At 35.2% G+C, this 144,179-nt stretch overlaps 1 protein-coding gene across 1 annotated transcript; it reads left to right on the top strand.

Annotated features, from left to right (window-relative positions):
- Positions 1-55,794: 55,794 nt before the first annotated feature.
- Positions 55,795-120,682, top strand: LOC150094995 (O-acyltransferase like protein-like). The gene is made up of 15 exons (XM_090411122.1): positions 55,795-56,159; positions 58,509-58,726; positions 74,216-74,330; positions 78,232-78,325; positions 85,456-85,538; positions 91,169-91,333; positions 93,782-93,875; positions 97,211-97,303; positions 101,145-101,310; positions 101,474-101,553; positions 103,989-104,111; positions 110,139-110,259; positions 114,078-114,264; positions 116,375-116,517; positions 118,832-120,682. Exons 1-15 carry the CDS (start codon positions 55,823-55,825, stop codon positions 119,051-119,053), a joined length of 2,241 nt encoding a protein of 746 aa, XP_090267248.1. The 5' UTR covers positions 55,795-55,822; the 3' UTR covers positions 119,054-120,682.
- The last annotated feature ends 23,497 nt before the right edge of the window (positions 120,683-144,179 follow it).

Genomic DNA, 144,179 nt, shown 5'->3' on the forward strand with positions numbered 1-144,179 from the left:
AATTATAAGCCAATGCAATGAAAGCAAACATTTTGAACATCATTCATAACAGCAAATGCAGATTATGCGATCACAAAGATGAAACTGTAGAGCATTTAATCAGTGCTGCAGCAAGATAGCTCAAACTAATTATAAATACCGCAATGATCAAGTGGTCAAAATAATTCATAGGCACGTATGCAAAAAATATGACTCACCTGCTTCTGATAACTGGTGGCAGCATAAAATAGACACAGTATTGAAAAACGAAACAGCAAAAATTCTCTGGGACTTTAGAATACAAACTGATCGGCATTTGGAACACAATAGACCTGACATCACAATTATCGAACATCGACAAGTTTGGATTATCGATATCGCAGTACCTGTGATAACAACATTAACAACAAACAATTGGAAAATATTACTAAATATTGAGATCTGGCAAATCGAAGTTGGCCAACTGTGTCTTAAACACACCAAAGTCATCCCAATAGTTATCGGTACACTTGGCGCAATTTCAAAGACGCTTTTCGACTATTTCTAGCAATTAAACATTAACGAAGTGATCCCATATGACAGGGTTGTTCAACCCGTCCATCGCGGAGCGATTTTTGGTCGATCTCTTGTGTATTCCTCCTTACTTGCAAATTTAATTAAAACTGAAAACGTAATATTTTATTTATCATCATTTTGTATTATTTTTAATTCGCTTTAAGTGTATTGCTATTGTTTGTTTATTTTTCGTTAAAATTGTCAAATCGGTAATTTTCTTATAAGTTCGGGTAAATGAATTAATTTGGATCAGTGGAAGTCAAACAGCGAGCCGAGTGAATACGATTATAAGCAAAGTGTAAAAAACTCGATTGTAGCTTAAATATTAAATATTCCAAAGCACATTACATCGATTTTTTACTTAGGTTAAGTTCTATGTGAATATTGTAAAAAAATTAACTTTGTTTGTCTCGGTATAGTTGGTATTAGATGTTTTTGTAAATAACTCTTTTGAAGCTAACTGTATATACTGCTTTAATAAGAATATGTTAGAGTGTTTAAAACAAAGGCAATGTTTTTTTGCCGAAGCTGTACATGGCGGCATTAGAAAGATTGTTATTGAAACTTGCATGTATGAGAAAGGCTTGCAGTCTTTAAGTGCAAACATTTCCGAAGTCAGTCAGAAAGAATTCAAACAACTTTCTGATGGCCGGCAACTTACAATCAAAAGAAAGCGGAGGAGAACAAAAGGTGTGCCGAACTTGAAACTTAAGATGAAGGACTCAATCTTTGAGGGTTGTCAGACTTCAAGCGAGGTCTCAGAGGAGGCCTAATAAAAAGGGACTGAAGCAAGCAGAAGGGTCCTGGTTCCAGAATTGCTGTCGGAGAAGAGGCCGCCCGGTCCAGAGTCGCTGTCAGAGAGACTGCCCGGATCCACGTTGCTTGAGAGAGGAGTTTCCCGCTTCCAGAAAGAAACTTCTCGGTTCGAGACGTCGCTAGAGAGAGAGAGAATTCTAGGCCGCAGACAAGGTTTCAAATTGCCGAAAGGAAGAGTTCCAATTGCCGGAGAGGGTTTCCAGGCAAGGTTAATGTCAGACATTCACCAGTGTGTTGCGTTTTCATTACAGTTTGATGAATTAAAGAACTTCACTGATATTGCTCAGTTAATGGTATTTATTCGCATGGTATTTCAAGATTATTCAAGTAAAGAAGAACTTTTGAAAATTATACCATTATTGGGAAGGACTAGGGGAGAAGACATTTTTTCGGCATTTGATGAATTTGTGAAACAACACAAACTTCCGCTTTTTAAACTTGTGTCTATTACTACTGCAATGATAGGTCATTTCATTATGTAAAAACGATGACAAATACCCAAATTTTTTAACGTACTACTGTATTATTCACCAACAAGTACTGTGTATTAAAAGATGTTTCGGATATTACATTTAAAATTGTGAATTCTGTTCGTGGAAAAGCCTTGCAATGGCGGTTATTTAAATTACAGGCTGATGATGATAGGGAACTTTTGTTGTACAATAATGTTCGCTGGCTCAGCAGAAGTCAATTTTGAGAAAGATTTCTTGTATTAATTAACGATATAAAAATTTTCTTGATGAAAAAGGAGATATTTATCTACAATTGAGTGATAAAAGATGGTTGTTACACTTATCATTTTTAGTAGATTTCTTTACAAAATTAAGCAATTTAAATTTAGAGTTACAAGGTGGAGATAAAAATTTAATTGACATGTTAAGTTCAATAAAAAAATTTCCAAGAATGGTTACTTTTATTAAATAAAAATATAAATGACCGCGAATTTAGATATCTCCCATATTTATTAAAATTTTTTGAACAAAATCAAGAAATGCTTCGCTATGATTTAAAAGAATTTATTCGTGAAATAGAATTAGTTGAGGAAGAAATAAATTCAAGATTTAAAGATTTTAATAAAACTGAAATGATTGTGTTTTTTATCAATAATCCATTTCAAGAAAACTTGAACATCACAGAAATTTGAAATAAAATTAGTGGGCTGTTTGATGTAAACCAAGCTGAAGTAGAACTTGAGATAATAAACATTCAGAATAGTTTACATTTAAAATCAATAAACAATGAAGTCATTTGCAAGTATGCACATGAAAAATTCCCAATATTAACTGATATTGCGCGAAAAATTCTGTCGTGTTTCGGATCGACATACTTGTCAGAATCCGCTTTTTCAAATATGACCATCATAAAAAAATCAATTAAGAAACCAAATTACAAATGATCATTTGGATGATTGTATGCGATTGGCCACTTCTTCATATCAACTTCACTATGAAAATATTGCGAGGTCCAAACAATGCCAAATTTCACATTAACTTTTTTTTAATTAACCAGCATTTCCTGTAACTTGTGAGTTTGTAAATCAATCTGTTGTTTTTTTCTAACTTTGATTTTCCAAAATAGAGAAATAAATATTTTATTCCAATATGTTTTTTTTGTTGTTGTATTAAAATAATTAAAAGTGATAAATAAATTTTTTAAATTCACAAATAAAGTTTTAGTTGTGTTTTTTTTTTTTTAGTTGTTTATTTGTGCGTAATCAGATATCAGGTTGGGGGAACATGATCTATGTAAGAGAGTAGATCGCCTAATAACGTATTATAGAAAAGTAGCTCGCGTAGTAAAAACGGTTGAACCCCACTTCCATGTGACCTACAAAAAAACAGCATTACTTGGAACAGTCCATATTTTACGACGCTACCTGACTTGCTATTCTTAGATTCTTGGGTAGAATCTGAATTGCTCTCTCTCTCTCTCTCTTCTCTCTCTCTCTCTCTCTCTCTCTCTCTCTCTCTCTCTCTCTCTCTCTGATGATGATGATGTAATAGATTTCAATGTTCCTGTCTAGGAGCTGATCATGTAAAGAAACATTTTCTGTTGTTTTTATTATTTTAGTTTTGATAAACATGCAACAGAGAAAAACGTAAACACCTGATAAAATCTGCAAAAATACTCGACCTGTTTACATTTATCTGTGATAATGGTTCTGGCAAGTAACATCTGAAGGAAATCAAAGAACAGAATACGTAAATAAAAATTTCACTGCTCCCAGCTAATTAGTGTTCCAGCTCGCGTAGATGGAGAGAGAGAGAGAGAGAGAGAGAGAGAGAGAGAGAGAGAGAGAGAGAGAGGGTTACAATAACTTACAATAGCTATAATATCTCAGAAGTTATTAAACATAACTATATATGTAAGCGAGAGACTTCCCGGATAGTTATTTTCTATAAAATAAAACGGGAACATAAATAACAATAACGACAACCAACAACAATAAATAAAATAAAATCAATGATTTAAGCAAGTCTCAAGTTACAGATAAATGCATTGAAATAAAGTGCAATTTCACTCTTCCAGCTAATTCCAGCTGCTAATTTCGACTAGAACTATACAACCTGTTCTAGGACTCATATACAGATGAAGATGATAAAAAAATAATAATAAATAATTTAAAAAATGGCGTGAAATATAAAATAATAAAGCTGCAACTGTCGATACGTATGCCACACAAAATACACCTTGAATAAAAGAAAGTGTCTTTTGGACTTGATCATTCTTGTTGGTTTTCAGTTTACCTGAATTAAAATTACAAAACTTTAAATTGACAGAAAAATAAATAAGTCATCAGTGATCAGAAGTAATGTAAAGGATTTCAACATTGCTGTTCAAAAACATATCCGATGATGAAATATTTTTCGTATCCTGTAACTTGCTTTAGTATCTATAACCCTTCCAGTCCATAATCCAATAGCACACGTGTGATAACAGACGTAGAGTTAATATACTAATTATAAACATATTATTAACGTAAATATTGAGAATTTAACTTAAATTTTGAATAGTTGATTTAAAAATTTAAAAACAAAATACAAGATAAAGACCACATATATATACTATGTTGCCAAAAATAAAATAGATAGTTTTGGTAAAAAAAAAAAAAAAAAAAAGCGTTTTAATTACGTTTCTGGTTCCGAGTGGGACAACCTTTGGACTGAATGACAGCAACTGTCCTAGAAATGCTCTCAACCAATTTCTGATACGTTGAAACAACATATTCTAACATTCATCGCACACAAGTTACTCTTATTGCTGATGTTGTTGACGGCCTTTGTGGTCTGGATCGAATTCAGTGTTCTAATTTGTTCCAAAGATCTTCGATGAGGTTGCCGTCTGGACGCTGAGCTCGCCAATCAAACACTTCAACATTGTTTTGTGGAAATCAGTCTCGGACATGCAGTGCAGTATGTTATGGAACATTGTCTTGCTCAAACATGCAAGGATCACTGCCAAAGTACTTCCACAGCGTGGGAAGCCTGAAGTAGTCCAGGATGTCCAGGTAGCTAGCAGACGTAGCACGTCCACCAATAGATCAAGACCCATTCAACTGAAAACTCCTATACCATTATGGAACCTCCACCAAACTTGACAGTTGGAATGATGGTACTACCTGAATCTTTCCCTGGGTAATCTGTAGATCCCAACGCGAACATCGGAGTGAAACATTTGGAAGCGTGATTAATCGTCCACAGAATCCTTTTCCAATCTCTACGGTCCAGGGACTGGTATCTTTTACACCGTTTTGCGTGATGGAGTGATGTGTGACTTGTTCACAGCAGCTTTGCCGCGAACAAGTAATCTAAGGAATGCAACTCTCTGCGAACAGTTCTGGTGCTGACAGACATGCTACAGCATTTTCCAGGTTGACTGCGAAGTTCGCCGCTGATGATGTGTAAAATTCTAGAACATTTCGAGACAGAGCTCATCGATGTTGGTTAATGAATGTCGGTGGTCTCCCAGGTCGTTTTCCTGCTGTTGTAGTACCATCAGCTTTCCATCTACGAATGACATAAACACCAATGGATTTCAGTATAATGAGAGGTGTAGCAATGTCACGGACAGAAAGACTACCGATGTGACACCAACTACCATACTGACAGACACTGAACTTTGTCAGTTCAGTTGAAAATGGCATCTTAACATCGAGTTCAGTGCAAAACATGCAACACATCCCGCCTTTTATTATTATTATTATTATTATTATTATTATTACGTGACACCTCCATGGAGTCGAAAGACTCATCGAGGGAGGACACCTACTCTACATCTCTCTGTCTCCACAACTCAATCCACCAACTACAACTAACCACAACTACACTAACGCCATCTACCTCCTACCACCGCCACTAGTATTTCCACAGACAATCACAAACATCCATGCCCAGGCGGGATTCGAACCACAGCCTTTTGGCTGGAGAGCGGATACGCTAACTGCTCGGCCAACCAGGCCGGCTATTTTATTACAAGATTTACGCAGACACTCCTTGAATATCTGCATGTGGTAGAATCCAATTGCATGGCACGTAAGGTGTTTGTCAACATAGTTTAGTAGGCCAAAATACTTTTGTCAACGTAGTTTATAGGGTTTTTGTAATGTAATATATAAATTTTTAATGTTACTCTCATCAACGAATGGTTGCAATCCAATAGGGCGGGCTAAGGATTTTCCTGTAATTATTGATTTTTTATATTTTATTTCATTTTTATAATCTTTTGGTTTACGTAAAAATAATTTTGATATCCACCTCTAGCGGCCAAGTATGGAACTTTTTTTCAAGCCTCTTCAGCTTCCAATTAGTGGGACGATAGTTTCATGCAAGGCGATGAATTTCATTGCCTGTCGTTCAACATGCTCAACATGTTTATGACAATTTCTTATCTTGATCATCTTATATAGATGTAATTATTTAAGACAGGCTTGTTTGGTGAAGTGGTTAATGTACCAGCTCTCCAAGCAGCGGTTTGAACTGCGCTGTAGTAATGGATACTTGTGATTATCTTGAACCACTTGATCAACCAAGCCCGTCTTAAATAACTACATCTATATAAGATGTTCAAGATAAAAAAATTTTCATAAACATGTTGAACTTAGTGGAAGAAAAGAGGATAGAATAGCAAACTATCTTGTTGCCCTTGAAAACAGGATTCGGTTTATTAGCATTGAAGTGAAAAACATTATCTTCAATCTTATTGAAATGGAAAATGACAAATTTCGAAACATCCTAAGAGATGTAATAAAAAAAAAGAAGAAAACCTGAACAGAAATGAAATGGATCGATTAAAAGTCTTAACATAACACTAAGGATGTTAAGATTTTTGTATTCGTATAAATAAAAGTGTCTTTGACAGTTTTTTACTTGACCAATATATGGAGCTGGGGATTTCTTCTGAGTCGAATTTTGTTTTTTATTTTATTGAATTAAATATGAATAGATATTAAACTAATATTTTTGCTGTTTTCTTTGTCACTTTGACAGATGAAGGAAGGAAGTGGCTAGTTGTAGTCGCTTAAGCAAATATCAAGTCACCTGCTTTGCCCTGTTAAAACTAATGGAACACCTGTAGATATAAAGAAAAGTACTAAACATGTATTGTCCTATCTTTTAATTTCGATTAGGAATTTGAGAAATGAGTTCACTATCTTCTTTAAAGCATTGAGCAGTTACAATAATAATAATAATAAACAAAAACATCTTGGAAGTGTTTATTATGTCGTAATTTGTTTCTGTGCTTCCGCTTATGTTTTACCGTGTTGCCAAGGGATATGTAATGGCCAGTGTATGGTTCAGATGTTATATCCTTCAAAGTACGTGCTTACAATTGTGACTCGAAGCATTAGCATTTTGTTAAGTGTAAAGACCTTAAACCGAATGCACTGTTGTCGTAAACATAAATATGAAGGAATTAAAATTCATGATTACACGTTGGAAAGACAGACTTAAGTAAAAGAAAAGTGGCCTCAGAATCTTTACAGAATCGATTTCTGTAGCTCCACGAATCTGGTTCTGTATACCTTGCCAGTGCACGAAATTATTTATTCAATGATGTTAACACTGCCTTGTAGACTGTAGTTTTCTACCTTAAAAGGAATCAAAATTCCTCGGGAGTAGTTTTCTATTTTGCCATGAGGAGATGCGTTGAATTTGCCAAACATATTTGAAAAATAAATGGCAAAATATGCATAGAAAATTCACGCAAATAAAATATCAAAAAAAGAAAGTTTTTCCGTGACTTTTTCTTCTGTTTTTGTAATTACTATTTTTATTACGTTGGTAGGTAATATGTAGAGTTCTCCGCTTTCTATGTTTTACCATCAAACCAATTGTGAAATGATTTTATTGTTAACTGTCATTTTTAAATAAAATACAAGATATAGCGAAAAGTAGATAATCAGAACTACTTTAATTCCAACCCCTTCCTACAGTAATCCGAACTGCATATTAAGCATCAACTATTTGACCTCAAGTGTCATGATGTGGAACACGTCATGTATATATATATATATATATATATATATATATATGGTTCTAACGTGTGTCAAGAAAATATCCCTCAAACAGCCCCCACACACTAGCCGGAGCTGTTGCTAATTGGTAGAAAGCGCTTATGCTCTTGTCGCCATCCAGTTCTTCCATCAGTAAGATTCAGTACAAACCGGGTTTCGTCAGACAAGTCAACATTTTTTCAGTAGTCAGTCAGAAGTACAGTGTTGGTGATCACGTGCTTATTGAAGCCGCATTTCCTGTTCTTAGATGATAACATGAGCAACTAACTAAGCACTTCAAGATGATGTTCTGACCACTACCATCACTGTGCAACTAAGCTGTGATTTGACTGGTTATGGCCCTCCTTTGCATGAAAAGCCCAGAAGAGTAGACGCTAAATAGGGAGGAGTTCTTAATAAATAAAGTGGCCACCCGTGGTGTGTGTGTGTGTGTGTGTGTGTGTGTGTGTGTGTGTGTGTGTTCAGACAAAACGTGTGCTTTATGTATCAATTAGTCATAACTTTTTTTTTTTTTATGAAAACCTTACAAAGAATGGCAGAGACACCTCTCAAGGATTGGGAGGGAAAAGCAAAAAGAATTGCCACAAGAATGAGAGTGGAAATTCTTCCTGAAAAATGGGTTCAAAAAGAAAAATTTGAATTGCAGATGAAGCTAGAATGTCATCAAATTAACGCTTTTTGCTCAAGTAACTGACCTTGATTTTGACAACATAATTATAGAAGTAGTGACTAGACAAACTACAAGAAGCCTGTACATAAATTGGTATTTCGTAATGATTTCTGAAATGACAAAAATGACAGTACAGGATTTACAAAATCATGGAAGAGATCTAGTGCAAAAATATGCTCAAAATAGAAATCGTGTGCGTTTTAAATGCATCGATAGCGCGAGCAAAATAGCCAGTCAAGTAAAAAATAAAATAAACTTTTTTATATATATTTTTGTTTAATTTGGAATTTTTACCAAACATAAATAATTTTTTTATTATTTCTTATTAATTTTCTTAACGCAAATACAAATCGTTTATCCTTATAATAAAAAAATAATAAAGTTAATTTTGGTAATTTTATGACAGGAGAGGTAATATGGGCCCTTTCCCCTCACCGTCAGATTTTTTGTAGATCCAAACCCGAGTGAGATGGCTCGATGTATGTTACTAACTTCAAATATGAACGAAACCCGCCAATAACAGAGTTATATGATTTTAGTGTCTAAGGACAAAATGAAACGAATAGGAGAGTGAAGAAAACGCATCTAACAAGAATAACAAGGTTGTAAAATAATCAGGGAATCAAGCATTTGCTTTGACCCAATTTCGCTTTAATCAAAAATTATATTTTAGTGAGCGGTTTATTCCACACTCACGGTTTAAAAAACATAAATAAATAAATAAATAAATAGTCTCCCCCTCTCCGGTCATTATGCTTTCTAAACAACTTCAAAACCGGCAGGCATTCAAGGCAATATCCATGTAAAGCCGCATTCTTGGAATCTTCCGATATCCCATGAGATAAGAAAATACCAATTAAAAGCGAAAAAAAAAACACAATAAATAAATAAATAAATAAATTACTAGCAATGAAGGACGAACTGAGGTTATTTATCAGTTATTTGTGCTTAAAATTCACATGTAGATAAACTGAATATTCCAGCAGACAAATAGCCTTGTATGCAATGCCATTAATAAAAATTAAAAATAAAAAATCAGAAAACACAGATTTAAACGAATTAACGTGTTTTCCTATGTATGTTATTTTTGCGTATAAATTACAATTATAAAGGCCATTATGTCGACATTATTTAGAGAAATGAACGATTTAGTGAAATCAGTTGATAGATTATTGCCATAAACTGATATTTTCATTAGCGTGATTGAAATGCAGCGCCCTCTTACAAACACTATGGACAGGAATATAACTACAAATATTTTCATTATTAAAATCTATGTGTTGTTATCAGTGCATTTGTTTTAGGATTTTGATTTATATCACATGTAAAAAAAATACGGTTTTCTACACTTTTCTTATATCACTTTTAATTTTACTGTGTTCTCTAAAAAAATCACTTTCAACGTGATCGTTTCTCTAAAAAAACTTATCGATTTCCTCACATCAATAACGAATGAGGAAGTGATGTTTGTTATTGATGTGATGAAGTTGATAAGTTTTAAGACAACACAGATAAAGTGGGTGTTTGTAAGAGTATTCTCCTCGAATTCGATCATATCCTGTGATTTACAGAATTTTCTGAAAAACGACACTTTAAGTATATGCTGTTTGAAGTAAAAATGAAACAATAAATTACAATAATCAAAATAGATGACTAAATTATAATTTATCAAAGCACGTGGCGGCGCAGAAGCAACTAATATTCATCCAGTGGATTGGTGAGTACAGATAATATCGGGCGTTGATTACTCGCAGTGAACAGCAATCTGATCTTAACCACCTTACCAGCCAATTTTTGGAATGGAGGGGAGAGAAAGTCCCGGGTTAGCAAGCAATGGCGGATTGCCTGTTTTACCTTGGATAAAAAACTAAATAAGTGAATCAATAAAAATACTTGTTTCAGAGTATTGACGTTTTTTTTCGTTCTATTAGTTTTTTTTTTTAATTAATTTTAGTTTTGTACTTCTTTCTACTTCTGGAGAAAGACCTTTATGAGTTTGATTCTAGTTGTCAACTAGAGGAATTTTTCCAGTTGTGGTTTTTTTTTTTTTTTTTTCTCAAGCGCGATTTAGTTAGTGAATATTTTGCTCCGCTAAACGTTTTTTTTTTTTTTTTTCATGCTCAGGATTTTAACCAAGAACTCAAGAAAATCGACCGCAAAACACTATTTCAGAGAACATATATAGCATTAGATTTAGGAACCCTGAAATACCGACATCTGTCGAACACTCTCCTCCCCAAATTCCTAAGAAATCATCGAAAGCTGTAGGCCAGCTGTCAGTGACGATTAAGAATGGAGATTGGTTCCCCACAATGTCTTCAGAAAAGATAGCGTTAAATGACAGACATTTGAGGAATAAAAGGCATTATCGGATTGATTTTGTATATAACATAAAAGTAATATCGACCTCAAATGTTAGCGTAATAGTTATAAGTGATGAACGTTTATTTCTTATTAGAGTAATAATAATTATTAGTTATTAGTATCGTAATTAAATAATAATTAATTATTCTAATGATATTAATGAATATGTATAAGTAAAGCAGGTTATTAAATAATTAAAAAATTTATTTATAAGGTTTATAATTTCTACATGCAAGAGTTATAAATATTCATTACTCAAGAAAAAGATGATTCTTTGGGTTCTGAAGCATCAAAGTTTGAAAATGACGGTACACGAAATTTCGCCCTTTGATATCCCCTAATGCTCTGCTAAGCAGGCACAGACAAACACAATTCCGTCTCTTACGACGAGTAGATTCCCCTGTTTAGGGATCACGACGAATTAATGCAGTCGGCACATCATTAATCTCCTGCATTTTTTGACTGTAGATCCGTCTGTGTTCTGGGGACGGGTGTGCCTGTTCTGAGGGACGAAAAACCAGAGTTCATAGAAGAAAACCGTATGAGACCGGCTAACTCATCATTTTATTGAAAAGACCTGATAAAGGTTCCTGACGTCATACACGGGATTTGAACCCAGGACTTTCCAACCAAAAGGCTCGTTTATGCCAACTGATCTACGGAGCACTGCTTCTTCTTCTTTATACGACAGATATAAAATCCAAACCTTTGAATTCGACGATAGAAAACATCGCCAAGCGATCATCTAGTGCCTACAGTTACGTATACTGTGCAGTGATGTTATGTTAGATGCATGCACTGTGTTCTCATATAATACTATGTTAATTAGAAAATTAACCACTCAATTAAATTTTATCATCATATTACGTTACATATTATGTGATTTACAATATACGAAACAGAAGATTTTTATAAAGAGATTGTTATTGTTTATTGTTTTAAACATAACAATAAAATTTACTGATTGTCTTGTACTGGTAAACATCGTTTATAAATTACAGCAAAGTACTTAAAATCCCATATAAAAATATAACTTACGTTTAAGTAATATATCTTTTAATTTTTTTTTTTTCTGGTCTCAATAATTGGTGCGTTCATGGACAGGTTCCAATTGTTTTATTCGCTATGTGCATATTTCGTGTATTGTATTCGAGGACTATAGTAGATGGAAAACTTTTCGTACCTACTCTTTGGCACATGGCTTTCGGAGTATGTAATTCCCCTACAAGAACTTGTCAACGTAAAAGAACATTCGTATTTGTACTGTAGAAGGGCTAAGAGCTAAGGATTAAAATATCTAATGCATATTTGCGATCGACCACAAATCGATAACAAAATACCTCAAGGTTGAAAACACCAGCCTACTTATTGTAAACACGATAGCTTGAAAACATTGCATATTTTATCTCTAGAACAGTTTCTACTTAGCCGCCCTCCCCCCACCACCACACACACACATCAACACATACACACGATACTAACGTGTATCATGTTTACAACCTTTCAAGGTTCAGAGGCATTTTTGAAAAAAGAAAAAAAAGCCGCTCGTCCCTGTCCCATGTCGTGTTTACCACTCACTGAAATAATATTAGATTTATCTATGGACAGAAACCTCAAAATTACGTCGGAAATGTTTCATGTTAATTAAGTGATATAGTTACTGAAATACATTCATGACCCAGGCCAATTCGTAACGCATTATCTGTAATACTAGTTGATATTCGCTTCTTTGAAGGACGTCTGGTAAGAAACCTTGAAGAAAGAATGACGCCCGGTGTATGGAAAATTTTCAGTTTCAGTTTTTATTAAGGATATTAATAGTTTTAGGGATTTTCCACTGAAATAGAGTTAAGAAACTAGGCCTAGTTTTAAAGTTTTACATATCATTCAAGGAAGCGTATGTTATACACAGCGTCAACATCAGAACTCGAATATAACTTCAAAAAAAAAAAAATCCCTTGATAACCACAGACATCATATGCTCATGGGTATTGCACGTCATCTGTCAATAGGCAATGTTAACACTCGGAAGATCGAATCTGATCTGACAGATACATGCTGATTGTTAACATGAATATTCTTTAACCTATCTATTGTATAGGTTGAAGGTCGTGAGTAGCTGTGCATTCATATGTTACGAATGATATTCCGCACTTTTTTTTGATAATGTTTGATAATAAATGTTATCTGAGAGATACCGCGACCTCCGATATCAGTATAGTATAGTTTAGGTTTTTTTTTTTTTTTTATTCTTTGTTCATTAATTTCTAGATTGTAACTGAAAATAAATAAACCGTCATGTATTACTGAAATAGAGAGCCAAATGCTTATTTTTGTCATACATATCCTCTAGGAGATGTGCTTTACATTTATGGAAAATACTGAGGACGGTGGTCTGTAGCTTGCCCCACCTTTTGCTACGAGTTGTCCAACGTTGCACTACTTATGCTTGTTCCGCCGACACTTTTAGTTTCTATATATTCGGCACGAAAATCTTGTAGTTTCTATATTCGGCTATGAAATAATGTTGGATTCAATATTCAGTTAATTTGTACCATCATGAATTATATTTGCGGTGTCTGTTCTTTTTTTTTTTTTTTTTTGCATTTTAGCACATACTCGTAATGAATGTATCTCTCAGATATACCTCGTCCTACACCGCAAAATTACGACCTCGACCTCCCGAGTGTTAAATGACGACTTAACATTGAAAAAGTGACGATGATGAATAGAATACTTATAATAATAGGAAACGACCAAAATGCACAGGATATCCTAACGTTATTTTCTTTTTATTATCATATATGCTAATTTTCAATGCATTATAAAATTTATGAACTTGACAAAGTAGCTATCAATAAAAAAGTGGAAAAACAACTAAAGCTATGAGAGTGCCTTGTTGTGTGTTAATACGAGGTTATTCTTCTGGCTGGTTTGGCGATTTTGCGAAATACAAAACCCAAGATTTGAGAAGAAAACATTGCCACCTCCGTGTGTAATCAGTTAAATTACCTTCATTTGAAAAACAAATTTAATTAAATAAAGTTTTTTTTGCGTCATATACAGGATTTGAACCCAGGCCTTTCCAAAAAAAAGTCTCATTGACATGTATTGAGTTTCACATATCCATTGTATACAACTTTCGAATTCCATGTAATATTCTTTATAAATGTCATTCACAACGACTTCAAGTGAATATGAATTAGCTCTCATCCACCTTAATATGATCTAATTCATATTCGAAGAAGCATGGTATCGTGAATGCAGTTGGAATAATTATCACGTTTGTTTTGCTAGCGGGTAAATTTGAGTTTATCTGGAAATTAAATTTTATGAGCTACTAAAAAATCCTTGCACGATCTTCAGTTTCTTTATCTTTATCTAATCACCTTTTCTTCTTATCCTCTTGACTACATACGGCACTGGTTCACTATAAGTATTGTGACCTTTTGTGTTCGATTAAGTATAAAAAAGGACAAAAACACATAACTCAATCCACCGTATAGATTCATCAGAATATTACATTCCCACATTGATTATAACCGCAAAGCATAGTTTATTTTATTTTTCTCTTTCACTGTGAATTAATTTTGTCAATCCTTTTTTTATAATTAATGAATTCCTGAAATATGATTAGATTGCAATCAATGCCTAATATGATTTATAATTCCAGATTGTATAACTTTTTTTTCCTTTCTTAAAGACAGTTACAATTCCTTTACGCTGCAACCACCAGAAAGAAAGAAATATCACTGAAATGAACTCTGAACCACATATGAAGCGAACTAAGTCAAATATTTAATCATGTGTGCATTAATTTTCATTGGCTTAGATCACTTGGTTGAAAAACATGTTGACCAGGAAGTTATGGAAATTATCTCTGTTTATAAAGCTTTGATGCTATCATATATGAATTACTGTGGCATGGGGAATTGGCATCTTGATAGTAATACGGGTCCGTTCCATAAAAACTCCACGATGCAGGCAGCACCTGATTATCCAGCACATCAAGGTACTGAGCTGCCTTCATGGAACCACGGACAATGCCCGGTGGTCCCACTCAAACCCAATTGAATGCACTCCGCACCATTACTCCTCCACCACCAAACTGTACTTTGGTTACAACACATTGTGGTAACACGCGTTTCCCAGGCTGCCTGCATACTCACACCCTGCCATCCGACTGGAAACAGGTGAACCTTGATTCCTGGCTCCAAAGTTCCGTTTTCCGCTGGTCGATTGTCGCGTTCATAAGCTCTTTGCACCACGCCAGACGAACCGCCTTGTTTGTTGTTGTGATGTTCGGCTTGTGTGCCCCTGCTCTTCCGTGGAAACCCAGTAAACGGAGTTCTTGGTGTTACTAGCGCTCTGGAACTCATCACGGATGGTCTATGTCGATTGAAGCCGGTTTATGCGTACCACCCGTTTTAACACTCTCCTGTTCCTGTCAGTCAATTTCGGCGGCCGCTGTGGGTGGTTTATTGTATTAGTAATGCTGGAACTTCTCCATTTGTTGATCACATCGCCAGCTGTTGATTTGGATGCTCCAGTTCAACTGCAATGGTATGTATGGACAACCCACCAATGAGACAGCCCACGATAACAGCGCTCTCGAAGTCACTGAGTTCACGTCGCGTTCCCACCTGTATTCAAGTGCAACGATGAAATGCTGCTTCCACTATCTGTACATCAGTTTTTATGTATGTATGTGTGTATGCAGTTAACCCTTGAAGAATGCTGGTTTGTACTGTGCGGTTCCACTTATACGCGTTTTTTTTTAATAAATATATTTCAAATTTTTTTAGAGATTTCAACAATTTGAAAAAACCCGCAGACAAACCACGTAGCTTAGAAATGTCGACGAAATAAAAAAAAAAAAGTTACGTATGTCATGAATGCACAAAATATATGTAGAAACTAGTCTATTTTATTAATTAATACCATACAACAGGATTTCCCAAACTTTTCCGACGACGGAACACTTCACAAATCCTTCAATTAAACATAAACATCATTAAATTAATTTGTGTTGATTTTCATTGACATATCCCATTCTGATCACCAAAAATTTATATTATTATAAATACTTACGAGTGAATGCAGACTTTTTCTCTTGTGTGCTGGTAGTTTTCTTCTCCTCTTGTACATCCTGGAGATCGCTTTGTAGGCTGGCTGGTGGTTGATGATTCACTATCTGTTGCGTCACAAACACCTTCAATAAGAGATTTCTTAATACCAAAATTAAACAAAAGTCCCTTGTCTCTTATTCAGATTAAAATTTAAATCTGCAGGCCTACTACTTTTAAAAAATCACGGAACTACGGTTTCGAAACTTTCACCCTACAATACGAACTTGCGAAGAAAATATTCAGTATTACTAGATTTGAGAACCGGATACACACTACCTTGATCTTCAATTTTAGTAGATTTTTTTTATTTTTTTAACAGTTTATTATTCACATCACGTATACAAATTATACATATTATACTATTCAACTTGTATAATTATGACAATATTTCCCAACACAATTCAATGCACAGTACGATATTACAAAATAAAATTCAAGTATTACTATCATATTCTGTTGGTACTAACATATATTTTGGCTATTATTTTATTATGGTTAATAAAAAGTTTTCTCATATATGCAAGTAGAATATAATATATTTCGAATGGTTTCACAGTTATGATAAGTAACTGGTTTTAGTGATAATGTAAGTTAGTTTATTCATTTATGTGTAATCAAAGGCCGTAGCCATACTGATTACTAGAAAAGTAATTAGCTCAAAACAGACACTGAGAGTCTGGGAACCGCATCTAAGAGGGCTCCCTTACCAGTTATAATAATGTACATGTTGATATTTTAATACCTAATTGAATGAACATAAACATCGTTAAATTAACATCGTACATACAATTACATACATCGTACATACATCGTTACCAATTTGTAAATCAATACCTTAATTGGATATGATACGTGAGTTATAATGATCTCTTACACTACACGTTTAAAGTAATTGTCAACATTGTTTAATCCCATAAGGTAGTCTCTCAATCTTTTTCTGAATACATATTCTGAGGTTATAGATTTAATTTCATTCGAAAGTTTATTATAGCTACTCGTCGCTATGTACTCGAAAGATTTATGAAAAATTTCTTTGTTAGCCTTAGGTACTTCCAGCGTGTTTCGACCGCAGCGCAATCCATAGTCCAAGAAATATACCAAGAAACTTTCATATACCAAGAAACTTTTTATATACCAAGAAACTTTCAGTGTTTCTTTTTACATAAACAGACAACCCTAGAGATATAGTTTCTGAAATGGTAGAATATTATGAACGATGTACAGATCATTGGTTGAGTGTGCGAAGTCGATAGTAGTTATGGCTCTAATTATTCTATTTTCTATTCTTATTAATGGAAGCAGATTGTTATAATAGTCTCCACCCCAACAGGTAATGCCATATTGCAGTGAGGAATTTACCCAGGAATAGTATAAACATCTTAAGAATGCTGCATTTACAAATTTTTTAACATAATACATTCTGTTAATTATGAACCTAAACTTATCTGTTAAGAATGTGGTGTGGGAGTTCCACTTCAAATTACTATCGATATGGAGGCCCAAATACATGACGGTTTTTTTTTTTTTTTTGATTAAGTTACATTTACAATTTAGAATATCACTACATATCTTTTCATGCCATTTTATAGTTATACTGTGATCTAATTTATCTGTTAATGTAAAGTACATATATCTCGTTTTGTCGGTATTAATGTTAAATCCGTTGTTGCTAAACCATATACTGTACTTAGTTTTAACATATCGCTATTAATCCGATTTTTTAGATCTTCAAGGGTTGTTTCGGTTTATACTAATGCCGTATCGTCAGCAAATGATATCATTTATTTTCTTTACACTTCCTTGCTGATTGGTCACTGACATTTGACCAATTCCGTCAGTTTTGAGAACAGAGGATACGCCATCCATTGTTATAATCCGCTTGCAGGCAATTTTTATGACCTGTCATAAACAGCGGTATTCCCTTTCCCGAATGTTGAAAGGTTTCGATGTGTGAAAATTAACGATACACAGATGTTATTAGACGTTCTGGGTGTGAACTTTTCGACATATTTACGAATATTATTCTCCTGAGAATATTTCCACTATAAAATATTTATTCATGAAAAATGCTTAGAAAACTAAAATGACAAATTCCAGGAACTTCTCGCGGAACACTTCTTCACCTTCGGCGGAACACATTTTGGGAAACCCTGCCATATAATATACAGTATATACACAAATCTATTATAAAAATGTTAAAAGGTTACGCTCACTTCAAACTGTACATGGCCATTCGCAATCGAGAGAAATGTAAACAAACGTAGCCAAGGTAGCTTGACTAGCGTCGGCCTTCGATACACAATGCAAAGCTCAATTATTACCACGCAAGCTTAAAACGTCTTCTGTCTACAAAAATAAAAGCCTGAATGGAATGCTTATAAATGCATGCATTTATTAACAAATAAATATTATTTCTTTCTCAATTAATGAGCTTGCGCAGCAAGCATAGCAAGCATGGAGAATTCGCCACTGATTGTTGGGCGTACACAGTGATTCAGATCTTTCTTTTTAGGTAGTTTGGTAAAGTGCTTAGTTAAGATTTATGGTTCTTTGTAATGATTTGTCCAGTTATTTGTATGAACTGACTATTTCAATCTGTCTTTGATATACTTCAATTTGTTTTCATTCTGAAGTATTTCCACTATACATTCTTTTTTATTTATCCATATTTATATGTAGTCCTATCTCCAGACTCACTGCATTAAATCCAATAACACTGTGTTCTAATCAAGCATATTTGATAATATTAGCTACGTAAACTTATTAAAATTTACAAGAACTCCTTACCTTTGCTCTTGTGTCCGTAAACTATTGTCGTTTATTTAAAAAAATGAGCTTCGTTTGGAGTTATAGGTTTTAGGGAACTATTTCTCAATCTTTTTAAAGCATAAAAAATCTTGCAACTACCTTCACACTTGCCTTTCGAAATAAATTGCAAATTTATTATAAGTAAAAAAAAATTATTATAAGCAAAAGTTCATCTAAATTGCAAATTATAAGTAAAAGAAAGAAATAAATGAATGAAAACAAAACAATTATAAATTCAGAGAAAGCAAAACATTTATTTTGAACTTGAAATTTCTTTTTAACCTTCAAGAAAACAACAGTATAATTGATCGTTAAATCTGTTTATTATATGTAACCAATAACCTGGTTCAAGGGTACACATTACCATGAAGTCATTTGCTGTTCCAGTGAAATAGTGTGAATAACACTCCAATAACAAACCATTGCGAAACATGCGCATTGGATGGGCATCAATGATCCAGCCACGAAATTAACTTGCTATCTGAAGAGTGCAGGAATACAAATATGAAGCCTCTCTACATTACCCAACTACATTTCAATGATTCAGACTGATTTGGATGACCCTGAAAGATATTTAAAATTATCGAATCAGCTAACAAGCCGAATCCATGCTTCAAGTTAACAGTAGTAGATTCTCTTAAATAAAATTCGCTTTGGAGCACGTAACAATTTTGACTTATTTAAAAGCGGTTCTACTACTTAATAAAAAAAAGTCATTCTTTCATACTCATTGCGCACAATTTAGTCTAAAAGTAAAAGGCATGATGAATCCGAACTACAAAAAGCGATGCCATGTTTTCTTAAATCATATTTTAAGTTTATTTTTTCACTTAAATTCAGACTTCTTTCTGATGAATCTGGGTATAATTAGTGACATACATCCTAGAAATACATCAGCATTGTCTTTACTTTTGACTTCTCCAAGCGACTTTTTTTCGGATGCCCCTCTTCTGGTGGTCTCCACTCAGTACTCTGGCGCTTTGTTTCGGGCTCATACCCAAAATACCACGTTACGTCACCAGTAACGATCGTTTCAAAGAAGTTTTAGTCCTTACGAGCGATTTTAATGAGGTTCCTGCAGTGTTCAATTGGATACATTTTTTGGTCGTCGGTCAACTTGTGGGGGAACAAATCGCGAATTCAATTTACGAAGGCCCAAACGCTCGGTCGAAATGTTGTGCACAGTTGATTTTGGAATCCGCAATTCATCTTCAATCAATCTCACGGACGATTTCGGGTTTTCTTTGATGAAATCAAGCACATTTTGGATGTTAACTTCGCTCAGTCCAATTTTTGGACGGCTCTGCTTCTTCTCGTCCTCAAGCGTCTCACGACCACTTTAAAATCGCTTAAACCACTCGTAAACTTGAGTACCGGATAACCATTCATCACCGTATGCTTTTTGAAGCATTTGATGCATTTCCGTAAAACGTTTACCAAGTTTAATACAAAAGTCAATCGCAGCTCTCTGTTGAAACTCATTTCCCACCGTTCGTCAAAACACACTGTCACTCTTGACACTATAACTCGACTTCTAATGAAACAAGTGTCATAAACAGTTGACACAACACTAATGAAGGTTGCCGCTTTCGACAACAAAAAGATACAACAGGTGGCGACATTCGTTTCTTCTATTTTCGAAACGTTCGATTTCTTTTTTGGACAGAAGGCGTATTGTATTAGTAAATGATACCAGGTGGATGAAATTCGGTATGATAATAGATTATTTCACTTATCTCTATCCATTTCTCGTTCGTCCAAGAGGATATGCAAGTTAGCTGTTGTGTTAAGATGCAGAATCATGTGTTTGGTCCAATATCAGATAAAGGTGAGCTTTCGAATGGGCGAATCTGGGACACACCTGACCTGGCGTTAGTGGGGTTTTGAATTCCATTGTTGCACATATGGCCGACATTTTATACGCAGAGATTACATGGAGAAACAGAGTGCAGAGTCCTTAAACATCTGCTTCACATTCATGATACCTTTTATGCCTCGCGTTGAAAGGTGGCGATAGCCGTAGTTGGTTTCGTACTGTTGCGTTTCGTACGTTTTCTGGTTGTTTTGCACAGTTCAGTGTATCCAATTTTATTCTGTGGGTTATCTGCTTGCTTCATTTTCTTAATTTCTTCACAAGCTATCTTGTTTCTAGTCTGTGGTACTATTTCAAGTGAGCATTGCAAAAGATTTTGGATAATAATGTCATTATTTTGTGATTGATTAGCATTGCCATCTATAATATGATTTTTAAATATATTGTTTAGTTATTTTTAATGTTGAATTTGTGAACGTCTATGTTTTGCTTTAATCTTCGAAACATTTTTTCTTTCTTTCTTTCTTTTTTTTTGGCAGTTCATTTGAATTTTAGTGCGTACCATACGATGGTCACTTCCAATGTTGAAGGTGTTAATAGCAGAGCAGTCCTCAAAGATGTTTTTCTTATTGCTGAGGATAAAGTCAATTCATTAGTTAGTTTGTTTTTCATTTGGATTTTTCCATGTCCACTTTTTATATGTGCTTTTTTTTTCTCTTGAAAAAAAAAGAATTCGCGATATACAGATTTTATTTTCTGAGCAGCGGTTGGTCGATTGGTAGAGCCTCTGCTACTAATGGCTCATGCAAAAGTTAAGGAAGTTTGAGCGGTTAGTAGTTGGATGGGGTTCAATCGCTCGATGCTGTTGGCACGCTCTCCCTCGATGAGTCTTTGGACTCCATGGAAGTGTCACATAATAATAATAATAATAAATTCTATTAGCCTTGTTTCTCCACCATCTTTCATGAAGTATCCAACATTTCCCATTGAACTTTCATCTGATTGTGGTATACCAATTCAAGCTTTAAATATTCCCATTTCAAATTTGAAATAAGGAAGTATTCATTTGCTTCATCGACTTCGAGAAAGCATTTCTCGGAGTCGATGAAGACTCGAGAAATGCTTTCTCGAGCCCAACATACTAAAATGATTGAAGTATTAAAAAGGATCGAATTAGATGGTAAAGGCATCAGGATCATAGAAAAAGTATATTGGAACTAAAAGGCACTTGCTCAAGTTGTTGATGACGTTATTACAGACTCCATTAACATCAAACGAGGAATAAGGAAAGGAAGTGTGCTGTTGCCTCTCTTTTTTAACATACACTCAGAAGCCATATTTCAAAAAAATCTTAAAAGGAAGAAAGGAAGGATTAATGTAAACGGTGAAATCATCAATAACATCCGATATGCTGATGACACAATTCTTCTAGCTAGAAATATTCAGGATCTTCAAAATCTTCTGGAATTAGTAAACGAAGAGAATGAAAAAATGGGATTAAGAATAATAAATATCAGCAAAACTAAATTCATGGTCATAAGCAAGAAAGCAATTCTTAATTCAGTACATTCTTTAAACGGGAAACAAATAAAAAGAGTGACAAAATTTGAATATCTCGGATGCTGGTTAAATGAAGAATGCAATCCAGAAATAGAAATAAAACTTGGAATTAAAATGGCAAAAAAAAATGTTCTCCTGATGAAACCAACACTGCGTAATCTCAATTTAAATGTAGCACTTATAGTATATATACGCATGGTTAAATGCTACATATGGTCTGTACTGCTGTGCGGTGCAGAAACTTGGACCTAAAAGACGACATCAATAAAAAAAAAAACTTGAAGTCTTTGAGATGTGGTTATACAGACGAATGTTAAAAATCCCATGGACAGCCAAAACCTCCAATCAAGAAGTACTGGAACAAATGGAGAAATCATGTGATAAAAAGAAGACAATCTGCATATCTTGGTCACCTACTTCGTAATGAAAAATATAAGATACTTCCATTAGTTAGAAGGAAAGATAAATGGAAGAAGAGAACAAGGAAGACGATCTTGGACAGCAGAAAAATCTTGGACAGCAGTCATCAGACAATGGACTGGCATGAGCTCTGAGGGACTGCTCGGAGTAGCTGAGGATCGCTCAGAATTTGCCATGGTAGTCGTCGATCTTCGATAGGAGATGGCACTCAAAGAAGAAGTAAAATTGGGATCCATCATGATAGAAGTCTTCAATTTCTTTATCAGTAGGACTTATTGCTGGTGCATAGACTTCTATGATCTTGAAAGAATGGTGTCTTTTTGATTTGGACAGACAAATTAGTATGTTTGATTCAACTTGGAAGATTGGACCATAATCAGCCAAGCTGGCCCACTGCGGATTGTTGAATGGCAATTTTCACATTGGATCGCCTGTCCAAAAACGAATGGTCCAAAATTTTATATATAATTATATATATATATATATATATATATATATATATATATATATATATATATATATATATATATATATATATATATATATATATATATATATATATATATATATTCTCGTCTTAACATGTGACTTAAACCTCCGTAGTGTACAAATAGACAAAGAGTTAGCTGCACAATCGTTTTATTCTGAACAGCACGTGAAAAAGAATTTTCGGATTTCTAAAAAGGTGTGAAAAAGAATGCCATACCAGTGGCTCATTTATTCTTAATGACTGCATGCACTCAGAATCATCTGAAAGCACCATGACCATGGTCAGAATGTTGAATGAAAATTTGCGAGTGCGATGCGGAAAAGTCAACCAGAAGATCAAAGATAGGACTTCGACTAAGAACTAAACACTCTTAGTTTATGCGAAAGGCTGCTTTATATAAGGCCAGACATCAAAAGTTATTAGAAATATCGCAGACAACGTTTTTACTGGCACGTGAACTTTCAAGTTAGTGATATGGAACAAACCGAAAGCTATGTCCTTTTCCGAATCAGAAGAGCTATTAAAAGTGTAGCTTTGAGTGTTCTTACCTCAACAGCGAAGTTAGGCAGTGTAGGTGTAATGTTTGAAACCTTTTCTACTGATATACATTGCGTTTTTTGTTTGTTCGTTTGTCTGTTTAATTTTCATATACTTATATATATATATTTGCATTTTTATTTCTTTTTTTTTTCTTTCAAAGTCTTGAATCCGTGCTCTAGAGACCAAACACTTTTGGCAAGCCACCTCCGGCTTCTAATAAGCGGTGAGGTGGTCTCACACCGAGCGGTGAAATTCATCTTCCACCTAAAAACAATCACAAACATTCGTGTCTGTAGCGGGATTTGAACCCGTTGAAAGCCTGTTGGTTAAAAAATGGTTAAAAAGCAGTTACAGTTACACCAAATTTAAATACAACGCCAAATTACCAGATTTCTTCAAATTTCTGTATACATCAATAAAATTTCGTGGTTATTGATAATGCAGTCGAAAAATCGTTGTCGGTATTCTTAAACGGAAGCGCTCTTATTGCCGTTACATAAACTGTAAATGAAGCGGAGGTCACTGTCATTTGAAAACTTGGCATCTTTTCACTACATCACAAACAGTTCAAACTAATAATACACAGCGAAACAAACTATTGAGAAGCTCAGAAAATCCAACTTTTTGCTTAAAATTGTTCAAAGAATCACCCTCTGTCTTTGACAACTCGACCCCCCCCTCATGCAACCCCTATATAGCATCTATATGAGCAGTCGCTTAAGAAGTCAAACGTAATGAAGATTTTGATTTAACTTTAATATTTTGTGTGATATTTTTAAATTCAGTTAGGCTTACTATCTATCGCTCTACCAAATCAGTTTTTTCAGTTTTAATTCTTTAATAAAATATTTCTCTGTCACGTTTAGAAGGTGTGCTTTGGAATTCCAGATGCATTCGATTCCACCTTTTCCTACATTGCAACGAACTGTGACTAACAAAGTTTCACTGAACAAACAGCAAACCTCGAAAAGAACTAACGACAGCAACAGACAAAGGTCAGTGGGTTCTACTTCCGCGTGAGAACATTTCTTGCCTAGAAGGCTATCAAACGTTCCAGTAATGTCCATACGGGTGAAGTGTAGAATTACAATTAAGCAACTGCTACGATGATCATGCATGATATCTATCAATTGAGTACGTACGTCTGGCTGTATTTTGTGGGATGAAAATAACCAAGTTTCAGGATGGGAAAATCTTGCCCTATGGTAACTGATCTTCAAATGAAAATGTCCTTATAAAGATTTTCCTCGTTTCCTAAATGACATTGGATCTAGGTCACTGTCATTACTTACTGAGCTCAGTATACACACATGCAATTAACCGTGTTTCCTAATGCAACAGAATTGTCACTTTTGCTGATACAAACACGTTCTTGGATGAGGAGTCGCAGTTGGTATCCCTCAAAAAGACTATTATTGGTAGCATTTTCATTACGTCCAATCTATGCCCATATCAAAACTACCATGATGAAGCCAGTCCACAATGTTGGAAGCATAAGTTCTAGACTTCTAGAGACTTTAACTATACCCTAGACCCAACAATGGAGACATCAATGAAAAAAAAAACGAAAGAAAGAAATTTCAAACTCTAGTTCAATTCCTCCAATAAATCATCCACAACTAGTTTGCCCACATCACGACCAGTTCCTGATCGGTGCCTACTCTTATCATCACGCGTCAAGACCAAAATCCACGATGCTCACTCATAAGTATACGGTTACCAGTTGATTGTGAGAAGTCGGTCAGTCAACTGAAGCAATAGCTTCAAACGCATTAACCTGATCGGAGGAATATCAGTCTTATTAAACGCTGTTAGCAGATAAACTTTCGATATCCACCCACTAAGTGGGTTTTACAGTCACGCTACGCGATTAGAAGGAACGATTGTAACATCTTGTCAAAAGACAAGTCTCCGTGAAAAGATGGATTTTACCAATGATTTCTAGCCGTCTTTCTGAGAGTTACTGGTACATATCTACAGAGTATACAGTGACGAAACCACTAACGGCTGGCAATCAGGGAAGAATACTTGATAGTAACACGAGTCCGTTTCATGAAATCTCCACACTGTAGGCAGCACCTGATTATCCAGAATATCAAGATACTGAGCTACTTTCATGGAACCACGGACAACGACTAGTGGTCCGACTCCAAACCAGCTGAATGCACCCTACACCATTACTCCTCTACCACCAAACTTTACTGTGTGTACAACACCCTGTGGTAACAAGCGTTCACCAGGTCGCCTCCACCCACCACCTGCCATCAGACTGGAAACAGGTGAACCTTGATTCATCGCTCCACAGTACCGTGTTCCACTAGTTAATTGTCCAGTTCACACGCTCTTTACACCAGGCCAGACGAGCCGCCTTGTTCGTTGTTGTGATGTTCGGCTTGTGTGCCGCTGCTCTTCCGTGGAAACCCAGTAAATGGAGTTCTTATCGTGCAGTATTAGTGATCACCATGGTGTTACTGGTGCTCTGGAACTCATCACGGATGGGCTTTGTCGATTGTAGCCGGTTTTTGCGTGCCACCCGTTTTAACACCCTCCTGTCCTTGTCAGTCAATTTCGTCGGACGTACTGAGTAGTTTCTTGTATTACTGATGCCGGAACGTCTCCATTTGTTGATCACATCATCAACTGTCGATTTTGGATGCTCCTCTTGAGCGGCAATGGCCCGTATAGACATGTCACCAATGTGACAGTCTACGATGACACCTCTCTCTCTCTCTCGAAGTCACTAAGTTCACGTCGTATTGCCATACTATCTGTACAGCGGTTTTTATATTACTAACAAACCTGGAATGTTCCATAACTTCTAATAACAGGGATGTCCGGACAATTATTTAGCTATATAAAAAATTAATAAATAAAAATAAAGTACTTTATAAACTAGTTTTATCCAGTTTGTAAATATACAGATTATATCGATGACATCCTCTATTAATATATTTTTGTTTAATTATTTTATCAAAACTAATAGAGTTTAATAATATTTTGCTAAAAAGCAGACTAGTTTGAATGACAACAAGTTACATTCAAACACATTTTTATTTACAAATTAAACATAATTAGTGTACTTTTGTAGTATACATGAATATAACAGTGTGTGCAAAATGTTTTTCTCGCAAGTGCTATATAAACTACAAAAAGTTAGTGGTCAAATTATCTAAATTTGACCCACTAAATTCACAGAACAACATACAAAGATCTGCATCTCACATAACTACTTCCAAGTGTTTATGTTCAAACTTCACTAAAGAAAAACCACTTAAAAAGAACGAAATATCAATTCTTACGTTTAAAATACGATCAAAACTTTTACCCTTTTTTTTTGTAAAAAAACTGTCACTGAATTGAAAGAATATAAATACAATCTGATATCTTTAAGATGCAGATATTTTACTTCCTACCTAGAGTAGTATGGGACATTTCGTAAATTAGGCATTAAGGAATCTGCGTTTCAGATAGCCTATGCCATCTGAAACGCAGATGCCTTAAAGTAGCGAGCATTGGGATCATTAATGATCTCTCTCTTTCAAATTTACTTCAGCCTTTATCTCACGCGCTCAACGTTTCAGCACTCTGTCTTTCTACGAATGCTTCCATGGTAACTGTTCCAGTGACTTAGCAACCATTATTCCTCCACATGCATCTCCTGTTTCTCTTTTATTCCACCCACCTTCTGTCTTCTGCAACAGCCTTCCTGGCGAAGTATTCCCAAACAACTACAACCTGCAGATCTTCAGCCTTTCTCTCACGCACTCACAGTGCTGAAATCGAAACGTTTCAGCACTGTGTCTATTCTACCGATAGAAATCAAGAAACTTCTATCCCAGTCTTCATCTGCACCCGACATACGGCACTCGTGTGCTTATAGGTCTCTCGACCTCTCCTGTATGAGATCAATATAAAAAAATAGATAACAAGCAATGTGAGGTAAAGAATTTTACACACACATACCAGCAACGTTTTGCTTTATGGAAAAGTTACTAAGCATAAAGAGTTGTTGGTGTAATTTTTGTATCATTCTTCTTGAAGAACATCTTCAAGTTGAGTTAAAGATGTTGGAAATTTCTTTCCTATTCTAATCTCCAAAACTGACTAGAATAGTTCATAATGTTCAAATCGGTGATTGTGCTAACCAATAAAGATGTTGAAGTTCACCTTCATACTCTTCAAACTACGACTCCACAGTCCAAGCTGTGTAAATGTGGGGACATTATTTTTGGGGAGCATTATTGTTGTTGTTGTTGTTCGGAAATAACATGAATCATGGGATTCACTCGATTACCCAAAATGTCCAAATAATCTTTTGCAGTGATTCTACCATGAAAAGTAAAGTAATAATGGATCCAACAGAATACCACGATATTGTGCCTAGACACAATCTCAAAACCGATCCCCGTGCTTTACTGTTGAAACCACTCATTCCGGATGGTAGACTTCCTTGGGTGTTCTTCAAACGTAAACTTGTCCTGATGTAAGAAACAGCATGAGGGTCGACTCATCTGACCATATCATACATTTCGAGTTGTCTAATGTCTCGATTTGAAGGTCGTGACATCATCATTTACGCATCTGAACATTCTTCTCAGTAATCGGAGATTTTGCAATTGCAGCTCTTCCGTGAATATTGGATTTATGAAGCTCACGTCAGACAATTTGTGGAAGCAGGTTCTGAAAGATGAATATTCAGTTCTGTCTTTACTTGTGCTGCAGTAGTTCTGTGATTTTTCGAAACAATCATTCTCAATGACCGACGATCTCTTTCCTTCATGTTTTATTTTCTTTTGTTTTCGCCTACTGTTTCTCCTGGATGATGTGGTCTTGCCGCGATCTGTGTAGGCCGACATAACCTTAGAAACTGTCAATTTCCATACACCTAATAATGTAGCAGTTTTGTCACATGTGCGAATGGGGACATTGTCGTCTTGAAATACTGCATTGTTTGGAAATAACATTTGGATCATGGGGTGCACTTGATTACCCAAAATGTCCAAATAATCACTTGCAGTAATTCTGCCATGAAGTGGAATAATATAAAACTTCAATGGCACACGCATCTCAGTCATAAAAACCAGCATATCTACAGAATATCTGAATAAAATTACTTTTATAATAGTGCTATACTACACCATAACATACACTTGCACAAGAACCACTCACAAGCAGGGGCGGCTCGTGCATAGGCGCTGCGGAACTGCAGCACCCCACCCCCCCAATTTTTCTCGATATATATATAAACATATTTATTATTTATTTATATTTCCTTATAATATTTAATTTTATCATCAATAATCCTATACAATTTCTCTGATTTTGTATAAAAAATAATAAAAATCCATCTTGTAGCACTTAGGAGGGCGAAGGACACTAGCAGCACTATGTGTACCACAGTGTCATATTGCTACCCGCGCAAGCATATGCACGTCATAGTGAGATGCGAGCTATCAGTGTAATGCGGCACTGTCCGTCGCGCAGTTCCACTGTTGTTTATATGCAGTTTGCGCCAGGCAGAGTGTTCGTAGTGCTTAAGGTGTTTACTCCGTCTCTTTAAATATTTGGACATTACAATTAAAGACGTAATATTTGTTACAGTTTTTATTTTAGAACATTATTGGGGTTATGATAATAGATTTAATTTTTAAGTAATTTTGAATTATACCAAACTGTATAATTTTATCGATAATAAACAAGACTGTTTCATGTTTATTTATTATTTCTGTTTAATTTTTACCATAATTTTGATATTTTATCCAAACACGTATACGCTGTACTTACAGTGTGCATGTATATTTCGAAAGTTGCAGCACCCCCACGATTTCAAGCCACGAGCTGCCACTGCTCACAAGGTCATCCAAGAAATACTGAAAGATTAATAAAAAAATAAATAAAGAATTTCTGCTATAGCTTAGAAGCCTAGGAAATTATTCACTTTAGAAGTAATTAAAATCGCATGCAAATTTTTGCCAAACCCAATTTCCATTCGGCCCATCTTAGCCTATCTTCCTAACATGCATAGATGTGTGAACCCACATAAGAGTTCTTCCATATCTTCTGGGATCGATACTACACCTCCTAAAAATCCTGCAAGAAGCTTTTCTGCAATGGAAACTTTACGTAAATGGGTTTTATAATTTATCTGTTCCTCAACCCTAATAAGGGAGCTTGGGCTGATCTATCTTCGAAATTCGTGTTCAATGTGTCCCGACAAAACATATTCAGTAGAAGTAAGAATAAGCCAAGATGATTTATACTTAATCAGATATCTCTTCAACACTGCGAACAATCAATGCGAAAATTTGCTCTTGAAAAAAAAATATATATAGCATCATGCTCTGCAAGAGAATCCATTAGAATCATCCTAATGGGACCAAATGGCATATGCTAGTGACATCACATCATAATACTTAATGAAGAGGAAATGGAAGCAATAAGTACGGCACATAGGCTATATGCACTGCATCTGATTCAAAATTAAACTCTGGGGAAAGAAATACTATCATGTATTTCTTTCCAATCAAGCAAATGCGAAGTCAGAACTGATTCACAGTTGAATGTAAGTGATGAAACGAAATGAAAGGACTGAAGCATCCACTTGGAAACACGCAAATCTGCAACTGAACACAATCAATTCAAACAAGTGCTAAGCATATGGAACAGAATACGGAGTTCTTACATCAGAGAAATTAATTGCTAATCATAAAGGAAATGGTTGCAAGTGTACTCTTGCGTATACCTTTAGCGTACTATCCCCAAGACTTTCTGTGGTATCCACAGACTCTCCTGGAACAAAACCAACTGGATAACTCCTACTCAGTTTTTTTTTTTTTTTTTTGAAATTACGACGTGGTAAATTAAAGCGTAGTTTTCCTTGCAAAAAAATCATCTTTTATAATCATTTGTCCTAAAAGATTTTGAGGAGAAATGATTACAATCTGCAGTTGCCACGTGTGAGAGTATTTGTTGAGACGGCCATCAGGTTATTTTCCAAATTGGAACTGAACACTAATAAAAATCGTATGCACTATTTCTTTTGTATTTTTTTGTTTTGCGAACACTAATCTAATCACACCAAAATCCACTAAATCGATATTACGCTGCCGATGAGTGCTGTGTCAGTAGGAATAACGCTCTGATCATATTTTAAACGCATTTGCCTGCATTGATGTCATTCTAATTATTCTACTTATTTATGCATTTAATTTAGTGGAATTATTGCCAAAACAACTTAATAGCACCATGTACATCAATAAAAAGTAATATTTAAAAAAAAAGTGGGTTTAAATCTCGTTCATGTCTTATAATGGTTCCTTCCTTTCTTCAAGACATTGACGGGATTTAATCCCCCCAGCTTTCCAAAACAGCTAAAATATAAGACAAATATAGTAATCCCTCTGGTTGAACAGACTTGAATAACACTTGGTCTTTTGCATAGATATTAAAATTCTTACTTAATTTCGCTTTTTTTCGTTTATTAAAATAAAATTTATCGTGTACAATTGAAGTGAAATACGAATAAATAGTGTCACTCTTAGAAAATGGCATGATTCATTTATTAATAACGTACGAAACCTATAGAGGAAATAAATATATAGGGACATAGGGAAGAATCTAAGAAGAACGGTTCATTTGTTCGCTGATGATGCAAAGTTGGGTAGGCCAATAGTGAATGCAGAAGATGTCAAAATCTTGCAGAATGATTTGGATAGATTGAAGGTCTGGGCTAAGGAGAATGGATGTCAATTTAATGTGACAAAATGTAAAATTATGCATTTTGGGGTGAAACGATTAGCAGCAGTATACCACATGGGTGGAACTGTACTCCAGGAGATTGATGAGGCCAGGGACTTGGTAGTGTTGGTGGATAGGGAGATGAAGTTTAGGGGGCACATTGCAAAAGTGGCTAAATCAGCTCATCAAATCACATGGTTGCTGAATAATACTTTGACGAGCAGAGATAAGCAAGTTATTGTTCCTCTGTACCGAGCCTTGATAAGACCTCATCTCGACTACTGTACCAAGATTTGGTAACCTAGGTTTCTTCTTGATGGGAAGGAGGTTGAGAGGATCCAGAGGCGAGTCAGCAAGATGATAGCAGGTCTATGGAATGAACCTTATGAGAAGAGGTTGAAGATTTGTGGGTTGCAGAAATTGGTTGATAGGTGGAAAAGAGGAGATAATGATTGAGATATTCAAATTTCTGAAGGGTTTCTATAAGATTAATTCAGAAGATATTTTTGAGATCAGGACTGGTGGGAGGACTAGGGGTTATCTATGGAAGCTGGACAAGAGTGTGGTTAGTAAGCGTGTTAGAGCTGGGTTCTTTACTTTTAGAGTGGTAAATGAGTGGAATAAGCTGCCAGAGTCCGTTGTGGATGCTATGACAGTGAATGAGTTCAAGGCAAGGTATGATAGATACTGTTAGAATATCGAATAGTTGTGTGGACATGATGTTTAGGGCCTCCCTCGTAGTACTAGTGGTAATAATAATAATAATAATAATTTTTTTTTTTTTTTTTAAACATTTCATTATGTCTCAGTATAAATTACATACAATAATAATATTTACAATAAGGTTTATACAGAATTTTTGAATTTAGAATATAATAATAATAATAATAATAATATTTTTTTTTTTTTTTTTTTTTTTTTTTATATAAACGACTTATTTGTTTTTACAGTGAAAATGATAAGGTTTACTATCACACAGAGTATCTGCACACACACAATTAAAAACATATTATCTTTTCTGTACAGTACGAAAATTCGATATACAAAATGCAGAGTACATTTTATAAATATGAATATACATTTTTTTAAACTAGCTAAATATGGATTGGCACCAATGTGCACACAATTCACGATACAATGCAGCAATACACACACAATTCAATAATAATAATTTTTTTTTTTTTTTTTACATTTTATTATGTCTCAGTATAAGTTACATACAATAATAATATATAAGGATTATACAGCATTTTTTTTTTTTTTTTTTTTTTTATGTCTCAGATGAATTGCATACATAGTTGCTGTAGTAATTATATGTATATAATATTTATAACGCATTACAAGTGTGTATAACAGATACTTGCAAGTTAGTAATTTTCTTCCTCGAAGCTTAGCAGAGCTTATCTGAGGAAGATAATAGATGACAGAGGGTAGTGGTTTCATGGTTGTGTTCCTATAGTGGTCACAAGCCAGGTGTTGATTTTACTGTTTGTTGGTACGCGTTTGAAAGACTTTGACTGCTATTACAGTTTAACTTTTTTTTTTTTTTGTGCAAATAGGGTTGGATTTTGACATGGTGTGTTTGTTTCTTTGTGTTCTTGTAGTGGTAGTTTTTTGAGAGGGGGGGGTTTGTCTTGGTTTGTGTGTGTGTGTATGTGTGGTGGGGGAGAGAGAAACAGGAATTGCTCTAATTTTCATTCTCGCTATAATATTTATATAGTGCCTGTTTCAGCTCTCTGTATGTTCCTAGGTTTCTGTTGTCGAACTGCAGTTTGTTTATCATGTCAGGTACGTAGAAGTTTCGGGTGGCTTTGCCGTGGTGATTGTTGTACTTATATGTTATGTAGTTTGTTGACTGTGGTCTTGTTATTTGATATGTTGTTCTGGTTACTCTATATGTTGGGCTGTAGTAGTGTTTTAACATGACTGTGTAGTGGCGTAAGTGTTTCGCCTTAAATATTTTGTGTTTTGTCCATGCTTCCTGCATGAGAGTGGGTTGTTCCCAGAATATCAGTTTTATCATTTTATCTTGCAACCATTGTAGCCTGTTAAGTCTGTAGTCTGCGCAGAATGCGTATGATGTGATTGCATATCTTAAAATGTTTTCACATAATGCTTTATAGATTAGTATTTTTATGTGGGTTGGGGCAATGTCTTTTAATCTGTATAGTTTGCTTGCTATTATCCTAAGCTTGGTATGTAAGTAGTTTGTATGGCTATTCCAACTTTGATCTGCATCGAAGTGAACTCCAAGGTAGCGTGTTGTTTTCACCTGTGTGATGGTTGTGATTTTAGGTTCTGCACTTTGTGTATAGGAGGATGAATGTTTGATTGTGAGATATTTAGTTTCTATGGGCAGGGTTTGGGGGTTTTTGAATATCATTAGCTTTGTTTTTCCAGGGTTTATATATATGCCGTTTTCGGTTAACCAGTTAGTGATTTGATTGATGTCGTGTTGCATATTTTTGTAAGCGATTTTTGCAGTGTTGTGAATGGATACTATGGCAGTGTCGTCTGCATACTGGAAGATTTTACTTTTTAGGGGGAGTTGGCTTATGTCGTGTGTGTATATGTTAAATAGAATGGGAGATAGGACAGCTCCTTGCGGTACTCCATAGGTTACGTGTACCTCTTTGCTGTGTGCTGATCCTATACGTGTGATGTGCTTTCTGTTTTTTGTGTATGCTTTAAACCACTGGAGTAGACGACCTCCAATTCCGATATGGGTAAGTTTCGTTAACAAGGTTTTATGTGTTAGTGTGTCAAATGCTTTTGTTAGGTCAATGAATACCACTAATGTTATTCTGTTTTTATCCAATGCAGCGTTTATTAGATCTGTGAAATCTTCCAGGAGTGTTGCTGTTCCTTTATTTTTTTGAAAGCCATATTGTGTTTTGGGTATGATTTGAAATTTTTCAACGTATGTGGAGAGTTTCTGATGTACTATGCGCTCCATGATTTGGTTGATTACAGGCAGCGTGGCGATAGGTCTGTAATTACTTATTATGTTTCTTTTTCCCTGTTTGTGTATGGGTGTGATTAATGCAGTCTTCAGTGTTTCAGGTATGTGTCCCGTTTCGAAGATTTTATTTAACAGTTTTTGTATAACTGGAAGTAGGTCGGTTGAGTGTTTCTTGATGTCTTTTGGCCTGATTCCGTCTATCCCCGGTCCTTTGTTAGGATTAATTTGTTGAATAGCCAGTGATAGTTCTTCTTTTGTTACTGTGGGGAACCACATCGACTGGGTTGCTCGTGGACCTAGTGGAGAATGTTCGTATGTTTGAGGAAAGGTTGTTTCTTGTAGCTTTTGGACAGAGTTCACGAAGTGCTGATTAAAGTTGTTTGCCAACTGTTTAGGGGATTTGGGGTCGCAGGCAAAGCTGTGTTTTATTGTTTCTGTGGCGGTGGTTCTGTGTATATTGTCCAGCAAAATAATAATAATAATAATAATAATAATAATAATAATAATAATAATAATAATGAATTACATGAAATGCTGTAGCTATATTGTCATCTAGAAAAAATATACGAAATATTCACTCCGTACTTTGGAAATTAATCAATTAATCAATGTGAACTATTAATTGAACGGGATACATTTGGTAAAAAGAGACATTAGTGTATTTGAAATATTGAATTACGTAGAACTGTATTTGCAGACGACAGGCATAGACCATCTAATAATATAGGTGGTGTTACTGTTTTTCTCTTTAAAAAAGTGGGAATTTCCAGCAGATGCTTTGCGTGACTGTAGACAGTTGAGGTTTCAGACAACTGAATAAATGCAATGTTGTTTATCTTACGTTTAGAGGTTTATACAACGTAAGAACGAAATAAATAATAAACTTCTTAAGTTATCGATAAGCGGCAATACTAGTAATCTTGCGAAAGTCATAATTAGGGTAGATTATACCGATTGGCTTGTCCGATCGGTGAACTAACGAGTTTTGAACTGCCTTTAACTATAGCAGTTTTCAGCTTAAAAGCTTCCACATCTTCACAGTCAATTGTATTCACTGCGAAGATGTGGTAAAAAATTACTGTTGTTGTCATAAAAGCAAGAAAAGCTGAGTTCGAAGCCAATAAAAACCTTACATTCACACGCACAAGCATCAGATATTCCAGTGTATGAAAGCATAAAAATCCCGATTTTTTGCGAATTTTAATTTCTTTATTTGTCGCTTTTAGATAGTGTGGCCAGAAGATTTTCATTGATGGATTCTAAGTGGAATTTTCCTCTACCTACTTTAGTAAAATATCACGATTCCAATCGATCAAAAGGTAAAAGCGTTAACTAGTGTCATACAATAAACAACAAAATAAAAGGCCGTTTCAATTCTAGAACAGTTTTCAAGGGCGCTGATAGGTATCTAAGTGCACGTGTAATGAATACGATGCCCAACAGGTAAGGAGTCTATTATCGAAAACATTATTTCCTAATCTATGGAGAATAAAATTTAAGGGAAAAGTATCTTCTTTGTGCATTCAATCGCTGATAAAATTCGCAGATAGGTGACTTCAGATGACAACTTGGATTGCATAAGGGAAGGCTGTTTTATTTTTTATTCGGAATCAAATATGCAATCGAAAGAGGGAAATGATAGAAGCAAATGATAAAAAGTCTATTTTGTAATAGATAGAAAAAAAAAGCCTATTAAAGTTACAACGTTATTTGAAAGCCTAATATGAGTAGGAACTTTAAAAGTGTCCAAAATTTGATAACAAAATTCAGTTCAAAATGGCAGACATGCCAGTGAAAACTTTATCAATAGCACTAATAAAAGTCGAATATACAGACGCCTCGACATTTTTTGCGAATTTTAATTTCTTTATTTGTCGCTTTTAAGATAGTGTGGCCAGAAGATTTTCATTGATGGATTCTAAGTGGAATTTTCCTCTACCTACTTTAGTAAAATATCACGATTCCGAATCGATCAAAAGGTAAAAGACGTTAACTAGTGATCTTCATTTGATTATTTTGCAATAAAAGGCCGTTTTCAATTGTAGTAACGCTATTCAAGGGCGCTGATAGGTATCTAAGTGCACGTGTCAACGTACGATGCCCAACAGGTAAGGAGTCTATTATCGAAAACATTATTTCCTAATCTATGTATACTTAAGGGAAAAGTATCTTCTTTGTGCATTCAATCGCTGAGAATGGTCGCAGATAGGTGACTTCAGATGAAAACTTGGATTGCATAAGGGAAGGCTGTTTTATTTTTTATTCGGAATCAAATTTGCAATCGAAAGACATGATAGAAGCAAATGATAAAAAGTCTAGTTGGTAATAGATAGAAAAAAAAAGCCTATTAAAGTTACAACGTCAGAAAGCCTAATATGAGTAGGAACTTTAAAAGTGTCCAAAATTTGACACAAAATTCAGTTCAAAATGGCAGACATGCCAGTGAAAACTTTATCAATAGCACTAATAAAAGTCGAATATACAGACGCCTCGACAGCGCTCATGTCTTTTAAGTAGTGCAAGTTAAGGCAACCCATATTAAATATCGCCGAAATGAAGACTTTGGGATCTTCAAATCTCTTTGCAATAGGTTTTCTTGTAGTAACGGTTCCTTCCTTTGCAGTTCAACGTACTGTAGTTGATGGGATTAATATCTAATCTTGTATACTTGGACCGAATTGTGCTACTGAGAATGGTGCAATTGAAATAAAATTATGATAACATTACGATTTTGAGAAAACATCTCAGATAACTAGTTGGATTAAGTTTTGTATTGTCAGAAATTAATTTAATAGTCCTACACTCAGTTTGCGAAATACATCTAAAAGTAATGTGTTTTTTTTTTATTTTTAAAAAAGGTGGGTTTAAATCTCTTTCAAGTCTTATAACGGTTCCTTCCTTTCTTCAAGATTTTGATGGGATTTAAACCTACATCTTTCCTAAACAGCTAAAATATAACACGCATATAGTAATCCCTCTGTTTGAACAGACTTGAATAACACTTGGTCTTTTGCATAGATATTAAAATTCTTACTTAATTTCGCTTTTTTTCGTTTATTAAAATAAAATTTATCGTGTGCAATTGAAGTAAAATACGAATAAATAGTGTCACTCTTAGAAAATGGCATGATTCATTTATTAATAACGTACGAAACCTATAGAGGAAATAAATATATAGGGACATAGGGAAGGATCTAAGAAGAACGGTTCATTTGTTCGCTGATGATGCAAAGTTGAGTAGGGCAATAGTGAATGCAGAAGATGTCAAAATCTTGCAGGATGATTTGGATAGATTGAAGGTCTGGGCTAAGGGGAATGGATGTCAATTTAATGTGACAAAATGTAAAATTATGCATTTTGGGGTGAAACGATTAGCAGCAGTATACCACATTGGTGGAACTGTACTCCAGGAGATTGATGAGGCCAGGGACTTGGCAGTGTTGGTGGATAGGGAGATGAAGTTTAGGGGCACATTGCAAAAGTGGCTAAATCAGCTCATCAAATCACTTGGATGCTGAAGAATACTTTGATGAGCAGAGATAAGCAAGTTATTGTTCCTCTGTACCGAGCCTTGATAAGACCTCTCTCGACTACTGTGCCCAGATTTGGTTACCTAGGTTCCTTCTTGATGGGGAGGAGGTGGAGGGGATCCAGAGGCGAGTGATCAAGATGATAGCAGGTCTATGGAATGAACCTTTTGAGAACAGGTTGAAGATTTGTGGGTTGCACAAATTGGTTGATAGGCGGAAAAGAGGAGATATGATTGAGATATTCAAATTACTGAAGGGTTTCTATAAGATTAATTCAGAGGATATTTTTGAGATCAGGACTGGTGGGAGGACTAGGGATTATCTATGGAAGCTGGACAAGAGTGTGGTTAGTAAGGGTATTAGAGCTGGGTTCTTTACTTTTAGAGTGGTAAATGAGTGGAATAAGCTGCCAGAGTCTGTTGTGGGTGCTATGAGAGTGAATGAGTTCAAGGCAAGGTAAGATAGATACTGTTAGAATATCGAAGAGTTGTGTGGATATGATGTTTAGGGCCTCCGTCGATGAATTTAAGGACTCCTTGGAGTCGCCCGTAGTAGTAGTAGTAATAATAATAATACTTTTTTTAATAATAATAACAATAACTGTTTACAACGTATATTATTATAATATTCACAATGATGATTATTACAGATGTTTCTTTGCAATTTTACACTCTGTATATACAATATCAATGGATATAATCACTCTATAATGCATACTTTTGTTACTGTTATTACATACATTTGATTACATATGATACATTACTTACATTTGTTTACATATGATACATTACTTACATTTGTGTACATATGATACTTACTTTACATACATTTGTTTGCATATAATACATACATTAAATACTTTGGTTTACATGTGATACGTACATTACATGCATTTGGTTACATAGATACATCTTGGATGAGAACTAATTTCTCTGCTTTCATCCTCAAAGCTTATATGTAAGCATATCTGAGGATGACACCAGTTGGTTATTATTTATTGTTTTTTTTTTTTTTTGCTGTGTTGGGAAGCTACGAAATCTATTATAAAATATAATAATATATATATATATATTTTTAATATTTTTTTTATTGATCTGTTAAAATATTTAAACGTACAATAAGCATCTTTAGTGACATTGCAACTTATAGTTTTACAGAATTCAGCACAAAGTGCTACATTTTCTACATTGGATTTCAATTAAAATTTTTAAAAATACTTTTTGCCTCTGTATTATGTATTTAGAACACATGTTCTTCTAATATTTACAATAAAGATTATACATAATTTTTGAATATAAAATATACATAATAATAATAATAATAATAATAATAATAATAATAATAATAATAATAATAATAATAATAATAACAATAATAATTTTTTTTATTTATTTATTGTTTTTTTATGTGTCAGATAAATTGCATACATAGATGTTGTAATAATTATATATATATAATATTTATAACACATTACAATTGTGAATAACAGATACTTGCAAGTTAATAATTTTCTTCCTCGAAGCTTAGCAGAGCTTATCTGAGGAGCTTATATTAATTTTTTTCCTTAATAATAATTTTTTTTTTATTGTTCTTTCAAATATTTACATATGTACAATGATCATCTATTCAGTATATTATTTTACAAGGTTCAGCATTTTGTGCTACATATAATGAGATTTAATTAGTAATGATGATAACAGTTTTTTTTTTGTAACAATCATAATAATAATTTACAATTATATTGTTCTTCAGAGTTACATAAGTTGTATAATATTACATGTTGTAGTTTACTATTTTTTTTTTCCAAGTTTGAAAAGGTATGATTATACAACAGTATTTACACATATGCAATCTAAATATTATATTTCCTTATTCTCACAAACATACGGCGTTAACTCATGATTTACATTTAAAAGAATTTTTTTTTTACATTGGATACATTTGTTACAGTTATTATATACATTACATACATTTGTTTACATATGATATATTACTTACATTTGTTTGCATGTGATATTTACATTACGTACATTGGTTTACATATAATATATACATTACATACATTGGTTTTCATGTGATACGTACATTACATGCATTTGGTTACATATGATACATCTTGGATGAGAACTAATTTTTTTTGCTTTCATCCTCGAAGCTTATATGTAAGCTTATCTGATTTTTTTTTGTATTTATTTATTTTTTTTTGTTGATCTGTTAAAATATTTACACGTACAATAAGCAATAACAATAATAATAATTATAATAATAATAAATAATAATGAATTACATGAAATGTGTAACTATATTGTCATCTAGAAAAAATGTACGAAATATTCACTCCGTACTTTGGAAATTAATCAATTAATTAATGTGAACTATTAATTGTATGGGATACATTTGGTAAAAGGAAACATTAGTTTATTTGAATTGAATTACATAGAACTGTATTTGCAGACGACAGGCATAGACCATTTAATAACATAGGTGGGGTTACTGTTTTTCTCTTTAAAAAGTTGGAATTTCCAGCAGATGCTTTGCGTGACTGTAGACAGTTGAGGTTTCAGACAACTGAATAAATGCAATGTTGTTTATCTTACGTTTAGAGGTTTATACAACGTATGAACGAAATAAATAATAAACGTCTTAAGTTATCGATAAGCGGCAATACTAGTAATCTTGCAAAAGTCATAATTAGGGTAGATTATACCGATTGGCTTGTCCGATCGATATAATAACGAGTTTTGAACTGCCTTTAACTATAGCAGTTTTCAGCTTAAAAGCTTCCACATCCTCACAGTCAACTGTATTGACTGCGAAGATGTGGTAAAAAATTACTGTTGTTGTCATAAAAACAAGAAAAGCTGAGTTCGAAGCCAATAAAAACCTTACATTCACACTCACAAGCATCAGATATTCCAGTGTATGAAAGCATAAAAATCCCGATTTTTTGCGAATTTTAATTTCTTTATTTGTCGCTTTTAGATAGTGTGGCCAGAAGATTTTCAGTGATGGATTCTAAGTGGAATTTTCCTCTACCTACTTTAGTAAAATATTACGATTCCAATCGATCCAAAGTTAAACGCGTTAACTAGTGTCATAGAAGAAACAACAAAATAAAAGGCCGTTTCAGTTCTAGAACAGTTTCCAAGGGCGCTGATAGGTATCTACGTGCAGGTGTAATGAATAGGATTGCCCAACAGGTAATGAGTCTAATATCAAAAACATTATTTCCTAATCTATGGAGAATAAAATTTAAAGGAAAAGTATCTTCTTTGTGCATGCAATCGCTGATAAAATTTGCAGATAGGTGACTTCAGATGAGAACTTGGATTGCATAAGGGAAGGCTGTTTTTATTTTTTATTCGGAATCAAATATGCAATCGAGAGAGGGAAATGATAGAAGCAATGATAAAAAGTCTATTTTGTAATAGATAGAAAAAAAAAGACTATTAAAGTTACAACGTTATTTGAAAGCCGAATATGAGTAGGAACTTTAAAAGTGTCCAAAATTTGATAACAAAATTCAGTTCAAAATGGCAGACATGCCAATGAAACCTTTATCAACAGCACTAATAAAAGTCGAATATACAGACGCCTCGACAGCGCTCATGTCTTTTAAGTAGTGCAAGTTAAGGCAACGTACAACTGTAGTTTGTAATATCTAATCTTGTATACTTGGACCGAATTGTGCTACTAAGAATGGTGCAATTGAAATAAAATTATGGTAACATTAAGATTTTGAAAAAACATCTCAGATAACTAGTTGGATTAAGTTTTGTATTGTCAGAAATTAATTTAATAGTTCTACACTCAGTTTGCGAAATACATCTAAAATTTAAACAAAGCAGATAAAATGTCAAATTACAAACACTTAACCACCCAACCGCAAAGACGTATACATACATCCAGATTACCATGGATGCGAAGTGCATATTAAAATTGTAATACCATTGATATTACATTAAAATATATGATGGATACGAAGTGTAGAAGAGTGATGTATTTTATCCATATTGACGGCGACGTGGTTTTAACATTTGTTTTCAATTTCTTTATTAAACATAGCAATGTTTAACGCAGAAGGTGACTGTTGAGTAATCATAGAATAGTGTTTCTCAAACAAGCTAATTAACTAACGACTATGCTCTTTAGTTGGTTGATCAGTTGGTTGGCTGGTTGTTTGGAAAGACTTAGGTCCGAATCTCGTCTAGGATGCAAATTAGAAGACCTTTATAAGAACGTTTCAACTGAAAGTTAGTTATTCGATCATTTATGGAGATATTTTCTGAGATGTATTTTTTCCTTCTCAGAAAATCCAGTTCTTTAGGCCCATGAACAGGATAAACCAGCCTATAAACATACAAGATTAACTGACATAACAAACTGCCCTTAATCATATCCCTAGTTGTCGCAAATTCAAATAACTCAACCCAGATGATACTATTTGGCGAAGGCGTGAATATGTAAATATTTACCGGTTATTTGTCTCATTCATTTCTTTAATAACAAAACAGTTGACAATATTTGATTGCTCATGTCGAAATACAAAATTTACAACCTTAAAACTGCTGATGTTTTTGCATTTCTCATTCTTAATCACTTCGTGATGCAAAGATTTCATTTTATTGCTCATAAAATGTGTCAAGGATATTTGGTGTTGTTGCAGAATTTGGAGACCACTGGATTCTTTTTTCAAAAACATTTAGCGGGATTGTGGAATATCATTATTCCCGAAACTATTGTTGTTGTTGAGCGATTTATGAAGGCATGACCTTAGGTAGCAGACCTTTGAGGACTGGTGAATACCACTGGCTGTCAGTTGAAATCTACTGATCTACAATAGGTTCAGGGAGGTCGAATTTGTATGATGTGCATTGCTTCTTGTCGTTTTAATCTGGTCTCAGACCGGTGTTTCAAAAATGTAAGACGAAACCGAAAAATAATATCTGAATAACAATAAGAAATATCGAAAAAGACTGAAAGAACGGAACGCACTATTTTGAGAAGGAAGATTGAAAATGGTGAACATCTGATCGTTCAGCAACTAGCACATCCACAAAACTCTGGAATGTGTGAGTTCGTGTGCTAGTAGCACTCGTATGCTGCTTATCTTCAACACTGACTTCATTATAGAACATAAAGAAAAACTTCGGAGACCAAATCGAGACAACAGAAGTGAACTATTTAAAGAAATAATGTTATTTATTACCACGGCATAGACTTTTCAAGGTAACTGCTCTTATCACACTCAGAAGATCTGGATGTTATCGAAGATAAGCGGAAGTGAATTGAAATCCATGTTTGTGACATTTTAAACAAGACCGATATTTGCACTAAGAGTAGGAGATTAGAAATACAGCGCAATAACTGTTTTATTGCTGTGTGTCTCTGGGATATTCAGTCGTCAGATAATGCAAAGTCTAAGAGAGAATTACTGGGAATGATCTGGTGTACTGGCTCGTCAGAAGTATTTGAATAAGCTGGAACAGTGAACAAATAAATGATTATAGGTGTTATTTCTCGAACAAAATTCTGGGGCCCATGTCAATTCCTTGGTGCGCTAGACCAGATTTATCAGATTTATCATTAATGATGTAGGATTGGTGTTTTCATAATCTTTTCTTTTTTCCACAGAGCGTCCAGTTTGTCAGAAGTAGGGGAGGTTATGGTTTTGTCCGATAGGACAAATTACTACATAAAAGCAAATGCTCATTCATTTACAAGTGTTCATTTAAGTATATTTTGCCGTCTTTAAAATTACTATTTATATATCTAGTACTTGTTTTGTACTTTATGTTCTTGTTTCCTTCCAGCCATCTATGCCTCGTCTCCTCAGACCTGAATTTTATAATAATATGTTTTGCCTTTTTTTTTTTTTTTTTTGCATTATGGATTCTGTGGGCTGCTTCGATGTCCTTCTTCATTAAAATCATTTGAAGTTTTTGTGAAATATTTTCTTATTATTTCATACACGCCTTCATGCGGCTCTTCAGGGACACTTACGTTTTCCAAATTGCTGTTTACGGCTTGATGACTGAGATAATCAACAGCTTGATTAATTAATTTCAGTTCGCGTCGTAACTGTAAATTGGAATTTTCGAGTTCTGTATTTTTAGTTTTAAGTTCTTTGATTTCTTCGGTTAGCCCAATTATCGTGTATAGAAATTTGTCTATTTTCGAAGAAGTATATTCAGCAGAGGTTTTCAGTTCGCTTTTGAGAGTTAGTAGGATCACAATGTTATTGTTAACATCGTGATCTCGAATGTTACTGGCTGTTGCTGGCGGCAAGTCGTATATTCTTCGTTAAACGGAAGCCATTATTTTGGATTTCGAAACTTGCCCTGAGAGTAACGGCAAAATTATGTCCTCGACATACCACATTAACAGCTTCATCCTTTAGGATTACCGATCATAAATTCACAATGACAAGATCTCGTTATAATTGCCGGCATCAGAAAAAATTTGAAATTCTCCAGTATCATATTTTTTCTGGTGCCGGTTTTTAACTCTTTGATGAATTCTTTATTAGCCGTTGTGTCGAAGATGCTGTCGAGGACATTCCACAGTTCCGAGTTTAAAACATCAAACAGTTCGTCGCGTACTGCGTTGATAGGTGCATTTATTTTTGAGAGCTCCATACGAGTAGAGTTAATCTGTTCACGTAATAGTGGTAAACTCGCCCGTTTGTACATACGATAGGCTTTGGCCGAGTGGAACTTGCTTTTAATTCTGACACAGTTTGGTACTGTACTGGCGTTGCGGCAGCTCTTTAAGAAGGCTATCTCTTAGCAAATTCATTACCATGTCTTCACAAACAATATTTGGGAATATGAAAGGAAAAAAACTTCCAAACAGAGCTATGCAAGCAAACCCATCAAACATAACTGATCGCTTGCGATCATTTGTTTTTGAAAAATGAATAAAAGAAATATCTCATTGAGTAATCTAGCTCGCAACTTATCTGTATGCTTCATGGGTTATTTTATTTGTTTTGGATTATTTTAACCCGGTAATTGGGTTTTTTGTTTAGTAGGAAGCACTTTAAAACGAAAGAGGTGTTGAAATCATTTGTAAGTTCATATGATGGATGAAGGATTGTTTGTCAGTTTGAACCAATTCTTCTACTTTCAGTATATGCAGAGCTGAGGGAAAACATTATATAAAAATAGCTGAAGTACTACTAAAATCTATTTAGATGTCTTTCTAATCTTTAATCTACCTTTATTAATGCTTTTAATTATATTTTGCAATTTAGAATCTCAATTTTTCTCTTTTTTAAATTTGTAAACAATACCTGTATTACAAATTCCCATGTAAAAGGATGTTACAAAAAATACATAAACAAAAATCTATTTTTGACTGAACTCCAAACAATTACAGTTTACCTTACCTTCCCCTCTATATGATCAAGTCCATATTTAGCTAATTTCAACAAATAAACAAAGAAGATATTGGTCGTCAAACTATAGCCCCATTGCTCTCACCTCGTGCTTTAAAGTGATCGAGAAGGTCATCGATAGTCAAGTGATCAACATCGTCTAGAAAAATTACGGGTAATCAATGGCTACCAGAGTGGATTCCCCATTCATTACTCACCTCTGAACATGTGACACGGAAAGAATTAGGGAACCACGTACTGTTATACTTTGACATTTCCAAGGCAGTTTATGGGATCTGGCATAGACATCTTCTGAGCAAGTTTCCGCCTATGTCTTCTGACCTTGTAATTGGGTTACGTTTTCTCTTAGGTCATTCCCCGAATGTAATGGTAACTGTTCTTTCTTCATATTTCTGAGGGGTATATATCATTCACATTCTTCGTCATATATACAAATAATCTTCTCTCACAAAACTCAATCTCTATCCGTATTTTGATAGCTGGCCTACTGCTACAATCTATTTAATTGTCTTTCTAATCTTTAAGCTTTTTTTTTTTTAATTTTTATGAATTAATACTGTAGTGGATGAAACTCAGTCACCTTGAAGAGTTCCAAAAGGATATTCGTGTTTTTTCTTGCAATAAAGAACTCAATATCCTTGAACTGTCACTTACCTCTAGCCTCTTCTGGCAAAAAAAAAAAAAAAAAAACGCCTTGCCTCCAAAGCGTTTTCTTGGCCTCGAAAAAACTCACAGTTCGTTTTCATACAATATACTACTATACACTTTTTCATCTACTAAATCATTGCAAATAACAAATACATCCAACATTAGAATACTGCTCTCGTATTTGGAGTGGTGTCCTAACACTTCTCTAAAAATTTTTAATAATATCCAAACGAAGGAAATTTTATCCCTATCCGCAGTTTCATCCAAATGTTCCATTGACCTCCATTCTCCTGAAGAGCCTTCCTCATGGATTATTTCCCAAAGACTACAGCCTTCAACTCTTCAAGAAAGTACATCTACAGATTCCTTCGTTCATAACCCCCGCTCACACACGGCATTAATTTGCTGTAGGTTCTACAGCTTCTTGTATGTTGAAATAATAATGATAACCGAATTCTTTTGGAGAGAAAAAAAGGCGAAAAGAAAAATGCCCAACCGCATCTAAGGACATTCTAAATCTGGAATTGCCAGCCTTATCAGTGCAGAAGACACCTTCTTCACAACCAACATGCAGGGATTCCAAATTTCACCGTGACCACGGATATTTTCGGCTGTAGTTAGCTAGTAAATGAATTTCAGCAGTCGTTTTGGGACCATTATTTCTGCTTATTGGAGGCCTAAAGAGAGTTTTGAAAAATTCCCATGGTTTTCGGTATTGACTATGAAACTCTTTACACTGAACGGTACTAATGCTAATGTTACTTTGTAAATCAATAGATTTAGAAATTTTCTGGATGAGCATATAAATAAATAAAAATAAATTAATAACTATCCGCTGTACACATCTAGCTTAGTGAATGTTACAGGACGTTATGCAAGCACCTGTTAAAAATGTCAGTAAATTTTAGATTTATTAATATTAATAATATTAATGATTAGATTTACTGTTCATAATTAAATATAAATTTACATTTATAATAAAAACATATTTGCATTTTTTAAAAAAATATTAGAATGAGCTCGCCATTTCATTTCAAATACATCATGTTCAAAGAAAAAATTAATCTGTCAACTTAGTATTTTACAAGCCCTTTATTTTTAAAGCTCTCACTACAGCGCTCCACAACTTTCAAGGTCAATTACAGATATAACCCTTCTGGGTACATTCTCCACAAATGTTGTTAGAATGGACATCGGTATTTTGGTTCATTCGACCATTTAAACGGAGGATAAATTAATAGAAATATGCCGGTTTTGTGACCACATGTTTATTAGAGAACTGTTTTTAAAATTCTAAACAAGTACTCCAGTTGTCTTACGACTAACAAGTTTCGTTAGTCGTAAGACAACTGGAGACAATTGTCTCCAATTAACACGCATTAATGGTTGTATAGATCTGCTATTCGGTTTTTTTAGCGAACTTTTTGATATTTAATACCAATAAATGAACCACCAGTCACTTTCAATAAATGGCGTCTTGAACTCTAAAAAATAGCGTTTTCCAAGCAGCCTCCATATCCAATCATGTCCATCTGATTTGCCTTTTAACCCAATATCATGGCTTCAAAGTCAGCTGTCAAATTCTGATCAAATTCATCTATTGTATAGGGTAGTGTATCAATAGTAATTCAATGCGCATCGATCGAGACTATGGAGTTCAATAGTAATGTTACTGTTCTAATGTTTTATTGATTTTATATTTTTTGTGGTTTTATTTATTTTTATTTTTTTACATAACGAACCCTGCTCTAGAGACTAAATACGGAAATTTTAAGCCACTTCAGGCCTCCAATAAAGAGGATCGATGGCCTCACATCTGGCGACGCAAGTCACCTTCCACCTAAAAATTTGGATTCAAATCCCGTCAGTGTGCACAGAAACTTTATCAGGATATTTCGGCTGAAGATATGTTAGTCGATCTCGTAAAAAGATGGCAGAGTTTTTCGACTAGAAACTACGGATTTTCATCAGCAAAACTGGCTAGCAGAATACGCACAATGTACAGATATGACAGACTGGATTCATATCCTTAGCTGCTTTAGCCATAGTGCTAAACAACCAACCGAATTCCTTTTCAGTCAGTTGACGTGATCAGCCTCACATTTTTTGTGTGGTTTCATTTCGCTTCCAAATTTTACTAACGTCATCCACGGTTGATTGAGGATGCTCTATGTTCCCTGAAATGATTTTTTCCCTGAAATGATTGATTGCTATTGAAACCGATTGCATACCTTCAGTTAGGAAGAAGGTGAGTTTTATCGCCCACAATCACCTGACTTACTGGAAACCCTTGACAGATTTTCCTTACGCATTTCAAATTTATTCAACTCATGTAACCTTACTTTTCTCTATTGGCAGATATCTTAATATTCGGCAAAAAATATTGCATGTTAATCAGGCGATATCACTTTAATAAATAAATATGATACAGAGAGGCCTTTTTTAACACATCCTTAGTCTACTCAATACATTACTTCTTTCAAGGACGACTGGTAGGAATCCTTGAACAACAAATAACAGCTGTGTGTTAAGAATGATCTTAATTTCGATTTTCTTCAAGGACAGAAACAAATGTTTCTGTCCTTGAAGAAAATCGAAAAACAGAGTTGTCATCAGTATACTGTTTTAAATTCAATATAAAGAAACAAAGTTTATACGCTTCAGCTATTATAACTCGAACTGAACAAGAGAAAAAGGGCACTTGAGAGTCTCATACGATCATTCACAATAGTGTGTTAAAAAACAGGACCCGTTTACCATATTACTTACGTGTCTTTCAGATTAAAAAAAAAAAAATCAAAGTTTCCTGGAGGAAAAGCCCAATCAACGCCGTATAAGACCTAAATTGCCTTCTTTTCAAAATGTGAATTGCATCATCGATATCGGTTGAGAAACAAAAGCCACGTGTTGGCAGAGTTCATCCATTCAATTCTCAGAAGCGCTGAACAATTAACGAGGTGCACAAATATAGAATTATAATAGAACTCAATTACATGGAAGATCTTATCAAAATGAGTTGAAATTATGTGTAATTTGCAAACGTTGTGAGAAATCCAAACCAATAACGAACAATAATGTATATGAAATATAAACACAGTGTATGAGGACTATATCAATAAAGTATCAGGACTATTTAAAATATAAATAATGGGGCCCTATATCTTTTCTGATGTGACCTCTAAAAATAAATAAATGTCCTCCATACACCGCAGTAGTAATAATAATTAATGTATTTCAAACGCGATAATTTAATTAAATAATATAGTCAGTACGCTGAATAAAAAGGGAGGTTAAATAGTATAATTTTTTGAATATAATGATTTGCTGGAGATGAACTGTTCTTACAGTTCAAAGACATATAATTTGTCTTAAAAGAATAATAGTTGATTAGAAATATTGAATTACATTTTGTGATAGAAATGTATTCGTAAGAGGCAAAATGTTGACAAGCATCTCTTTCTGGACAATAATAATAATAATATGCCATATTACTTACAGGCCCATAAAGCCCTCGATCTACCTAAATTGGCTTTCATAATTCTTTTAGATGGTAGATACCATCTAGAAGAATGAGTAGCACTTTTTAGTATTGTTTCTTTCAAGTACGAAAGTGTTGATCTCTTAATATTATTTGTCTCTTTGGAAAATATAAATTTGCCCCAACATTTTAGGCTATAAACATTTTAGGTTAATAACCGTCAAATGAATAGCAGGTATGTTGTTCAGCTTATACTTGTGGTATTCATTCTTCTTCTTCTTCTTCTTCTTCTTCTTCTCTTCCGTCTTCAAGACGGGATGAATCCGTCATGGAGAACAGTCTTCCACTGTTCTCCGTCCAAAACAAGCTCCTTCATGTGCCAAAAGCTTTGGAAGTCCAATGCTGTGGTATTAATACAACACCACAAAAACAACGCCATAAAACCAAAATATAAAGGACTGACTTACAGGAAAAGTGAGCTAACAACTTTAAAGCTATCTTTGGTAATTTCAGCAGCTTTTCTCGAAAGGTTGAACATCTTCACAGCAATTGTATCAATTGTATCACTTTTTATGTGTTCGAACCAAGCCCAGGCTTTGATTTAATTCGTAATTTTCAAATGTCAATGCAATACTTCCTGAGAACACCATGATCTTTTTTTTTTTTTTTTTTTTTTTTTGACAGTAACAGTTTTTGAAAACACAGTCGTTGAGTGTGTTTGCAGGATAGAAAAATATCTGAGTTCCCTGCAGACGCGATAGCTGCGTTCACTGTCAAACATGCCCACTAATGCAAAAGATCTGAGATTGAATCTTGTCTAGGACGCTAAAAATTTCTATAAAGGATTTTCAGCTGGTTTAGTCTGTCTCATTTGGAGGAAGCTAAAATTTCCTCCTGGTCCTTCGATTTTTTTCTGATTTGCCTGCAAAACAGGCGAATTGGTCACAAAAACATACACTTTAATAGACATAATAAATTGACAATATAGATTTAGATATTTGTGCAGTAAATGAAACCAACAGTAGCTTACTACTCGAGATTCGAACTCATATCTTTCCAAACAAAGGCAGTTTTCCAAGTGATATAAAAGCAATAAGAGACAAATATAAACTACGAAGAATGAGTTGCAAAAAATCACTCTGTATCTACAAAAGTGTCAGGCAGGAACATGATATGCAAAAGCGAAGTTTGCATATTGTGTGTGTGTGTGTGTGTGTGTGTGTGTGTGTGTGTGTGTGTGTGTGTGTGTGTGTGTGTGTGTGTGTGTGTGTGTGTGTGTGTGTGTGTGTGTGTGATATTTTCCGGGATTATATCTGAGGATCTGGTTGTCCAACACATGAATTTCGAGTATCGTGCACAGTTTCTCAATATTTTGCCAATGTTGAGAAAATGTGCACGACACTCAATGTGCATTATGTGATTTTCTCAAACATGCCCGTGCGCAGTAGAGAGAATCTTTTGTATTAAACCTTCCATTAATAACCAAGTTTTGACATGTCATAAATCAATTCTTAATGCTGTAGCACAATTCGACAGTTGCGCTGCCTGAGGTCATTAAAATCGTAATAATGAAAAGACAACGCAAACCACTCAAGCAGAACACATTAACTGACTGAAAGGAATAGGAGAGTGCTAAAAGGGGATGTACGTTTCCCTTGTCATTCGTCACTGGATTCTCTCAGTCAGAAGTTTAGGACATCTAATGCAGGAGAGTTTTATGGCAGAACACGGCATAGTTACGAAGTGCACGGCATAGCTTCGCTTTTCGTAGGTTGAATGCTGTATAAAAACATGACTCTGCTTTCAGATAGCATTGGTTCCACCTTATTGTGTTGCAGAGGTCGTTGGAAGTGGACAGTAGATCCGTAGGGAACTGTGGGGGGTGGGGGGGATAGAGTAACGAATTGTTATGCTTTTGGCTGAACATGTTTGAATATGGTAGTTACCAACAAAACATTATTTACCAGAATGTGCTGTCACCTCATAACAACAAAAGTTGTCTCTCTCTCTCTCTCTCTCTCTCTCTCTCAGCTCAGTGGATGTGGCGTTTGCACACCACGGCGCTTGACCGCACGAAGTAAGACTTCTTGGTTTCGAATCTAGTCGGCGACTAGAAGAAATTTTTCTAAGCCTTTTTTCCACATGTTTCCGAGTTAATTGATCTCTGGCACATGCAAGCGGGTTTATTTCTCCCGGAAACTCGGTTTTTCGTCCCATAAACTCAAGAAAATCGAACGTAGAACTCACATTATTTCAGACATTAAATACGAGTGTTAGGGTTAGGGACCACGAGATGGCGGTACTTGTTGAGCCGTGTCTCTTCACTGTGGGCTGCTTAATTAATGATAGCCTTCGGCCATCTATCTCTGATTGGATACCAGTGGAGATTGAACTGCCCACTCAGTCTCCAAAAGTTAGATAGGGCTAAAACGGCTTCGCCTACTCCCTATATAAGGGAATAAAATGGCGTTAGCTGATTTTTTTCCTGATATATATATATATATATATATATACACATGTGTATAAAAATATCGGAAGACTCATCGCGGGAGACCCTATATTGACACACTAGCCATTATTCACACAATACCCATCATATCTCTCCTTAAACTCATTCACTAAAGACGCACCTACAACCATATCTGGCAACTCATTCTCTACCCTCCAAGCAAAAAACCCAGTCCATAACACCCTTGTTAACCACACTCTTACACAATTTCCAGAGGTTGCCCCTCATTCTCTCCCATCCTGCACTGTACTCCAAAAAGGTTCATCAATATCTATCTTATTAAACCCTTTAATAACTTATGTGACTCTCTCTCTCTCTCTCTTTCTTACACCTGTCAGAAAATAACAACGTGTGTTCAAGGTCAAATATAGGTTGTCACTATCCGATTTTAACTTTAATAATATATTGAGAAATCATAGGAATATAACGAGGATCTGTTTTAAGTTTTGTAGATCTGGAAAAGAGAAATGACAAAGCCCCATGAGAACAGCTCTTAATACTCTACCATTATAGAATGGAAATGGAATTGTATTGAGAAATACATAGTCTATATTTAAGTTGGAAGTCAGGAGATCAGCAATTTGTCTGTAAATTACAAGCTCCTATTTGGCTGTTACTGTTTTGATTGATGAAAATATAAATATAAATCCGATAGCCATCACCTTCTATTCACCAACGGAGTAGATAGATGCTGCTTAGTTTTAACTAACTTTCTGGAAGACTGGAAAGCAGCCACTCGCCACCCTTTGACAGCTGCCCAAGGCTATTATTGTATTTTTATCGGCTCAAGGAGAGGTACGGTAGGTATTATGTGGATAGTTTGGGTCTTCCTAAATGAGTCTTCAGACTTCATGGAGTACCCATACAACAAAAACAACAACAATTATTATTATTAGTAGTAGTAGTATCTTACATTTCAGTCTACCAAGGCACTTCTCAGTGAATCGAATGAAGTACAGGAAAATATCTTGATACATGATTAGGTGCTAGACTATGCGAATCAGATTATGAAGGAAAATAGCACTAGAAACTAATTTCAATTTGGAGGTATTCAATTCAGTTCTTTACATTATGCAGATGATATCATACTCTAATAAATTCAGCACACATCTGCTGAATTCTGTAACTAAATTGAATAACCGCTGTAACAAATATGCAATGAAAAATCAGCAATAAAAAGACAGAACATGAAAATGGGCAGGAACATTGAAAACATAACCTGAATGGGAAAGCTACAGAACAACTAAAACATTTCAGCTATTTAGGTGCAATTTGTGTGAAGATGATAAATTAAATATCTGGAATAAAAGCTGGTATTGTACGTATTCAACTGAATAGTGTATTGTATGCGACTTGCAGTCATGTGAAGTTGAACCTAGAATGGTTAATTACCAGAAGAAATAAAAAAAATTTGTCTATTTGTATTAATTTTATAATTTTTTTGCTTTTATTTATTTTTACATAATCTGAAATTCTACTCTAGAGACCGAACATGGAACATTTTCATGTTCCATGAAAAAGCCACTTCAGGCCTCCAATAAGCAGGGAGATGATCTCACACCGGAGATGAAATGCAACCAACCCTAAAGACAATCACTAAAGTCGCTGTATACCAGACCGTGTGCAAAGCAAATTTAACTTATGGATCTGAGAGCTGTAAGAATTGGAAACCGTAGATACGACACTTCGAAGTAAAATTATGGGAGTGAACAGCTGGAGTCAGTGGCAAAATAATATGCATTAGGAAAGAACTTGGCAATTTTAGAATTCAGGAATGCGTGAGCACAGCTAAGTTGGTATGGTGACTTAAACAAAATTGAAGAGGAAAGGCTAACATAAAAATAATTCCTGCAAATATGAAGGCAAAACAGGAAAAGCCAGGATGAAGATATATATCTAGGTAGATTGATTCCGTAGGAAGTACCTAAGAAGACTGAAATGTAACATCTGACAATATTCCAGTTCTGACGGTAAAACAAGTTAATAAAAATGTCAACGTTCCTTGCAGTACTCTCATGCTATCCTATAACACCCTACGAGAGAACATATCTGGAATTTGATTATGAAATAGCATTCCTATAAGTAAGACATGCTAATAGTTGCATTTATTTTTTGAAAATCCTACCAAAGCACTGAGGTAGAGATGAAAAATGATCAGACCGAAGTAGGGATAACGATTCATTTTTTAGCCTCTCCTTCAACAAAGAGGGTCTTTTGAAGCACTAAAGAACTGTGCATTTCCCTCTTAGCTCTATACTCTCATCCCAAAATAGAATTTTACAATTTCAATCCATAGTAGTTACTATAATCTTCACAATGAAGGCTTATAAGTAATTATCAGTGTGATGACCAACCTACACTCAGGATATCAATATTGTGTTATGCGTATACATTGATTGGAAAGAAATCAATGGACCAATGGCGTGAGAAACAAACAGCCATGGAGCCCACCTTAATACGATGTAGGATCCCCTTACGCTACGATGACTGCAGCAATCCTACTGGTCATACTTTCCAAAAACATACAATAGCTATCAATGGGATATTCGACCATTCTTATTGGCGTATAATAAGGCCCCCGGAGTGTTTTGGGGCATACGTCCCTTGACCTCACTAGTTCAGTCCACAGATGTCAATAGAGTTGAGATTAGGCCAATCAAGTGTAGCGACGTTCATGTCCAAAAACCACGCAATTACAGCAGCAGCCTTAAAACATGGTGCATTGTTGAAAAAGACAATGGTCAATTGCTGAAAGACAATGGTCAATTCCCTAGAAATGCCACAACGTAGGAAGCATTGCATTGTCCAGAAGTTCCGATACCTCTCGTAATTCAATGTTCGTGGTATTATAAATAGGTCCAAGACCGAACCAGGAAAAACAGGACCATACCATCATACCGTCACTTCCGAATTTCATAGTTGGGGTTACGCACTCTGATAAAGGAAGTTCACTGGGCATCCGCCACACCCAGACCCGTCTATCTGTTCGGTAGAACGTATAGTGTGATTCGTCACTTCATAACACAGGTTTCCAAGCTTCCACATCCCGTCATGTGAGTCTCGGTTCTGAATATTTTTGTGTAGATTCGTTTTCAGTCGAAGCCCGGAACTCCGCATGCAACATGTCAAACGACAAATGGCAGTTTTTACGTATTGTCCTTTGTAGTATCCTATGGTCACGTTGAGTGAGTGTGGTGAGTCGTCGACTGCGGGTAGAACTTTCCGTTCACTCCCTGAGCTTCCACCTCTGTATGGTATCAATGACTGTTGGCCTGGGATGACCAACTTGTCAACAATTTGATAAGCCTGCAACATGGCATCCTATTCAAACTCCATCAGTTCCCTTCTTAGCTATTTCACACGGACACAGTTGCACTAATTTTGTATTATCGTATATATTCCTCTAGTTTATACCAACTACAAACCCGTGACTCGTTACATGGCACGATGCAACGCGCTCATGGGAGTGTCCGTTGAATTCTTTAAACGCAGTGTTCGTGTAAAATTCACTCCCCGCTCTATTCTCTCTCTCTCACACACACATCTTAACTCGTAATTCTCTCTCTCTCTCTCTCTCTCTCTCTCTCTCTCTCTCTCTCTCCATGACTAATTTATTATTATATATCTAAAGAGAAATGCGAAACATAATCTAAGCGAAAGTCATTTTTGCTGTCCTCTGAATTCGTTGATTGCACTCATTATTAATTCTTGTCATAAATCAAGAGATCGTGTACATGATAACGATAGGAGGATCAAGTTTAAAACCAGTAAAAACATCGCATTCACACGCAAAACCACGTGACCTTTCCCGTCTATGAAAGAGTAAGCAATTCAGATGTTTTGCCACTTTCAACGTGCCCTGAATTCGTTTTACACAGCTTCGTCAAAAAAGTTCTCAGTGATGAAGTCCTTGTGGACTTTTTGTATTATCTGCTTACTTTGTAATAATATTCCGATTTACAGTGATGAAAAGGTACAAGATTTTACAACTGATGTACCTGATAGAACAAAACAAAATGCGAGTATTAATTATTCAGAAACTCTCAACGGGATGGATACTTATCTATCTGCACACATCATGCATGGAATTATAAAATATATAGTAGATATAACATCGAAGTCATTATTTCCTAGGCTGATGAGAGTACTCCTTGAAGAAGAAGTATCATATTCGTGCATGCAGGCATTGGCGAAATTCTCAAGTGCGTTAAAAAAGATGAAAACCTGGGCAGTGAAAAGTAAGTCCTTTTTATTTGTTTTGTTACTGAGAATCAGATATGCAGTTAACTAGAGGAAATGATCGAAGGCAGTCATAATAAAACAGATTCTTATAAAGTGACGTCATATATAAGAGCCGTTTTTTTACTGACTGGAGAAAATTTATTTATTATCATTTTAATATTTAATTTTGTATCTTTTTTTTCTAATCATGCATAAAGAATCTTCTGATTTAAAGAATATTTAAGATACTCGACACGTTTCAGAAGAGATTGTAAATACTAATTTTCACTAAAGTCTGTCAAACCAGAAGATTTTTGACAGGCAGAATCTTACGGAGAAACAAACTAAATTTGTAGGTCTTTATAGTCATTTGCGAAATTCATCTAAAATCGAAATTAAGGCGAAATGGCGAAAAATGCAGTTTTCCAAGCGAATTCACTTTTTGCTCCGAGACCTTTTCTTTATTAAAGAACATAATAAAGTGTACTCTATAAATGAAATACATCATTCCCAGTAATGAAATGCATTTCGTGATAATAGTGCCTTCATCTAACATACCATACGCTAAACAAGTGCTCAGTTTATTAATTAATTGTCTTACAAACTACAATTTTCACTCCATGGCATCAAAATGTTACGACTATAACTATTAATCAAGGTCTTCGAAATCTACATTATGTAAACAATGAAACGTCCAACAATTTAAAGTATACGCGCATTCACAATGCTATAAGAAGTGCTATCGAATAAATTATTCATCATGCTACTCAACGAAATAGGAATTTCAATATTTACTTCCCCAAAACTCTCTTTCTGTTGTATATTTCGACAAGCACACATGCATATATACATTATTATACAAATATACAAAGATTTTAAAGTTGCCAAAAATGATATTCTTGTTTAATCCTTTATCCGAGTGTAAGCAAAGTTTGCCCGTGAAGAATCTTCACAACCATTCTTGTAAATAAAGGCTCGTGATTTCAAATCAATTGCCTTAGTATCCTATAATCTCCAACAAAGGACGAAACCGATCTAGATAGTAGGTAATGACCCATATAAAAACTTTTTACCAACACTTTGAGTATTCCAAACCACAGTACACTATTATCGTACATTTGGCCCATTCCTTCCCCGAATGGGTTCTATAAGATTCATGTCGAGACTTTTTGCTACCCAGTCTGACCTTTGCTGTCTCATTTCCTCATATTATATCGCCACATTCCAGGAAGTATGATGTAGAATATTATGGTATTGATGATCAGAGAATGGTTTCCATAATAAAATGTCCACAGGGTAGGTAACACAGAACTGTCCCGAATAAGTCTACGCTACTTCTGGCTACGACACCCAGTGATGATACATCGAAATCTACACAACACAACTCAAGTGAAACTCAACTGTTGTTTGGAGAGTGCTGTTTGGCTTGTGAGCCAGCAGCTCCATGGAAACGGCTACAGTTCATATCTAAAGCCACTGAAACTGACATCTACAGCTGGGGACGCTATGATCTCCTACTTGAGAGAATCATGTTTTCGATTTCCGTTTTCCATGAGTCTATATGGTCTACTATTCATTACTTGCCAGGAATGATGACCTAATTTTTACTTCCTTCACTCAGAATAATTCAAGTTTTCTACCCCCCAAGTACATACGCGTTCAAGGTCATCATACCTGTTTCTCAGTGAGGACTGTTCACTTTATCTCATCCAAACAGGTCAAATCACACCAATCTTCATGTTCAAGAAATAAAGTGTATGCTTCACCATTTAAAGGTTCTTTCGTTTCATAAGTGGAAGTGAATTAATTGGTCTCGTCTAGTTGTATGACTCGTACGTTGTTACGATGCAGACGATCCAAGTTCAGCAATTCAGTTTGCAACACAGTTACGATTGCAAATTATGGGATACTATAATCGATACGGATAATAGGGTTGTTCTGTGTAGCGTGATTCAAACGGAGATTTTTTCGATCCAAGAATCTTCATGACGCCATTCGTGTTTGAAAGGTAATTGGCTCCGATTCGGAAGACTAAACTCATATCCACGTTTTAAACACAGTACACATGTGAAACGCGTTCGTATCATTACCTCTTATTCCTCGTAATTAATATATACTTCTGTTTCCTACAGCGGGGATATTTATTTTTATATATGAGTTTTAATTGAAAATATTCTGGATGTCTGAAACGTCCTGGATATCTGTCCTGTGACTTGTGAAATACGGATGTCTGGAACCACAGGATATCGAATGCACTATTCTGATATTCTTCGTCATAATAAGTTTATTTCATTTCATGTGTTTTACGAATATTATTGTACTAGTTCGCGTTTGTATTTATTTATTTATTTCGAATTATGTTGCAGTGCTAGATGCATCAGCAAAAGTTCCTGTGGGATTATTGGACGGATCTTTAACTCATTATGGATCGTACGATGAATGCATTAGTATCAAACTTCCAAAACCAAACGGCAAAGAAGAATTTCGTGGTCGCTACTGTACCTTGTCAATAAATCCTGATAATTCCCCTTTTATACCGAATGTTAGCTTGGGCAAACTGTATGATCCCAAACCAAATGACCCGGTAAGTTAAGTTTTTATTAATATTTTCCACTAATTCTTTTATATTTTTATTATAATCCAAACGCCCTGTCTAGAAGACTTGGGGGTTATCTCCGTCATCAATTTCATAAATTCTCTCAAGTCCTCCAGCAGAATTCTTTACTAATAAAAGCGCTAAAGTTAACCAGGCGGCCATAACCAGACTGGCAATAGTAAAGCAATCCTTTTTAATTTGCAATACGTTCCTATAGTTGTAAGATCACTCCTACAACTAATAGGAAAGATGAAATAATATGAATTTCATTACGCGATGTAAATTCAACCACCGTTCTTATTTGAGGCGTGAATGTAATGTCTTGTAAAAGTTTCATGATTGATCTTTAGACCAATGTTTGGTTTCCGTTATTTTTTTTTACCATAAGACACCATCCACGGTATTAATGTACAATAGTATAAAATAAATGAATAGCTTTTATTTTTATTATAAAATTATTCCAAGTTTGATAGCTATTGTTCATATGATAAGAACACTATAGAACATTTTTCTCTGAAACACTTTAGTTTCCCTGTTATTGTATGTCAGAATGTAAAGTAATTGAATGAATTATACAATTAATCTGATTCAGAACTTCGACTTTTTTAAATAACGAAACCTGTGGTGCGTTCATAATTAGAAGAAACACACGTATAAACCACAGTGAAAATTATTTAATTGTAAATATTTCATCCTAAGTATCTTAGGACATCATCAGTACAGTATTTAAACAAAAATTAGGAATAACATACAGTTAGGGCGCATGATTACAATAGAATCTCATGAAAACGTGCTAAAGTAGTACAAAAAAAAATAAAACGTTAATTATTTAACACAGTTTTGTATGATAATTTCCCATACTTTAGGAATAGTAAGAACGTCGTTGCGGTTTAGGTTTGGTCTGTGTAGTAGGGCTTCAGAACTTTCTTTGTATAAACGTTCATGTTTAAATAAAGATCTGTGTAAAAGTTTAGCCTTTTCCCAATGGATCCTATGGTTTGGATTTTCAATTCCGTGTTGAGAGAGGCCAGATTTCTGCGGTTTAAGAAGACGAATGTGGTCTTGATGTTCCGAGATGCGTTTCTGAACAGACCTACCTGCCTGTCCAAAGTAAGATAATTTGCATGAGCATGGAATCTCATAAACACCAGGTAACATCAAGGGTGAGAATTTGTCCTTAGGAGAAGGTAATAAGTTGTAAATTTGGTTGATAGGTTTGTAAGTAGTGGCAAAATTGTATTTCTTCATAATTTTATAAAGACGTTCTGAGATGCCTTTAAAGTAAGGTATGGGAATCCTATGCACTTCTTCCTGTCTGGTTTGATGTATGCAGAAGTGACTGATGATTTTTTGAATTGTTTTGGGATTATATCCATTTAGGATGGCTGTATTTTTGATAACTTCTAATTCCTGGTTTAAAGATTCGTCAGAGGAGCAGAATTTGTGTGCTCTGGAAACTAGTGATTTAATAATGCCAGATTTCTGAGATGGATGATGAACAGAAGAATTGTGAATGTAGCGACCTGAGAATTTAGGCTTGCGAAAGACGGACGTGGCGATGGAACCGTCTTCTTTTCTTTTGATGTGTCAATCCAAAAAAGAGATACCCTGTGGAGATTCTTTTTCTAACGTAAAGTTGATGCGATGATGAAGAAGGTTAATTTTATCTAGAAACAGTTGTAATTCAGGTTCGGGATGATTCCAGACTGCAAATACGTCATCGACATATCTTAGCCAAATTTTTGGTTTGGGTTCAAAAGTGAATATTTTTTCCTCAAGGTGTTCTAGAAACAAATTTGCTAGGTTTGGTGATAAAGCAGATCCCATTGCTGTTCCTTCCTCTTGCTTGTAAATTTGACCTTTCCAGGTGAAGTAACCAGGAATTAGAAGCTATCAAAAATACAGCCATCCTAAATGGATATAATCCCAAAACAACTCAAAAAATCATCAGTCACTTCTGCATACATCAAACCAGACAGGAGAAAGTGCATAGGATTCCCATACCTTACGTTAAAGGCATCTCAGAACGTCTTTATAAAATTATGAAGAAATACAATTTTGCCACTACTTACAAACCTATCAACCAAATTTACAACTTATTACCTTCTCCTAAGGACAAATTCTCATCCTTGATGTTACCTGGTGTTTATGAGATTCCATGCTCATGCAAATTATCTTATGAAACGCATCTCGGAACATCAAGACCATATTCGTCTTCTTAAACCGCAGAAATCTGGCCTCTCTCAACACGGAATTGAAAATCCAAACCATAGGATCCATTGGGAAAAAGCTAAACTTTTACATAGATCTTTATTTAAACATGAACGTTTATACAAAGAAAGTTCTGAAGCCCTACTACACAGACCAAACTTAAACCGCAACGACGTTCTTACTATTCCTAAAGTATGGGAAATTATCATACAAAATTGTGTTAAATAATTAACGTTTTTTTTTTTTGTACTACTTCCCACGTTATGCACGTTTTCATGAGATTCTATTGTAATCATGCGCCCTAACTGTATGTTATTCCTAATTTTGTTTAAATACTGTACTGATGATGTCCTAAGATACTTAGGATGAAATATTTACAATTAAATAATTTTCACTGTGGTTTATACGTGTGTTTCTTCTAATTAAGAACTTCGACTTTTCACTAGAATTTTTCTTTATCTTGGTCGGAATTTCTTTGTACAAACATTGGACACATTCTTAATTGATAGCACCTGAAACGTAGTTGCATGTATTCCAATATGCCTAAAAATAAATACAAATATAGTCTATTTAGAAGTGATTAATATTACTGAATCCATAAAGCAGATTGTGAATGTATTTATGTCAACGAATGGTCGAGAGATACATCACTCAACTCGACAGGTCTATTCTATCGATGTCTTTATCCCGCCATCTTTTCAAAGACAACTGTGGAAACTGAATTCGAAATTAATTAAAAGATGCCATCCTGTTCCTATAAGGTTCCATGGATGAGTCGCTTCTTGTTCTTCCTTGGCCTGTTACTCGCTCAAACGTAGCCAGATATATTCTCTGGAGTGTCAGCGCAGGTCAAAATAGAACCTCCTTACCATTCAGTAAGTAAATGGCCTGTGGTAGTTGCATGGTTTTCACAAATAAAAATGGATAGACAGACTAGATGTAATTAATGAAAACCAGAATAGACAGAAAGTTAAGGAAAGTGGGTATTTTCGTCCCTAAATTTTAATTCAAAATATTTATGTCGTAATCATATTTGGAACATTTTCGATGAATGATTGCACAAAAATGGCATAAGTTTTGACTCATTGAGTATGAAGATAAACTGCAAAGTATGGTTAGTAAATCAGGGAGAACTGCGATAAACTAGGACTAAAAATATCCAGAGAGCGAAAACAATGATAATGACAGATAAAGCAATCTATAAAAATATGAACATTGTTCTGAAAGGCCACCCCATAGAACAAGTAAATAGATGTAATATATCCTGTAAGTTTCGTCATTTCTGATTGAAAGTTTTGAATGAGAACTAAAAAACACAAAAGTCAAAATAGAAATTTTCAGAAAACTTTGCGAGAAAAACAATCAATTTCTTCTTATTAAAGCGAAGGTCATGGAAAAGGTATATTGATGATTATTCTCAATTTGGAGTCACGGACCAGATTCTTTCAAGGATTTCCTGAACCATCTGAACAATCAGCACCCAAGAATGCAAATTACTTCGGAATTGGAAGTAAACGCTTCTTTCTCATTTTTCTGGATGTAAAGCTCACTCATGTGTCAGACGAAACCGAAGACCTCTATTTATAGAAAACCCACACATACCAACAATACCTTCATGCGCAATCACATCATTATCTTGTGATTGCGCATGAAGTTTGGCTCCAAAAGTTTGGCATTATTTCTACTTTGGGTAAACCTGCTCGCTCCCTCCTTAGTGAAGAATAATAAGAATTCATCAAACAACTACAGTTTCTTCTTACAACATAAAGGCGGTTCCGAGAGAGAGATGTAGATAACTACAGACTAATTAATATATCGGGAGTGGTTGTTGAAATATTGGAAAAGTTGGTGAAAGATAAAATACAACAATGGGTCTCTGTCTTAGTAAATTAATCACATTTGATAATAAAGTGACAGCAGAAATGAATAAAGGTAATGGCGTCACCATGACACTGCTCCACTTTGCCAAGGCATTTGACAGAATACCACACGGAAAACTATTACCAAAACTGGAAAGGAGGGGAACGAATTTGAGGCTCCTAGCATGAATAGGGGTGACTGATGGACAGTCACCGGAGAGTAGTATATGGTGTGGTGAAGTCTAAGAGAATGATGGTGACTAGTGGAGTACCTCATGGTTCTGTACTAGGGCCCTTACTCCTTAATTTGTATATCAATGACAAAAGAAAAGATTTAAGAGGGGATAGTCAGTTGTTCGCTAATGATGCAAAACTGGGGAGTGCAATAGTTAATAAAGGTGATGTAAATATCCTTTAGGATGATTTAAATAAATTCGCATTATGGGCAAAGGAAAATGATGATCAATTTAATTTTTTCAAAATGTAAGCTTATTCACTTAGGGTTGAAAAGATTGCATATTGTGTTGATTTGCAGGTAATTGATAAGAGACTTGAGGATAATGGTGGCAAAGAGCTCAAGTTCAGAGTGAATATTGCAAAAGTTGGTAAAATAGCTCAACGAATTACTTGGATGCTGAAAAACACGCTAACAGGTATTCTAATAACAACGACTTATTCGGCTACATCTTGACTACTGTGCACATAGTTGGAAACCTGGATTTCTTGTGGCCCAGGAGGTTGTCGAAAAGATTCGGAGATCAGTGACCAAGATGGTGACAGATATGTGAAATACTCTCTACGAGAATAGGATGAAGGTTTGTGGGTTACAAAGTTTAGTTGATAGACGGAAAAGAGGGGACATGATAAAAACTCTTACATATTAAGGGATATTATAAAATTGATGCAAGTGAAAATTTGCAGTATACGACAAAATAGTCGGGATGCTTAAGGTTCAAAGCTCTATAACTGAAAGGAGACCGCCACATAGCCTTTAAAGGAATGCGAAGAACTGACCAGGGCTTCTGACATAATGTCCAATCCTCACCTTCTCATGGTGCAGTCTGTTGCGTATCTACCTGGATACAGACCGATCAAGGATGGGCTGGCAATTTGGGATTTAGCCGACTAAATATTATTCTTATTGGCTTAAGCCACAATATAAAATGATGGTACACCATGACAGAATTTCATGCCGGCTGGAGCGTAGCCAGGTTAAACAAAGCCCCTGTTGTTTTTGCCAAGGAACTAAGACGAACAGCGAAAAGTCAGCTACTGGAACAAATCTTGAAACACACCCCAACTCTATATCACCAGAGTTCAAGATCGGTACTATTAACATGAGACGCCTGAACGGCAAAGAAACGGAGCTAGCTGAGGAATTGGATAAGTACCAAATCGACATAATAGGGGTGACTGAACAAAAAAAACAAAAACTGGTTAGATCTTTCTGAGCAATAAATGCAAAATGTTATATTCAGGCAAAGACAATCAAAGGAAAGAAGGAGAAGCCATAGTATTCAATATTAAATACGAGGCCGAAGGTTCTACTAAGGTAGAAGTGGGGGAATTTTTGAGGCTTTAGAGAAAGCAACTGACACAATGAAAAAGGAAAATTTGGTCCTTTTTGGAGATCTAAATCGCAGAGTAGGAAATGATTGTCAGACATGCAGAAATATTTAGGGGAAATTTGGAGCGAAAAGAGCAAAGCTAATAATAATGGCAAATATCTGTTGGATTTCTGCTCAGGACATGGACTGGTTATTAATAACACCATGTTCCAACATACAAATGTGCACAAATTCACATGGAGAGAACTGACAAAGTATAAGAAAAGTTTCATTGATTTATTGATGGACAGTGATATTTTCTCACTATCAACATCAAGTGCAAGACACTAGAATGTACAGAAAATTTGAAATTGGAAGTGATCACCATTTAGTATTGAGCAGGATAAAATTGAATTTTATATTGTGAGGTTGTCTGAAAAGATAAAAAATCAGAACTCCATGGTGGATACAGGAAGTTAAAGAGGCAGTGAAGGAAAAGGAGAATGTGTATCAAAAGTTCCTGGCAAATAAGTCAGCTTGTGATCTTATAGAATACAGTTACAAATGTAAGAAAGATAAACTGTGTAAAACTAGCTAAACAAACATCATGGGAAGACGTTTGGTAAGAATATAGAAAATAAATATCAGGAAGGTTGTACGATATTCTGGAGGTTGTAGAAAAATCTCAGAAATGGAGGAATAAGTGCTGTAAAAGGAATTAGAGATGATAAAGGTGATATGAAAACTGAAGAAAAAAAATATCCTTCATGTATGGAGTAATTACTTCGGAAAAGTGCTAAATGAAAAGTGCAATGAGAGCACAGTGGTAAACAACACTCAACAGGCATGCAATCAGGAATACATATCCATACTTGGAGTAAGTAGAAAAAAAGCCATCAAAAGCCTGATATGTGGAAAGGCAGCTGAAGTAGATGATATGCGAACATAAATGCTCAAGTATGTAGGTATAAAAGTCTCACAGTACCTGCACTGCACTGCATAGTTCAGAAGGTCTAGACAGATTGACGAATTCCGAATGATTGGAGTAGATCTCTCATACTCTGATTATGAGAATTACAGGGGTATTTCTCTACTGAGTGTTCCTGGTAAAGTTTATGCGAGCATAGTTGAGAAATAGCTGAGAAAGATTGTGGAAAGGAAGTTTGGTGAAGAGGAAGCTGGACTCAGTCCAAAGGGAGGCAGTCAGGATCAGATTTTCACTTTACAACAAATAATTGAGAAATCATGGGAATATAAGAAATATCTCTATTTTTAAGTTTTGTCGATTTGGAAAAGGCATATGACAAGGTGCCAAAAGAGAATCTATTCAATACGCTACAGTTGTGTGGTGTCAACGGGGCATTATATCAAGCAATACCTAGGCTTTATTTCAGTTATAAGTCAGCCGTTAGAATTGAAGTACAAGAAGATGGTTTAATGTTAAATCTGGTGTCAGATATGGATGTACATTACCATTCCCTTCTGTTATTCATTATATATATATATATATATATATATATATATATATATATATATACATGTAGAAAGTATTTTACCTTGGGTATAGTAAATGTTAAAAATACCAAGCAATTTTAAACCTGGTTTTACTCCATTTCCCAAGTAAGCAAACAGACAAACAAGTCAAGTTTGCGCCTGCAAGTGATGCAAGTTTAGCTGATCGTACAGGTAGTGCAAGACCAAATCAACTCATGGTAAAGGTGGCATAAGCTCTGATCACTAATCTTAATATTTACCCTTAATGCCAAAACACATCTCCAAGAAGGGGATGCATGATGTTGAAAGTGGTATTAAACTTGATACCAAAATTTTTTATATTTTTATGCGGATGATGTTATACTTCTAAATAAATCCGCTACAAGTCTATAAGATTCCCTGACTAAATTGAATAACTGTTGTGAGAGATTTGGTATGAAGGTCAGCAATAACAAGACAAAGACAATGCAAATAGGTAGAAGCAATGAAAATATCAACGACCAAAAACTAGAGACCACAGATATGAGAGTTCCGAGAAAGATTAGGTTAGAAAGATTATCTTATTAAAAACGAGGATGTTAGGAAAGAACTTGACGCTGTTAGCATCCAGGAATGTGTTAGTAGAACTAATCTCGTGTGGTATGGTCACTTAAACAGAATGGAAGAGGAAAAATTAGCAAAACAAATTTTCTCTCCCAGGTTGGCAGTAAAAAACCTAGAGGAAGACCAAGATATAGGTGGATTGGTGGATTGATACGGTAAAAAGTGCCTTAGAAGATAGAAATATAAGATCTGATAATGTTGGCGTCTTGACAAGTAACAGACTGATTTGGAGAAAAATTGTAGATAAGAAGTTAGTAATGATATAAGTTTTTCATGTAGTACTATCATATCATGTACACCTCTTAAGGGTACATGTCAGGAATTTGATGATGATGATGATGATAACAAATAGAAGACTAGGAGCCATCCATAGTGTGTAAGAGTGTGGTTAGTAGCGGTGTGCGTACCAGATTTTTTTTGCGTTAGAATGGTGAGCGAACGGAATGTATTGCCAAAATTGGTGAGTTCCCTGACGGTGAATGGATTCAAGGAGAAATATGATAGGATTTGTATTTATGATGGTTGATTTGGGTCTCCCACGATCAGTCTCCGGACTCCATAGAGATGCCGTAAAATAATAATAACCTTTCAGAAACACGGCTATACCAAACAGTTTATTCGTAAACCTTCCCACCACATTGAAAATAGTACTGATGTAAAAGGCTTTATATCTCTACCGTATATCAGCTCCGTTTCACCGAAGTTACTAAAATTCTCAAGAAATTTCAAATCCATACTTCTTTTACTCCTCTTTCCAAATTCCCTTCCTTATTCGGTACACTGAAACCAAAATATGACAGCCTAAAGTATCCAGAAGTTTATCATCTTTAGTGTAAATGCAATGTGTACCATTTTGGTCAGACAGAGAAATCCATTGAGTTGCGTATGGATGAACATCTGAGAGCCAGACATTACATATGACAGAACTAGAACCAGTGGACTATCTAATCACGTTCTTAATAGTTGTTGTTGCTCGCCCTAAAGATTATGTCACTCATCCAGTGATTTGGAACACATCAGAAAACATTTTTAGATGCTACGATGAACTCAGAATTCAGAATTGTGTAATCAACAGAAAGTGTCCATCTTAATACTATATCAACATCATCAACAACCATGGGTCCAATGCCCGTAGGTGTCTGCTGCCATCTTGATATGATTCTTCCATTGCATTCTGTTTTGTGCAAGATGACTCAGTTTGTGTATAGAGTTTCCGCACCATTTGACGATGTCATCGCCCCATTCTCTGTTTGGTCTTCCTCTTTTGTTCTTTCCTTCAATCATTCCAAACAGCAACGTTTTTAATTTTCTCTCATCATTCATTCTACATATATGGCCAAATAAACGTAGTTTCCTTTTGATTATTTTCTGGATCAAGTTTTCTTTTGGTTGTATTCGTCTGTAGATTTCCTCATTGTTCACTTTCTGTATCCAGCTTATTCTCAAGATCTTTCTATAGCACTTCCTCTCAAATGCCAATATCCTCCTTTCAGATTCTCTCAGGAGTACCCAGGCCTCGCATCCATAGAGCATGCTGCTGAAGATACAGGTTTCTACAATGGGCAGTTTAGTTTGCATCTTTATAGCTCGGCTTTTCCATATTTTGTCCATGGCTTTTAAAATAGTTCTTGCTCTGGCTAGTCTAATTTTTATCTCTTTTTAGGAGTCCAAGTCATGCGTCATGTGGCATCCAAGATATGTGAAGTGTTCCACATTTTCCAGTTGAAATCTGTCTATTCTAACTCTGTTCAGTAACTCCTGTTGTCCGAATGTCATTGCTTTATTTTTTTCAAAGTTGACATTTAGTCCATATCTTTTTCCTTCTGTGTATAGTGTTTGCAATGTCTGTTCCAGCTTTGCTGCGTCTTCTTCAATTCAGGACGATGTCATCTGCAAAGCAGAGGTAGTTTATTCTCATGCCATTTATTGAAATGCCTCCACCTTCTTCTTTAAAGAAGAAGGTGGAGGCATTGGGTCTTCCCAGATGCGTGATGATATGTGACATTGGGTCCCCTTGTCTTGTACCTTGACTAGTGGCAAACCAATCTCCAGTCTCACCTGCTATTCTGATTTTTGCTTGTTCTTGGCTGTTTATATCTTTTAGCAGGCGGATCAATTTATTGTCCACACCATAGGATTCCAAGACAGCCCATGTTATATTTTGGTCAATATTATCAAATGCTTTTTGGAAGTCCAACTAACAGCAATATATCTTTTTGTTCTTTCTTCGAGCTTTCTCTGCTATTAGTCTTAGTGCGAGTATTTGTTGCGCTGTACTTCGATCTTGCTGAAATCCGGCTTGTTCATCCGGAAGATGTGCCTCCATATGCCTATTCAGGCGTTCTGTTAGTATTTTCATCAGCACTTTGCCAACATGATTCATTAATGCAATAGTTCTGTAATTGATGCATTTTAAAGCACTGCCTTTCTTACGAGGAACAACCAAGACCGATTTTTTCCACTCTTCGGAGGCATATCCTGATCTCCATATTTCATTACATAGCTTATGTATTTCTTTTGCAACTAATTCGCCCCCCATATTTTAGCATCTCACCTATTATGTTGTCATTTCCAGGACTCTTGTTATTCTTGAGATGTTTTATAGCCTTATTCACTTCCTCTTCCAAGATGTCATTTTCAAAGATCTCTTCTGGTGGAGAGATTGCTTTTAGTTCTTTGATTACTTCTGTTGCAGTATCATTTAGTTGATTTTTATATAGTTCTCTGCAATATCTTGTCCATCTGTGTATGATTTCTGTCTTGCCCATCAATACTTTACCATTTTCATCTTTGATTGCTACTGATCTTGTTTGCCACTTCCTGTTGACATTTCTTATAAGTTTGTAGACCTCTCTAGTTTTGTGTTCTCCATAGTGCTGTTCAATGTCTTTGCACTATATACTTGATACTTAACCTTAGCTATAGCCTGCCTTCAGCTGTTCAACTTTGGCGTGAACGAGATCATGCCCGCTTGAACGTCACTGACAATACTACAGCATCCAGAACGCCTTCTAATGTCAGCAATACGTTTTCAAGTTGACTTAATTTGAGCGGTTAGCCCAGTGTCTGTGCGCTTCGCAACCATATGCCTGAGGAAGGAGTGTCCTAGGTTCGATTTCGTCGGAGACGTGAGGAGCTCAATGATCTTCCTCAGCCATAGCCAAGTTAGCAGGTCTTGGGCGCGGGCAGTAAGGTTTTTTCCCCCAGTTTAGCTGGGGGGTTTTCATCCTACAAGTAGGCAAACCGGCCCCGTGAATACACACGGACTACAGTCATGAATACCTCCAATAGGGATGCAAAAAATAAATACAATGGATGTATTTATTTTTTGAAAAGAGTAGTCATAATGGGAGACTTTAATTATCCGAACACTGATTGGGTAGCTATGAAATCGCACGAGAAGATGGAAGCTGAATTTATTGAACTATCGCAAAACAACTTCCTCAAGCAGCATATGTCAGAAGGAACTCGAGGTCAAGGAGTGTTATTTCTGATTATAATATGGGGGGGGGGGGTTCAGTTAAAGACGTAACTATTCTGCCTTCGGTTGGTGACAGTGATCATGCGGTACTCGCTTGTGAACTGGCTATGTTTATGAATGTTCCATTCTGAAAAGGTTACATGCTGAACAACAAAGCAGGAAATTGTGACCAACTGAGGTGTATACTGAATTCAGTGGTATGGGATCGGTTGCTGGATGGGAAGAATATCGATAGTGCATGGGAAGCATTTAAACAATTCTTAAATGATGCGATATCAGAGTGTGTCCCGAGATTTCGAAGAATAAATATGGTAGGAGTCAAATGGATGTGTAATCTTATTAAGCAAGAGATTCGTAAGAAAAGGATGATGTGAAAGGAATATCGTGTGCATAAGGATGATGTCAGTAATGATAATTATAAGCACCAGGATAGAAGAGTCACAAGTGTTGTAAGGAAAGTTAAGTCCGAGTATGAAAAGAAACTGGTTCTGCAACTTAAAGACAACTCAAACGAATTCTATCGTTATGCTGCAAGTAAAAGAAAGAAAGAATTTGAAAGAATTACTCTACTGAATGGTATGCGGGTGTAGAACTGATTGTTCAGCTAATGAGCAGCCATTTTGATAAAAGCTATCAGTCTAGTGTATGTAACACTGAACTCACCGCCACATCTTCGCCGTATGAGGAAACTCAAGTATATGATGAGGAAGTTAGACTTGTTGTACAAATCAGTTCTGTTGCACAAACTGAATAAAAATTCTGCAATAGGAAATGATGGGATATCAGCAAGGACGGTAAACGAATGTTCAGCTGAACTGGCTATTTCCTTGACCAGGTTATATAATTTGAGTCTCAGAACAAGGAAGATTCTTCAGAGATGGAAAGAATGTATGATAATACCATTGCACAAGGGTAGTGCAAAGACCAATGTATTTAATTACAACCAATCAATATCTCGGAAGTCGTGGTGAAGATTTTGAAAAAGTTGGTTAGAGCTCGCATTTCGAAATGGATTGAGAGAATCTCTTTGCGATGCTCAATAAAGGTATACTAAGGGAAGGTCTTGTTTTAGCAACTTACTCATATTCTATAACAATGTTACCATTAAACTAGACAAGGGGAATGGATACGTCATGATACTTTTGGATTTTGCTAAAGCTCCTGATAGAAAACAGCATGAAATACAGTTGCGTAAATTGGAGAATATGGGATTGGATTATAAACTATTAGCATGGATAAGAGGATGGCTGACTGATAGATATCAAAACGTGGTATTGCGTGGTGTGAATCTGCAAGATTCAAGGTAAGTGGTTTGCCTCAAGGATCAGTTCTTGGTCCATTGTTTTTCAATCTGTACATTAATGATATTGTTATTGGGAAGGATTTGACATGTGACATACAGCTATTTGCTGATGATGCACAGATATGTAGGGTAATCAGAAGTGCTGCTGATATGCATAATGCTTTAAACAGGATGAAATTGTGGGCATGTGAAAATGGCAGCTGTCATTTCAATGTTAATATTTGTAAAATCATGCACTTTGGTGTGATTACATATTCAATGTCGTATTATATTGGTAGGATTAAGCTTGAAGAAACGGATCTTGGAGAAACGGCTAGGGATCTTGGAGTTTTAGTAGACAGGAAATTGAACTTCAATAGTCATATAACAAAAATTATAAATACATCTCAGAAAATAATGGCAATGCTGAAACGAACTTTGACATGTAAAGACAAAGAAATCATTTTGCCTCTTTACAAGCCCATGATAAGACCTCACTTGGACTATTGTGCGCAGACCTGGTATCCTGGTTTTCTGTGGTGATTCTGATACAGTGAAGAGGTACAAACGAGGATGTCAAAAATTATACTGGGATTGTGGAATACAGATTATGAAGAGAGACTGAGAATTTGTAGGCTGCAGTACTAGCAAACAAGAGAAAGAGGGGGAGTGGTATGATTGAGACTTAAAAACTTCTGAAAGGGTCATACAGGATTTCAATTGATGGAATTTTTCAATTTATGGAGGGTGAGGAATGGACGAGAGGACATCCTTGGAAGCTGAGAATGAAGGCCGCTAAGAAGGGGGTGAGAGCTAGATTTTTCTCTCAGAGGGTTGTGCGTGATTGTAATGGATTGCCTTTGGATGTTGTGAGTGCAAGCAGTGTGAATGAATTCAAGAATAAGTATGATAGTTGGTTTGTGTAGTATATGGCCTCCCTCGATGAGTCTCTGGCTCCCTGGAGGTCACTCTTAATAATAACAATAATAATAATAATAATAATAATAATAATAATAATAATAATAATAATAATAATAAATTTTTAGTGTAATAACATTTTATTTATCATCTTACATAGCATTTACATATATACACATATTTACATAGTACATATCTTTATTTTACAGTGAATTTCATACAAAGTTTTCCGTGTTTTTTATTCTAAAATGCGTTAATAATAGTTACTTTTGGATGGTAATTTATAGTTTGCAATTGGATAAGGTTACAATTTTTTAACAGCATTTATATTATAACAGTAAGTTATGTATGTTTTATAATTTTTGCTTTTTAATGTTTTTAACCGCTGTAACTATATCACTTCGATGTAATAAATAATTCTTTTTTTTTCCTTTCTGTTGATCTCAGTTGAGATGTCATGTCTCAGCTTGCATCCTCGAAGCTTTTTAATGAGCTTATCTGAGGATGACACTGGTTAGATATATGTATTTTTTATTGATTTGATTGCTGTGTTGGAAGTAGGCTGATGTTTGGGAGGTCAAATGAATGGTCTGAAAGGTCTGATCAAAGTGAAATTGACGGTATGTTTTGGTGTTATTGCATCTGTCTTAGCAGTTCACATTCATTTTTATTGTGGGCTTCTTTTTGAACTAATTGGGAGACTTTTTTTTCTTTAACTGTGGCAGCCTTTCTATGTCTTCTGAGCTTTTAATTTGTATCGGTTTTGAAGTTTTTGACTTCCTCAAGAATGTTTTGGATCTCTGATCCACAAAAATTGGTAATTTTTTTCTGTTTTAATCTTTTTTGCCTGATACAACAGATTCTGGTTGAATGATGTTAAATGTTCGGATAGGAAGATTGGTGTGTTGTTTTGCAATGCTTTCAAGTCCTTGGCAACTGGTTTTTTTCTGTCTGCTATCTTTTATGAGATTGTCTCGTGGGCTTGCTTGTAAGACGAACTATGACTGGTGCAAGTCGTGGCAAGCCTTATTTTTTGCTCTTCCTAGGAATCCGATTTACGGTCTGAATGTCGTTAAGCTGTAGAGGGATGTCAATTGCATGGACTGATTTTAAAACTACGTCTCTGAGGTTTTCTGTAGGTGCAGTTTCAGGAAGACCGTTTATGATAAGATCTTCTTTATGTTGTTGCTGATTTAAACGTTCGTATTGTAGTTTTAGAGAATGAAGTTCTTGACGGAGTTCGGATGTTTCTTTCATCAAATTGTGTTCCCTGTCATTTAGTGCGTTAATGCTGATTTTGGCGTCTTTTACCGTTTGCGACACTTCTATCACTGCTAAATTATTATGTTTGACCAAATCTTCATATTCGCTAGTTTTTTTGTTATTTGTTCGTTCTGTTTGTCGAAGAGTTCTTGCACAAAGTCTACTAAGCTGGCGTTTATAGTCTCTTGACCGTTTTCTATTAATATATTTATAGAGTCGAAGTTATAGGACTCACCTGCATTTTTTTGTCTGTTCAGTTCGTCTGATTTTGCCTCCGGTATAATCGGCTGCGTCGTAGGTGGCTACCTTAGGTGCGTTTCTTTGTTCCTCCTGCAGAGTTCACTTCCATTCCTCGCGTGTTGCATTGGTTTTACGTTGCCAGGTTGTTTCTGAAAAGCCGGCACATTTTAAGTGTAGAATCCTACTGCATTTCGTACAGGTTATTTAATTTCCGTTGGACGATAAATCCTCCAGGCATTTGATACACTTCATGACTCACCTTTCTTCCCTTGAGCAATTGTGGCCTGATAGTAAAGATGCGACGTCCTTTGTTCTTCTCTCGTTGTTGACCACGGTCCTCTCTGTTCTGTTCACTTTTCAACACTCCAAAATTTGGTTTCTTCTTAGCCGATTTCGGTGAAATTTATATCACTGTCTTCGGTGTGACAAGTAGAGTTACTTGGGAACACTTTCAAATTAAAAACAGGAATTGGAAACAATTTAAAACTATAAAAAAGGGGGGGGGCATCGATAACATCGTGCGCCCGTTCGTATAATAATAATAATAATAATAATAATAATAATGTTTTCTATTCCTAGATGATAAGCAGTTTAAAAATATGGTCGCCACTTTTCCACGGGGTTGACCTACAGCTTGGATTGTGCATTCCGTCTGCCTGCTCAAGAGAAGATGTTGAAACGACAGCAAAAGCAAGTTAGTTATTTTAGTTATTTTTATAACAACTGAGTACACAGAATATTCCTAAATTGAGAATTTCAGTCTGTTCAAGGTATACATTATGTCACAATCATTATACTTACATTATCGACAATATTGCAAACCTAGTGACAAATCCACGTGGTATATTGCAAGGTATAGTCATGCCTTAGTAAACTGAATGCGGTTTAGAGTTCACAGACTTTAGTAATGTATCTATGACACCAAGCTCGCCAGTTTCCATAAAACGTCTTCGGCTCGCTTACGAGTACGGTCGCCATAAAAGCACACTATCAATAGTTGGAAGAAATGCAAACAAGACCTTTAGGTGGTAGAGAAATTTCTTTCAGCAATGGAACACCGTCATCCTGCATATTCAAATACTTCAATAAAATCCTAAACACATTACAGGAACTCCACTCCCGCCATTGCAGAGTATAGCAACAAAGCAGTTCTCTAGTCAGCTGCTATTAGTACACTGTCCCGTGTACTACTCGTATCCAGAAGACGCCAGATAGTAGTACATCGGACCGAACTTGAGAGCAAGATATCAGCGTTTCCTAAACAGATAGCAAATAATTCATCTCCCTCTTAATATGTCAAATCGTATCTGGAATTAGGCCATATACAGTGCTAGAGAGAGAGAGGGAGAGAGACTGTTGTTCTCTTCTGACATTTCAAGGGCATCCGATAAGACCAGGACATAAAGGATTACTTAATAAACAATGAGCTTATTGTTATTCTGACACTCTGGGTAACAGATGGCCATTTTCTTGTCTCTCTCATTCATGTAATGGTGAACCACTTCCTCTCTCCAGATTTCGCCATTAGTACTCCCTATATTTTCGTTGAAACATTAAAACAATCCAAGATTCAAGAGCTTTTAAATTTGCGCCTTAAATTTTGCGCCTTCAATGCTGCATTGGCAGCATTGAAGTTATGCAGGCAAAACAGAGACCAAAATTATCTCTCGCAAGAGAGATAATTCTCACTTTACTGCCTTTAACTTTGATAATACTGAAATTTCTTGACAAGGTCAGATTCTTGTTGTTCTGCTTGCTTACATCTGCCTTTCCTAGCATAAGCACATCACATAGATAGCTCTTCATCTTACCCTATCCTCGCAAGCCTACCTCCCCATTCTCGCCTTTACTTCTACTAATCCTCCACAAATCCCCAAAACGCCAAACCTTGCCGTACTTAGTGTTACACCACACTAAATCTCATTTAGTGTGGTGTAACAATCTTCAAAATATTCGTTGTTATCCAGAATAGGGCAGATGATCCATCTGTCAATACTGCTCCCTCTATTCATATTTTCATAGATGTTCTGATTCTGTCTTGTGCCTTTCTATAAATATTTTACAGGGTGTTGTTCCACTGAGCTGGATGACCACCATTTCTACACTTTCCATTAAATCCATAGATCATATGCAGCTGTTGACCAACATCCATTCATTGCCTAGATTCAAACACACCGAAATAACTTTTTAATCTCTGCCATTTCATCTTCCTCTATTCTCTGGAACAGCCTCTCCCCACATATTTTACTCGAAGGTTTACAACCTGCAGCTTTTCAATAAAACATTAAAAAGTGTTCTTCTTCCTTCTTAACAATGCATGGCACCAAACCTTTCCTGCGTAGTTATTGTACGACAGTAGCGCGTTCAGGGAATTCAATTATATGTGACGTTACTAAACCAGAAACATCTGAAACTGGGGTTCAAATCTCTTTTGCTGTTTCAGTGGACATTCTTAGTGCAAGAAATGTTGAAACATTCCTAATGCAATCATTTAGGAGCACCACGGAAATGAATACTATTTTGGTGTAGAAAGAGGCCAAGTTGTGTTCGTTTATCGAACTTGAGTGGAAATTCTGACACTTTCTGAGAGAGAAAGGTCTGAGATTCTGAGAGAGAAAGGTCTGTAATCGTGGCCAAAATGGGCCGATGTTATATTGAGGTTTGTGAAAGTAACCAGAATATGAAATGAGACATTCAAGTGTCCGCATACTTTTTCAAACATGATGCATGCAATAAATGGGTTTCAGTATACTATAGTGAACTGATAAGTCAAGCAAACAAGCAAAAATACCTCATTCACAACCTTCGTATTCTTCACTAAAAAACTGTTTTTATGATGCGCAAAACGTATTGCACATCCGAAATCGTCCGCATTAAACAGGATAATTCACCTTCATTTAAAAACTCTTGAGGTCCTCATATCAGTAATGGAATTCGAATCGAACTCATCAGAAAATACCGCTTGGTCCCCTGGACTGCATTACTGAGACCGTTGGACATCGAATTACGAAAGTATCAATAAAAATATCTATGAAGATTTTCAGAAAATTTGTGACTTTTTCGTATTTAGGAGTGTACGTTTAATGTCCAAAATATGTTGCACACACATCGTTGTTCAGATAAAAGCTGTTCATATCAAATTCCGATTGCTCATAAACTCAAAGAAATTATGAAAAAACTTTCCTAGAGAATTGTGAATCGGGGTTTATTACTTATGATAGTTTTGGAATTAGGGTCTTTAACATTTTGGTTTTTAATATCAGACAAAGGGTCTCAATTTAGACGGCCAGATTTCAAGTCAAAACTATAAGGTGTTACAGAGGGATCCACATGCGGTCTCCATCTTCAAGAATGCTTGTGTGTGTGTGTATGTGTGTCCGAGTACGTATCCGATTAATCTTCAATAACTACTTTTGAAGTTTAAGTAAATCTATCTCGTAAGGTAAGGAGAGAACAGGGTTTTTTTTTGTTTTGTTTTATTTCTATGACAGAAATATGTTTCCTGTAGAACAGATTCTGGTCGTACAACACATGCTATCATCGGTAATAATATACTAGTTACGCGAGGAGGTGTGATATATTTTTGGGAAAGTAAATTTCATGTAAATATTTAGCGATTTAAAATACCAAACTAAATAAAACAGTTAACGTACTTTTCATTCCTCAAAAGGGAATAGGCGACAGCTTTGTTTTTGACCCAAACATTCGGAAATAATAAAGTCGATGTTCGTCTCTCACTATGTACTCGTGTCCATCTCTTGTCCGTTTGCTGTGCTGTCGATTTTGTTGAGTTGACTTCTTTCCTAGAGGTAAACAAAAACCTTCCCCAAAGGTCGACAACCTCTGAAAATAGGCTACAACAGCACACAGATAAACTTCTCTTTCCACATACTTGACTTATGGAAGATATAAAGAAGTTTGCAGTCTCTGATTTAAAAATATGTGAAGGTATATATAATGAATACATGATAGCGTTTGACTATACAGGTTGCATTTTAATTGTATAAATCGGATAACTGTATAAATCGTTTAGTTAAGTTTCAAAAGGTTATGGGATATTATGTTTCAATGTTTGACCATAAACAGATAGAAGTCGATACATCTACACTGTTAAAATGGAATAATTCGTTGTACATGTCTCCAATATACCTTTCGTACAAACACTGGTGACGTGGATATTCTTGCAAAGCGAACTGTATACTCGCCATTCAAATTCATGTTAAGCTATACCTACGATGCGTGTAGTCACAGTAGTCTACCTTTTCGGATTAAAGTATGGCAAATCCATCGAGTTACTAGAAAGGAAGACGCTGCAAGCGGTAGAGTAGCTCTGTGAAGTACAGAAAAAATGAACTGGTAAATTTAAATAATTTCTTTGTGATAGTTAAATATCAAATAATACACTGTGGAGAAAGAAATGACCACATACTTATCACTAGGTTCATGATGCCTTACCATACTATTTCACTTACCATTAAAATGCTATGGTAAGGTACAATAAATATTATCATGTACAGTTGCTCTAAAAGAGAAATGATAGTAGTTACTCCTTGTTTCATCCTAATTCTAAACGAAGCATTTTCATTAATTTGCAGTTGTCAAGAAAATCAATGGATCCATAAGAGCAAATGTGCCTCACTGCTTCGTAGACGAACCAATCAGAGTAGAACCTGTTCACATCATTTTCCTGTAAGAATTCGTTTAACTCTCTCTCTCTCTCTCTCTTGCAATAAGCTGTGATACTTTAAATTAATCAACATTCTTATAATTAATTTCAGATTTAATGAGTAATTATATATACACTCATGAACTCAAACATTATGACCACACAGCGCCTGCGGAAACAGGCCGATGGTGGCGGTATCCTGATATGGAGATTGTTCTGGATTCATCACTTGGTCCTCTCATCTCCACTGAACACATATTGACTGCTAATTATTAGCTAGGGATTGATTCGGTTCAAATATTGTCCGATATTGTGCAAATGTGGGCACATGGCCTGTACCAGCAAGACAACATCCCTCCTGAAGTAAGATTCTTATTTTGCAAACATGGTCCGAAGATCATAGGTACACATTTATGTGTTCTCCTCCCTGGAAGAATAATTCTTTTGATTTGAATTCCCTCGAACATTTTTGAGATCATGAGGAAATAAAATCGTCTAATCAACGCCAATACATCGTTCAAATTGGTGACCTTCAAGACGTTATTCTGTTTAGGTGATCCACAATAGCGACGCACTCATTCCATGGTCTACTGTAATCAATGCCAAGACAGGTGTAAGCGAGTATCTCGGCAAACGAAAAACGCCCAACATGCTACTAGGTTCATAATATTTCGGCGCTGTATGTCTATGTATGTCTCTGTGCATGCCCGTGTGCATATTTAGTAAAAACTCTTCTATCAAATGCACTTTGTATATCTATAAATTATCACAGGGAAGTTAGACATTATCCTATTGTCATACTCTTGTGCTGCTCATCTCTCCCCGTGCTCTAAAATGTGGGCTGGGTTTTCAAAAGGCGAGATATCTCGGGTGTTTAATTATCGGATAAACAAACCAAAGTGCTTGTCTAATAGGAGTAACGGTGGCCCTAAGACAGTCTGTCAGGAACGAGACAATCGTCGTCTGAGGAGGCTTGCACGGAGAAACAGAGCTTCCTGTGTGCAGCAATTCACTGAAGAATTTAACGAAGGCTGCTAGCCGATCCATCTCTCACCGATATATGCGCAGGGAATTGAAAAGGATCGCTATTGGGAGTCGCATGCCTATACGAAAAAAAAAGTTTTTTTTAATTATTATTCGATGGCTGGTGTGTGTGTGTGTGTAGTTCTCTGCATAGAATTCTATTTCTTTCTGCAGATTATTTGTAACTTCTTGTTGATCGTTTCTACATCGAATGCCAAAATACTCCTAACACTATTTTTAGTACTGTTTTCCGAGTTCAAATTCATCTGTATTATTTAAAAAAAATGTTTTGATTGTGGGGGTGGGGGGGGATCTTCACATTACAATCGTTTTATTAGTCAATCCCGTGCTGAGCCAATCCAGATTTTTCAGGTTTGTTGTGATGAATGGAGGATTGACGTTCTTGGATTCTTTTTTCAAGAGAACGTCCAGTTTGTCCAAAATAGGAGAGATCAAAGTTGCTGGGAATTTGATAAACTCCAGGAAGAGATATAGTTGAGCGTTTGTCTTTAGGAGAAGGAAAATGGAAGATAATTTTTAAGGTGAATACGTAGCTGTTAACTCATATTTCTTCAGAATTCTTGCGATAGATTCTGAAATCCCGGAGATGAATGGAATTGGAACTCGGCGTATTGAATCTTCGTTGTTTTGTGGAGGATTATAAGAATCGAGAAGATGTTGAGTACTCTTTTCGGAAAAGCCATTGAGTTTCATGTGTTGTTGGATAGTAGAAAGTTCTTTCTGTTGAAAATTAGAAGTAGAACAATTAGTTTGGGCTCTTCTGATTAGATATTTTATGATTCCTATTTTTTGACAAGGATGATGGGCTAATTCTTTAAGAATATAACGACCTGTGAACTTTGGTTTCCTGTAAACTGTAGTTGTAAGAGTATTTGAAGGTGACCGGATGAGAAGAACGTCTAAAAAAGATAACTGGTTGTTTTCTTCTATTTCCATAATAAACTTTAAATAAAATAAAAATAATTAATACTATTTTAAAAAAAAGATAAAAACTATTTCTTATTCAACCATACAGTAAAGATGTCATCTATATATCTTACCCAAAAGGATGGTTGAGGGAAAATAGAGGAGAAGAGGACTTTTTCTAGAGGTTCTAAATAAAAGTTGGCTAAAGCAGGATAGAGAGGACTTCCCATGGCCGTTCCTTCTACTTGGCTGTAAAATTTGTTTTAACATAAGAAATATCCAGAGTGTATTACGAAATCGAATAGTTTTATAATGTCTTCTGGAAAGATGTCAGCAAGTAATTTTAAAGTCTCCTTGAGAGGTACATTTGTATATAAAGATTCTATGTCAAAGTCACCATAAGATCTGTAGGTTGCAAGAGATAGTTGTTAATTTATTATATTTATGTTAATAGTATGAGACATTTGTTAATTTTTCTAAGAAATCTGAGGAGTTTTGTAGAAAGGAACTAGAGTTGCCTATGTGAAGATTTCAATAATTTAGCTAGATATTAGCTATACGGTGAGTAGGAGAATCAATACAATCTACTATTGGACAAAGAGGAAAGTCAATCTTATGTATTTTAGGAAGACCCTAAAATCTAGGACGTCTTGCAAAATGAGTTTTAAGTCTTTCAATTGTGTCTCTATCTAAACTGATGACTTCATCTAAGAGAGAATTTAATTTCTTTAATTGTCTGTTGGTTGGTTTATAATGAAGTTCTTGATATGTGGAGCGATCTCGAAGTAAAAGAGAAAGTTTTCTTCTGTAATTTGCTGAGTCTATAACTACTGTTGCTTTACCCTTGTCAGCTTTGGCGATAATAAAGTGATTGTTTTTTCTCAAGGACTGTAAAGATTTCATTTCAGAAAGAGATATGTTGGGAGGAGGAAGTTTGGCCTTAAGTAGAGAAGAAGCGACTTCTAGGCGAAGAGCATTAGCTTTATCTCAGTCATCTAACTAATGATAGTTAGATGACTGAGACTGAGATGACTGAGATTGATAAAGCTAATCAATGTTAACTAGAAAATCTAGATATGGTATTTTATTAGGAACAATAGAAAAATCATGTCCTTTTGACAGGATGAGGGTTTCGCTATCAGTTAGAGGACGTCCGGATATATTGACAATCCAATTATCTGGAGTTTTGAAGGGCTTGAATTGTTTAGACGAAAGAGCTTCATATTTTCCGTTTAGATGTTGACTTAGTTTATTATATGCTCGTTGAGTAGAACGTTTAGCCACATTTAGAACTATGTGTGAAAGATGTGGATCCACGTTTGTGGAAATATAGGTGCGAAGATCAGAAATATGATGACTGTGAATAGCAAGATCACGGTTAGCAGCTTTAAGTTGGTTACGAATTAACGATAAACTGGTGTTCCGGTAAATATGAGCTCCAGGAGATTTTATAGTTTCTTTAATCTTAGCGAAATTGGGAATAATCTTGTTGTCGCGACACTTTTTAAAAAAAAATGATCTTTGCTCCTAACCTCCTTGTATAACTGAAAGGTTTCCTAATTTACCGGTTATTTCGGTGGCATTTTCCCAGTGAAGGATTAAACTTTGATGTTTTAAGGATACTTGTGACATAAAGACTGAATAATATATGCACGAAAACACAAGAAAGATATTTAATTAACCAAATATTTCGGTCTGGAAATAGCAGACCATCTTCAGTGGCACTACAAGAACAGTTTTTAAAAAATACAAGGTGAAATACTAACAATAGATCATTTAAAAATAGAACAAACCGCATGATGTTATATCACTAAGTGTTAAAGGGAATATTTTTAAGCAGAGACATGATTGAAATAAAGATATTCATTAATAATATTAAATAACATAAAATTAATATGAATTAATGAGTTATCCTGATTAGACTTTCCCAGATTTTTGATATAGATATACAGTCATTCCGATTCAGGTTAGGACGATGGAGTAAGGCCTCTACGCTTTCTTTGAATAAACGTTCAAATTTATAACGGGATCTAAAGGTCAACTATATCTCTTCCTGGAGTTTATGAAATTCCCTGCAACTGTGATCTCTCCTCTTTTGGACAAACTGGACGTTCTCTTGAAAAAAGAATCCAAGAACATCAATCCTCCATTCATCACAACAAACCTGAAAAATCTGGATTGGCTCAGCACGGGATTGAAACTAACCACAACATCCTCCTAACCTGAATCGAAATGACTGTATATCTATATCAAAAATCTGGGAAAGTCTAATCAGGATAACTCATTAATTCATATTAATTTTATGTTATTTAATAATATTAATTAATATCTTTATTTCAATCATGTCTCTGTTTAAAAATATTCCCTTTAACACTTAGTGATATAACATCACGCGGCTTGTTCTATTTTTAAATGATCTATTGTTAGTATTCCACCTTGTATTTTTTTAAAACTGTTCTTGTGGTGCCACTGAAGATGGTCTGCTATTTCCAGACCGAAATATTTGGTTAATTAAATATCTCTCTTGTGTTTACGTGCATATATTATTCAATCGTCTGATAATGTTATAGTTTATTTAGTTATACAGGCCGTCTATTTTCATATCAAGAACGAATTAAATTTGCGGGATATTTATCTATTTTTATATCTGTTGTCTTATCCACTAGCATTTGCTATCCATTGTACAGGGACTACACGAGTATATATGTTTGCTCTATCTGTTTCTTTCCTTTGGCAAAACTGGAGAGCAGGTTTGCAATATTTATTTCAGCTCAGTGTGTTTTTAAGCAATACATAACAAAGAACAGCAATTGATTATCATTTCTTTATAAAAATTAGCATATATTCAATTAATGGCAAAAGATAAGAAACGTGTTCTTGTCACATACCTTTACTACAAGTTAAAATACTAGCATATCATGCAGTGTTCCGATAATTATGGTCTGCTTACATTTTTCAATTTTTCTTTTTCTTCCCCACGATGTCTACGTTATCTAATCCTTAGGTGAACCATGGTGCTGATGCTAGTGTATAATAGGCCAGAGGCGTTTCTTTCGTGGGTGTAGTTCAGACAAAAAATCTTTCTGCACCTCCGAACTTATATTTTTATTTGGTTTACAGTGCAGAGAATATGTGAATGTTATGTATGTACCGCGTGGTTTATTGTACACTTCTGTAGCTCAATTATGCCATCTAGAAATGCATTGCCAATGACTTCCACATCTGAATACTGCATTATAAGAAAAAATGAACTTCTTTGATTAGTCACAAATGATTTTTTTCACGGGGATGACGATATCCACCGCCTCTCAGTCTCGCTCGTAGATCAATTTAGGAAGATTGAAAAAAAAATCGCCCATCTCCATTTCGTCTGGATCTTTGATATCGAATTACTCCCTACTAAGAGAGAAAATTTTCAATGCAATTAAAAGTGCTCCATCCACATTCCTAACTTTGTGCCAAAAGAATTTCATAAACATGTTTATATGTTTCTAAGTTGGCAGAAAGTCAACAGAGGAGAAAATATAATTGATCAAATCGTTCTATGTATACTTGCGTTTACTTTCAAAACTCAAAGTGTAATTTGCATTTAGATGATGAGCTGATTTTTATTTTTATAGAAGCAGTCGCTTAACTTCACATATCTTCCTTCTAACTGAGAAATAAGAATTAACGAACAGGTTTTCAGTTACGTGCAACATCACTGTGTTTAATTTCAAGAAACTATATTTTGTCGAATTATATATTTTAATTATAAAGTAAAGAAATCATTGTATTATCAAATTGTAGTAATAATAATAATAATAGATAGATAGATGTGTATATATATATATATATATATATATAATAAATATATATACAAACTGACGTGTGTCTGTTTGTGACAGGAAAAGTTAAAAGTGTAAACCAGCCTAAGAAGAAACTCTTGGTTTCTTGTGTAGGATTGTAGTGTTATCAAAGACAAAGTCAAGGGAAGTGAGAACTGTCTTTTGAGAAATAAGACAAGAGTGTGAGTTTGGTAGTATTAAAGCTGACAAAGATTTCTTCATTCGACTACTTTGCATATCAAAATGCACTGCGACATTTGTACGTATGACACTACAAGATTTCATTTAGTTTAGTTTAAGGTGGATGGTGACTAATAAGCATAGAAGAGTGTTATTTCAACGAATTAGCTCAATCGATGATCCTGTCCTTTGATTGGTCGGAAAGACAGGTTCGAATCCTATCAAGGATGAAAAGATTCCTTATAAGGAAAGTGAGTTATAATATTGACGTGTCCATGCCGAGATGGTCTCCATTTGAAGATGGCAGAAATTTTACTACAGAAACTCCAAGGCTTACCCGCGGTATAAAAGTTGATGAGGACATACACAATGAACTTAAATAAAGCATTGACCTTAGCTGTTTCTGCTGGAATTCCAAGCAACAACTACACTGCACATATATTTATTAAATTCTTCGATACACAGGTGGGAAAAAATTTTAATTCTTTTACACCGCGCCAGTGTGACTGATTGCAGTATACACTCACTACAGTAGAACAAGAGTATAACAAATCTGTCCACATTTGAGAGAACCGTAGCTGGCGAAGAAGAGTCAATTCATGTTGAAGGGGAGAAAAGAATAAGGGGTGTACGAATTCGTTACCAACACACGAAATCTTGTTCTTTATACGTAAAATTTTCCAACTGTTATACAAACAAAATAGTTACTACTTTAAAAACTAGAATGTTCATAAAAGAATAGCTAAATTTTCGACGAGTAATAATAAACACTCATCCCACGAAACGGATTGATTATCCTATTATCGGAAAGGATTCACCTTCTTCTGCCATGCGCAGAAGTGTCGAGGGTTCTCTCATCTGTGGTCGAACTTTTTATACTACTGTTCACTTAGTAAGGTGTAAGGCTTTTTGTATCTCTCGAATCAAAAGAAAAAAAATGACAGGGAGCGTTAATTTCGTACTTTCCCCTCATTAATCATATTCTTTGTCAGTGTATTCATTATTTTCTCAGTTTGTAGGATGTAAGAAGTCGGGACCTTTGATTAAAAAAATTGCTTCAGACTGCTGTTTAAAAGCACAAGTATATATATATATATATATATATATATAAAGAGAGAGAGAGAGAGAGATTTCTAGTTATCTTGAACTTCTGTCTGTTTTATTCTTATTTAACGCTAATTTATTCTCTATTTCAGATCGATAGTATCAATGCTGATTATTTTGGCACTAGTTGGAACTGCAGTTGATCGACGTAATAGAAAGAATGTCGATGACCAAGGTTAGTCTGATTTTCTCATAAGGATCCAATATCATATTTAATGACTTCATTCTAATTTTTCTTTGAAAATGAAATTAGAAATATTATTTCTGTAATAATTCATCCTTCGCCATTTTATATGTGTGTAATAACTTTTTATATTAACCCCAGGCACAAGAGTTTGAAAGCACTTCTATAGCAAATAAGTGCCATGAATTAATAAAGTTGTAGTTGTTGAACATTGTCATGAGACATAAGATCACGAGTTCTGAAAAAAAAAAATCTTTTTTCGTTTTCCCTTCTTTCCTTTTGCGATTAGTTGTTGGCCTGATTAGTCCAAATTAGTTCAACAACTAACAAAATCTCAAACAGTTTCAACAAATAACAAAATTTCTTTACTGTAACATTAGCAGAGACTTGAAGCAATTGAAATTTATTTATCCAGAGTGCTTCCACTTGTTTCGCCTTAAAATAAAGATATATAAATGCAATGCACTATACATTTAACATATTTCCGTAATAATTGCTTTCCAAACAAGAGAATAAAATTTAAAACTTTGTCCAACAACTAATCGCAAAGTTATTGTTTCCAACCATCCGTTTACTGGTATTAGTCATTTAAGTGGCGTTGGTATTATCTTTCTCATTCTTCCTACATTTTTTTTCAAAAATCAATTCTTAAATGTTTATCAGTCATTTTAAGAGAAGTTTGATTTATTTCATTGACTGGTCATGACCATCAATCAGTCATCTGATACTGTTCTGAAATTCGTGTCAAGGCTGACAAATGGTAGTAACTTGGATACTACCATGGTGACTATGATAATAATATAATACTACCGTATTAACTATGATAATATTAGACGCTGAGATAAAAGCAAAGCTGGAATATTTCTTGAAGGCATAATGGAATTCGATCCTTTAAATATCATTATTTTAGTTTTTTCCTTTATATTGTAACAAAGTGAAAATAGAAATATTTAACCATGTTTATGGATGTCACTACGACAGATCGCAAAACGTTCTGCACATAAGTGCGTCGTATATTGACAATTTAGAGCAGGGGTTCCCAACCCTATGCCCGAGGGCACCATGGCGCCCGTCGACCAATTTGTGTGTGCCCGCCGCTGTTCAACCGTGTGCCGTATAGTTTGAAATAATCACGCAACAATTCATGGCATGCTATATGACGCATGCGTTAATGACACATGACGAGTATTAAACGCATACAATGTAAAGTAGACGCGCATTCGAAGTTGTTCATTCCAGTTTAAGAACTGGAATATCATCATATCCTCCTAATGATGAAGCACTGGCCAATGAAATGCAATGCCAAAGATCACACTAACTTACATATATATATATATATATATATATATATGTAAGTTAGTGTGATCTTTGGCATTGCAGATTCAATAAAAAAGATTCAATTCGACAAATTATAGTATTTTTGGAATTAAATACAGGGATGTTACACATAAATGAAAAACTATTCGTTAATTATTATTTCTCAGTGACGAGGAAGATATGTGAAGTTAAGCGATTGCTTCCACAAAAATAAAAATAAATACTAGCTGATCACCCTAATGTAAACTGCTCTTTGAGTTTTGAAAGTAAACGCAAGATACATAGAATGATTTTATCAATTATATTTTTCTCCTCTGTTGACTTTCTGCCAACTTAGAAGCATATAATTTCATAAACAATAACATGTTTATGAAATTCTGACTCAGAAGTAAGGAATGTGGACGGAGCACTTTAAACTGCATTGAAACTGTCAAGCAATTGCTCATCAAGAGAGTGATGAATAGCTCTTAGTGGGGAACAATTCGATATCAAAGATCCTGACGATATGGAAATGGCAATTTTTTTTTTCAATCTTCCTAAATTGATCTACAATGAGAGGTGGAAGATACCGTCATCCAGCTGAATACAATCTCTTGCGAATAATCAAAGAAAGTTGTGTCATCTTACCGTGCAGTCATCAGACGTTGAAGTTACTGGTGGTACATTTCAAACAGTGATGGCATTATTGAGATACAGAAATATACAATAATAAACGCGGACCATACATATATGCCCATATAAACAAAATACAAGTTTGGAGATCAAGAAAAATTATTATTTATGGAAGACCTTTTTACGTTAAATTTAAGTAAAGCTTTCATTTTGGAAGCTATTAAAAATTGCTACACGTGAATTGGCATATTTCAGTTGAGTTCTAAACAAAGTCATTTTCCAGTGAACTACACCCACGAAAGAAACGCCTCTAGCCTATTGTACACTAGCATCAGCACCATGGTTCACCTAAGGATTAGATAATGTAGAAACTTGCTCCAGATCAATGGAACTTTTTTCTAGCTACTTCATGTCTTCATGTAAGCAGGCCATAATTATCGTAATAGGCTTAAGACTTAAGGCTTAGGAATATTTTGGCATCCAATGTAGAAAGGATCGACAAGGAATTACAATTATTCTGCAGAAAGTAGGAGAATTCTGTGCAAAGAACTACACGTACTGGTTATCGAATTAAAAAAAACAAAAAAACTTTAATTTGCCTATAGACCTTCCACTGCCAATAGCGATCATCTTTAATGCCCTGCGCATAGTTCGGTGAGATATGGGTACGGAACAACCTTCGTTAAATTCGTCGGTTAATTACTCAATTACTCAGACGATGACGATCTCCTTCTAGACTGTTTAAGGACCACAGTTAACCCTGTTAGACAAGCACCGTAGTTGTCGAATAAACAGCGGAGATATCTCACCTTTAGAAAAACCAGTCGACGTTTCAAAATCGTGGCTCCACAAAAAACTTTTTATCGAACTCCCGAAGATACTGTGTTTTTCCCATTATAATCAACACTATGAACGGTTACTGACCAGCAATATTCTTAAATAGTTGTCTAGAACCTGTGGTGACGCACGGAACCTAATATTTTGGATATGAGCAGCGTGAGTGGAGTCTACGTACGTCTGCATAAAGGGATCTAATTCCGTGGGCCGTGTGTGTATAAATGAGATGATGGTGACGGTTAGTACCAATGATCTGAGAGGAAATGTGAATTATCAGAAAAAGATTTTAGAGCATGGTGAGAGATGCTCATCACAAGAGTATGACAGGGGGATAATATCTGATTTAATACGATATTATACATATTCGTAGTGCATTTGATAGAAGAGTGTTGTCTGCCAGAAATAGTTTACTTATCAAGGCAGAAGGCGAGCATGTAGAGGAGTGGAGATTAATCTAGGGTATGAAACCAATAGGAATGGTTAGATAATCGGGAATGATGGGACAAGTTTGTGGCCTTGATGATTTAGCACGAAGATTATTGATATCCGTGAAACACGGGGAGATTATGTCATATCATCCGCTTTACCGAATTACAGCTAATGCAGCTAAGGTTGTGAAACTAGTATATTCTCTCTATTATTTGTGTCTGTTCTTCTGTCTACCTGGTCTCTTTTATGAGAAAAAACTCAAGCAAAGAACGAAAATGTTTTCCGAAGGAAAACCGTGATAGCTCCTAGTGAAACGACTGACTCATTTACAGTTTATATGTTCTTAATGAGATTCTTGAAGTTCAAAATGAGATTCGAATCAATGCGTTTTTCTAACCAAATGGCGTAATCTATACCTCGGATCTAATAAGAACAGAAACTGAACGTCAGTATATTTCCGGAGATATTACAAGGTAAGTGATTATGAAAGACTTGGGAATCATCTTAGAGCAATACCATGAAAAAAGAGGCTGGGGCGCTAGTGCAGCAATTAATACATATTGATTGCAACAGTGCCAAATTAATTTCTTAAAATGAGAATGGTAAATGGATTCGCAGTGAAATACATGATTTTTTTGATTGTTTACCACACCAGAGTTTTCAGAACCTAGTTCATTGAAACTATTGCAAATAACAGGTTCACTGATTAGTAAAAAAGACAGTAAATGATTTCATTGTAAAAGAGTGTGGTAAAGTAGAAGAATCAATATACAGCGTTCACTTCTTCGGTGGTAAAGATTTTGAAATTGTGTGCGGAATTGTGTGTGAAATTGTGTGTGAAATTGTGTGCGGAATTGAGCAGATGAGTTTGGGAATCGTGATAAAGGTCAGTTTGGAATTATTAAAGAGAAGTCTTGTTTTATAATTTAGTCAAGTTTTATAATGAAATGACAACAGTCGATGAGTAAAATATACATACACGTAATATTTCTAATTTTGAAACCACATTCGACAGGATGTCACATGACAAGCTCATATTTAAAATGTAAAGAATGCATGTAGATATCAGATTGGTGGAAAGAAATAGCTGTTGGTAGATATCAAATAATGACATTTGGGAATGTGGTATCAATGAGTTCCTCAACATACTAGTGAAACCATTGCGATTTAATATTTACGCCCTCATATTGTAAGTGGGTTGCATTGGGATATTCAGTTGCTTTCGGAGGATGAGAAATCTGGTGGTTATCTGGAACGATACAGATGTAGTTGCTATTCAGGAGGATTTGAATCGGCTGGAAAAGGGATGAGGAAACAACGATTGAGAATGACAGTTTAATATCACTAAGTTTAAGGTTAAACTTCAGGATCCTCAGATGGATGATGGTGTATTCTGTTGGAGAGATTCTACTGGAAGGACGTGGAGGAGAATGGAGAAATTAGAATGACGATGGATAGAAATTAAAGCTCAGGGAACGCATCACAATGGTTATCGTAATAATAATGACATATCAATTGAGCACGGCGAAAAGGATGTGGTTTCTCTATATAAGACCAATCAGATTAATTACACCTAAACACAGATCAAGTCGTTTGAATTTACAGAAGGATGAGAAATCTTTTAAGTGATATGACATCGGACATCCAATATGACATCGGAATTATTCTGGAGGACTGTCTATAAGGATAATAGACAGAAGAAAGCGGAATCGTACTTAGTGAAACACATCTGCTTTCGAGGTATTGGCGGGATAAAATTTCGCGCGATTTTCCAAAAAGTTGAAAAAAGGGAAAGGTACGTAAATAACGAAGCATCCCTGGAAGTTGTACAATGAATGAGAAGTAATTTTCTGCATGGAGAATACTAAGAAGGCGGTGAGGATCGGGTAGCGGAACGAATTAGGGAGGTGTACGATAAATCTAGGGAGGCCGAGAATAAACCTCTTGATATGAGACTTCTTACTCTATATATAGGGGTTCCGACAGAATAACAATAATAATATCATCTGCTCGAATAACTTCAATAATATTTCAAAACCATAATTGGATGGCAGATTATTATTAATATTAATAAATGAATATTAGTATATTAATATTCCTTTGTAAATCACGGCATGTTATCCCATATAATCAACTCTTAGTTGCATTCACCTTGAAATTATGAGGTTGATATACCAAATGCGTATGTATCAAACCTATTGAAAATGACAATAATATAAGTAATTAAATTTTAATTAAAAAAAACTCTTAAATAAAAAACAAACAAATGCATAAATAAACATAATATAAAATAAATGAATAAAATTTCATTAGAATGAGGAACTGTTAAATTTAATGTTAAAATCAAAAATTTTTAGTCGGTCTAAATTTTAATTGATTACTTAAATCGAGCATTTTTTTTTTTTTTTTGCTCTCTTTTCTCTTAGGAACCACTGTCTTCATTCTCTCACAATTCTCCATCGTTAAAAACTTTAATAAACTGATAAGTCCAGGAACAGAGAAATATCAAGCTCTCCACGGTATAAGACTAATCAGTATGGCTTGGATCATTCTAGGACACACGGTTATATGGCTCCGGTTTCAACCATCAAGTAAGTAACAACCTTTATTAAATTCCTAAAAGAGGCACATGCTCAAGCAAAATAACTTGTTAAGAATTTCGAAAAGTTAAGGAGAGATTACACCGATGCTAAAAATAGAACTGTTTAATTTTCGAGTTCGGTTGTTGTTCTTATCTATGGACATTTGGCCATTTAGTTTAGCAATCACCGTTCTTCATTATTGTTGTCAAAACTGAATAAGACCAATAAGAAATTTTTCCATAGACCAGGAAGAAATGGGAAAATTTTCTTTAGCAAACTTTTAGTAGGAACTGCTGATCGCATTGGGTAAACAAAATTTAAGAAAAAACAATATCTTTTGATCGAATATGAACATGAATATAAATCTTCGGGATGATAGTTTTACTCGCTTTGCTAACGAAGCTTTTAAATTGTTCCTGAAATTAACTGCAGTCTCAGAACTAACAATAAACATGTGAATGCTCTTCACCAGTAAATTAATAAAGATCACTTATATCATAAGAAAAAATAACGCGATAATCAAATATAATAGCGTTTTGTTTATTTTTTTCTAGTTTATAACGATATCTGCGTCCGAAAATAGAAAATTTCGTATGGTAATTAATAAGTGAAATTCATACTTGAGCTTCCGTGGCTCAGTTAGTATAAACAAGTCAGCAATTTGGCGGACGAATTGCAGTTTTTACATATCCTTCGAAGCACCCTACGGTCGCATTTGGTGATCGTCCACTAAGGGTAGCACTTGCAGTTGAAGCTCCCTGCGCTTCCATCTCAGTATGACATCACTGATTTTGACCAGGGATTGCCTAAATTTTTCAATAATTTGCCAAACAGATAGGCCTGCAACATGGCGTCCTATCACAACGTCTTTTTCAAACTCCGTAAACTCCCTTCTCGTAGCCATTTCACCCGGACAGACTCGGGAGAATTATATTCCTCCAATTTACACCGGCTACAAACAGGTGACCCATTACATTACACGATGCATCTTGCCCATGGCAGTGTCCGTTGACGTCTTTCCAAGCAGTGTACATAATGCGATATTTATATTTTTCTCACTCTAGTTGGCGAAAGCTCAAGAAACTTTTATTAATATTAATTAATAACATTAATAAAATTTGAAATCCCGAAATTTCAGGATATAAAAAATGAGGAATTACAGATTCACGAACTATAATCTCAAGTCTTAGTGCTTTACAAACTGCTGAAAAGGAAAACGAAGAATAAGTTGAGAAATCATAGGCCTCCATAGCTCAGTTAGTTTCGACAATAGTCTTTGGCTTGAAAGACGACCGTTCAAATGTCGTCCAGGGTAGCGAGAATCTTTAAAAGAATTTTGAACTGAAAGAGCTAGTATGTCTTCAGAATGAGGGGAACGAGTTTCCGCTTTCAGAAAACTCGGATTTTTAATTCTGGTAAGAGAGGTAACAACACACGCTTACAGACAATGGCACATTGTCATCCTAGCCATACTTGAATCCAATGCGGATTAAACAACAAGACGAAAACATGAGGGAAATATCAGACATTTATTTATGTATTTTAGGGAAAAGTTTCAATTCGAAACCATAACGCTCTTCCACAAACCACTAATCCTTTACTTCTAACTTTACTTTTGCTGTGCAAACTTGTGTGAACTTCTGTATGCGCCAGATATGATCCAACATGACTGCCTTTTTTTTTTATTTCCTTCCAATGGTTTGATAGTTTTGACATAACGAAATGTCACAAGGGAGGGTGCAGAACTATGTAGCCCTTAGAAAACAGCGTATGCTTTCATAGTGCTGCGTCTATAGAAAGAATGTTATAGGTTCGATACCTTTCTTCAACCTGTTCTCAAATTACTCGATGTTTAGAACAGGCAAGTAGAATTTTTCTCAATGAAACTCCGGTTTTTAATCACGCAGTTCAAAAATCGACCTTAGACCACACACTCCTTCAGATATAATTGTTAGGGTTTAGGGGTGCGAGATGGAGAAACTTGTGTACAACAATCTGTTCCATCCAAGAAAGAATTTTTCCGTCGGAGTTCACTTTGAAGTGGTTATTTCCCGCCCCTGACTAAAGTGCAATATTAACTTGACAATTATTTCTTTTAGTCTAATGCCAGCATATCTTTGATCAACACTTCCACTTTCTACGATTCAATGAATAATTATCTAAGATTCCATTAGATTTATGCTGTGATAACAGGAGTAACATTAACTATCTTATCAGACAGTTTATTTCAGCTGTTCATAATCTTAGTTTTCTCGTAAATTATATTTATTGGAGTCTAATTGACCACTGTTTGATTTCAGAAACATCGCCTCTGATCGTTTATATTCTATTTTAAAAAATATTTATTCCAACTTCAATGTGGTTCTTCCTAAACTCGTACATCTGAATGACATCTTAGCAAACATTCCCAATAAATGCAAACACTGAAATGTTACTGATTTTTTTTTTCTTTGACAGAAAACTTAATTGAATTCAACCGATGGTTTAATAAAATTAGGCACAGCAACATACTCAACACTTTTGTCGTGGTGGACACGTTCTTCTTCATTACGTAAGTAAAAACACTATAAAGTGTATTTTTATCATTTTTGTTACGTCAATATGCAAAGTATTGTGAATTTAGTTAAATTTTATTGACCAGATTTGTATTCAGATTTCAGATCGTTTAGATATCAAACATTTATATATATATATATATATATATATATATATATATATATATATATATATATATATACCTTCAGATACGTTCAGAAAATAATAGATACGTTCAGAAAAGCACATTTTGGTATGGATTTGAGCCCTAGGTGGAAAAATCAAAAATCCTTGTTTTGCATAAAGACACATCCTGTGGCGAAAATAAAAATTGCTAAAGGATGAAGTAAGTTCATTTGGCTGCTGAATACATTTATAAACATTCAAAAATGATTCAGATTCAGTATCGCTACAAAGATACTAAGTGAAAGAAATCAATAACGAAAGAGTTTCATACCTAGTAGAAAGTGTGGGGATGAAGGAAGATTTCGGTGATACTAGAATACAAGTAGAATATGATGAACATTACACAATTCATAATAAAAGATTTTTTTCAAAAAGCCTTAGTTTGCCATTCTTCACAAAAGAAAAAGAAATTATAAGTGGAAATGAAATTATTGTAATTGTTTAGTGTAATTTAATTAAAAAAAGTATAGTTTCTTTTGACGAAAAAAACATAATATATTCACAAATGTCAGGCAGAATCAAGAAAATCAAAACATTCTCCGAAACGATCAACCTCGTTAACAGTTTGGTTGCTCAATGTGGTAACAACTTGGCGAACACTTCTAACACCCACAATATCTCAACTGTTATAGCTGAGTGCCTCGTGAGCAACCTTCTGTAGTGAGTGCCTAAAGATGAAGCTAGCGATTCAACTGCAAAGGATATGAGGACGATAAAGAAGGATATTTGATGAACAGGGCTCTGAACTACTCCAGATTAAATGTTTTAGAAATGCCGATTGAGACCACTTGAGTTTCTTCAAACCTTTCCATAGTTTGACTCCAAAGGTCAGTGGCGAAGGCTCAACAATCACCTGCTGCCAAAGGCGGAAAGTTCATTTTGAAGGTCGCTCATTAGTTGGCGAGTCTCCAGGAAATGAAGAAGGCTGTTGGTGACTTTTTCTATGATTTTTCAGAAGACTGGCGAGAGAGCAATGGGTCAGTAGTTTGTTGGTTGACTTTTATCACCTCTTTTTGGAATAGACTGAATGTAGGCTTGTTTCGATGCTATGGAGTAGACTCCATTCAAGCAGGAAAGAATAATAAGAAGCATATTAATTTTCGACCACAAGTTTTGAGCAAATAAGAAAGATACTGTCTAGATTCTTTGTTCATGTCTAAGTTATTCAGGACTCTTCTGATTTCACTGGCTGGAAACTGAGGGTGACATACAGTGAGAAATTATTGATAACTTCGATGGAGGAAATATGGATACTTCACCTTAGTCATCAGAGAAGAAAGTGCAATGTAAAAATGATGCCAGAAGGTTAGCCTTGTCTTTAGGTGATGCTACTCTAGATAGGAGAATGATGGAGGCATAGATGGACAAAAGTTCTGTCAACGGCACAAGAATGCACAAGATGAATACCGCTCTTTTAGTAGAAGGAATTATATTGTAAGGTGGTTTCGGCAACTGAGATGGACAGCTGACAATCTGTTAGGAATCACAAGTCTTGTTTCGATGATTCTAGGTGCTGGTGCACATTGTTCATATTGCCATTTAAGCCGCGAATGTTGGTAAAACTGATATGATGTGGAAACTTTTTTGTGAGAATTGTTAATGGTTCTGGTTTTGGTAAGGTTTGTTGTTTTTTACTTTTGGTTGAATTTTCATGGTTCGGTTGGATTCTGTTTGTTTTTTTAATTTTTTTGGAGGTAAAAGAATTTTATTTTGTGATCCGCAGTGAAGCTGTATGTAATTAAGTTGTCCTTTATATTGTGTGTGTGTGTGTGTGTGTGTGTGGAGGGAGGAGAGATTACATAAAGAGTGGAGCATGCAGTGCGAAGAGAAAGACTCGCAAATATACCGTACACAGGCAGCAATCTGGGCTCCTGTCCACGCTTGTCTTCGAGGGTGTCTACACATGGAGCTTCTACATGAGGCTCTTTCAAACGGGAAGGTGAGTTTGACTTGACTATGAGAAAATATTGCACATTTAACAATCTTAAGTTTCCCAAATACGTGGATGAGAAAGATATAAATTTTGGTGTTATTTCAAGCGGACAAGTTATCTTTCAATATTCGGCTTTCTTCAGCCGTAAGATTTCTTTGAGAAACTAACTGCAGTTAAAAATATCAACTACATTTGTCAGTACCAGAAATGTATAGGACTGTGCCAACTTTCTTATGTAAAATTTCTTATCGTGGACAGGTTGGTAGATAAACGCAGATAAACCAAGATAATAATCTTAAAATTATGGGTTCATAAATCAATATGGAAAACATGGACTAACACCATGTTGAAAAGCAGTTCTCCTAAAGGGACTCTGCTTCAAAAACGAAACATTATTCTGGGAGCCAACATGCACTCTACAGAACTGTTGTAATTTAAGACGATTTGGATGTAAATTATTGCCTAATATACACTCTCATCCTCTTTTTAAATTGACAAAAAAAACATCATCTTTGAGTGCTTCTAAAGGACAAAGTATTCCGAATACTGACATTTCTTGTTCTCGTTTAGTTGTGCTTTGTTAACTTTATTTTACCTTGAAAATGCCTACGTTCGTGCAGGGAAATATCCGAGTAAAATATTTATTTAATACATTAATTTAATTTAATTTTAATTTAATAAATATCACAAATAAACAGACATAAATAAATATTTTCTTTCGTTTTTAAGCGTGCTGGGATTCATTAAATCATGGAAACTATATTGCTAATATTATAATAATGGACTATTTCATGTTGCATGTTTTCACTGGGAAATTAAAACATACAAATTTATTATTTATTTCTTCAAATTTTCCCATTTTAAACAATGGAGGATAGGAACTTTGTATATATTTACAAAGTTCCTATCCTCCATTGTTTAAAATGGGAAAATTTGAAGAAATAAATAATAAATTTGTATGTTTTAATTTCCCAGTGGAAACATGCAACATAAAACCTGAAAAAAAAATGGAAATAATAATAGCAATTCTGTTCTAGTTCGATAAAATTTAACGAAATTTTACGAAGAACTAGACTAAAATTTGTGACGTCATCTTAATTTGAGTATAAAAATCAGAAAAAATATATATAAGTATTTTATCTGGTGTATTTTAATATTATAAAGTACATAAACCAAAATAAGTTTTAAGTTTGAGTTGTTGATTAAATGTCCAAACTTGTTTTTTTTTTCAGGGGTTTGCTCACTTCAGGGATGACGCTCAAATACCTGTCTTTCAAAAAGGGACAAATCAACGTTTTCGTGTTTATTGTCAGGCGCTATCTGAGGTAATCTTTCGCACCTTCCATTAATATAGAAATAGCGTCCATAGTTCCATAAATACATCGAAAGTTAATAGATTCACAATCATATACTGCACTTTGAAGTAAAACATTCCAGAAAGAAAGCTCTCAATACGTTTTGTTATGTTAATCCCATCCATGAAAGGCAGTTAATCTATAGCATATTTACGTATCATGGCAAAGAGACCAAACATGGTATTTTATAAATCCACTTCATGCCTCCAGTAAGGGGAGTAGCAAAATCCATTGGATGATGAAAGTCATTCACCACCAATTTTAATGAATTTATGTTTTTGTGTTTTTATTTATTTTATACATAGTCCAGAGACCAAATATGGAACGTTTTCAAGCCACTTCAGACCTCCAGTAAGCGGGGCGGTAGTCTCCCGGGTGATGAAATTTATCTCTCACGTAAAGACAATCACAAATATCCATGTCCAAGGCAGGATTTGGTTCCGTGTGTGTGGATTCTACCGAATCAAGTTAGTTGATCGATCTCTAGGAGGCATTATTCTTCTCCTGAAACTTGGGTTTTTCCTTGAAAAAAAAAAACTGGCTAATGAACATAATTTATAGACGAAGTAGTTTGTAGACGAAGTGTATTTCTAAGTAATTTTAATCCTAACCGCAAAGAAGAAATCACAGAAAGAGAATTAAATATGATGTGGTTCGCTCAAGTAAATCTTAAGTAACACAGGCCTGCGATGGAAAAGTTGTGTGAGAAGTAATAATTGATTCTTATAGATTTTTAGGTGCTGAGTTCAGAAAAAATAGTAAAAAAAATTCCATTACCCACCAGTTTTACCCAATTTCTAATTTTATCGTTTTTATTGGTAGTATTTGGATTTAAATTCAGTTCATTGATATTTATTTTCATTCTCCTTTATTTACAGCTAATTAGTTGTATAAGTGCTTTTTTGAAGTGCCTTTTTATGGTAAATAAAGAAATGTCCATGAAACTTCTCATTCTTAAGATAGAAGACGGAGGGAAGAATGCAGATAAAAGGTTTAGGTATAGAGAAAGAGATTTTCTTCCTTATTTTTCAGAGGAAGGTGATTTAGTTTACTGTAGCGATATTCCCGGACTGATAAGTAAATTCAACGTAAAATATGAAGTCATCGAAATATGAAGGCTTCGGTACCAGTACCACATTCCGTGCGTTTGAAAGAACGATACGAAATTTTAGCCTTCATTCTCAGCCAAATTAAGTACAATGATCATGGATGGGGAATGATCATAGATCTGCGGTGATCTTAAGGTCATATCTATGATTTTGGGAAAACAAACAGGATACACCAAATACCCGTGCTTTTTGTGCTAGTGGGACAGCCGAGATCGAGAGCAACATTGGACCAAGAAGGAATGGCCAGAAAGAGTCACATTAGAACCTGGAAGTAAAAATGTGGTACACGAAACTTTGGTTGCTCGGGAAAAATCCTTTAACCCCGCTTCACATAAAGCTGAGACTGATAAAGCAATTTGTCAAGGCTTTGTCGAAAGGAGAGTTTTTAAATACATCTGTACAAAATTTCTGGGATTATCTACAGCAAAATTGAAAGAAAGTATTTTTATTGGTCCGGACATCGTAGGAAGGATAAACTGTTTGAAAAAGAAGCGTGGAAAGCTTTGAAAGAGGTGGTGACCAAATTTTTAGGAAATCACACGGACCCTAACTATAAAATGATTGTGGAAAACATTCTACAGAAATTCAAGGATTTGGGATACTCCGTGAGCTTAAAAGTGCACTTTCTCGACTCTAGACTACTTTAGACTAATTTAGTAGTCTAATTTAAACTACTAAATTAGAACTAGTAGTCTAATTTAGACTACTAATTCCTAGACTCTCAGGGAATCTGGGAACTGTCAGCGAGGAGCAAGGAGAGCGATTCCACCAAGACATCAATCAAGGTGATGGAAAGAAGTTATCAGGGTATTGCTGGATGTTGCACAGAGACGACCCGGGAAAAGAATTTCATATCAAAAAAGAAGCTTTGAAGGAAAACGAAAAAGACACCATAACAAAATATAAAGTATGTGCTAAAAATTAATCCTGAGCATATTCATAGTGCGAACCCTTGTGATACGGGCCGAGCGCTGTCTTCCTGGACAGCATTAGGCTATATGGGACCGAAAGAATACCCAGATAAGAATTAGCGGTTGAGGTGTGTTCAGTTCCGAGGATCCAGTGATGTCCTTGCCAAAAATAAAATAACCGTAACAAGGTATGGAGTTTTTTTTTGTTTGTTTGTTTTGTTTTTTGTCATCGACCACCGCAGGCCTGTTTCTTGCCAATCATGCAATCTGAATGACCGAAAACAGGTAATGGCCATATCATAAGTACATGTTTTATCTCTCTCTCTCTCTCTCTCTCTCTCTCTCTCTCTCTCTCTCTCTCTCTCTCTCTCTCTCGTGTGTGCGTGTAAACTTGAGATTAGTAGTTAGTGACTTGAATCACGATAAAACACGAATCACTATTTTGTAAGTTGAGTGAAACAAAAAAAAAAGTAAAGAATTATAAGAAGAATTTGCTTTCAAGTTGATTATGTTACGAAAATATAGACATTCCTCTGTTTAACAAAGTTCTGTGTTTTCAATAATCATAAGACAACAACAAAAATAAATAAATAAATAATCGCAAAATAATGGACATTTTACGGAAAAATGTCTGGAATGTATGGAAAAATTAATAATAGTAATTATTAATAATTAGCTATTCATTATCCGCCACGGATTGTGGTTAACATTGTTTTCTTACACCCAGGTAGCTTAAGTTCATTTCTGAAGTGGGAAAATAATTAGATATTGGCTTCATGGATCGAATATTCACTTCCGTGAACAATAGGGTTGTAGGCTGTGAATGTCTTTAGACGGTAGATTTCACTACAATTCATCGTCCTGTATGAGACGACCATCCTGCTTGCTGGAGGCCAAAAATGGCTCAATTTCCAAATTATCTTACAAGTCGTCTCTCCATGGTACTAATACAAGGTATGACGATAAATGGACAACCTTCCACAGGTGGAAGTCACAAAATATTAACAATAAACATAAACAACCATCAACAATAAATGACAATAAGTATTCCAATATTCCAATATGATCGGTGCTAATTTAATTATTAAAATGAGCAATATTAATTGGCACTTAAAACTTACAGGGAACAATGCATAATAGTTAGCAATACCAGCATATTCAATAAATAAATGAATTAGTGATTTATTAATAAATTTCTGATTTATAAATAAATCAAAAGGGAGCCTGTGTAGCTCAGTGAATGTGGCGTTTTCGCACCACAGCGCTTGACCGCACGAAGGAAGACTTTGTTTTGAATCTTCTAGAAAAATTTCCTCTAGTCGACGACTAGAGGAAATTTTTTTATGCCTTTTTTCGACCGGTTCCCGAGTAGTCGATTTCTGGCAAGGGCAAGCAGGTTTTTTCTCTCGGAAATTCAAGAAAATCCACCGTAGAACCCACACTATTTTCAGACATTAAATATATTGTGTTAGGATTAGGGACCACGAGATGGCGGCACTTGTCGAGCCATCTCTCTTCACTGCGTGCCGCTTAATCAGTGATAGCCTTGGGCAAGTTGTCTCTGATTGGGTACCAGTGGAGATTGAACTTCCCACTCAGTCTCCTAAAGTTAGACAGGGCTAACACGGCCTCGCCCACTCCCTATATGGGAATAAAAGGCATTAGCTGATTTTTTTAATAAATCAAAATATGCTAGTCTGCACTAACTTGTTACTTTTAAATTTAATTAATTTAATGTAGTACTGCTGAATTCAGTCGATTAATTAATTTCTGTTCATTTCCACCATCCAGACTGGTGCCACCATTAATGTTCACTACTGGATTGATGTTCTTCGTCCCATGGGTATCCAGCGGTCCTCACTGGTATAATGTAGTAAACACTGATTTGCAAGCCTGCTACAGGAACTGGTGGATTAACCTGCTGTTCTATAGCAACTGGCTGAAGATGCCCGACATTGTATGTTAACATTGTAAATAATTTTTATTCTCTTTCTCTCTCTCTCTCTCTCTCTCTCTCTCTCTCTCTCTCTCTCTCTCTCTCGCCTATATTTTTACTCCTTGTTTCCTTCAATTCGTATAGAATGTAAGAAATATAGACATTTATTTTTATTTCTTTCTAGTGTATGCATCATACTTGGTACTTGAGCGCAGATTTCCAACTCCACGTTCTTGCCTTGGTGGTTCTCATTCCTCTTTACAGGTAAGTAAGACTTCAATAGAATCAAAAAATTCCTAATGAATAGCCAAAGTTAAACTGAAAGAAGGATATGAATTTTGTTATTTAAGACATGCAGGCTTTTCTTTTTAAAGTAAGTGCTAAAATGTCCGGAAACTTCTTAATTAATATTCATTGGCAATATTTTTATTTCAAATTTACCTTTTAATGTTTTTCATAAATTTATGCACAGCGAATCTTACTTATAACCAATTTCTATTCAACTTCATTGTGATTTCTTTCAGAACATGGCCATTTAAAATACGCATTTCATTTAAAAATAACAATGAATAATCCAAATGATCCAACACGTATTGAGAATACATTCATTTCTCCAGTTACATTCATTGACCTTAACATTTCTGTTATGGAGAAAATTGACTGTTGAGAGTAGTAAAGTCCTTCGATGAGGGCTTCGAATGAAGCGAGATCAGGCTTGTTGAAATTAATCATTTGTAGAAAACCTACACTCAGAGAATCAATTACGAACAAAGGAAGGAGAACTGAAGATGTAATGTTTCTGTGAAGGAATCATTCGATCATAATCCCATTACAGACAAGGGGAGAATTCGGGACAATTAAGTCTACGGAAATGCTAATAAAAGTACAGTGGTGTTTAATCATAAACTAAGACCCATCAGCATAAAAACATAAAAGTACTGTATTTAAAAAATGACCTTGATAAAGCATTACAGCAAAAAAGGAATAGGAAGTAGGAGAGGCCTTTTAACCTTATCTAGCTTTTGGAGACTGAGTGGGCAGTTCAGTCTCCACCAGTAGCTAATCAGAGATAGTTGGCCCGCTACTATCACAAATTATAAGTTGCTACCGATGAAGAGACCGGAAAGCAAGTGCTGCCATCTCTTGGAACCTAACAGAATATGTTACTGTTTGAAAAACGATACAAAACTCCTAATTTCCAAAACAAATCGATTCGATATTACGGAATGGGAGTAAGAGAAAATGGATAAACATGTAATGAATCTCTCCACTCAGTACAGCTCACCCACTTTTTGCTCAGATCAAGATTCAGAAATCTGGATACCTGATACGTCGCGGTGTTTCTCATAAGCATATAACCATATCACCTTTGTCGAAATATTTCCAAATGATAAAACCGCTTAATAAATCCCCGAATTATGACTAAATTTTCGATTAATTTTTTAAACATATAGAAAAACTAACTTTATATTCTCCAAATATTCCTACTTCACTAGATGTTACCTCCTTATATATTAATGCTGACATCGCCAAAACACTCGGAACTGTACACTCTTAAGTTTCTAACAGACGAAAACCTAAAACAACGTACGAAGTGATCTCATTTTGACAATCACGCCCTAGTAAAATCTGCGCTAATTTCTTAAAAATAACTTTGAAATTACCTTGAAAATAACTTTTACGTTAAAACTTTTAGACACTAAATGGGCCAAAATATTAATTAGTGGCCAGCTGGTTGAGTTATTTTTTGGCTAATTTCGAATCAAATGATTTATTACTCTCTCTCTCTCTCTCTCTCTCTCACACACACACACACACACACACACACACACACACACACACACACACACACACACACACACACACACACACACACACACACACACACACACACACACACACAGACCAGACAGACCTCTGGAATTTATTTATTTATTTCTGATATAAAAAGAGATTTTGTTACCTTTTATTTTTCCTCCTCCTCCATTGGATCATAAATTTGCTATTTCAGGCGTTTAGACAAGCGTTTTTCAAATCAAAGCGTGGTTTCCTTATTCCTGGGATCCTTGAGTCCATTTTTGACTGGGGGGGGGGATTACATATCTGTGTGAGGCAGGAATTTTCTTCATCGCAACAGATTGAATGCACAAAAAAGAAATGAGCATACAGCTGTCTTTTATTAAGCGAGCTATTAAAGAGATCTGCAAAAAATGTAAAACAATGCCACTCTTTTTCACTATTTCTTTTGTTTGGCAAATATAGTTATTTTTAGTAACCAATATGTTATTTATGTTACCTCGTAATGGGTTTATAATTGTTATTTTTATATGAATGAAGAAATAACTATTTTAAAAATGTCTCAGTGTTAATTACTAATAAGGAAAATATCGATAGATATAACACATAAACAAAAGCTGTTTGGGATCCTCAATAATTTTAAGAGTGTAAAGGGGTCCTGAAACAAAAAGTTTGACGACTGCTGTTTTATACCAAAAGGCAAAATGTAGCTGCAAATTCTAAACGTGCTCGCCTGTCTTGCCACAAACGGCTCGTTTCCTTGCATTAGTTGCAAGCATACAAATAGGACGGCGGATGATTGATTCATTACATAGTAAATACAAGATTAGCATTTCTCTCTCCTTTTTTTTTTAAATAACGCCATGTAAAAATGAAAACTTAAAGGAAAATCTCTCTTCCAGGAAACCAGTACTGGGGATGATACTAGCAGTTCTCCTGATTTCAGCTGGCAGTGCAGCAGTTGGTGTCATTACCTACATGAACAACTATCCACCTATTCCTATGATTTCAATTCCAAGCGAAAGGTAAGTTTCGTGGTCATATATTTAGAATGCTGCTATTTCACAAACTGTAACTATTTAGCTATTAAGAAAATTTGAATGCAAGCATTTTGTGGTGTCACTGAGTTCGAATATAATTGGTGTTTTCGAATCATCCGTTGCTTTATTCTTAATTCATCGTTAAAAAAAAAAGAAGAAAAGAAAGAAAGAAAGAAAATCAGCATGCGTTTCGATAAGGCCTAATTATTAATGATTCAACATGAAGAAGTTTGTATTGTGAATCAGTCTGATAATAATGAAGAATAATATTATCACTTATTATCTTTATGTTAATACTACATTAATATTAAATTTGTCAGATTTAGAGTTCTTTACTGATAGATTATAATTATTTAATTTCCTTCAAATAGGATTTATTTGTTCCTCCTCCTCCTCCTCCTCATTCTCCTCTATTTAAGAGGAGGAATTTTTCCCCTCCGGCATTTTAAAAGTGCACGTTTCACCCTGAAGTAAAAGTGTGTTCTTTCTCAAGGATCGCGACAGTTTCTCAGTCAGTTACTTGCCAGAACGTGTGTTTCCATCAAAAGTTAAAAATAAAAAAAACAGATTTGTCTGAATAACCTTATTAAAATATTTTTGCAGCCTTACGTAGATTTCAGTTAACACTATCGTATTAAACGCCTTTCTTGCCCTTCACACAAAGAACTACTTGTATTCCGCCATTATCACTCTAACTAAACTTGTGGAAGACAGAAAAATTCTCTCCTGCAGCCTAATGAAAACTATGCCTATTATCATATCATCAGCCTAAATTCGGGACGTAAAAAATAGGCTTTAAATGGTTAAAAGGGCTTTTTATCCAAAAGCGCCAGTTTCCAGTTATCAAATTCATTATCGTTGTTTTCTGATTCGTAAAACAGCAAACAAGCAATTCTTTCAACCTCTCCAAGAGGAGAACGAAATGCTACTAATGTGTATGGAAAAAATGTTTAAAAAATTACACACTAAGAATTGTAGGGGAAGAAGAAGATATTTCTGATTCGTATAGCGCAAATGCCCCAATGAATTCTTGATCAGCAGAAAGCTATGACTCTGGAAACATTATTTCTCTTCGCCAGGAAGAAGTGAAACCATTCCAATAAAAAGTATTCCGAAACAGAATGAGATGTATTTTCGTTCTCTCCCCAACATTCTTTCAGTGTACCTTCTGAAACTATATATAGATCACGTTGCACTGTACGGTTTCGTAGGCCCTTCCAAAGCCCTATTCCCTCAGCAGTAAAAGCCGTTAAGAGGAAGGTGCTGTATCCTTATTGTTATTTTAACTGCAGCCAGCGCAAAACCATTCCACATTACATTCGAAGATAGAGAAGAGAAACATAAATACGCTTGGGTATGCGAAAAACTTTAGAAACAAATAATACCATGCATCCCCCTGTTCTATAAATAGCCCATACTATGAGCAATGTTTTTTCCAACCACTAAATACTTAAATAAGATAACTGAAAATTGGGTTTTAATTGGTCGGAAATTTGATACAACTAGAAACCGACTAGCCTTGCCACATTAACTGGTGGCTTCTTCTGAGTTAGATGAATATACAAATAACAGCTTAAAACAAACGAGCTTAGATTAGGAATCAATACATAATTGAAAAATATCAAATTCATAGGAACCGTCAGTCACTGTTAAGGAGGTGCGTCCTACGATATTCGGGTAGCCTTCAAACCGATTAGGACAGTACGGAATATGTTATGCTCCCCCTAAAGACCAGAATGCTTTCAATAAACACCCTGGAGGTTACATTTCTTGTTCTTGTGGCCTGGATTACATCGAACAAATTTGCAGAAGTCTAGAAAGAAGACAAAAAGAGCACATTGTATACGTAAACAACAACAGAGAGAGGTTTAGCATTCCATTTTTCTAACACTCACCATAACATTGAATGGGATAAAAGTAATATGCCATACATAGAAGATGACTACAGCTCTTGCAACATAGCTGCAGTAGTAATCCGCTCACAAGGCACCCTGAACAGAAACCAAGGGATGATCCGATCCTCTGTGATATCTGGAAATCACTCATGAGATCTCTCCGCACATCAGAGTTTAATTCCGCACTAATTATAGGACGCACCTGCTTAACAATGACTGACCAAGTGCTAGCATCCACACTCCACGTATTTGTTTAACGGTTCCTATGAATTCGGTATTTTTCAGTTATGTATTGATTCGTAATCTAAGCTCGTTTGTTTTAAGCTGTTATATGTATATTCATCAACTCAGAAGAAGCCACCAGTTAACGTGGCAAAGCTAGTCGGTTTCTAGTTGTATCAAATTCAGACCAATTAAAACCCAATTTTCAGTTATCTTATTTAGCCAATACTATCTCAAACAAGAATGATAATCAAATAAATACTACCTTATAATAGTCGTTAAAATCTCCCAAAAATCATAAATCAAAATCAAAAATACAACAAAAATAGCGAAACGATATCCTCCCCCTCCAAAAAAAAAAAAAGCAAATAACATCAACATTTTCATACAAGAGAACACACTTCAGTTATTCGAATTACGTCATGCGTGATACTGTAAAAATATAAAATATTTCTGTTTCCTTTACTTATATATCCTGGTGATGCTGCGACAGTGTAATATATTGTCACTTAATTTTATACGTTCCCCTTTTTATACTCTAGATTACTACCTTCTGTATTCTATACTCCTTCTACCCGAGAGCATTGGAAATATTTATTTAGATTTAGGGCTGCACCATCCATGCCTCGATATCGTGCAAGAAATATAGAACTTCCAGTAGGTTATTAAATCTTTCACAACAAAATCTCTTTATCATCCCTAAGTTATCAATTTGCTTTGCAGTCCTGGGCCCTTTTCTCACTTACTATTTATATCAACGTTTCCCGCTTAGGTTCGATTTTTATTTTTGAATCAGTGCATTGCAAAAGACAAGAAAATGAGACCAAACCATTATGTACTAATATATAAACAAAATTTAATTACTGATATCTAATAGTTACCATACAATACATGAATTCAAAACTTCATTCATGCAAGAAATTCATTAATCTTGAATAATTACTCAAACGTAATACTTGGTGAACTCTCTTATTTTTTTTCTAATTAAATCTCAGATAATGCATTCTATATCACAAATACTAAATATTATTCACACAGAACAAGAAATTTCTAAGTGCGCATTAACAATCGTAATTAGTCATCAACCATGCACCACACACACATTATATGACTCTTAGATTCTTATCTTAAAGAGTTAGTTAATTGACTGATAATCACATTGGCATATTTCATTCCCTTTGATTAAAACAGCTCTATGATGTGATAATAAGCAATTAATTAACACACATTAATCAAAGGAAATCTTAATTCGCCCAATTTTTCTTAAGGAAATTAACTACGCTCACGTTAAACTCGATAATAATTTTTTTTCACAAATCTACGAGCGATTCATGTACTTTAAACCACTATTTTTCTATATTAAATAGTTCAGCAGTTCCTTGAGGGGAATTCTCTTAAATCACAAACATAAAATAATTAGCATTCAGACTCACGTGGGTCTCTGACTGTCTTGCATACGCCTTCCCTCTTTGTTTCTTTTCCTTTTCTTTTCCGAGGCTTCAGGGGTTTCTTCTCCGTTCCGTGTTTTCCTCTTTTCATTCATGGGAGTCATAGGGCACTATTGAGGGATCGCGTCAGCCATCGAGATACTGGATAGGTTTCCTCCGGCGTCTTGAACTGACCGGCGAGGAACTGCGTAGGTTGGTGGGCATGCACGAACTGAAACAGAGCGGCAAGGCTTGAACCAATACGGCAAGATTTCCCCTTAGACTGTAACCTCCGGTTTATCCTTGGCTTTGGACTGGAAACTCCCTTCGTGGATGGACTCCCATCTCTCCCCTCCGGAACTAATCATCACCTCTTGATGACAGATCACGCAAGATGGAAACAGGAAGCCCTTCTCAACAAAATTCCAATCCTTATATTCTCAATACCCCTGCACTTCGGTTTAAGTTTATTGTACCCCAAATGTCCCCGTACATGTCTTGCATGTAGTTATGAGAATCCCGTACCACAGCACGTGACTGGCGGTTCTCGAACTTTCGCCGACAAATCCTATTCTTCCCCTTTGATGTCCTTAATCCGGCCTAAGGTACTTTCCGACTGATGGAGGCCGTCCCTTTTCAATACTGACCTTGAAGGACACCTGCTACAGGACTCCTAAATACGTTTCAAAAGGAACTGCTGACTTACAGACACTACCCTTGGTTTCAAACATCCTACTTCTGCTCTTAAACAACGAGCGAGTTAATTCCCTTTGGGCTTATTTTGATCTTTATACAAAGTTTAAACATACAAAACATAGATACATTATATACAAGGATTTTAAGGCGTGTTCCTACAGTAAAAATCGATGTACTAGAGATTTTATTAATTTTCGTAACATCGAGTTTTTACAATACCTTCCGTAAGAAGGAAGGAACATGTGCTTTTGTGAAATTAGAAATTCCTTTGCAACGATTATTAAATCTGGAATTCCCTCTTTATGATTTGCTCTGACTCAAGACTCCCTTGACTCACTTTACAGCTTTCCTTTTGTTGTCTTTACCGCTGTTTTAATTTTAACGACGGTACTGACCTCTCTGATTATTTTTCTCTGAAATGTAATATTCCTAAATCACTTTTAATCTTCATTATTCAAGCTGGCTCCCTGCTCTAACTTCATAGATCAAGCAAGAAGTCAAATTATTGCCCATTAGTCATGATCTAACACGAATGATTAACCTTAAACTAGAGTACAAAATAATCAATTTTGCCAACACACTGGACCTTGTCTGAAGGAACTTTCCCTCCAAATATACTGCAGGCATTAACTCGTCTCTTGGAAATTCCAGTCTCTGCCTCCTACCCTATGGCACTATAACGATGCACCTGGGATGACCTCCAATATTTGTACACGTCTGTTTCGTGGCCTGATTGACCTTTCTATTCTTTTGAATTAAACAACTCTTCCGACTTAAAGCTGAAAAAAAATAATCCTCGCTGAACGAGCATCATTATTTCTCACTCTATTGCCTAGCTTTGTCCACGGCAAGGCTCTCTAAAACTGTGTCGTTGCAACCCAAGATTAAAATGCTGTGAGAAGTTGAAGTAAAAAACTTCAACTTCTCACTGCATTTTAACTACACTACACGACAGCCAGAAGCGTAAGAAAATCATCAATAATTCTATAGCAGACTTCGTAAAGGCCTCGGAAGTAAAAATATAATATATTTCCATACTGTTCACCTTTCATCATATATTTATTTTTTTAACTTAAAAGATCTGCAGTCAAAAGATGCGTTCTGATTCAAAGGTGCTCAGTTAATTCAATCCCTAATATGGCTTCCCCAAGGAGAGTGACGGAAGCCATATTGGTAATCATTAAGTAATTTTATCCCATTTGGACACAGACCAGGAAATTCTTTGATCAGTTTACACCGTCCAAAATATTTGTTCATGTCTATTCGAGGCTTTCTTACAAAGCCACTATCGTTTAGTCTCCTTGTTGCCATTTGTGACTGGAATGGCAGCTTCCTTTGTGATCATTCACTGCATTTAGTGATAGATATGTTATTTATGATGTTATCGTAATGGATATGACATACAGTGTTTAGTTATTCCTTTCTTGGAATAACTATAAAACTTTTATATATCGAAATCCTTAAAAACCAATTCTCGTAACAAAGAAACATGTTTAGTTAAAATAACTAAATAAAACTCCTGAAAATTGCTTACTTTATTTTCATAGACAGTAGGAACTAATAAAAAAAAAAATTCAGCAATGTGCTTATTTCTGAGTGCCAAGATTGTTTTTAAAGTGTGTTAATTCAGTTATTTGAAAGATAGTAATAATTAATGTCAAGCTGCATAACTCAATAATACTGCTGAAATACGTTTCAGTTCTTACTGGCTATTTTTATCTATTTTTATTCGCTGGCTTTACTAATTAAAAGTCTGTTTTAATTTCTTGCAGCTATTTCTATCAAATGTTCGAAGATATTTACTTCAAAACTTACGTCCATATTGGTTCCTACCTATTAGGACTACTGCTTGCTTACTTTCTCATCAAAAACGAAAACATGAAACTTGGACGGGTGAGAATATTAAAGTATTTGGCTTAAAAGCTTTGAATAATATAGTTACTTTTCCTATCAAATATCATGTTTATTTTGACAAAAGCAAATAACATTTGCATAAAGAATAAAGATAAATACAATACTTTATTTTATTAATTACTTTATTTATTGCATACTTTTATTATATTCTACTGTGTACATTATTCATTTAGGAAATTCGATAGTATCATGCCCAGAAGCTAGCTAGGTTTTTGGCACCTTTAGCAAAATTCATAAATGCGTGCCTTTTTAAGTGTGACAATTTCGTGAACTGGTAAAACATCCTTTCACCCTGCGCCGTTGGCAACTGCCTCAATGCCATAGCCTTCCTACGCCAATGATCATGCCACTACATATGTTATGTATATTGTTAACGCAAATAATCATCCTAACACTGTTTAATAAAGTACATGTATAACTAAAATATTACTACATCTTAATTTACAAAAATGCGTTTGTGCATTCTTTTTAGTTCATTCAGAAAAGAGGATCATTATTAGCCTAAAATCACTAATAATTTTTTTCGCCATTATTTTGAGCTAGTTTAGCGGTTAGTATGACGACTAACTGGTAAACTAGCGCAAAACTTTGAAAAGTCCAAGTTTTTTTAATTAATAGCCAGATTTGCAAAACAATGAGACAATTGGAACTTTATACAACTTGAAAATAAGATCGATAAACTTAAGTTCTAATGTTATTTGTGATAGACCGATTTTTCGTAATAAAATTAATTATTACTAAACTTTGAACAAGAAAGCTAAAAGATTCGCTTAGCATTGTTCATTATTAATATTATTAAAATTATTCAATTTGTTATATTGTTAATATTATCAACTACATTCATGACTATTTATAGTCAAGTAAGCAAACAGAATTTGCTTTTTGAAAAAATATCAATCGCACACGTTATATTCTGAATTACTTACAAGACAAAGAATCTACCTAGAAAACAAAAATTCGGGGGAGTTTTGTGCCTTCGACCACTGTTGCTAATTAACTAATTATTTATCAAGCAAATAACTCTGCAAAACCCTTTCTCATTACAAACTATCATAACAGACGCATCACTCTTAGCCAATCATCTATCTCAAATAAAGTAAAGGAAATCTACCTTTACATCATTTGAGGGATACGAGACTAAAGAGAACAATTACCTTTGAATTTCTTACAATAATTCTGTACAAGACCATGGCCAATACTCTCTCTCTCTCTCTCTCTCTCTCTCTCTCTCTCTCTCTCTCTCTCTCTCTCTCTCTCTCTCTCTCTCTCTCTCTCTCTCATAAGAACGGATGATACTTGCGTTAGGAAATATTACTTAATTTTTGTAGATTTTCGGCTAGGTTTCATAGCCATTGTCAGTATAGCTGAGATGAGATAAACACTTAAAATTGCAAGCTCGTGACTACATATGCTATCAACTGCAGGTGGATAACGCTCCATCTACATTCATCTAATTCTACTATTAAAATTCAAAGAAATAAATTTAAATAATTACAATTTTATGAAACACATAAATCAGCAGTGCGTTCAGGGTAACTTGCCGAAATTGAGAAAGTTTAAAGTAATCGTTTTTGTTTAGGTTACGACTGTAAATGTGTGCTTCACAACTTTCTTTATATAATCTTTCAAGAATGAAACAACTTTTTATAGCTTAATTCCAGTGAATTAGGTGAAGTGACTAGCTAAACTAGAGTTATCAGACTCATGAAATAAAATATACTCTTGATGTTCCTCCAGAAGGATCTCGGCAGAACGACTAATCTGCCCATAATAGCAAAGGTCCCAAGAACAAAGGGTTCTGTAAATTCCAGGAGTATAGAGAAAAGGATATTTGTCTTTCGCAGGCACTAGGAAGGAATTTAGTTTACGAATTGGTCGGAAAGAAACTTGTAGGTCAATCTGACGAAGAGGTCCTGCAATTCTCTCTGATAGTCCTTTAACATATGGAATCGAAATTCTCTTCTCAGGGGAGGGCCGGGATGAGGGGCTATTATTATTAATTTTTTATCATATATCTTTACATCGTAACCATTACATGAGAGTAGCTATGATAAATGACACTTAAAAGACACTCTGTAGAACAAATCTTATGAGCTCTGTGAACTGAATTTTAATCTCTCTCTCATTTTTCTTTCAGCGAAAGAGACAAAAAGCCATAGAAGGTATTCATTAGCAAACACAGTAGATATGTAGATAAGAACAAGTGCACTGTGAGTAACAACATTAGTCATAAAGATGAAATTTCCATGAAGCTAGAAATAATTATAGATATGATTCTAGACATCGAAAAAAGAGTTTTCTATAGAGCCATATTTTCGAGTGATTTCTCAAGGAAACCATTTGAAAAAGTTCCTGCGAACAGTATCTTACTGGTTTGCCACTACTGAAATGTCGGTAAGACTTGTCAAATGGCCCCATTCTGGTGTTGTCAGTCACTGGGTCCACAAGCAGTCCAATAGACCACGTCATCAGCAGAGAAATCAAGCCACAACCCTAGATCTTTTGCTATAATTACTTCATCTTTTGCAGACAGAATCATTTCACCACCATCACCATGGCCCTCTAAACTTTCATTTTCAGCTGTTATTTCAACCTCACAATGTTTTGTAAAGATATCAAGAGAATTTATAGACAAAATGAGGTCAGTAGTGAGACACGTGCTAGATGAACCTGCTTGTGACACCTTGATGATTCCAACATCATCATATTTTGATTTTGAAGTGATCAAAGTGGTATTTGTGTCCACTTCTGATGACGGAGATTGGCTCTGATCAGGAATTGGTATATAATGTTGTGGAACTTGTGTGAAGAAATTAGTCAGCTTCGCAGTCTCGGAATCTAATTCCAAAGTCTCCTCTTGTTTCTTTTTTGACAGTTTTCGCTTTTGTGCACCACTTAACTGAACACGTTTCATCTTGGTTCTTGGGATCTGTTAAATACAGAAATAACAAGATTATTTTTGTTGAATATTAGGTGGAAATCAACACAGTTACACACATATCACAGGCAAAATCATACGAACAATTTAATTTTCGGCTTACAGTTGAAGCTTGTGCTTTCGTGCTTTAATTAACTCTTATTTTTATCAGAAGCGCGTTTTTGAGACAACCACGTGATTTATTTTATATTTGCTTTTGGAGCCTTTTATAAGACATAATTTATTTAAAACAAGACCTAAAACAGACAGAAAAATAAAAAATAAAATGGTTACGTTAATTTTAAAAAAAAAAATTACCTCATTTGACACAACGGTAGTGCCAGAAAAAGCGTCGTGAGCGATAATACGGTGTAAACGAACCGTCATGCATGTGGTTAGAGTTTTATTAGCCCTTCTACACGTCATTATTTATTGAAACAAAGCAGGTAACAGTAAGAAAAGATAAAAACAATGAAAAAACTAATTAAAAGTTAATTTAAATTAAATTCGCCATCTAACTTCTAACTAAAGCAGCAAGTCTGTGGTGCCTCCCTTTCCATGATACCCTAATAAGCACGTGCTTATTTTGCTTAATGGTTAATCCAGCCCTGCTGACAGCTCTTTCTTTTTTAAGACTTTGAATAAATGTAAATTAATACAACAAAGTGCGATAGTTTAAAATGGACTCAATATCCATAGTACCGCAGTCCCATTTTTAAATTTATATTTTGCCATTGTGAATTTCTTCACAAAAGACTACTGGTCTTTTGTAAAATTATTAATAGTTTTTTTATTATTATTATTTATATATTATATGTATATATATTCTGATGAAAATATGTTAAGACAAACTAACATATATTATATAATCTTCTAACAGTCTTCGCTTATAATTGGATCTTGCATCGCTATAGCATTTGGTTTCGGCGTGCTGTATGGGCCATTCGAAGCACAGAAGGGTAATTTTCCATCTCCACTTGTGAGTGCATTTTATGCTTCTACGCATCGAATTTTCTGGTGTGCAGGAGTTGGTTGGGTAATTCTCGTTTGTATCCTCAATCAGGGAGGTATGTTATTCGATTTGTTTTATGATATCTATTAAATTAAAACAATATAAAAGAATTGTTTACAGCTACATAGTTAAAACCATATCGATGTAAATGAAAAAAAAAATACAAAAACATAAGGAATCTGATTAATAGATGAACTGTTAACTGAGTACCAGTTAATCAGTTCGCATAGTAAAAATGCAAACTGATTGTTTGCATTTTACTATGCATATACGAGTACAGGGTCATAATAAAAAAATTCTCCAGTCTCATTTGTCTCTAGTTATTGAAATGTCGAATTAAATACACCACTTTTGATATAGCAACTATAATAGCATTTCTGATATACCAGATCTGTATATCAATAGGTAGAGTTTGCTTTCTACTGTTTAATTTTCAGTCGGCATTATTTCTACATATAGGAACGCTTTTCGAAAGATCAAAGACGGTTTTCTTTTAATAAGAATTTATCCACAGCTACCTTCAAAATACTTCCCTGTATATGTATTCCTTCCGTGACCCCGTGTTCCTTCAAACTTTTTTTTAAGGAGCACTGGGTCTCAAAGCAACTCTGGATATATCTAATTTCAACATACCTAGCAGTAGAATGATCAGGATCTGAAAACGCCTGGTCAAAATTAAAATCTTCGAGTTCTTCTATGAAAAACAATGAAAAACATACATTTCCCCTTCTTTCCGATTAGCTGTTTAAAAAAAAAAAGTTTAGTAAATTAGGAGTTAGAAGAGTATTACAATTATGCACCTTCCAATTCATCAACTTGAGGAGACGGATAACCACCTGTGCGCTAGACCCGTCCGCAAAAAATTTTCAAAAATTTCTTCGTCTCTCAGAAATAACGCTCCAGCCACGTATATCAAAATTTTTAACCTCTAAACAGCAGGATGTCGCACTAGTTAAAAATCGTAATTTCATAACATTGGATTTAATAAATAAAATACTGTCTACATTGGTTTGTGTTTTTGTCTTTGCCGTCAGCCGGTCCGCGAAATATTTCTCCTAATTTCCCCGGTCCGCAGGTGTAAAAAGGTTTAAGAACGCTGCGCTAGACTATTGGGCTGTGCTAACATCAGCTACACGGTCTCTTATTAACTTCGGACTTCAACGCAAACAGTTTGTCCGCAGAATACAAGTAACACACATAATACGCTGAATCCATAGTCTTTGTCTTGGCCATAATTCTGATCGTCGCAATCTCGGAAGCTTGGTATAAAATTTCAGTGGCGACCTCTAAGGACTATATTCCAGGACTCTAATATGCCAGTGCATCCAGTACCGTGGATCGTATTTGGACAAAACAATTGTTTATATTCTTGAATCCCGACCAAGCTACCCTCATAACTGAAATACCCTCGCACTGCATCTCACTGCCTTAAAGATTATCAATATAAGCTAAGGATTATATGAATTTCTGAGATCAGCCTATACCAACGTCGAAGTTCGCTTTAAAGATCCCTTTTCTAGGATACATTATTTATGTTATTGTTAAACCTATGAAAGTCACGACTGATTTTATGCGAGTCTGCGATGGCCACCTAATATTAATAATACTTTTACAATAAGAAATCTTGAAATATTTAGGTATTATCACAAGTTTAAAACACCTTAAAATTAAATTATCTTTCGTTTGACGATCTCTTAACCCACATAACCTTCATATAGTGTATCTGGACTAGTTTCACCTATGTTAATGGCAAAATTGCATTAACATAGGAGAAACTAGTCCGTATACACTATCTGAATATTAGTGTATATTCTGAATTGTGAAATACGGGTTGGAGGTTTAATAATATAATATAATGTATATAATAAAATGTATATGATAAAATGTATATAATAAATGTATATAATAAAATAATGTATATAATAAATTAATTTATTATATACATTGTTTAATGTATATAATAAAAAATTATTATATACAAAAAATATATATATAATTAATAAATAAAAGTCATTAAATATTTATACGCCTTACTGACTTATGGGCCTGTATTGTGAATTGATAGTGTTTATTGTGATAGATGATTCATGAGAATGAAAGGTCATTCCGTTTAATATGTTATTATTATTATTATTATTATTATATTATATTTTATTTTTACACAGGTATAGTACAAAAGATGCTATCTATGAGATACTTAGTCGTGTTAAGCCGATTGACTTTTTTCACCTACCTTCTGCATGGCCCACTAATTTGGATTCGATATGGCCTTCTTAAAGAAAAATTTGTTTTGAATGAATTTAATGTGGTGAGTATTTACTGCTGAATTTGGTTATAATTTCCTTGAAGTCATTCCTCGACAAAATTGCCAATTTTCATCGGAGACAATATCTTACCTTTTGTCTGCCATGTTAACGAACCCGTCCGTTGGTTCGATTTTGGAAATGGATTTTTGGAAAAAAAAAAAAATAATGTGCGCTAATTTTTATGAGTTGCGTTGTAATTATCGAAAGGTAAGAAATTGTCTGATATGCTACGTTTCACATTTAAAGAGGAATGATCCCAAGTAACTATAGCCCTGAATTTATAATAATAATAAAAAACAGCATAATCAAAAAAACGTTATATTTTCTTGCAAATGAAGGTGCTAGCAAAAATATGCTACAACTGAACATTAATATGGTGCCAAAGCAAGCAGACGAGACGAATCGTCAATGTAATTAACTACATATGTTTGAAAAAAGAGGTCGCTGCTATTACTTAATTGGCATGGAACATGAAGCGTATGTGTGCAATGGAAGTTTCATGGAATCTTTGAAATTTTTCTGAAACAGGATAAAAATAACAGCTACCTCTCTTTTCTTTTTCTTTTTTTTTTAAATAATAATTGAACTTGAAATTATCGTGCGCATCATTAATATAGCCAAAAATTCAAAAAGTTGTATAGAAATGCAAGCAAATTTATCTCTCAATTTGGCATATTTCTTCATAATTGATACTAGAGCATCAGTCGATCATCTGTTGGACGTTTTTTTCTTGATCGACTCACGTAGAACATCCTGGTGTGCTTATAATCAAACCCTTATTTACGACGTATACGCACCACACGCAAAAGCAGTATATGCAATTCCATTTATAACTAGAGTATCAGTAGCTTAAATATATAAATGAACTGGTGGGAGACGCAACCTGTTACTTAATGCCAACTGAATAACAGTGAATTTAGCTAAACAGCATTAATACTGTTTAAAAAGATATTCATTGAAGTAACTGTTACTAAAGGTTGCTATGACACTTAAGTGGTCAACTTTCTTAAATCTTTAGGGGAGACTAAAGTTGGGTGACTGAGTAATTAAGATTAATAAGTTCGTTATAATTAACACGGTTCCTAGTAATTAGTATCATATCCCAGACAATATTCGAACCCGGATCTTTTCGAACATAGGGACAGTTCTATCTTTCCAATTACAAGCTCAACATGCATAAAGTTATGTATTTTTCAAATCAAATATGTAAGGATTTTTTAGATTGTTGTTTGGAAACTATGAAATTTATTTGTGTAACTGTAGACCTTGTAAACTATCTAGAGGAACAAGCAGTTTGGTTCTAACCAGTAAAGTTATAATGGGTCTGTAATTGCTTCTGTTTTTCTCTCCTTCTAAAACCCATGTGATTAATACAGTTTTTTTAATATGTGCCCGCTTTCAAATATTTATTTATTATATCTATTACTTTTTTCCCATTGGAATTGTATCTTTATCTGTTTGCTTTAGGACTAATTGAAGCATTGCTGGTTCATTGTCATTTAATATTAGTTCCGATGCCACCGACACTTCCTGCTTTGTTGTGATTGATCTGTCGTATAGGAGAAAACGGTTCATTCTCTGTAATGGATAACAACAGTTGAGTTTAATTTGCACCTAGTCCTAATGGGATGTCATGCTTTGCTTGCAGGAAATGTTTTGTTTTCTCTTACACTAAAAAAGAATTAGTTGAAGTTCTCTTAAGTTTACTTAGGTGTTGGCTTTTCTTGGTGGAGTGAATTACGTTAATCAGATGCCAGATTTTCTTTACGTCGATTTGGGGAAACACTTATTTTTCATTGTAATGCATTCATTTGGCAAGATATATTTGATACATGAAGGTCTTAAGGTGGTTCTCCTTTAACACTGCAGTGATAGGCTAATGAGGATTATTTGATTAAGCTGTGCTAATCCCACCTACTTCGAGCTAGGGTTAGCTTTTATGAAGAGAGTGGGATTAGTATACTCTATTTATGTTTAGTACTTTTATGGGTAGAAAGCAGGCGTTGGATGCTGGTGGTTTGTGAAGTGAAAATAGATGTGAATGCTATATTAATTGTGTTAGGATAGTTTCTACAGTTCGTGTTTTAATGTTCTGTAATAGTCTATGTGTTTTTAATTTTGTGGTAGGTTGTTGAGTAGCGTGGGTATGAGATGTGATCTCACTGAAGAACTGTATGAGTTGTTGAAAGATCTTGGTGTGTCAAGACAGTTGACAGTTAATATTAATTATTATTAAAATTAATAATAATAATATTAATAATAATTGATTTATTCCATTCTGATCAAATAAATTCGAATTTTTTTTTTTCGTTTCAGGCTTACGAATTTCATGGTCACGTCGTAGTTGCAGTCTTTGCCGCATTTATTTGCTATATTCTTGTAGAGGCTCCCTTTGCAAACCTTGAAAGGTTCGCATTTTTCGGAAGAAATCCGGCAGCAATAATCACCAATGGACAAGTGAAGGAAGAGAAAAAAAGAGAAGAAATCTCTGTTTCTGTGATTGCCAACTCAACCGAATCATACAGCATCAAACTTTAATTATCCTAGATACGTTTCTACAGAGATATTCAACACGCAAGAGCCGAGTGATTTCTGATTGTAGTCATTCGAGATGAGCGTAATCATAAAAAAAAAAAAAAAAAAAAGATTACAAATCTGCAAGTCGTGTGTCAACATGAGCAATCCGTATATAAAATTGATGTGTCCGGTTGCATAGGGAACATCGATCAAAATCTTCACGTCATATGGTCTATCATCAGTTACTAATTGTTCAAATATTCGTCAGACGAATAGTGATTACGGTAACCCGTAATCACTATTCGTTAAACCATTATGAGTTAAACCATTAACTCAGTTAATGGTTTAACTCATTAACATTAATACAGTGTCATGATTCAATCATGACACTGTATAATATATACGGTAATCCTATATCGAAATTCTATCCAACGAAATCTATTCCAATTAAATGAGATTTATAACTATGGATACACTCTTCAACTACTAATTGATCACACACACACACACACACAAATTATTTAGAATCGGAATAAAATACCGATGTATGAACCATGTAGGAAAGTTAATGTTTGCAGGAAAAAAAGGAAGAAGAAAAAGAAGAAATAGATCCGTTATACCACGCGCTGCTTCTGAGTTATAATCCTTTACACCAGTTTTCCTCAATTTTTTTCTGGCGCGGCCACTTGAACAAAATATTTAACTCGACGGTAAACCCCATACTTCCCATCCTTTACTTCTAGGTGTAATAGTTGGCTGTAGCATATACAATCTTAATATTTTTCGAAAATCAGGATACGAATAGGAGTATGTTGTGAATTATACCAATAAAGTGAAACACTTGTCAGGTATTTATTTATATCATGTTCCAAGCGAGAATTCAAAGGTTACTTGAATGAAGCAGTAAAAGGTATGGTTTGCAATTTTTACTGATTCATTCATAAATGGGATCTGTCTGGCATATTCCTAGCATTGAGATATACAGCGCGTGGTAAAATATTACGCCTATTGTTATACTGAAAATGAAATGAATTATGTAAAAGGACTTTTTATAATCAATAGGATTTATAATATATCGTATTCTAAATATTGTCTTGGTTTGTATCTGAAATACAAACTAAGACGAAAAAAAAAAACTTATTTCCTAATAAAATTCTCGAGGCCCACCAGAGAAACCGATTGGCTATCACTTTCAGAAATACTGCTTTAAACGGTGCTGAATAGAACTGCCTTTCCAACAGTGTCATTTAATTAAATAAAAGCAGTTGATGACGTAATATAAAATGTAATAAGTTCCAAATTATATAAACTGTACAACTCAGTGAAGAATCATAAAAATATTAAATACCGCAAACAATTATTATAATTGCAATGTACTGTACGTTGGAGGTGTCACGCAATAATAATAATAATCTTTAATATTCATGGAGTAATTTGAATATCTACATAAATAAATTACACTATGTGCAGTTTATTTATTTGAAATGTACTGGAAATAATAAACTGCCTACATCACTATATGTGGATTGTGCGGATGTTGGAATTGTAAAATATTTGAATATTTGTGTTAACGCCTTTTTTTATATATATAATTTTGTGATTGTTACCAGTTTCTGTGTAAATAAAAGTAACAAGTTTATTTGTAGTACAGCTGGTGATTTAGATCAATATTTTAAACATTTCACATACTCGTTAATGAAAACATATAATGTTTTTTTAAAAAAAAAATTCTCGCACAACAGAAAGACTAATGAAAATATTGCTTTAACATTAGTAACTTTCAGATTTACAAAAACAACACGCAGAAATAAAGGTTTTAAAATAAAATAAAAAGAAGAAGAAGCTCATAATTCACAATATCAACCGCACGTCGCTACCGCCACCTACTTCTTCACTAGAATGAAAAGGAGGGAAGAAGATTTATTTACATATTAAGAATATAGATTTGCTGCATTAAAGCGATTTGAGTGTTTCTGTAGGCTAATGGTTCTCAGAAAGTAGTTTATTGTAGCTGCAGAATTTTTTACGATTCAAATAATGTTTTTATCGAAACAAGCACACATAAGTGATTATAACGCTGATTAAAAGTGCATATAAGAATAACCTCTCGATAAAAAAAAAAAAAAAAAAAAAAGGATCGAAATGGCCATAGATGGAAGGGGAAGAATTTGGGTGCCAAGAAATTTGTAGAATTGGTGGTAATATAGAAAAGGTGAGGTATCTGAAAAGTGATGTGTGTAGGACTTGTAGAATCAAAAATATTTATGTATGTTTACTAATGCCAGAAGTATTCGAACTAAGGGAACCGAAATTGTTTCATTGCGTGAGTTTATTCTCCCCAAAAATTTTTTGTATAAACAAGTTTGTTAGATGAGGATATCTATCAGACAGCCAATCCCCAATTCAGCCCCACTAATCTACAATCTAGCCTCATCCGTTCCAACTTAATACCAGCTTGTCATGTGACAATGTACCAAAGGGTTTTGCAAAATCTAAATATACAACTGTGCATGCATCATCCTCACCCAATGTATTTGCCACCATGTTATAATGAGTAATAATGAATCTTGGTCTTAACTAACCTCTCTAACACTTTAACCACAACTCCAGACACAGAGACTGGTCTGTAATTTAAAGCCTTTGTTTTATCACTTCCCATATGAAGCATAAAAATTCCGCTCTATTTCCATTCGGCCCAGGCAGTGCAGTGGGTCGAGTTCCGAAGATTCATGTTAAAAAGATATGTAAGAACTGTTGTTAACTCCCTGGAACATTCCCTCAAAACACGTGGTAAAAGAGCATCAAGTCCTACAGTCTTATTTACATCAAGTTTGCTCAATTCCTCATTCATAAAGGTATTCATTCACAAGAATGAAGTACCTTTATGAATGAGGAATTTACCAATTCATATAAAGGTACTTCATTCACAAGAATGAAGTACCTTTATATGAATTGCTCATTAAACACTTCAGCTATATCCTCTGTAGTAGTTATCATTTTACCATCTTCACTAATCAATAGTCCTTCCATAATCACTCTTGCATCTACTGGCTAGGTGTCAAAATATCCCTGGGATTCTTTTTCACTTCATTAGCTTACTGCTGCTCGCACAGTACTTTTCTACCCTTATCAAGTTAGTCACTTTCCTCACCTAATCTTCGTACTCCTCATGCAACTTCATAATATTTATTTCTTTCAGACCGCATACCTTACCTCTTGATTCATCCGTTTGACATGTTTAATCTCTTCACCTTTGGAATACATTCTGGTGTTGCCTTCATCAGATAGTTGTTGATTAGGGCCCAAGCAGCATTGATATCCTTTCCATCCAGTTCCTCATTGCAAGTTATTGATGAAAGCTATCTCCTGAACTTTTGATAATCACCACCCTTATAATTCCACATACACAGTGTGCCCGTTTAGTAATGAGACAACAATTATTATATGAAAACAAATAATTATATTTGGAACTTTCAATTACACAGATTCAAAATAATCCCCCCCCCCCCCAACTGTACATAACGTTGACATCTGTCGTACAGGTATTCGATGGCAAGGTGGGAGTCCTGAACGAGAACCTCCTTCAGGTCACAACGCGTTGGATGTCCTCAATGTCGCTGAAGCGCTCTCTTTTCGAGGTCATCTGTGGGAAGAGGAAAAAGTCTACGGGAACCAAATCTGGCAAATAGGGGGATGTTTGATCATAGCAATCAATTTCGAAGCCAGAAATTGCTGCACAGGCAGTGCACAGCGCGCGGGTGCGTTGTCTTGCAACAGAAACAATTTATTGTGGAACAGTTCTTTCCTGACAACTCGCAATGCGATGTACAGACGTTGCATTTCTCCTAAATAATAATGACCGTTCATTGCAGTGCCCTCAGGAACAAATTCCAGCAGCATCGAAAAAAAAATTACCATTCTCTTGACACGTGATTTTGTAATCTGACTTTATTTTGCTGGGGGGGGGGGGGGGAGACATTCCATGCTCTAGCGTTTCGTTTCCGAATCAAACTAAAAACAACTTTCATCACCGATGACAATTCTTTTCCACACATCACGATCTTGATCAATTACACGGATGAAATTTTGACAACATTCAGCCCAGTGCTCTGTGTGTTCCTGCCAACTCCAAGATGTTGGAAGGGAAACGGCAGGTTGTAAGGTAAGGGCTACTCCCTCTACAGTGTGGTTGGCTACACTGTACAGGGAGTAGCCTAGTGGTTATTCGCCTTCACGGGCAACAATTTCTATAGTTTTCACCATATTTTCATTTATCCGTGCAGAAACTAGCCGTCCGCAGCTTGGTTCATCCTCCAGTAACTCCCCTCCCTCTTTAAACTTTGAAAAGAAGGATCTGTGTACGACTCAGACAGTCATTGCCGTAAACTTTTTTTAGGTCTTGGTACATTTCTGTAGCAGATTTTCCTAACTTACGGCAAAATTTATCACAGCTCTTTGCTCCATGATGCGACTTCTAACACGCTCCACTCACGCTCTTACTTCAACGGTTGCCACAGGAAAACTGTTACGTCTCCAGACTCGAACGTTGTACCTGCATTACAACACACTTTAGCCGTTAAAACTATAAACACGTTTGTTACTTTTATTCAAATGAATCTGATGTAAAAAACAATCGCATTACTTAACGAGCACATTTTGTACATCCCTTTCTAACAGAGGTCTCATATGGCTGGCCACACTGCAAGTGATCATCTCATGGTCACTCTCAGCAACTGGTGGAATATTTCACACCCCATTTATAATAATATCTTCTGGTAAGATGATCAAATACCTTTGATTCTCGTGTACACTCTATTACATACTGCCTAAGGTAATTATCTCTCAAAACCCCAGAAATCATTCTCTCTCTCCACCCTCCATATTACCCTAATTAAACTCATCAATAATGATCACTCGTTTCTGGCTAACTAATTTCGCTATACATTTCCCTCTCACCATTCTCCACATTACCAGGCCTAGAGCAATCCTCCTCCTTTCACATATATTAAGCCTAGTATCATGTGACGTTCGTATTAGGCATAGCCTATTACGATTCGAAACCGCGACCACTTCGAGGATAAAGTGGTTAGCCCTATGCCTCCCGGTGTGTCCTATGTCTGTAGATGCATGTGTTCAGGGGGCCGGTTTGCCTGTTCTGGGGGAGGAAAAACCCGAGATTCGGGGTTAAAAAGTCCTACCTTCGTATGAGTCCCGCTAATTCACCTTTAGTTGAAAGAGACGAGATAAAGATTCCTTACTTCTTGGATAGGAATCGAACCCTGATCTTTCCTGCCAAAGGGATTCGTCTATACCGACTGTGCTACGAAGACTCTAGGTCTAGAGCAATAGCAACTAAATATTTCATCCTGTTCACGTGTCGTCACAATTTTAGGTCCTAGTCCACAATCACTCCTAGATCTCTCATCTTTTCTACCTTCTCCAATATAATTTCGCTTATTGTGTGAAATAGGTGCGTATCTGACATGGAGGAACGATATCCCGGAAGAGGAAAGTTACTAGTGATTTATCCAAGGGTCTGTTTTGGGTCCATTACTCTTTAATTTTTATACGTAAATGATCCTGAGAAAGTTCTGAATGGTGATAGGTAGTTGTTTGCAGATGATACAAAGTTAGAAAGAACTATCACGAGTAAAGAGGATGCTGTGCTTTACAAGAGGACTTTAATGTATCGGTTGAAAGGGTAAATAAGTGGGATTATCTATTTAATGTTGCGAAGTGTTTAGGTTTAGAAATTTGAGAAGCAGAAATCGAATGTAGAGTGCACAATCGGTGAAAATATCTTCGAGAAGGTGCAGAAGATGAGAGATTTAGGAGTGATTGTGGACAAGGACCTAAAATTATAATGACAACACAGCGGATAATGGGAATGATGCGGAGGACACTGACTTATAGAAGTAAGGATGTTATAATTCCATTGTATAAGGCTTTGATGAGGCCACATACGGATTATTGTGCACAGATTTGGTCGCTTGGTTTTCAAAAAGATGATAATGTATTGGAAAAGGTCCACAGACGATTGAGTATAGGTGGTTTCTGGTCTCTGGAATGTTGAGTATTGAAATTGCATTTTCTCAATCTCAATAGATTGAGAAAATGCAATTTGCAGAAATTGGTTGATAGGAAAGGGGGAGAGGAGATATGATCGAGGCATATAAACTGTTAAGGGATTAATACCACATTAATATGGAGAAACGTTTTGCATAGAATGGATGAAAATAGGAACAGAACAAGAGGTCATCTTTGGAAGCTGTATAAGGAGACCGTAAGCGAGTATAAGGAGAGCAGGTTTTTTTCATGGAAAGTGGTGGGGTACTGGAATGCATTGTCCGAGATTATAGTGCGGACAGGGTGAACATATTGAAGGCACAGTATGATAAATACTTTTTTGGTATGTGTGTGTGTGTGTGTGTGTGTGTGTGTGTGTGTGTGTGTGTGTGTGTGTGTGTGTGTGTGTGTGTGTGTGTGTGTGTGTGTGTGTGTGTGTGTGTGTGTGACCTCCGCCATTGAATCTTTTGACATCATAGTGGTTTGATGAAGATAATAAATAAATTTTGTTTTTAGAGCAAGGAAATATATTCGTTTTATTAGAGTAACTTATCCAAAGAAAAATTTCCAAAATTCTTCTTTTTCAGAGGCAGTCCTCATTTGTCAATATCTGAAAGACAATTCGAACGAAATATGATACCCTTGAGCATCTCAAACTTTGAATAGATGAATGCTTTTCAGTCGCCTTTCGATTGAAAGTTATTAGTGAAGCAAATAACTAGACCAAATTAAAATAGAAATCGCTTCAACTTTTACCGACTATAAAATATAAACTTAATATAAACTTATATAAATAAATAATCTTTTAAGATGATTTACGTATCAGTATATCCCTGCTGTCATCTCTTAACGGCAATTTGAACCACGATAACTAAACAGTTGTGTTGCTACAAGGTGCCCTTCAGAATAAAAAAAGTGTGTAGATATTCAAATTATTTTGCCCAGTGTCGTCCTGATATAGAGTACTTTACACCATATGACATTCTAATATTTGCATAATGAATAAAAACAATTCAACTCTGAAATACAAACAATTTTCCTTCATGCATTTTTTTTTTCCTTTTTCATTCATTCCTTATTTCTTAATGAGCCTACAGTTTGCAGATCTTCAAAGTCAACGTTAATAGGTTTCTTCTTTCTCCATCCGTTGTGATAATGTACTATATTTTGAGCCACCTTTCTTTCTTGAACTCTCATTTGAAGTATTAATCGGTGAATATCGGTGTAGTAATCAAAGTGCCGGTGAAAAAACAAAATAATAGAGATGATGGAAAAGTCCCAAAACACCATAATTTTATTATCGCTAAAGAATACACAATAAAATGATCATTAATGTAAAAAAAAAAATAATAATAATAATAATAATTCGAAATAAATATTCTTTCATTTCATTCGTAACCTAGATTCTTAATTGGTCATTATATTAAAATAAATAAATTTCAGAAAATTGATGACACTCGTAAGTCTTAAAAATACCAGTTTTATATTTTTTCCGATTTGTAAAAAATCTGTAATGATTATCTATAAATTATATAATGGGGAATTTGTATACTGAGTTTACAAAACATAAAACAAATAAGCGTTAACTGATTTTTTTTTTAAATGGTCTCTCGATTTAAAAAATAAAATATTTCTCGCATTAATTCTTTTTTAGTGTAACACGTCAGATTTTTTTACTGAACATACGTAGTGATCATTCTAAGAACGGAATTTTTTCTTTTAATAATATATTAAAAGAAAAGTATCGAGTTATTGAGTATCCATGACTATAGAATAACACGTATACTGCAGTAAAATAAATTTTATTTTATAAATATTTTCGTCTTATGTAATTTATACCATCAATACAATTAGCGAACAACAATAGAAATTTAATTCGAAAACAGTACAGCGCATGCTTCAATTGGAAATTCCTCTAGTTATAGTCGGTTGTTCATAGATTAAAACTATTGGGCTGAAATTAAAATTAATTAAATTAAATTAAAAAGTGTAAGAAATAAATTTATTTCATACAATTGAGGATAACAGTTTCCCAAATTTTTGGAATTGAGATTAAACCTATGAAGTAAGGCTTCAGCACTTTCTTTATATAAACACGTTCAGAGATGCCTATATGATACGGAGGCTGTTCAATAAGTAATAAGACTATATTTTTACAGAAAACAGATTACCTTTAATCGTCATCATTTACATGGTCTTTTTCGAAGTAACTACCGTGAGACGCGATGCATTTGTCCCAAGGTTGCGTCCACTTCTTAAACAAATGTGAGAGTCCGTTTTTTGAGAGTTCTTTCAAAACCGCCACCGCAGCTTTTACACATGCTTTGTTGCTTTCGAAATGGCGGTCTCTTAGTGGTTTCTTGAGCTGAGGAAACAGCCAGAAATCGCACGGGGAGAGATCAGGACTGTATAGAGGGTGTAGTAGGATATTTATGTTATTCTTCTGCAAAACGTCCACTACACAACCAGCAATATGTGGCCTTGCATTATCGTGCTGCAATAAGAAGCCATTCTTTAGCAATGGATGCTTCCTTTTGACGTGCTGTACCATTGTCCGTAAAACATTCGCATAGTATGAGCCGTTTACAGTATTCCCGGGTTCTACAGCGTGTTGGTAAACAATGCCTTCGTAGTCAAAAAACATTATGGTGATAACTTTACCAGCCGATTTTACAGTTTTTTGCTTTCTTGGGAGTAGGCGAAGACGGATGCTTCCATTCACTGCTTTGTTGTTTCATTGTAGGGTCATAGTGATACAACCAAGCTTCATCTGCTGTAATGATGCGTTTTAAGAAGTTGTCGCCTTCTTGTTCCAATCTTTCTTTCCATTCTGTGCACACATCCACTCGATGATGCATTTGCTCTGGTGTCAAGAGTTTGGGAATCCATCGGGCGCAAACACGTTTCAGTCCCAAGGGTTCAGCCATGATTGAGAGAACACTTCCCACAGAAATATTCAGGACAACATGCAGCTGGTGTACTGTAATTCTGCGATCCTTCTTGATGATAATCGCTGCTGTGTTGATCATTGTCTCTGTGATGGACGTTGAAGGTCTTCTTTCACGTTCAAGATCTTCCACATTTTGCTTTCCTTCCTTAAAAGTTTTATGCCAGCAAAAAAACACTTGCCCTCGAGATTGCTTCATCGTGGAAAGCTTCGCGTATCATGTTAAAAGTGTCCGATGCCGATTTTACAAACGCACACAAAATTTAATCGCATAACGCTGTTCCAAGGACGCTTCCATTTCGACGACTGGACGCGGCTCGAAGGCGCGCCGAAACAAGCTTGCGTTTGGTCACGTGACACTCTGGCACACATCAGCCCGTATACGCCATCTATCTATCAACCTCTTTTGTTAATACAGACAACAACATTTCTTTATTCCACAGAAATTAATATTATGATTAGTGGTTTCGCGACAGTAAAATTAGTCTTATTACTTATTGAACAGCCCTCGTATATAGGCATCTCTGATATAAGTTATTATTGGATTATATATATTTAGTAGGGCTGTTTCTTTGACAATTTCCAATTCTTGTTTTAGAGATTCTTCAGAAGAACAAATCTTTTGTGCTCTGGACACTGAAAATTTTATGACGCCATAGATGGATGGTGAGCTGATGTATTGTGGATATAACCACTTGAAAAAGTTAATTTTTTGTAGACAGAAGTGGAAATGGATCGATCTTGCTTACGCTGGATGTGTACATCAAGAAAAAAAATACCGTTTGATGAGTCTTTTTCTAGTGTGAACTTTATACGAGTATGTAGGGTATTGATTTTATGTAGAAACGAGAGTTCTGGTTTTGTTTGAGTCCAAACTGCAAAGACATCATCAAAGTACCGCAGCCAAATTGTTGATTTTGCGTCCTGGCGCAAAATTCTTTCTTCTAGTTGTTTAACAAATTAAAAAAAAAGTTGCCTAGGTTAGGTGATAAGGGTGACCCACATTGCAGTTCCATCCTCTTATTTATATATTTTAACTTTACATGTGAAGTAACCTGATGTAATTACAAATTTGAATAATTTCACTATGTCCGATGGAAATGTTGGCCTCTTTGTGAGGGATATTAGTGAAGAGAGAGACAAAGTCAAAGTTTACTAACATATTTGTATCTGCCTGTTTAATGTATTTTATTCTTATATTAAATTCTGTGGAATTTTTTATTGAAGAATCTGAGTGGACAACTTTCTCCGACCCCTCATTCATTGGCCACTCATCCAAGCATTAAAATAACATTATTTGTTTTTTTGTGAAAATCGTAGTTTACAGTCAACTTGCCATATGACATTTGAAACGAGGTTATAATTTGTGATGACAAGAAACAGTTATGTAATTGTGAGCTCCGTAATTTTGAAAAATAACATTTCCAAATCAGTAAAGTAAATTAAGCCAATGTCAATTTGCATGATTCCACCAGTTAGAATAAAGCACTAAACCAGATGGACGTTTTAGGAGATTTCCAGATCAGGTGGTCTGTAATTTCGATGCCCGATACATTGCAGGTACCTGAAGGAGGTGTAATGATATGTGTGGGTACTGTAGAGGTCACGTTATGGTATGGAGATTCCATGCTCTGTGTATAGTCGATATAGCCGAGATTATTATCTCTCATTGTATGTTTACCTTCTCTTTTTCTTTCTTCACCATTTAAGAAAAAACTATAATGAAAGTAAACCTTAAAAAATTATACTGTCACTAAGATTAAATTAAAAAATTAATCTCCTCTAAAAATTTAATTAAAAAAAGTAATGTTCTGTTTTCTAACCGAGTCCCAATCTCACCACCACAATAACTGCAGTCCATTATAATCTCATCATTCTCTATTTAACATGGGCATGACTCCCACTACAAGAGAGATACTTGTGCTTTTGTGCAATTCCGATATCTGCTGCCAATGAATGTCTAATCTAGAATCCCCCCCCCCCCCCTTTGGGCCCTTCTGTGGCTTCAGTTTTCTCTGCCTCATTTTGTATCGTTCACTTTCTTTCTTTAAATCATTTGACACCGCTTTGAATTCTTATCTATTAAGCTTGATTGCTTCCAATCCAAATTCCCAAACAGTAAAGTATACTTTCTTAGTGGATTTAATGTCCATAACTCTAACTAGTTCCCTTTCTCCAATTTCATTGACCAAGCTGGAAGAGAAGCAGGATTTTTGCATTAGCTTTTAACTACTTTTCTTTTCAAATACACTGGTGACGTTACTGTTCCTCTCGATAATTCCGAACACAATCTCATCCAAGTTAAATCACTCCCGGTGGAATGCCCTTCCCTCATCCATAAACAACCTCATGATCTTTGGCATCACAAACTTGCCAAGTACGAAGGTTTATTAGACTTTTAAATCGCTCCTTTCCATGGTCAGACTTTCCATTCCCCAGATCCAGATATTTGTGATCTTGTTACAGAAATAATCTTTTTTAAAATGGAGACTTTCATTGCCCACACTGTTCAAAATTTTCCACTCTAAATCTAAGCCATGGTTTTCCAAAAAGTGCGCCAGGGCGGTCCGGGAAAAGAAAAACAGATTATCATAAGTAGCTTGAGATAAAAATTCCAGCCACATTCACAGTCCAAACAGTTGCATGCAACACATGTAAAACCATCATTAAAATTGCCAATTCTGATAGGGTTATATGGATACAAAGCTTGCCACCTGCGTTAAATGGTCGACATCCACACACTGTCCAACTCGAAACATGCAGAAAAATCTTTTCGTTCCACCCAAGTCTGTTCTTCCGAACAATCTCCCCAACACAGTATTTCTGATCCCTTGCCAAAGCCCATATATTGCCAATTCCGAAAAATTATCAACCATCAAGGTATCAACATAGTGCTTCCATTAGTTTTGTCCAAAGTAATGGAGAAGGTTATCTGCAGTGAACTTCTTCGATACTTGGAGAACTCTCAGCTAATTACTGATCATCAATATGAATTTTGCAAATTTATACCCATAGGAGACCTCCTAGCCTGCATTACTTACTTCTGGACACTTGCCATGGAAAGGTTTGGAGAAACTTGAGCTGTTATACTTGATATCTTCGAGCCATTTGATAGGCTTGCCATCGAGACCACGCTACCGGCCAGGACGTATATACGTCCACATTTCCATGGATGCGAAGTGCATATCAAAATTGTAATACCATTGATATTACATTGAAATTTATGATGGATACGAAGCTTTTGAGGGTGCGTATTTGATATTTAATGGCCGATAAGGTGGTTAACAAATTATCATTATATGGACTAAATTAATCCCTTATTAACATCCACTTCTTGGCATATATAAAAGACTAGCTGTCACTGACTGCAAACTTTATTCAGTTTTGCTGATGGCAGCAACCTCCACTCATACAAGAGCCTTGCAGTGCTCAAATATCTCACGATTTATCACCTACAAAGTGCTCTGAACACTGATCTCCATCTCCATAAGTTGTTTCATCTCCTTGAGATGTAAACGACCTAATCACCTTCAACACTTCCAAAACATATTTTTTTAAAAAACAGGACCACACTTTTTATCCACTTACTTTTGATGATATTCAGCGCAACAGTCGTGACAATGTTTCCTCTCTGACTGACTCTTACTCCAATCCTTTTCTGGAATAATGTCATCATTTCAATAGCATCCTCAGCTTCAAAAAAAAAAAAAAAATGTGACATCCTTTTTCGCTTAACTTGTTACTTTTCTTCTGACTATTTACTGTGCAAATCCAAATCTACCAAACCTTGGAATACTGCTTATGTTTGGATGCATCTAACACTATCCTAACAATTCTTCATGCTGTTCAGAAAGAACGGTTCAGTTAGTTGATTAATGATATCTGTCTCGGAGACTCCCTTTAGGTACTGCATCACAAGAGATCAGTTTCTGCATTTTTCGTTTCTCTTCTACAGGGTTTTTGTTGGGGAGGGTACATGATTAAAAAGAAAGAAATAATCCATTGATGTCTTTCTTAAAGACTTTGAAATTATATTCAGTGGGAAACAGTATGGAGGAGATTGTTCCAAAGAACACAGTTGGGGGAATGAAAAGATTGTTCTGCATGCCGAGTTGGACAGTGTGTGGATATTGATCAGTGGCTGCTCGAGTTTTCACATAGTTGGAAGAGAGTAGGGTAATGGCAGTGGCCACCCATCAGAACATTATCCTTGAAAGTGTCTATAGAAAAGACACATTGCAGAAATAGAGCATCTATGGGAATGTGACTGAAAGGAGTCTGTGAGAGAAGGATCACCCTCTTCTATATATCAGGAATTCTTAGAGATATTTTGTTTGCACCACCCCAAGTGTGCAAACAATATTCCAAGCTTGGTCAGATGAGAGACAAATAATGTTAGGAGTTGGGAAGAAGAGAAGTAATGATTTCAACGAAATAGAACGTTCTTAGAGACTGAAGAGGATACGGATGTGATGTTTGTGCTAGGATAAGCTGAATGTAACAGTCAGCCAAAGAAGAGACAGCTAGTCTTGAAAGGATATTGGAATATCAAAAGTGAGAGTGAAGTAGGATCTCTTTCGTGTGATAAGACAGGACTTGGTTTTTATAACTTTGAAATTCACTGATAGACTTCACTCTATTTGAGGATAGTGAGATCAGTATTTAAGTAATTAGCTTCCGATTTAGAGACTTCAGTCGTTTCACTCTTGCATGGTTTCTCGAATGAGGAAAAGAACGAAGAGTACTCTCAGAAATACTGTGAATGGAATTTGAAGTCAGAGAGAGAGAGAGAGAGGTCATTGATGTAGAGGAGAAGCACATGTAAGTATCAAATCCCAGGGTACTCCGCCATTCATTGAGAAATCAGATGAGAGGAAGACATCCACCATGACAAGCTAGAAATAAAATCATGCAACACAGGAGGAAGAACATAAGATGGTAGTTTGTTCAGGGGATGACAGATATACAATCAAATGCATTTGAAATATCGAGATTTGTATGCCTGTCCAAAGTTAGGCAAGAATAAGGAGGATGTCTGCTGCACACCAGTGGTCATGAATGTTACGACAGTTTATTTGCCTACACAGAGCCTTACTCTCAATCTCCGATTCAACATCTATGGGATGAACTGGAGCATCAGGTGGGTCTGGGACGTCTGTCACACAACAGTCCAGGACCTTATTACATGCCTACAAGAAAACTTGTGGAAAATTCTCATTGATCACTATCGTATGCTCTATAGGATTGCTGCAGTCATTGCGTTGAAAGGTCCTACATCTTAAGTTGGCCACCATTATATTTGTTCCTCACACTAGTCTCCATTGATTTCTTTCCAAGCAGCGTAGTATAATATAGGATAGGTGTTAATTCTGTGGAACATGTTTTTTGAGCACAACTGGATGAATACTGTGCAGTAGGAACCTTATTACTCAGCGTTTTCTTGATGTTCTAGCAAAATGTCGGAGGAACAGAAGAGAAGCATGCCATGGCAGTTTATAGTAGTACAGAAGATGGTTTGCTTTGGTCGTTTAAATAAAAGTTGCAGCAAAATACTGATACCAAGAGGACGAGGTGGACACGAGGGACAGAAATTACCCCATGTTTCTCCCTTTTTTTTAGTGTGCATCATGCAAGATGTATTAGGACAGATGAGGGAAGCTGTAGTTGTAGAAAATTCCAATTGGGGGTTCAATTGAAAAAAGTAGACCAAGTTTGGATGTAAGTGGTGTATATCGTTAATCTGCGTATTGATTCCTTGAATGTTTATGAAATGGAATTGTTCCTTATTGGAAGAAATTTTTGTAGGGAAGTATATGTTTATTATATTTCATTTTGCAATGTTTTGTTATATTTTTCATATTTTATGCGATTTTTTATATATCTATCAAGTTAAATCGCTAGTAGAATGTTCTCCAAAACCTAAAGACGAACACTATTTCTGAAGATTTCAACCGCAATCACACAGTTGAAGTTCAGAGAGCATATTGCAAAATTGATATAATAGCTCAACGAATTACTTGGATGTTGAAATACACACTAACTAGTAAAGATAAGGAAATTATCCCTCTCTATAGAACCTTATGATTTGGCCACATCTTGACTACTGCACAAAGATTTTGTCACCTGGGTTTCTCAGAGACCAGGAGTTGGTAGAGAGGATTCAGAGACAAGTGCCCAAGATGGTGACAGGGCTGTGGAATACTCCCTATGAGGATAAGTTGAAGGTTTGTGGATTACAAAGTTTAGTTGATAGGCAGAAAAGAAGAGGACATAATAGAAACTTTTAAGATATTAAATTTTATAAATTGATGTAAGTGAAAATTTTCAATGTATGACAAATAGAGAACCATGGCCATCCGTGGAATTTGTGTAAGAGTGTGGTTAGTAGGATATGCGAAAGTTTTTGTGTGGAATCGATTGCCAGAATTGGTTGCGAGTTCCCTGACATTGAATACATTCAAGGAGAGGTATGATAAAATTTGTGTGTATGATAGTTAATTTGGGTCTCCCACGATGAGTTTCTGGACTCCATAGAGATGCCGTAAAATAACAAACTTCAGACGAATCAGCTTATGGCAATTTGTATAACTGAAAATTTCGAGTAGAAAGCAAGTACACATTCAAATTATCGAATCATGCACAAAGGGGTCACATGGTAGCACTGAAGAGGATAAAAGGCTACACTAAACAAATCGTTTGAAGGAAGCTCTTTTCATGCAGGAATAAAGTTACAAACTCGGATATGTAGTAACATATCCGAGTTTGTAACTCAAAGACATCATCTAGATGATTGCAGATATTGCCAGTTTCAAATCTCACATTGCATTGTATCCTGGCTCTGGGCAGCGTTTCAAGCCAATGGAATGTGTTACAGGCATTTACTAAGAGGTTACCCTTGATCTACCATTGTGCATGAGGACAGATATTTGGTTACAACAGCAAAATGTAATCGATACACCACAGCAGGTCAGCTTGCAAGTCGGCTCCATTCATGCACAGGTACAAAGATATCTCGACAAACTGCGGCATGACTTCTGCAACAAGTTGGCATACACTATGCCCAAAGGCCTGTAGTCTGCACTTTTATCCACAGCTCATCGTAAAGCATGCTTTCAGTATGGATACAGTGATGTATCCATACTGAAAGCATGGATACAGTGATGTTATATCCAAAAAAATTGGACAAGCCACCAATTAGACAATGTATTCTTTACAGATGATAGTCACTTTAATCTTTCCTCTGATTCTATTCCTATGACAACACTTGATCTGGCCTGAAAGTGGTACTGCTTACCATCGCAAGAATATTCTTGAAATGGATAGATTATGACTGTGATGAGACATTATGCTTAATGGACGCACCGAGTTAGAAGTGCTGGAAAAAGGGACTGACTGGTGAATGATATTGCAATGAAGTTCTTCAATGTCACGTTTGATTGTTCCATGGTGATGTAGGTGAATTAATTTTTATGGATGAAAAATGCCACACTACATTGTATGCGAGAAGCGGATACTTCTGGAGACAGAGGATATTAAACGAATCAAGTGGCCACCATGCTCCCATTTTTTGACTCATAAAACACGTTTGAGATACAAGGAGACACTTCTGCTCAAAACTCCCCTCCAGAAAACAACAAAGGCTGCCTTATCTTTGCTCTGGAGTAGTGGGCCAGTTTGCCACAAGAACTGAATCACTTGATGTGGTATGGTATGGTACGGTACCTTCTGAGAGGTGCATCCCACTGCAGGATGGACATATTCCATACTAAAATGTCTCTGCAGTTCTCTGTAACCACTAGACATTAATTCCTTAACGTCCTTAGGAAATTTGTAACTTTTGCCAAAAACATGTTTAATTTTGACAGTATATATATCAGAACACAGAATTATGAGTAAATAACTATTTATTGACTTATTGTTAATATTTCGCTAGTGTTATAAGTAGCATCTTCAGAGCACAAAAACAGTTTGTCACAGTACACGAGACTACGACAACTTGGTGTAACAAATGGACTAGTTTAACAAAATTGTAGCAACGACAAAAAGACTAAAGTCCTAATTAGGCGCTCTCTATCTAAATATATACAGGGTGTTCGGGATAAATTTGACAGTTTCGTAAGGAAAAAGAAAATCTTCTTTGTATCTATTAAATTTAATGAATTGACAAAAAAACATTACAGGCAGAGTTAATTACAATACTATCAACAAGATTTACTCAAAATAACCACCATTAGCATCGATCACAGCTTCAATTCTGCTTCGGAACCTCGAACAAGCTGATGCTACAGTCTCCCTGGGAAGGGCCGCAAAAACTGTTTTAATTTTATCCATTAACTGGGCTTTTGTATTACTGGAAGTGCGATTGGTGTCTTTTTCAACTGCGCCCCATACAAAATAATCCATGGGGTTAAGGTCTGGGGAGTTTGGAGGCCAAACATTTGGACTGGTGAAGTCGTAGAAATTTTCAGACAACAATTTTTGACTTTTCCCAGAGGTGTGGCAAGGGGCCGAATCCTGCTGCCATACATACGGCCTACCATTGGCTACCCTTGTTATCCAGGGCTTGACTACAGTTAGCAACTCCACGAACAAAGCCCGAATTCCAATGCCAGGGTTCTTCAACACCTGTTCCTGCAGATTTGCGAGGAATTCTGCTGTACGAACGCAATCAGATCGTCTGCTAGGGATCTTTCTTCTTGCTACATCCTCGTAGTCACCATTGCAAGTCTCTAGTTCATGCCTGATTGTTTTTACTGTATTCAGGGAGCATTGGGCAGCAGTCGTAATATCCTTATTTTGATGGCGGGCACGAATCATCATGATACAAGTTATTCTCTTCCATGATTCAGGTGGGTTCCAGCTATCCATCCTTTCTGACATCTTGTATATGAATGAAGAAGGGTCCAAACTTTTAAATGAAGAGAAGTGTGTGTTAATACATGTAACTTACGGAAAAATATAATTAATTATAAATATGTCAAATTTATCCCGAACACCCTGTATATACAGGGCCGACGGACGCGAGCATGCGGGCGCCGCTACGAATGGGCTCCGCCGCCCATTCGTAGTTCATAAGTTCATTTTTAAGGAACAACATTTTTATCATAACAACAAAAAATTCTTAGAATGATCAATATTAAAATAAATAAGGCCGGATACACCGAATAAAAATTAAAAAAAAAATGATTGTATATTGCCGCCTCTTTGATCAGCCGGCTGTTTACAATTTTGCAGCAAGAGCAGGCTAAACTTGCCTGCAGAATGTTGTGTCTACTGCAGTCTATCTAAAGTGAAACGGTGAACGGTTTTTATGCGCAGAAACGAATTTATTACAAAACATTTGTTGCTAGTTAGCCAGTCATATGGTACGCATCTCAGTAGGCTACTGACAGCAGCTCAGTGCGGACTATTATTTAGTCTCTGTGTCGTGTTGTGTAACAATTTCTTGTGGGTATAAAATAGAAATGGAATCAAAAATTTAAAAAAAAAGTTATCCCGTGCACAAAATCGTAAGCGTCATGCTGCGAAAGAAGCAGTTATTAAGAAACAAACTGGGGCTCTTAATAAATTTGTTAAAATATTAAAATATTCTGATGCAGATTGTAACCAACTCGATACATCAGAAATCAGAGTTGAAGAACCGTGCACATCATCCAGTTTGAATGAAAGTACTATTACAACTGTTGAACAAGATAACAAGACGCAGGATTTAAGTGAAAAAGAGTTAGAGGATTTAGTTGTAGTTGACCACGAAACTAACACATTGTTAGTCTCTGTAAATTTAGAAGATCCAAGTGAATGGGGAAATATTGATGAAAAATTACGAGTTGTTTTAATTGAAATGGGGCGTGTTCAAAAGAAAAACATAATATATCCCAGAGATACATATGGTCGTAAATTTGGCGACACGTATTATAATAGAAAAATGGAAAACGGGGAGCTGGTGCCAAGAACATAGCTCATTTATTCCGAAACTTTAAATTCTGTTTTTTGCTTTTGTTGCAAACTTGTCGCACCTACTAAGTCAACTGAATCACCTACTGAGTCTTGTAGAAGGGTTATAACGATTGGAGAAATGTAAATACAACTTTACATAGACACGAGACTAGTTTAACTCACATGAAAAATTTCTTTAAATGGAAGGAACTTGATAAAATTAAAAAAAAAAAAAAAAAAACTACTATTGATTTCCAGACTCAAAGCATGTATGAAATGGAAAAGAAATATTGGACGAGTGTTTTAGAACGCTTGATTGAAATTATAAAATTCCTTGGTAACCGAAATTTAGCTTTTCGCGGATCATCTGATAAATTATATGAAAGGAATAACGGCAATTTTTTTAAAATTAGTCGAACTCTTTGCGAAGTTTGATCGTTATGGAAAAATCATGTTGAAAGGGCCCTACATCGAAACAATAGAATACACTATTTGAGTAAAGACAGTCAAAATGAAATATTGGAAACTTTAAGTAACACAATCAGGGATACAATTTTATTATCAATTCGAAAATCTAAATGTTATTCCATAATTTTAGAATGCACACCTGATGCAAGTAAAACAGAACAAATGACCATTATTATTCGCTTTGGTTCCTGTGACAATGAAATTGTCAAGATCAGGAAAAACATTTTAGGTTTTGTAGATATATCAGATTCCACAGGACGTAGTTTACGTGCAACAATAATGGAACAACTGGAAAAATGGAACATCTCCATTGAAGACATGCGAGGTCAAGGGTATGACAATGTGGCAAATATGAAAAGGAAATAAATATGGGCTCCCACATTTCCTTTTGAACAAAAATCCTCGAACTTTTTACGTGCCATGTGCTGCTCATACTCTAAATTTAATCATTAACGATGCAGCCAAAGTGAATGCAGATACAATTAGTTATTCTTTTACAAACATTGGGAAATCCTTTTAAAGTTCGTAAAAAATTTAACAATGAAACAGCCATCAAAAACGCGATGGGAAAGTAAAATTAATGCAATTCGCCCTCTACGATATCAGTTAGGAGAAATTTATGATGCACTTTTTTGAAATTTTAAATAATGAAAATTTTAATAAAGATAATAAAGGACTACAAATTTATTTGCTCTCTTATAACTTGGCATGATTTACTTAACAGAATAAACCTGTGAGTAAAATGCTTCAAGACAAAAATATGAATATTACACTTGCTTTACAATCTATCGAAAACTTAAAATTATTCTTACAAGAGTATTGATCAGATACAAATTTTAAAGAAATTCTAAAAACGGCAAAAGAACTGAGTGAAGAGGTGGATGGAGAACAAGAATTTAAAACTGGTACCGAAGTTCGACGATGAAAGAAGACGACAATTTGACTACGAGCATCATGACGAAACGCTACAATCGCCAGAAGATAAATTTAGAGTGAATGTGTTTTATATACTTCTAGATGTTGCAATGTGTTCGTTAATAGAACGTTTTGAACAACTAAAAACATATTATGATAATTTCAATTTCTTGTATAGATTACTACAAATTAATAACGAAGATTTACGAAAAAAATTACGACAATAAAGACGTAAATGCAATAGAACTATATGACGAGTTATGTGCTTTCCGGGATATTTTTCGGAAGGATAATTTAAATATTCAAAACCCTTTCGATATTCTTAATTTTATTGTGTCCAATAATTTATCTTCCCTAACTTTTCAATTGCTTTAAGAATATTAGAATATTATTAATTCCTTTTCCAAGTTGAAATTGATCAAAACCTACTTAAGAACAAGTATGTCACAAAAAAGGCTTGTTAGTTTGGCGCACATATATTATTCTGCACACATATTATTGAAAATGATATATGTGCGGAATTAGACGTTAAGACCATTATTTCTACTTTTGTGAATATGAAATCAAAAACCCTAAAATTTTAATTAAAAAAAAATTTCAAGTATATTTATGTAATTTAATTATTTTCTGTTGTTCTGTAAAGATGCTATTTTTTTTTTTTTGAATACTTATATTAAATGTTCTAATTATTTCTGAATTCTTTTCTTATTTTCTCATCTATCTTGAGTTTTTTATTTTCCTAAAAGATAGTTCCACTTATAAAAATTATTAAAAACTTTTTACAAGTTACTAAGGATTTACTAACTTGTAAAATGAAAGAATTTTTTAAACTTTAGTTCAAATAAATTTTAACTTTAATTAAAATTCATTTTAATTTTGTTAGCGATTCGGGTCGGTGAGAAGACTATAATCCCTGTATATTATATTCAACGATTAAAGTGAAGTGGCTTTGTCAAAATTTGCTTTAACTTTTAAGAATTTTTTGAATATTCGGGTTTTTAACGATTATCCTGCCTAGTCAACACTCTCGGTTCGTTACATTTAGCGAACCAAAGTGTGGCTGTTCTGTCAAAATTTTTTAAGAAATTTTAAATAATTTAAATTTTTATTATCGTAAAAGAACCACACACGCCCGGATCGTTACAAGGGCACTTAGATAGAAATTGCATGCGGACGACAAAGACCCTAGCACCGGTTCTGTGTGTGTGTGTGTATATATATATATATATATATATTGTACCAATAACACAAAGACTGAAGTCCTAAAAAAAAAAAACAGAGAGAAAGCAGGTACTGGTTATGTCTTAAGATGACTGTCTCCCTAAATCTTAGTATTCAAATTCAAAGCATGTTTCAGGGCTTTTGTTGCTTCTAAGAATGATCCCTGTGATTTGTAAAAGCTTCTGTGCAGTACTTTCGGTTTCTTCCAGTTGATCCTGTGTGCGGGGGTCTTTAAAGCATGGTCTGCTAGGCCCGACTTGCCATAGCAAGTGCCAGATATATCTTTTATGTTCACTAATGCGGATGTCCACAGTTCTTCCTGTTTGACATAGTAGGCTTGATCACACGAACAGGGTACTTCATAGACTCCTGGATGTGATAAAGGAAGGATGCTCTCCTTGGGTGAATGGATGAGAGTTGCTAATTTGACACATGGTCTGAATACAGTGCATAGTTGATGTTTATTGAGAATTCTAGATATCTTTACCAATGTGCCTTTGATGTATGGAATGGTGACTTTTGTCGTAGTTATCCGTGGTGGATAGTGGGAAGGGTTCTTAGGAGCATTTAGTATTTTATTTATTTTATGGGGATTATAGCCATGAAGGTGTGGCATAAGTGAGCCAGTTCAGCAACAGGAGCATTGTCACCAGAAGAGATTACTCTAGCTCTGTGGGTTAGCGTTTTTAAGATACCATACTGTTGAGAAGAGTGATGGTCTGATTGTTTGTGTAAATATCTCCTTGTATGTGTGGGTTTTCTATAAACTAAGAGTGATAAGGAACCATCTTCCAGATGGTCCTTATCATTGTTTTTCGAAAACCCACATATATACAGGGAGATATTTAGACAAAAAATCACACCATCACCCACCTCAACAGTATGGTATCTTAAAAACGCTAACCCACAGAGTGAGAGCAATCTATTCCAATGACAATGCTCTTGCTGCTGAACTGGCTCACTTATGCCACACCTTCTTGGCCAATAAACAATTTTTGGTTAAAGGAACAACAGAAAAGATATCTAGAATTCTCAATAAACATCAACTATGTACTATATTCAGACCGTGTATCAAATTAGTAACTCTCATCCGTTCACTCAAGGACAGCATCCCTCCTTTATCACATCCAGGAGTCTACGAAGTACCCTGCTCGTGTGATCAAGCCTATGGTCACACAGGAAGAACTGTGGACATCTGCATCGGTGAACATAAAAGATACATCTGGCACTCACTATGGCAAGTCAGGCCTAGCATACCATGCTTTGGATACCCCTGCACACAGGACCAACTGGAAGAAAATAAAAGTACTGCACCGAAGCTTTTACAAGTCACAGAAGCCCTGAACATACTCTGCATCTCAACAAATATGGCTATATAAATAAATTTGCCTAAGATTTGGGAGACAGTCATCTTAAGACATAACTAGTACCTGCTTTTTCTCTCGTTTTTTTTTTTAAGACTTTAGTCTTTGTATTGTTGCTACAATTTTGTTAAACTAGTCCCTTTGTTACACCATGTTGTTTGTAGTCTCTTGTACTGTGACAAACTGTGTTTTTGTGCTCTGAAGATGCTGGTTATAACACCAGCGCAATATCAGCAATAAGTAATAAACAATTATTTACTTATAATTCTGTGTTCTGATATATACCGTCAAAATTAAACAATATGAACGACAAACACAAGCCTTTCTACACGTTTTGCCAAAAACATATTGCAATTTAATTTGTACAAAATTTACAACACATTTTTTGTATAATATATAATTAGTATGCTGGTAATAAATTTATGTTCACATTTTGTATAGTGATGAAAATTTGTTTGTATACATACAGGTAATAATGTAGTTTGTCCTTAACTTTTGGACACCAGTGTATTTGTATAAATCAATGTAAGAGTTGATTTAGGAAACTTAAGAGCAGGTAAATGCAGCTGGATGAGGGATTTGTGTACATAACTCCAATACTGGGAGTGGCTAGACCCCTTCTTTCCCTCTATGACCTGACAGAGTAAATGGCAACAGAATTGTTTGCCAGCCAATCAGGAAGCTTCCTACAGATACCATCAGCTCAGTCCCATGCATCATTTGGTAATCAGCCAGCAAAAAAAAAAAAAAAAAAAAAAAAAAAAAAAAAAAAAAAAAAAAAAAATTTTTTTTTATTTTTTGCTGGCTCAAAGAGAATAGAAACTAATAAAGTGTGCAGCGAATACATGGCAAGGTCGTCATCTGCACTGCATATAGGAAGAAAGTCAGGAAACAGAGACCTTACTCTGGAGATAAGACATGGCTGTACTACTTCAAAACCTCCAAAAAGCAAGCTCAGCAAAACTATTATTTCTAGCAGCGCTACAGGAACTTGAATAAACATCTCTTTACAGCCAAACTGCATATAAACCTGCTACTCCCAGTCATTTTTCATTTCATTCACCTCAGTTCTATGGAACAGCCTCCTCCATGAATTATTTTCAAATGGATACAACCTTCAACTGTTTAAGAAGAACATCAACAGACTGCTCTACTCCTGACCCCCCCCCACACACAGCCTTTTTGTTATAGGCAATGGCTGCCACTCACATGAGCTGCGTCCCAGAATTACTGCTGCCACTGCTGAAGTTATGCCAGATATGCTCTGCCGTGTGTAGCAGGAAACTGATTACAGATGGGACATCTGCAGAATTATTGGAGGCAGTCAAATCAAACTCTGTGTTGAAATTTCAAGTGTTAAGCTACATTTGCACAGTAATAAATATTGTTCATCTATCACTATTTACATTCTATTGTCATTCAAAGTTGTATACCCCTTTTGAAACACCCTGTATTACACAACAGTGGAAAAAAAACTCAGATACTATGTACTGCATCTGGCTACAAACTGAGTGGCATAAGTTTTTTTGTGGGCTGGGGTGGGGGAAAGAAATGAGAAATATACTAAACGATAGTTGTGCAAAAAACTGAAGGTGTATGTATGTGGTTTAAATTTAAGACTTCCAGTCCAAATTGCTCTTTATACTAATTACATACAATATTTTCTTCTCATCACTTCTGTTCTAGGATAGGGCAGGGCTCAAGGATGAGTAGTTTGGCTTTAGTGCAAGATCTCTCAGTCAATTGGTTCGTTTAAAATGCCACATAATTTCACCAAATGAACTAGAATAATATGATTAAAAGATGGATATGTGATGTTGAACAGAAACTCCAAGAATAGTCATAGACAACTGATAAAAAGAAAAAAGAAGTGCAGAGAAACATTGTACATTCTTCCCTTATGCATCAGTATATACTCTCACAGTTCATGGCTCTTGAGGTATGCGTATGGCAGAACAATGTAACTGAACTTCCATCACTGTGGTTAATAATAATAATAATAAAAAAAAGGCTGTTGCATACAAGCAAAATATCAACCTCAAACAATGCTTGAGTTGGAGGTGATATGGAGCACTGAATCACAATATATATGCTTTAAAATTGATGAATGTATGAGTACAGATCACATCCAGCTTATAGCAGAATACAGTCTAAGAATATTATCCCATTTGTTACATGTGGTGGCAATGAATGGGAAGCCCCTGAATCTTCACAACAGAAATTGGCTGCG

The sequence above is a fragment of the Typopeltis vanoorti genome, chromosome 21 (assembly GCF_054136105.1).
Source record: "Typopeltis vanoorti isolate ZY-2024b chromosome 21, IOZ_Tvanoo_1.0, whole genome shotgun sequence".
In the NCBI taxonomy this organism is placed as follows: domain Eukaryota; kingdom Metazoa; phylum Arthropoda; class Arachnida; order Uropygi; family Thelyphonidae; genus Typopeltis; species Typopeltis vanoorti.

Coding starts and splice junctions, on each gene's coding strand:
- LOC150094995 (XM_090411122.1), top strand. CDS start 55,823: ATGAAGTCCTTGTGGACTTTTTGTATTATCTGCTTACTTTGTAATAAT. Junction 58,727..74,215: donor ATCCCAAACCAAATGACCCG/GTAAGTTAAGTT, acceptor TTCTATTCCTAG/ATGATAAGCAGTTTAAAAAT. Junction 74,331..78,231: donor TGAAACGACAGCAAAAGCAA/GTTAGTTATTTT, acceptor ATTAATTTGCAG/TTGTCAAGAAAATCAATGGA.